This window comes from Panthera pardus, unplaced genomic scaffold, assembly GCF_024362965.1.
Source record: "Panthera pardus isolate Hobbes unplaced genomic scaffold, ASM2436296v1 HiC_scaffold_11, whole genome shotgun sequence".
In the NCBI taxonomy this organism is placed as follows: domain Eukaryota; kingdom Metazoa; phylum Chordata; class Mammalia; order Carnivora; family Felidae; genus Panthera; species Panthera pardus.
The window spans coordinates 100052442-100192668 of NW_026526666.1; the positions used below are offsets into that span (position 1 = coordinate 100052442).

The 140227-nt window shown below is 56.9% G+C and overlaps 2 protein-coding genes and 1 long non-coding RNA gene across 16 annotated transcripts; 1 reads left to right on the forward strand and 2 right to left on the reverse strand.

Moving 5' to 3' along the window:
- Positions 1-2148: 2148 nt before the first annotated feature.
- Positions 2149-84647, reverse strand: SPSB1 (splA/ryanodine receptor domain and SOCS box containing 1). Of its 4 annotated transcripts, none has more exons than XM_053899020.1 (3): positions 83236-84647; positions 13898-14740; positions 2149-4208 (listed from the first exon to the last, which is right to left on the reverse strand). In XM_053899020.1, the coding sequence occupies exons 2-3, from the start codon at positions 14589-14591 to the stop codon at positions 4081-4083; spliced, it is 822 nt and encodes a 273-aa protein (XP_053754995.1). In that variant the 5' UTR covers positions 14592-14740; positions 83236-84647; the 3' UTR covers positions 2149-4080. The 4 variants fall into 4 exon arrangements, with proteins under 4 accessions (XP_053754995.1, XP_053754996.1, XP_019316855.1 ...); XM_053899021.1 differs by lacking the exon at positions 83236-84647 and adding an exon at positions 69119-69306; XM_019461310.2 differs by lacking the exon at positions 83236-84647 and adding an exon at positions 54336-54514.
- A 3752-nt stretch (positions 84648-88399) lies between these two features.
- On the reverse strand, positions 88400-120012 carry H6PD (hexose-6-phosphate dehydrogenase/glucose 1-dehydrogenase). 11 transcript variants are annotated; one of them, XM_019461297.2, is made up of 6 exons: positions 119948-120012; positions 118536-118685; positions 109214-109850; positions 108018-108135; positions 95964-96233; positions 88400-94843 (listed from the first exon to the last, which is right to left on the reverse strand). In XM_019461297.2, exons 1-6 carry the CDS (start codon positions 119995-119997, stop codon positions 93480-93482), a joined length of 2589 nt encoding a protein of 862 aa, XP_019316842.2. In that variant the 5' UTR covers positions 119998-120012; the 3' UTR covers positions 88400-93479. The 11 variants fall into 11 exon arrangements, with proteins under 11 accessions (XP_019316842.2, XP_019316844.2, XP_019316848.2 ...); XM_019461299.2 differs by having other exon boundaries at positions 119935-119990; XM_019461303.2 differs by lacking the exon at positions 119948-120012 and adding an exon at positions 119140-119268.
- Positions 110766-114621, forward strand: LOC128775910 (uncharacterized). The gene is made up of 2 exons (XR_008420886.1): positions 110766-112084; positions 112948-114621. It is a non-coding gene; the product is annotated as an uncharacterized LOC128775910 (long non-coding RNA).
- Positions 120013-140227: the final 20215 nt, after the last annotated feature.

The window sequence follows — 140227 nt, forward strand, 5'->3', positions numbered from 1 at the left end:
CAAACTCCTGGCCCCGGGCAGCTCATTTATTTCAAATATTCCCTGCAGCTGGACTCCAACCATGTTTGGGTGTCTGGACTGGAGCATGAACTAATTGCTCTGTCTTCGGCCCCCTCCCCAGCTCCCCCGGCATACTTTATGGTTCAGTAAAGTCCGCATTCCACATCTCGCCGCCGAGGAGGCGCGGGAGGGAGGGTGGGTGGGGAAGCCTTGTGCAGGAGGAGGGTGGCGGGTGGGGGGGGGGGCTCTTCCCATCTGTGGCCAAGCCCCAGGCCGGCTACCTGCTCGAAGGCAGGGTATTAATTACAACCACATGGGCCGCTCTGCAAGATGGTTTTATTAAGACTGCTCCCTTCCACGCGAAACCCTGCTCCCCCAGAAGTCTCCAGGCCGTACAAAGGCCCTTATTTTCCCCGGGCATCCACAACCCCCAATCCCACCCCTACCCCCACCCACCGCCTGACCCCGCTCCTTCCCCTGCTGCGTCCTTCAAAGCTAGCGGAGTCCCAGCTGCAACCCACACGTGAACTCCGACTGAAAAATAACGTCAGACCACCCCTTTCCTCCCAACGCACCCGGGGAGGGTCTCTAGGGCTCCCTGTCCCCCAGTACCCACCTGGATCTCTGGAGACCCGAGAAGAAAGAACGTTATCAGGAAGCTGGTTTCGGGCCGGTTGGACCATTCTCAAAGACCGATTCCGGTCCAGGAACTGCCATTTTCCAGAACAGAAGCGCACGAGCTTTTAAAGCGTTAGCGCCCTCGCTAGTGTGCCGGGCCCTGTTCTAAAGCCTCATTTCACCCTTGCTACCCTCCCACGAGACGGGCAGGGCAAGGACTGCCATTTGATGGAGGCTCATCCAAGAGCACGCAGTGAGGGAGAGTCAGAGCCAATATTTGAACCCAGGTCTGACTCAGGAGTCCCTGTGCTCGTTGCCGGGACAGCCCACCGACACACCAGAAGAATTTCCCTTTCCTCGGCGACTTGTCCTGCAAAAGAGCTGATACAGTCACAAACAGTGGTCTCCAAACTCTCTTAGGCAAGGTCGCTTGCGGAGTTCGAGACAACTGCAGATCCCTGGCCTGGCCCCAGGAACGTCGATCTGGTTCATCGCAGGCGGGGCTCTGAGAAAACGTGCGTTTCAGCCAATACCTCCCGTGTGGTGCCAGTGCAGGTGGTTCGAGGAGAGCTGACCAGGAGGCTGACAGAGGAAGGGACACGGGACTGTGGTCCTGAGGGTCTTGGGCCCTCAGGCCAGGGCACTTTTCACAGCACTGCGAGATCCTGACAGGCCCACGGGGAGCTGAAATTCTTTCTTGCCAATTCTTTGGAAACTAGTCAGGACATGAGATAGTATCTAGTAAATTTCTTGCAGATTCACGGATCACTCACCAATCCTCTGAATAAGCCTGAGTCTCCTGTCTTCTCTCTCTCTCTCTTTTTTTAAATTTTTAAATGTTTATTTACTTTTTGAGAGGGAGAGAGACAGAGCATGAGCAGGGGAGGGGCAGAGAGAGAGGGAGACACAGAATCCGAAGCGGGCTCCAGGCTCTGAGCCATCAGCACAGAGCCCGACGCGGGGCTCGAACCCACGAATCGCGAGATCATGACCTGAGCCGAAGTTGGGTGCTTAACCCACTGAGCCACCCAGGCGCCCCTCCTGTCTTCTCTGCTAGGGGATGAGGGGGGTGTCCTGCTCTCAGCAGCTGGCAGGACAAGGTTCACCGTGAAGTCTCATTAGCGTCATGCATGCTTGGCACGGGGGCACAAAGGTGAGTGCGGGACAGGCTCCTTCTACCGAGTGTGCAGAGCGGGGACTCATATCTTGCCCCTTAAAAAGCCCACGCTGTCAACTCAAACCATAGGACACTGATGAGCCAGGGGCTCTCACTGATGTGCAGAATCCTTTCCATCAGGCTCAGAAAGTCTCAGTCTGGGCTGTAGGCTCACAAACTTCTAAAAAGGGATGGGGACATTCTAGGATCACCTCTCTAGGATTCTCCTCCTCACTGGGCCACTGGTGGGCATCCCACCCTCTGCCAAATGGTCCTGGGGATCACCTTAGTATCTACTGAGAACTGGATGCACGCAGGGAGGGCTTGGCCACAGCCCTTTCCCTTCCCTCGAGACACAGAGAGGGAGTCAAAAGTGGCTTTGTATTTTTAATAAACTTTCCTTTATTAGGTTACTGACTATTATTAACCATCATAAAATAGAACGGGAGTTTCAAAACTGTACAGGTCACAAGGTTCTGGGCTGAGGGGAAAGAAGGGTGGGGCCGGGGTTTGGGAAGCTTGGGGACAGAGGTGCAGAGAAATGACAAAGAGCCCGCAATTCATCCAGCGTCGGTGGGAGACGGCTGGGCCAAGGCAGTAAGGCTGGGAGCGGCAGAAATAGAACTCTCTCGTGTGCAACATTCATGAGAACATGACCCACCCCGAAACAGGAGTGAGGAAAAGTCTTTAAAAGTCTTACAGGTAAGATTTCCTCCCCACTCCCCCCCCATCCCCGCCCTTGGAAAAAACCTCAAAATAATAAGGGGGCAATTTACATTCCTCACCCAGACTTGGTACCAATTTTGTGCTTTAAAAAATATACTCCGTTGGAAGACTTTTTTTTTTTTTTAAAGGTACCCTACAGCAGCTGTTTAAAACATAATTCTTACAGACAAATATATATGTATATATATTAAACATTTAAACAAATAAAGTCATCTATTGTACTGGTACAGAAATGAACAGAATTCCGATTCAAAGAGAGTTGACCTCAAGATAGAAGGTGGTGAACGCGGTGGCAGGGGCCGGGGGCTGCTACGTGGGGGGGGCTGTGGCAGGGCGCTAGTGACCCTCTTCTGTTGGCTGCCCCGTCCCACCCCGCCCTGCACCTCGTGTGGCTCTGGGGGTGGGGGGGAGTCGTGGTGAGCTGAGGCTGTTCCATTCGGGCGCAGAGCCCAGACAGGGGCACTAAGTGGGGGCCTGCGCTGGCTTCCGGTGGGGCACCACCTCTCTGTGGTCTCCCCAGCCCGTCCTGCCCCTGGTTTCTCTGGGGATGGAGACCCACTCAGCCTCCCTTCTTGGTTGAGGCTCCAGAAGGCCAGGGCTTCTGACGACGCACATGGGAAATCTCAGCTAGGAAAGGAAAGGCAAAAGCAGCAACACCCTCCCCCAGAAGACTGAAGAAATAAAACCACGTGCAAAGATGTCCGAGCCCGAGGGGTGAGTGGCCACCTGGAGAGACACAGGGAGCTGCCACAGCCCTTGCAGACGGGACCCCCAAGATTCTTGTATTGCACGTGAGGCGAATGTTCCCTGAGGGGCGTGCTCGGGAACTCGGAGCAGAGCCCCCCCGGAAACTGTAGGTCCAGAGCCCCAAAGAAAGACACCCTCGTGCCCCTGTGAGGACATGGCCCACCGAGAGGGGCAGGTGAGGCACACACATATCCCGGGGAGGGGCAGGTGGAAGGGACCACCAGAACACTCCAGAGAGAGGGTACTGAAACAAGGGTTCCTTTCTAAATGGAATAAATAAATGGCTTTTGTTACTGTTCAAAGAATAAATAGAGGGTACCAAGGGACTGACAGCCGGGGCTGATGCTGGGTGCTGCGGAAGGTCCGATCTTGGTTTGCTTCTGCCTCGGAGTCCGTGGGGAGTTCCTGACGTCCTGAGCGTTGTCTGCCGTGGCGTCGCACCCCCGGCCTCAGCACCAGCCTTTATCTGAGCACCTCTTAGCACCCCTGGGATCTGCGCTTGGCGCTGGGACCCGGCAGGTGGCAGGGGTAGCCCACGCCACCCCGAGGGCAGATCGGAGCTCAGCGCAGGGCTTCCTAGGAGTCTGTTCTATGTGTCCTTTTCCAAAGAGGGACCTTGTGCGGCATGCAGGGGACTTCTGCCAACATCAGGACGGGGGACAGGGGGGCCTGGGTCGAGCTGTCCGTGTCCGGCAGGGGCGCTGGGCGGGATGAAGAGGGAGAGCAGGGGCTTCCTCCCGCGGCCAGATGCCAGCCCGCGGCGCAGGGCACGGCGGTAGCTCGGTGAGGTGGCACCAGGTGGCTGTCGTGCTGGCGATGCCGGGGCTAGAGCGTCACTGGTAGAGGAGGTAAGCCTTGAGGGAGGCGGGCAGCGGCAGTGTGTGGATGTCACCCAGACGCTCCTTCCCCAGGGCCAGGCGCACGGAGCGGCGGCAGAGATCCATGAGTGGCAGGGGCTCGGCTGGGGGGGACAGAGCAAGGACAGCAGGTTAGTGCAGCTCTGGGTGGCTCCAGAACGAAAATGCTGACAACGCTGGCGATACTCTCACTGTCCGTTTCAATACACAACTGGTGAGGAGACCATTCTACACGTTAAGTCAACTGTTATTAGCTAACACAGAGAACCTGCCCGGGGCCGGCCGCCTTTGTGAGCCCTCCCGCAAACACCGGGTCCCTTAATGGTTTGTTATTTATTTTGAGTTTTTAAATGCAGCCCCGTACTTTTGTTTTTCTTTCTTTTTTTTTTTTAAGTTTATTTATTTCGAGAAAGAGACGGAGAGGGCGAGTGGGGGAGGGGCAGAGAGAGCGGGAGACAGAGAATCCCAAGCAGGCTCCTTGCCTTCAGCGCGGCGCCCGACGTGGGGCTCGATCTCATGAAGCGTGAGCTGAAATCAAGAATCAGATGCCTAACCGACTGAGCCACCCGGGCGCCCCTCCCTTGATGGTTTATTATGGTTTGCTCGGAGGGGCTTAACAAGCACAGGGAGGCATCATTATCATCATCCCCATTTTACAGATGAGGACACTGAGGGATAGTGAGTCCAAATAACCCGCCCAGGGTCACGATGCTGGTAGGAGGTGGAACTGGGTCAGAACCCAGGCCGTCCCTGCTCTTACCCACAGGACGAGCAGTAGCCTTCACAGTGCGTCCGTCTGGGCACACGGAAGCCAGCCCTTCCCCCCACACGGCCCAGCTCCAGACCCCACGTGGGCGTCCAGGAGGGGAATCATTCTAGGTGAGCCCAATGCTCGTGGGTCCTGCAGCCGTCCCCCCGCTCACTGCTGAGGGCACCGAAGCAGAGGGGCCTCATGTGCCGGGTTACGCTCTGGGGTCCAAATCCAGGCAGCCCGGGCTCAGCAACCACATCCTTTAGGCTCCAGACCCCGCCGCCAATGAAGACAGATGTAAGAAATGGTGGGGGAAACCCAGCCACCCTGCAGCCTGGAGGTGTGATGTCTGCAGAAACCCCTCCGTCCCAGCTCTTCTCTCTCTGACGGAGAGAAGCTGAGAGCCCAGGCCAGGCAGAGTGGAAACATCAGCCCAGGCTCAGCAGCCGGGGCCCTCGAGACCGCCCTGGCCACCGCCAGGGCATCTCATCTCGCGGCCAGGGAAACTGAGGCTGGGGCTCACGGCAGTGCCGCCTCAGGCACCTGGATTTGAGAGGGACCTCTAGCTGCAGCCTTGTGTCCCCAGACAGCCGGGGCCCGTCTTCCCGCAAGGGAGGCTCCATGCATGCAGCCTGTGTGCTCCAGAAGGAGTGTGACAGTCACTCCCTCCCAGGCCCCGGAGGCTGCCGGGGGCAGAGTGGGCCTTGCTCTCCCCGCCTCCCCGGGACTGACCCTTCCTGGCCCTCCTCCCAGAAGCAAGGAGGAGGTGAGCCCCCTTGGAGCTGCTCAGGGCCACCCTGCAGCATCCCCGACACGGGAAGAGCTGAAGTGATGGCATCCGTGGCTTCGTCCAGGGTCTCCCCCTGACACCGAGACTCCTCTGTGACCAAAAAAAACACCGAGAAAAACCCAGCATTTCCCTTGAGATCCCCTGCCCCCAGTGAGAAGCAGATCACCGTTCTCTAATACTCACGAGTGTGCCAGAATACGAAAAATAACATGAAAAAACCTCAACTCTTGAAGAGCAAAGCCTATGGCTGGAGGTGTTGGGGGGAAATGGGGAGCTGATGAGTACGGGGTTCCCTCGGGGAGACGGAAGTGTTCTAGAACCGATCACAGTGATGGTTGCACAACTGTGACTATACCAGAGCCCATGAACTCATACGCTTTAAATGTGGGGACTGTATGGCCTGTGAATTACATCTCAACAGAGCTGTTATGAAAAAAAAGAATCTTAGGCTTGAGAATACATTTGCTAAGTTCCTGACTTTAAACGAAGGCAAGCAACCCCCACGGGTGGCCAGCCACAGCGAGACGGCAGAAGGAGCTGAAATGGTAAATGTTTTTCGTGAAAAGCTTTCTCGGTTCCTGGACAGCACAGGGTGATTAAAGGCAGCCCTGCCTGGAGGCAGGAGAATACACTGAATGCTTGGGGGCCAAGCGTTCCAGACTCCCCGGGGAGCAGGGCCCGGTTCCTCCCACCTGCAAGCCCACAGAGACAGGACTTTCCCCCCGCGTCGTAAAGCGTCCTGTGCCAGTGGCCTCACATCTGGTCCTCACTTCCGCCCTGCACAGCAGCCTGACCTCGAGCAGACCACTCCCTCGGCCTGGGCCTCAGTTTCCCCCTCTGTACGATGAGGAATCCAGACCAGATGCTTCCTAGAGTCTCCTGCAGCTGAGATCCTGACGGCCAGAAATGCCTCCCGGTGGTTCCTGACCTGGAAACGCGCTGAGTGGCCCTTCTATGGACCGAGTGGGGGATTTCGGTGGCCCTTCCTCTCCTCCACTCAGGAGCTCTCTCCATCTGCCCCCATCGGGCCAGTCCCTTCTCCCTCCCGGATGTGGCTCAGCTCCCATGGGGAGCCCGAGGGGCTTCCCCTGGTGGCTGAGGGCACTTGAGAAAGTAGTAAGAGCCATTGAATGTGGCCAGAGAGCTGTGCAGGGCTGCAGAGGGAAGACTGAGAGGGAGTTCCCATCACACCCTCTTAGCTTAATGGTGTCCGAGGCATCCCACGGGGACCCTCACTGAGAAATGTTTCTAAACAGCAGAGCTCTGCAAACCCGCAGCCCCAGCTGCCTTCTTTTTGGTGACAGCCTACCTGAAATGAACATCACAGCACCAGCAGCGGTCATGGCTTGTGGAACACGTTATCGTGTGCCTGGCGGGGACCGCAGCCCCCCTCAACCTACCGACGGGGAAACGGGCTCAGGGAGGGGAGAGCCACGGGCTAGAAAGTGAACATACACCCAGGTCCAGCCTATTTGGCAGTCGGGCTCTCTCTAGGCCAACGGGAGGAGGAAGCTCCCAACGGCCCCCTGCAGTTTACCCAGACGGATGAGGACCTACGTCTACCTCCTTCCACCCCCCCACCCCCCCCATCGAAAGCAGCTATGTGATATGGGGGAGCCTCCTCTGCCTGACCATCTTTGGACCACACTGAATGATCCAGTTATGGGGGTTGTGAAACCAGAAGGATGTGTCCTTCGGACATAACCCACCTGCCAGGACGAGCTGTGGAGGCTGCAGCTGACAGAGCCAGTGATGCGTTAGGACCCGTCACCCGAGCATCCCCCGATGGGTCCACTCTTGGGGACCGTGAGGGCACAAACAGGTCATTCCCCCCTGGACCTTGTAGGAGGTCAACGATGACGCACAGGGCCACGGTCTGATGGCTTTCCAAAGGCCGGGCAGAGACCAGGAGTGCACTGGCCACGGAGAGGGAGATGGGCACCGGGCCGGGGAAAATATCCATCCTGATTTCAGTTGGTCACTGACAGGACCCAGGAAGGCCTCCCCACCTCAACACTTTTGACGGGGGCCTGCGGGCTCTGCCTCGAGTTCCACGCACGAAGTAAGGTGCCCAGTGAACTCCCACCGAGGAAGCCGCCCGGCGGGGAAGGCAAGAGTTTACTTATTTGATGATCGTGCAAGGTGCGTCGGCCGCTCTGCCCATCTCCAGGAAGCTGAGGCGCTCGTCACAAACTTCACATAGTTTGTATGAATGGGAGGGGCGGGCACTGAGGGCGCCCAGTCGGGAAGTGAATCGGGTGCTTTTTATGGGAGCAGAAGGTTGAGGAACTGGACGGTTTATGCGCCAACTTCCACATCTCAAGGAGCAATGGATACCTGGTGGCCTATCTGAACACGCACGGCCCAGCACGCTGACCGGAGCTCTCCTGCAACCCAGCTCACGCCTCCAGAGCCCGGGGCTGTGATAGCTCACAGGCTAAACGGACGAACTCTGCGTCCGGGAGGCCAAGGACAGCGTCTCGCGTCAGGAAGTGCCCCTGATTCAGCCACGTTCCCATCCCCACCCGTCACCTTGGCCGCCCCTGTGACTGCAAGCAGCTTCCAGTGCAAATGCTCTGTGAGCTAGATTCTAGACAGTCGTGGCTGGAGGACGGCCATCCCAGGGCATGTGGGCACCTCTCCTTAACGTGAAGCAGGTCTCACCAAAGAGAGGCAAAACAAAACCCCAACCCCTTGTCCTTGGCCACCAGGGAAGGAGGCCTGACCCCTGGCTGGGTCATGAGGCACCTTTGGTTCCCGGCTCCCCCGACTCTGAGAGCCAGTTGTCCTCATGGGACCAGCGTTTTGGGGGACGGGGCGTCTAGAACAATCCCTTCCCTCCTAAGTGGACTCTCTCCCCCAGAAGGAAACCCTTGCAGGTTGGGTGATTAGTATCCTTGACTAGGGCACTTCTCTGCAGTCCAGCTGGAATGGAGATGTGGGAGAGAGCCACCAGCGGGTGAGGCGCCCCGGGAGGGGACCCAGGGAGGCCAGGAGGACCCCAGGAGGAGGTCACCAAGTCAAAAGTCTCCTGAGGAAAAGAGCTGAGCCGTCTCCAAACCCACAATCACGACAGACCTCACCAAACTTACTTATCCGGGAGCAGTAAAAGGGAGACTTTGAAAATGCTGGAACCGCAGGGAAAATGCTTCCTTAGTGGGAGACGCTAAGTGGGAGCAGGGAGGACCCACGAGGCAGGGACTCTCCCTTGGGGGACGGTTAGTCTGCGGCTTGCAAGTAAGTCTTTTCATTTTTGCATCTCCGGGGTGGGGGAGGTGTGTGGCGGGGGGGACAGGCAGGCCCAGGGCCCAAGCTGGGTCCTGTCTCCCCAGGAAAGAGGAATGGTGACACTACAGTCCCTCTGGCTGCAGCTTCAGTCCCAGAAAGTCTCAAAGCTGGAGGAGTCAGAACAAATGGGCTGTGGTCAGAGGCGGCTGGACGGTGGGGGAGGTCACCCAGGGGCAGGAGGGCCGGGTGAGCACGGAGGGCGGCCACGCTTAGCGACTTAGGCTGACGGGCTCTGCAAACCGCTGGTCCCTGCTGAGGGCAGGACCTGGCGGCTGGGGTGCGGTGGGGTGGCGTTGGGCGGGGTGGGGTGGGTGGGGAAGGAGGGCTCAGACAACTTCCCAGACTAATAAGTCAGACCGCCCCAGAGGCTGTGACCCTGAGAAGACGTTATCTAGCCAGCCCTGGCTAGACCTTCTGCCCGTCACACTCCGCTCCCCCCATGGACCACGGACCTGGGCTGCCATGACAGTCTCCCTTCCTCAGCTGCCTTGGACGGTAAAGCAAACCCTCCTGGCAGAAGACACAGGCGCCCTTTGACCTCGCCCAATGAGCACCCCATCTGAGTGCAGTCTCACCTTCCCCTCAGGTGGCAGGCAGCACGGGGGTCTCGTGGGAATGGTCTAGAATTGCTGCCTCCACATCTACAGTGGGTGGAATAGTGTCCCTCCCCCCCCTCCCCTAAATTCAGAACCACTTGGGTCCTCAGAATGTGACCCTCTTGGAAACAGCATCTTTGCAGATGTAATTAGCTAAGATAAGGTCATGCCGGAGTAGGGGGGGGCCCTGAATCCAATGGCTGGTGTCCCAATAAAATGAGGCCATGTGATGACGGAGGCAGAGATGGAGTGATGCGTCCACAGCGAGGACAGTCATCAACCAGCCGAAGCCAGGAGGGAGGCCTGGGAAGGGCTCTCCTTGGAAGACCCAACCCTGGGCACCTTGATTTTGGACATCTGGCCTCTGGAACTGTGAGAGATTACATTCTGTTGGTTTAAGCACCCGGTTGGTGGTCATTTACTCCAACAGCCCAAGGAACTGAACACACCGCCCTTCCTGCTCCTCTTCTGAGCCTCTCCCCACCCCAACCCTGACGACTTCTGTCAAGGTCACCGGTGATGGCCTTGTTGCCAAAGCTGATGGACAATTCTCCGCCGTCACCATACTGGACCTCGTCCTTCCTCAAGTCCTTCCTTCACTTGTTGTCCAGGATACCACTCACCTCCCAAGCCCCACGGCCACTCCGCCTCCTCACTCCTCCGTCCACCTGACCCCGAAACACTGACGCGCCCCAGGGCTCCGCCTCAGCCCTGCCCGCTCACTCCCTGGGTGAGCTCAACCCGGGGTCCCAGCGTCACACACCGTCCAGCCGCAGATGACCGTCCCACCGACTGTCTAGACTGGCAGAGCCATCTAGATGTGTGCAGTGAGCATCTCAAGCTCAAGTTCCCTACTCTGGCCCAAGCCCCGGTCCCCTTTCCCCTGGACAACTGTCATGGCTCGTCCCTGGCCTCCCAGGGGCCACTCTTGCCTCCACCGTTCATTTCTACGCAGCAGCCAGAGTGGTCCTTCCCTAGAAGGAGAGTGTGAGGTGCTCTGTCGGTACGGAACCGAGGTGTGGGTGAGCTGGCCGAGGCTGGCACTTATCCTATTCTGTGTGTGTGTGTCCGGCTGTCGGCATTGTACCAGCCTCATGGGTCTTCCTATCTGCATCCTCCAAAGTCAACTGGTTGTGCAGAATGGGGCCCATTCATGACGGACTGGGACTGGGGGAGCCGAGAAGGCAAAAGGGCGTCCGGATATTGCCTGGCACCAAAACCCAGGAACCAAAGAGTTCGTGGGACTGATCGCAGCCGCACACTCACAAGCCAGCTCAACTTTTTACTCGGACCTTTTCCTCTTGCCTTTAAATTTCCCTGACTCTCCCTTCAGGGAGGCGGATTTGAGGCCTGCCCTCCCGTCTCCTCGTCTGACTGCCTCTCGAGTAAACCCTTTCCTTGCCGCGTCCCGGATGTCCCAGGGATGGTCTTCACTGCCCATCGGGGAGGCAAACTTGGCTTTGGCTACAGCATGGCATTTCAGGGGAGGGAGGGGTCCTCATCATTAGTCAAGAGAACCCAAGGTAGGCTCAAGCCACCTGGTACTTGGGGGTCTCCACCCGAGACCCGGCTCACAAATGCAACTCTCAACAACACATTCCAACGCCCGCTCCCCACTCCCCTCAAGCCCTGTACATCTCCCCAACAAGAAAAGTTACAGAAGCATCCGACTTCCCACCTGAGGCAGAGCTGACAGGGCATCCCCTTTACAAGACGCCCGTCTGGGCCTCCAGGACTGTTTTGGGTCTCGCCCTGACTCAGCAGAGGAACAGTTCGGGCTGAGTGTGCCCTGACTTGCCAGGGTGAACAGGCTAGTCCCCTCCGGGCCACTCAGGGGTCTGTGTTCTGTATTAGAGCTGGCCACGGGAACAGTGGAGCCCTGCAAACACACAACACTGATGGACCTGTTCCTGGAGGGCACAGGGGGGCTGGACAGCTTTATGGAGACCAATAGCCCCAGTGGCCTGGCGACAACACAGGGGGCCCAGCAATTCATTCATCTGTCTGGCTGCACAGAATGGGCATGAAACGATCTGGGGCTGTGGTCATTCTTCTGCCAGGGCCAGGGCTCCTGAGATCCTAGGTCCTGGGCAGGATGTGCCTGGTTCTCCCAATCCCTGTCTATCCTGGCCCAGGGCAGATGTGGCTATAGACTTTCTACTACCATCACCTAGGGAGACAGACTCACAGAACTTGCTCTCCTGGTTCCCTAGACCAGGTCTGAGATAACATCCTGGGGGGAGGTTACCTGCTGGACGCACACCTGACTGCTCCTGCCAAGAGTCCCATGACCTAGGGGTACTGGGTTGCACAGGTGAGTTCATTGCCATCACCCAGCCAAAGCCAGGGGCAAGGAGTGAGGGAAAGAGGCAGTGGAGACTTCTAAAGAGAAGTGTTTAAAACTTCCCTCTGCCTTATGTCCCCGGATATTTTCTCTGGTATCTTCCAAGGCTGAAGTAGGGAAGGGACATGGGAGAAGCTGAAGGTTTGGAGGCAGCACGACCAGAGTCAGCGTTTGTGCTTCTGACCCCAGCAGGGGCTTCCCCGACTGCTCACCTGGCCTAAGGGTGGGGTTAGATCTCGGGGTGCCAGGCCAAACCTGCCCCTTAAAAATGGTCAGCACATGGGCGGGCAAAGCTTTCTGTATCGCCCCCTTTCCAAGGTGGGGTTTGCAGATGGTAGAAGGGACCCATGAAAGAGGGAGGGCCAAGCATGGGGATGGACAGTTCTGGAATTCTGGGACCTCCTGCCACCATGGGGTCCCAGCCACAAAGCCACCCACGGAACCCTCTACTTCCTAAACCAGGAGGACAGTGTGGCCACATGCGGGCTACTTAACATGTGGTCTGAGAAAGGCCACTACCTTTTCCAAAGGACCAGTGGGAATCACTGCTGATTCAGCCTCCTTCTAATCCACATGATCCTCCCCCAAAGGCCTCCTGACATCCTGACTGAACAAATCCCTCCAGGGGACTATGTCCCAAAGGAGCCAACTCAGAAGACTCCAGCACCAGAAGAGAGAGACCCTAAACCTGTTTAATGAGCAACAGAGAACACTGGTTTTCATTTCTGTAAGAGGTCCTCATACTCTGAAGACTGCAAACCCCAGCTCAATAGTAAACCCCCAGCTACTGTGCCAGATTTTGGTCAACTGCAGATCAAAACTGGAGACAGACCAACCAGAAAAAAAGAGCATCTATTCATGCATGCATGCATCCATCCATGCATCCATCCATTCATCCAACCATCCACTCATCCATCTATCCATCCATCCATCCATCTATCCATCCATCCATTCATCCATCCATCCATTCACTCATCCATCCATCCATCCACCCACCCATCCATGCATCCATCCACTCATTCATCCCTCCACCCATCCATCATCCATCCATCCATCCATCCACCCACCAATCCATCATCCATCCACCCATCCATCATCCATCCATCCATCCAACCACCCATCCATCCATCCACCCACCCATCCATCGTCCATCCATCCATCCATCTACCCACCCATCCACCCATCCATCCACTCATTCATCCCTCCACCCATCCATCATCCATCCATCCAACCACCCATCCATCCATCCACCCACTCATCCACCCATCCATCCACTCATTCATCCATCCACCCATCCATCATCCATCCATCCATCCATCCAATCACCCATCCATCCACCCACCCACCCATCCATGCATCCATCCACTCATTCATCCATCCACCCACCCATCCACCCATCCATCCATCCACCCACCCATCCACCCATCCATCCATCTACCCACCCATCCACCCATCCATCCACTCATTCATCCCTCCACCCATCCATCATCCATCCATCCATCCATCCAACCACCCATCCATCCATCCACCCACCCATCCATGCATCCATCCACTCATTCATCCATCCACCCATCCATCATCCATCCATCCATCCACCCATCCATCCATCTACCCACCCATCCACCCATCCATCCATCTACCCACCCATCCCCCCATCCATCCACTCATTCATCCCTCCACCCATCCATCATCCATCCATCCATCCAACCACCCATCCATCCATCCACCCACCCATCCATCCACTCATTAATCCACTCATCCATCCACTCATCCATCCACTCATCCACCCATCCATCCATCCATCCACGAGGTGCTATCAGGTAATCTGGCCGACTCCAGCTAGAATTCTTCATTTAAGCAGAGGAAGGCAAGAGTGACCTCCGAGGATCTGAATATGCTGGGATGTCTACCTAAAGACAATTTAGTTCCAATGACCGTGAACTTTTGGCCAGGCCCAGCCAGGATCCCGGGGACACAAGAAATCCAGGAATGCTGCCACACTGGACAGCACAGAGGACACTTACGGTCGAGGCCGTTCAAGTAGCGCATGCGGATCTCACAGTGGCCCCAGACGGCACTCACTACAGGATACAGTTTTTTGCCCTTGAGTCCTCGAAAAGCCACTCCCATGTACTGTCCGTCCACAATGAAGCTCAGAGTCCCGTCATCCATGTCCAAGGCCACAAGGAAAGAGTCAGGGACAATAAATGTCTCATCCGGCTCCAAAAAGGCCGGGTACGTTTTGCTCGGCTGGTTTTTGCCATCGTGATAGAGCCGGTTGCGCCCCAAGTCCCAGCCCCAGGACTCGTGGTTATTCCCCACGAGAGTCGTGTACCCAACGGAGTGCAGGGGGGCGTCCGCCGTCGCCACCCCCACCACGGCGTGCGTGCCCCGCTGCCTCATGGCCCACGTGATCTGCCACACGTGCAGCCCACGCGTGTACCCGACTTTGCCCCTGATGGCGTCCGTGCTCTGGGCCACCGGATGCCGGTGAAAGATCAGCTTGTCGTCCTCCTTCACGAAGACGTTGAGCGATCGGTCGTTGTTGTTCCACGAGTGGAGCAGCTGGATGTCGTAGGACACGGGGGGCATGTCCAGCAACAGGTCCAGGCGGGTGGGCTTGCAGTAGTCCAGGCCCTGGAGCTCCTGCTTCAAGGGCCGGTACGTGGGGTCCCTCATGTCCACAGTCTTGATGCCTCCGGTGACCTTCTGACCCATGTTCGCCTTTGGTTTCACCTTTGCACCGACTCCCAAGGCAAACTCATCAATCGTGGGGTCTCCCGTCCAGTTTTCCAACGAGGCCCAGAGAGACGTCCCAAGGAAGGTTTCCAGGCGGCCTCTGTGGACTGCGGCGCGCTCAGTGTTGCCTATTGGATGGAGAGAGAAAGAGCGGGGTGAGCAGGGCGTGTGGGAAGAAGGGGAACCCGGAAACCAGGAGCACGAGGCTACCCACGCGGACACGTCCCAGCCACCTGGCCTCTGTGCTCCCAGTACACCTGATGCGGGCTCTGGCCCCATGACTACACCGCCAGGAAGGAGAGGGGCTGTTCACCAGCGGTCAGCACGGGGACGCGGGCCTGGGGACCGGGCACCATGCTCGATGGTGTCGGCTACACGACACTCTCCAAATGCCTCATCACGGTTTCCCAGGGCGGAAGGCCAAGTTGGCAGGGATCCTGAAATCAGCCCTGGGGCAGTGGGCATCTTCCTTGGGCAAAGCAAAGGGAGGCTTGTATCCCTTCCCTGCTGTCTGCAGGGAAAGTGAAGCCCCGACAGGCAGCGGAAGCTTCCGGACTCCATTTCCCAGCACCTCCTCTTTTCTAGCACAGTTGTTTGCAGGGGTTCGCGCTAGGGGAGGCGACCCGGGCCTAGGTGGAAAGCCCCCCTCCCGGCCTGCTGGTCCCTGAGGCTGCAGCGACCTCCCCAGCAAGTCCTGTGTCCCTCCTGGGCCGCGGCCACCAGTGACATTCTTCTCATGGCCCCTGGTCAGGTGAGAATGAAGACTCTCGCCCCCCACCCCCAGGTAGTTCTGGACCAACACTTAGAGGACCGTCACTTTTCCCCGCCCACACCCTTCAACGAGCAGCCGGTGTTTGGCCCCTTGGGTCCCAACAGCCCATCTGGGGAGGAAGCCCAACTCCAAGACTTCACCGTGTCGTGGGGTTGGAGGAGAGACCTCACTGCAGCTGTCCCGTCTGCTCGGCTGGCAGTACCAGGAGGGTTACGACCAAGGAGGAGGGTGTGACACGTGGGTGTCCGGGGGCCGGCAGGGCCAGGAGGTGGGGCGGGCGGGGGCCATCCGCAGTGGGCCTGCTGTCTCTCCTGGGCCTTCCAGCAAGCCCGGAGTTGCCTCCCTCCCCTGGGACCACGTCTTCAGGGTGACCTGGCTTCTAGGAGGCTGGCTCTCGGCAGAGTAAATGTCCCTGTGTGGGAACACTTGGACCCGACCCCCTTATCTCAGCGAGCACACCAAGCTTCTCGCCCTCCCCTTTCTGGTGTGGAACGGAAGGCTTGATCGCTCCCTGACGCATGGGCATTTCTTCAGAGACAGGCTAGGACTTCTTGTGTTGAAGGTATGCAAAGCTGGTATAAAGCAGAGGTGTCCCTCTGCAGCCAGAGGGCCACCCTGGTTCTGGAAAGTTCTGTGGATATCGTGACCTGATGTCCCGGATCCCCCAATTTCAAGCTTTCAGGCCCATTGAGTCCTGAGAGCCATCGAAACCTCCAGGACTCGCCTGTGGTCCCGCGGAGGGTTTGGCACCTGCTTGCCAGGCTGTGTGGGGGTGGGGGTGGAGAGAGCCAGGGTTTGGGGGTGCCAACACGGTCCTGGTAATTGCAGAGACTGGGGCCCACCAGGCTGCAGCCTTCCCTGAACCCCCTCTTCCATGTCTCCCCAGACTCCATTCGAGTACTTTCCTGAGCTGGTCCGGGGCAGTTCTCCAAGTCGGAAGCACCCAACCCATCTCTGCCTGGGCGCCTCCCTCTGGCTGGTGCCCAGTGGCCTCCCCGTGCAGGACGCTGGTGGGGACCCCAGTCAGCTCTCTGGAGGACGGGAGGGAGCTGACTTCCTCAGAGAGCTCATTTCACTGCTTCCTGGAGCACAACGGCCATTGCCCTTTGGTGGGATCTATCCCAGCACCTCAGCGTTCCCATGCCGGGCACAGGTGGGGGAGTGAGGAAGGGGCTGGGGGTCAGGGGAGACACTGGGCAGGCAGAACATGCGGGAGAGAAATGTGGCAGGGAGAAGTCCCTCCAACACATTAACTTCAACTACTTGGAGAGAGGGACTCCTGGGTGGCTCAGTTGGTTAAGCGTCCTGACTCCTGATTTCGGCTCAGGTCGTGATCTCACGGTTCGTGAGTTCGAGCCCCATGTCGGCTCTGCACCGGCAGCGCGGAAACTGCTTGGGATTCTCTCTCTCTCCTCTCTCTGCCCCTCCCCTGCTCTCGCTCCCTCTCTCAAAATAAATAAACCGTAGAAAAATAATAAACCACCTAGAGAGAAACGGGTGGAAATGGAGCATGGGGGAGGTGGGGAGAGCTGGCACAAGTCAGGGGTGGAGCTGGGGAAGGGATGGGGGGTGACAAAGGGAGAGAGGAAGGGAGTTCTCAGGCCTGTGAGCCGGGGCCTGCACACATATAACTCCTGCTTCAGCGAGACCAGGGATCAGCAAACTTCTCGGATAAAGGGCTAGATAGTAAAAAGTTTTAGGCTTTGTGGCCAGGCAGCCTGTGATAACTACTCAGCTCTGCCTTGTGGCGTGAAAGCAGCCCCGGACGGTGCGTTGATACGCGAGCATGGCTGAGTTCCAATAAAACTTTATGAGAATAAGCTGGTCCCTATTCTTGGCCGAGCTCGGCCAACCTCTGGGCTAGACAAGGGGCCTCGCACCTCATCTCCGCCGAAGACGGAGTGCCGAAGTGGAAGGCAGAAGATGTACGTGGGAGGGGATCTGGCGGCCACAGCGTCAGGCCGGCCTCAGAGCGAGCCAACAGAAAAGACGGCATAAGCTCGCGGTGGCAGCGGGCGACCTGTTCAGGTCAGTCAACCACGCTCTGAGATTCCACGGCCTGCAGGCAGAGTCCGTTTGCGCGGCCCTTGTGCTAAGCTCCTACCCTCCTGGGCCAGCAACCCAGGGCACCGTCCAAGAGGGAGGGTCCTTTCGGGCCCCCGGACCGCGTGACCTCGAGCAGCGGGAGTCTCTGGGAGGAAGAGGGGCAGGGTAAATTGTCTGCGGCACCGCAGGGTGGCTCCCGCCCAGGGGACGTGGCCCACCCGCTCTGCTGCCTCTGGGCCAGCCCGTCTTCAGGGTCACCCCCAGGTGGTCAACCACCATAGCAACTCTGGAGCCATTCTTGATTCACCCGTCACCTGCCTGTCCCCACCCCATGTCCAGGCTATGGTCTAAGTTGACAGTTCCTTCTCGTAGACCTCAGGCTGTCCACGCCTAGCCACCTCCTTGCCTCCCTTTCCTTCCATTTTTAAATGTGGCCGCATAGATCTGCCCTTCTGGGGGTCTCCAGAAACTCCACTAGCCCCTTCTTGGGAAGAGCCAGTAAGGTTCTCCCCCCTCAACGTGCACTTCCCTACTTTGCTCCCATCAGCGCTGCCCCTGGGGCTTCCAGTCCTGTGTGTGTGTGGGGGACTCACGCACCTCGGGCCACTGCCTAGGACTCGCCCTTGGCTTTTCCGAGGCTCTGTTTGCTCCTGGGACAGGGGTGTCCCAAGCTCACCTCTCCTCAACAGAGACAATGTTCCAGAAAGGACCTAGTACAACCGGCATTTTCACTTCTGCTTTTGTTTTTATTTTTATGTTCCAGGCTGTGCTCTGCACACTGAACAAAGATCCCTGTTATCCATTTTCTTGGTCCCTGCACTTGGTCCTATGATGGACGCTGGCCTTGAGCCAAGACCCAGGTGTCTGAAATGTTGAGTAAATAAAATTTAACGTCCCCCCGCCCTTTTTTTTTTTTTTTTTTTTTTTTTTTACTTTTATTTTTTATTAGGGACAGAGAGAGACAGAGCATGAGCATGGGACGAGCAGAGACAGGAGACACAGAATCCGAAGCGGCTCCAGGCTCCGAGCTGTCAGCACAGAGCCCGATGCGGGGCTCGAACCCACAAACCGCGAGATCATGACCTGAGCTGAAGTCAGATGCCCAACTGACTGAGCCACCCAGGCGCCCCTAACGTCCCTTCTAAGCCCGGGGTTGGCAAACTTGTTCTGTGAGGGGCCAGATCGTAAGTATTCTAGCCTTTTCAGATGATATGTAAATGAACGGGCATGGCCATGTTCCAATAAAACTTTATTGCCAAAAAACGGTGGGCCAGATTTGGCCCGAGGCCATAGTTTGCTCACCTCCATCCTAAACCCATGCCAACTGCTGACGTTATTTCCAAAATGCCTGGACGCGGTTCTGGGGGGCTGGGGAGGGCACGGAGTAACAGAGGCACCGGCTTGGCCTGTGCAGCAATCGCTAACACTGGGCCAAGGAGTCGGCAGGGGATGCCACACTTCAGGGAGGAACCAGAAGAAGCAGAACAGGCCCCAGCTCTGGGACCAGTCCCCTTTCCTGCCTTCTGAGAGGCAAACGCAGATGTCCAGGCCTTTCAGGGCCTAAAGTTGTCACAGGAGTGTCAGGGCCTGGAATGGCCCAGCGAGTCCCTAGTGAGTCTCCACGCATTGGGAGGACCCAGACCTTGTCCCCCTGGGGGAGAAATAAAGCTGCAGCAGGTGTGGCCGTGTGTTGACCTACCGGGCTGGAACAAGAGAGGCCGAGGACAGAGACGGCCCGCGGCCATCGCCACCACCCCTGGGCTGTGGCTCTTTCACTCTCTCTGCAGGGTTCTCGTTCACAAAGCTTGTACACACAGGGGCGCCTGGGCGGCTCAGTCGGTTAAGCGTCCGACTCCCGGTTTCGGCTCAGGTCACGATCTCACGGTTTCACGAGTTCGAGCCCTGCATGGGGCTCTGTAGCTGGCAGCACGGAACCTGCTTGGGATTCTCTCTCCCCTGCTCTCTAGGCCCCTCCCGCACTCACACTGTCTCTGTCTCTCTCAGGATAAATTAATCAATTAAAAACAAAAAGCACAGGACACGGGGTCCCCAAGACTACTCAAGACCGTCGCGAGCCAGCTCTCAAGACAAATTCCTCGTTTGCACCCCTCCCGCCCCACCAGCCTCTGATTGCCCAAGTAACATACTGTCCCCACTGTCCTCAGTCCCTGCTTCTTCCCCAAGATCAAAGACATGCCTGGAGCAAGGGTGAGCAGGACTCCAGGGTGACCTGGGGCGGGGGGGGGGGAAGGGGGGGGCAGGGATCTGTGTTTTTGGTGGGTGGGGTGTTGCCCTTGTAACGGGCACAAATACAGCAGCAGGATGGCTCTCTGAACCAGGAGCAAGAATGCACGCGTACCTAGAAACACGCGTGTGTGCGCACGCGCACTTCAGTGGAAGCAAAGTAAAATATGTCCAAAGGAGCTCTGACCGTTGGACTGTCCCTCTTGCCGGTTCCGGGGAGTCGACAAGTCATTCTGGGTTGGGAGCTCCTGGCGACACTTTTTTCGACAGGTAAAATCAGATTAAAGATCAAACAGGGTCAGAGGAGAAAACTAACCGCCAAAGGGTGGGTTGGAAAGCCCGCGAGGGAAAGGGCCCCCTTCACACAACGGGCAGAGAGCGCGCAAGTCCCAACACAGAGCTGCACCTCCTGTGGGGTCACGTTCTCGAGCCGCGGCTGGCACGGGGCCCCGTGTGGTGCAAGTCACTGGAGGGGGTTCAGGAAAGGCCGCGTGGACGGCTTTCTCACCTGGAACAGCAGGCGAGGCGCCCACCCCACCACGTCTCCCTTGTCGGGGACCTCGACCTCGTGGTCAAGTTCGCCCACGCTGATGAGCGGCTGTGGCGCCGTCCCTGAGACCGAGGGTGCTCCTGGGGCCTCAGTCTTCACGCTCCACTTCCCTCTGCTCAGCCGGGGCCCTCCTCCCACTCACCAACCTGGCACAGCACTGGCCCCAGTATGCTGCGGGAGGGGGGGGGGGAGGACCCGCCCCCAACATCAAAGCCAAGCACATGGTTCTGTCTGGTGCACTGGAGGGCTGCCTGGGGGCGTCAGAGAGGAGCAGGCAGTGGGAGGGAAGCAGGAATCACAGCCAAGGGGCAGGGACACTGGCCCTGTAAACTGCCTCGTCTTTCCCAGAAGAGGGACACAGAGGGGCGTGAGCAAACACACCTCAGAAGCTTTACGACTCTGCATACTTACTTAACAATCGCCTGCACTGAGATTAAAGGCTCTGGGGCCAGAGGTGGGGGTTGGGGGTGGGGCACAGAGGGCGAGTGCCTGCTGTCAGGCCAGATGTCACCGAGCCCTATGGTTTGACTTGGGGAGACCCCTTTCCCTCTCCTGAACAACCCCCCTCCCCCCCGCAACTCTCTCCCACTAATGCTACGCACACATCATCTTCGATGGGTCAAAAGCCAGCTCATCCACTGCAAAAGGGGACGCCTCTCAGACCCTCTAAGGGGCAAAAGCATCCCACTTCAGGGAGCCATGCGGGATGCACAGGGTTTAAAAGCTTGAGGTGGCCTAGAGAGAATGTGGGGGAAAGCCACCCACGCACAGGTATGGGGGTGCGTCCGCAACACGCACCTGGGCACGTGGGGCCACGTGGCGGCCACCATCCAGACGTATGACACCCAGCAATCACCCGCCAGCTGCTCTCCCAGGATCTTGCCTACGGAACCCGAGAGCCCTGCACGGGGACACGGGGACAGAGACGCTCACGGCCCTACGACGCCCCCCGGCCTTGGAGAGGAGCAGACAGCCCCTCGGACGGCTGACTTCTACAAAACCTCGCGTGACGCTGTTCCATGGAGAACAAGATGCAGGACGGGATCCTATTTCTGTAAGAACGGAATTTAAGAAGATTCTATCTGCACATGTTTATCTGTGGGCAGGCACAGAGAAAGGTCTAAAATGAATAAACACCAAAGCTTTCACAACGGTTAGCCCTGGAGGGGGGCGGGGTGGAAGGAACTGCATTCACCGTGAACACTTTTTGAACTGAGTTTTTTTTTGTGTGTGTGATTCACGTATTACTTGGGTAACGGAATGATTTTTAAGCACACGGAAACGAATAAAGGCTGGCAAAGAATACTGGCTTTACACTTCCACAGATGAGTTGTTTCCCAAAGTAGCTCCTGAAGGCCCTCCACGTGTGTGTCACTTCTTCTAAGGCGGGCACAGGATAAATGTTTAATTCAGCCGGGAAGACGCACAGGAAGGATCCAGAATCGGGAGGAGGGCGAGAATCACCGGGTACAGCCCAGGGGGCCGTCCCAAAGAGGGACGTTACTTCCACAGTGATTGCTCCCAGGATTTCCAGTGGCACGGTTTCTAACTCATAATTTGAAATTGCCCAGTAAAAATGGGGTGGCTCCTGTCTCCCCTGGACCCATACGAGCTCGCCTAAAACTCATCCTTTTGTTTTGTGGTTTGAGGAAAAGTCTGTTGAATGGGCGGAGGGACCGCTCTGATGGAGACACATCCGAGGTGACCGGTGACAAATGGATGGGGTGGGGGAGGAGGGAGGGCACACACCCAGGAGGGCCGCCGGGGAGAAGAGTGGCAGTCACACACTCACCTCCTTTTAACTCAAGTCCCCCTCAGCTTGTCCGATTGACCCCAGAACAGTAAAACCATTGTTTTGTCCCAAGATGGGGAAAGAATGAAATGCAGGCTACGGAACAAGGTGACCCATTTATAAAGCCTCCTTTCACCTGAAGATCAAATAAACCCCCTCCCTCCGCCTCCCCACCTCACACATCGGTGTCTGCAGCCCAGAGTTTTGCAAGAGAAGCACGCCCTGAGCGGTCTGTGATTCTTTCAGACAACTTTGCAGCTTGTTGACTTGCTGTCCGGCTCTGCCTGTCAGTTAGGGTTTCACGCTCCCGTGAGCCAGGACTCGGGGACACGCTTTGGTGGTGAGCGCGCTCGGGGCGTGCTCCGTGCGAGCCTGGCCACGGAGCCCCTGGCAGAGGTGTTCCCACCAGCAGGATAAGGCCGCGCAGCAACGGTCCCCCGCACCCCCCACCCCCCCCATTCCACCTGCCCCTTTGAGGAGAGATTCCCCGGAACACCCAGGAGAGAGCTGTGTTCTTCTCAAGCGGGGATATAAAAGTGAAGTCTCTGCCCCTAGAACCAACAAAACGGATCGGTCCCTTCTGGAAAGTTCTGACGAGTGACTTTGGAGAGAAAAGCCCGCATGGTCCAGAGCTCTAGCCTCTGACCTCAAAAGACCAAGAATGCACCTGCTGTAAACACCTACGGAAGGACCCAAATTACTCACGGCACTTTCAGAAAGGGCTCACGTCAGTTGAACCCTGCCCCTGGGAAATCGGCACTACATTCATACAGAGACTGAAAATTAAAATAAAGAGCCACGGCTGCACCCAATCAAGGTTGTGATGGCAAGAGCCTGCACTCCGTTCAGATGAGAACCCCTGTTCTTGGAGGGACCTCGGTGACACACAATGGCCCACGGACACCTCGTCAGAAGTTTGCCGAGACAGCGGCCGAAGAGCCTTCGAGAGGCAGTGGGAACGGAGCCCGTAGTGGGGGCTGGGCACCCATCAGATGGCACCTGCCTGGTGCCCTCCACACAGGGAGCGGGAAGCCGGGCAGAGAGCTGGGCCACGGGGACAGCCCACGGGAGCCCAGGGGAAAGGCTGTCGGTGGATGAACCACCTCAAAAACTCCAAGCATAAACTCCCTGAGTCCAGAGCAGCGGTCGAGGTCCCAAAAACTTTCTCCGGGAAGAAGAGGCTGTTCTCCTGGATGATGCTCACAGGAGTGCTCCTCCAAGTGGGGTCCCCCGACCCCTTCATCACCTGCCGGGAGAAGCGAACGCCTGGCCTCCCATCCCCGACCCACTGAATCAGGGGCTGCGGTCCAGCGGTCTGCATTTTAAGGAGCCCCCAGCAACATCAGGACACTGCTGGTTCAAAGGAATGACAGCTCAACGTTTTAGAACCTCAAATCCATGTGAAAGAAGAACCACCAGGCTGAGATTCACAACAAGGGTTTTTAAAAACCGCATGTTCAGTCTTGATGTGAGATCTTTTAAATGTTACACATGCTCATCAGAAATCTCAATCCAGAGGGGCGCCCGGGTGGCCCCGTCAGTTAAGCGACCGGCTCTTGGTTTCAGCTCAGGCCGTGATCTCGCGGTTTTGCGAGCCCCGCGTTGGGCTGGCTCCACGCTTGACGGCGTGGAGCCCGCTTGGGATTCTCTCTCTCTCCCTCTCTCTCTCTGCCCCTTCCCTGCTCCTGCTCTCTGTCTCAAAACAAACAAACAAACAATAGAAATCTCAATCCAGAAATGTATAAAGTATAAATTAAAGGGTCCCCCTCCCACTGGGGACGGTCCACTTTGAGCAAAGGATCACCCCCAAATACTACTCACCAGTTTGCTTTTTCCAAGTCATAAGAGACTAGTCCCGGTGCCGATTTCGTGTGGTAGGAGCCGCATAATATCCCATTATGGGAATTTCTGTCACTTGCCTTTAGAGATGAATGTGTGAAGGTCACGCGTGGGGTGAGGGGTTCTCCCTAGCGGGGTGGCCTTGAGCAGCTTCCTCTCATTAGTCTGTGGCCACTCGTCTCTCAATACGCTCCAAATCTTGGACTTCAGAGCCCCCACCCTACGGTCCACTTCTAGTAGAAGAGTCTACGGCCATACCACCCTGACCGCGCCCGATCTCGTCTGTCCATTTTTAGTAGGACAAAAGCGGAGGTCACGGGAACCTCCCACCAGGCTTCCTGGTCTTTGAACTGGCCACAGTGGCGGCAAGGTGCCCAGGTTCCCGCACAGCTAGTTGGACTGAAGGCTTGTCACCCGGACCTTGAATGGACCACAGCCAAGGAACTTGGAAAGGATTCTAAAAGGAATCAGGCCTTGTGTGCAACCTAATCACCATTCCTCGTGTGCGATTTCACGGAACTGAACAGGATGCTGAGGGAGAGGTAAAGCCCCACGCCTCGCAGGCCGGTCGAGAAAAGGACTTAACCCTACTTCTAAAGCCACAATAGCTCACAGACCTCCTCCTCCTGTCCTGTCAACCTGGAAAGTCCTGGACGCTGGGCCGCCAGCCCGATGGGAGGGCCACCTCAGCAAGTCCGAAGGTAGCAAATCACTCAATCCTAAATTCCCAGGCAAGCAGAAGGGTCCAGTTGCCAGGTCCCCATGGCACCAGCTTGTCACCGGGGGGTACGGCGAGGAGGCAGGAAATGGCCTCCCCAGCTGCGGCTTCTCCTTCTTTTTTTTTAATGCTTTTATTTATTTTTTGAATTGTACTCTTTAAAAATGTTATATTATGTGAATTTCACCTCGACAAACAGAAAACAAACACAAACAAAAAAATTTCACCTCGACAAACAAAAAACCATAAATGGATGAAAAATGTCCACGTGTCCAAAACTCACAGGCAGGAGGTGGGTGTGGAAAGGGCTGCAGAACGGAGGGGGGCCCGGAGCTCGAAGAGGTCTAGGGTCACACACAGGGACCCGGCCAACGACGTGCCTCTGTGGGGAGTAAGGAGCCTTCTAGAACTGGGCCACGGCCGCGCAGTTCTCCACTCTCCACCCCACCCCCCCTTTCTTTCCTCCAAAAGAGAAAGCGTAGATGGAGTTTCTCTGGAGGGATCTGGAGTGCGCACCTGCACCTCTGTGCCTGCTCCCTCTGTCGATGACTCTGGTGCCTGCGACCGCACCGCTTTGGCCCTGGGCTTCGGCCCCGGGCTGACGCACGGTGTAACTGGACCTGTCGCCACATGACAACCTGTTCCGATGGGCTGTTTCTGAGTTCTCGTGAGGATTACTGCTCACAGATCTGGAGAGATCTGGGCCTCCCGCGTCGGTCACCACCACCTCCCCCCGACCCTCTCTGGCCAGACGCCCTCTCGTAAAACCCGGCAAGTTGGCCAAGCGCTCAAGGCCTGTGTGCATCTAGTAGGTGTCTAAAAAAAAAAATCGGGGTCGCAGGCTCGCCCCATCCCACCAGCACCTGCTGAACCCTGAGGGGCGTGGCATGGGCTTCCCAAGACCCCGTCTTTGTCCCTCAGTCCCTGAGTTTCCCAAGCAGGTGGACAATTCAAGAGCACGGTCTGCGCACGGTCGGCGTTCAGGGAAGTCGGGGGCAGTGCTCCACCTCGGCTGCCAGAGCGCGTCTTCCCCGGGGGGAAACTGGCAAGAAAGTCAGCAAGACAGTCACCTGCAGAAGTGATCCACCCCGAGAGGTGGTCTGTACGTGTTCAGCTGACAAACACTTGGAAGACACCCAAGTCCCAATAAGGTGCCTTAGGGTTGGAATGCGTTCCAAAAATATTAGGTGCCTCCTGTATACACACAGGTAGAAATCACTGGGGGAGACAGGGAGCAATCATTTGAACAGTTAATGCAAACTTCAGGGGAAGAAATTTTTTAAAGTTTCTTTCTTTATTCTTGAGAGAGAGAGAGAGAGAGAGAGAGCGCATGAGTATGTGAGCAGGGGAGGGGCAGCGAGAGAGGGAAAGAGAGAATCCCAAGCTGTGAGCACAGAGCCCGATGTGGGGCTTGAACCTGCGAACCGTGAGATCGGGACCCGAGCTGAAATCAAGAGTTGGAGGCTTAACCAATTGAGCCACCCAGGCGCCCCTTCAAGGGCAGAAATTTGTATCTGTTGTGTTCCCTGTGGCAGCCCCAATGCCTAGCACAGTGCCTGCAACACAGTAGGTGCTCAATAAAAAGTGTTAAATGACTCTATCTCTAATACAGGGCCAAGTAACAAGTGTCAAAGAAAAAACAGGCAGAGTAGTGAGGACAGAGAAAATGATGGGAACGGGTGGGAAGGGAAGGCTTCTCTGATACCACAATGTATGGACAGAGACCGAGATAAATGGAGGGAAAAAAGCACGAGCCTACTCAAGAGGAAGAGCGTTCTGGGCAGAGGGAACAGGATGTGCAAAGGCCCTGAGGTGGCAGCATGCTTGTCGTGCTGGGAGAATAACAGAGGAGCCATGCAGAGGGGCAGGCACACCGGCCTTGCGGGCCACACTAAGGACTCTGGATTCTGTCTCCAGTGTGATGAGAAACGGGCATAGGGCTTTGAGCGGGGGGAGGACACAGTCTGACATCTGTCCTAACGGGATCCTTTTAGGCGGCTGTGTTGAGAAGAGGCTGTTGGCAGCCAGCGTGGAAGCCGGGAGACCAGCTGAGGTTGCAGCTTGAACCTGAGGGTGGCCGTAGCGGGAAGATCCAGAATGTAACCCGGACAAACTATAGCCCAATAGGCGATATTAGGCGTGAGGACACAGACCCAGAGCCTGGGAAGACGGTGGCCTAATCTGTGAACCCAAGGACTCCAGCTCTTACACGCCCTATGGTGACAGCAGGGATATCGGGTTACAAAACAGGAGGGCCACTCGACCGGTTTTCCTGAGCTCTGGTTCTGGGCTTCCCACGTGTCACTTTTAGAGGCGAACACAAATCTTTTGCACACTTGGCTGTCTTACTCCTTACTGTATGTGAACGTATCACCTTAGGTTTATACCTCAGTCTCCTGTGAGTTTGGTAAAGATCTCTAAACTGTGTCGAAATTGGGATGCCGGGGGAAATAATCCGGTTCCCGAATCTACAAGATGTGGGTAGACCATAATGACCCCGAGGGCTCAGCTGGCCCCCTTGGGATCCTTATCGGAGCAGCCGGCTGCCTCTACCTAAGACTTCCTGGGACTGAAAGGGGGTCAGTCAAGGGTAACTTGTTTACCAAGTGCCTGCAAACACGGAGAAGACACACGAAGTCTGGAGTTGGACCACTTGGGCTTAAGCTTCAGCTCCACAAGCTGGGCGACCTTGGGCAAGTTGTCTAACCTCTCTGAGCCTCAGGTGCTTCTCCACTGGAATGGGGGTGGGGGTGGGGGGGGGTGACTGCCTGACATCATAGGTTTGCTTTGAGGATTAAGTGAGAAGCCCACAGAAAGCCCAGCCCTTCATACAGACCCACGCTGGTGATGCATCTGTAATTTAGTGGTTTGAGGAGAAGGCAGGAAGGAAGGGAAGCTGGGAGGGTTTCTTGAGAAGGCGTCTCTAGTGGAGGACCAGCTAGAAGAATGGTCGCTTCGGGGTGTCCGTGACTCAGCCAGGTGGCCGCCTCTCGTCATCTCAGGCTCATCCCTGACGACAGAGAGGCCCCCTCGGGAAGCCCGCAGGTGCTGGTGCCACAGGCAGGCAGTGGTCTTGCCCGCCTCTACCGGATGCTCCCTGGTGCCTCCCCCACGTCCCCCGCTGTGCCTGCTGCAGGATGCGGTGGCAGCTGTGGCGGTGGGCCCGTGGTGTCCCGAGTCTGCTGTGGCCTGGGCTCTACTGAGGCCAGGTGGCAGGGACACACACATCTGGAGAAGTTTCTCGGGAAAGCAACTGGATTTGGGCTGGGTCTATCCCACCTATCACATCTGAGAACACAAAAGGAAGGAAGGGGAAGTGGGGAAAAGGGAAATTGGCCCAATATCCATTTAATGGGCTAGTCCCGGATGGCCATCAGGGCAGAGGGAGGAAGAAGCCAGAATGAATGAATGCGCTCGCTTCTCCAGCAAACTTTGGAAACGTCGGCAGGCGCGGGAACGGCCACTGGAGCTGGGCCAGGTCCCCCTCCACCCCCCCCCCCCCGGCCCCCTCCCCCGGGTCCTAGGTACACGTGAGGGCCGTGAACGCACGCGGCACCTGCTCGCCTCGGCCACATCAGACAGATCGCGTTTGGAAAGGTGTTTCCTCCGCACGCTGGACTTGCCATGAAATACAACCACCAGCAGGTGACCTTCACGGGGAAATGGGGCCACCCCAGGGCAAGCGGCCCCCGCTCCTCACGGTCACGGCCGTGGGCCGTGCAGACCTAGATGCGGGGACCCCTCTACAGCCCCCCGGTGCAGCGGCGGGCCCCGGGACTGCCTTCCTGGCCGGGCAGCGAGTTTCCAGGTCCGGAGGAAGACCACAGCTCCTCTCCCGCCCGACACACCGAGTATTTCTAAGGCCGTCCCAAGTTTCCGTTCCCATATCAAGAGCGCCTCTTTTCTGCTGAGGCAGCGAGACCCGTCAGCGAAACGAGCTGCCGGGACCCACGTTTTCGTAACACAACGCCTTCCCTTGCAACGCACCAGGGTGAATCACTGAGGGTTAATACTATCGGCAGCTGGGCTGGTGGAAGGAATCCGCGCAGAAGCCGGATGGCGCGGCCCCCACCCAGATACCCCACCTCTCTTGATTGACAGCACCCCTTTCCAGGCCCCCCAGTGGAAAGGCGGACGTGACTGCGGTTCTGCACGCGCAACAATCCGACTCCTTCCTTGAGAACAGTCCCTTTAGGGGCCAGGGGACGGTCACCCTGTGCCCCGCATCTAGGCATGCCTGGAGCTGGTGGAAAATGCAGAGTCTGGGCCCTTCCCGGCCGATCTGGGCCCAGGGGGGTGGGGACCGTGGAGCGGGCCCTCCCCAAGGCAGAAAGAAGCCTGGAGGGAACACGCATCAGAAAGAAGGAAAACAGAGGGGCGCCCAGCCCTCTCCAGCAAGCAGTCCTGAAACATAACTGGCCCCGAACGAACCAAATCTAGAAGCTGACAAGTTTAGCAGAAGTAATGCGCAGAGCCCGTCAGGGCCTCATCCTCTTGCCAGACCCCCCGGAACAGGGGGGGACTCAGAACGGGCCGTAGATTCCCTGGCCCACAGCTTCCAGAAGCCCCCGGCCACTCAGGGTCTGGGAAGACCATGGTTTTGGCAACAGCATTCCAGACCTCTCCTCCTCTCGCAGCTCATCAGGGGCTCCCTTCTGCCCACCCTCCAAGCCCTCCTCAGCTCTCCCTTCTTCTCCAAATACCCTCCATTCGCCGGCTAGCCACGCCAGCCTCGCCACTCTCTGGGAGCCTCACGCGCTCTCGCGGCCACACCTGCTGTAGCACCGACCCTTTCACTGCAAACAACCCCACCTGCTGGAATCCCGTCCATCTGTCTGTCCCGGCACCCGTCTCCCGCAAAAACCTCCCCCAGAATCACCTCGGGACGCGGGTCCTGCCAGAACCTAGAATGCAGGTCCCTTGTGGCCCCAAGTAGCATCCTGGCTGAGGCCCACAACCTTGCCCGAGACCCGCCCCTCACGGCCGGCCAGCAAGTGGCCTCACCGTCTTCCGGACACCTACCGCCGGATCCGGAGTTCTGGAATGTTTCGGGCCAGTGCCTGGGGAAAGCGCCAGGAGAGAAGTCCACGGGCTCTCGGGCTGGGGGCAGATCTGAGGAGGGGAGGCTGCCTCCCTGCCAGTGGCCGGGCCTGCGGGTCCCCCAGGCCTCCTCTGCTGGGGCTAGATCAGCCCTGGCCTGAGCGAGCTCCGCCGTCACCAAGGGGAAGCGGCCCTTGGTTACCACTGGCCGGGAGAACACAGAAGGCAAAACAAACAGTGGGGCCCGCTCCTCCACGGACTCACTCCTCGCTGCTGGGAACGATTACAAGGTAACAGGCCAGTTTTTAAAAGCCCTCCAGAAGGGAGGCTGCGGCCCAATGGGAGGCCACTCTCTAACCCGTTCCCTTCCTCCTGCCGCCGCTGCACCCTCCCCAGGACCCAGGGGCCCTCCGTCCACCCACTCAGGGAAGCCCAGGGCAGCCAGGCTGCAAGTCGCAGAGGAAGCCGGGGGGAGGCAGAGTCTCAGGCAGACACGGCAGCTACTTCGGCAGCCACGAAGCCAAGGTCTCAAAACGACAGGTGGGCCCACGTTGGCAGGTGTGGAGGTGACTTCCCCGAGGACCCCGGCCGGGCCTGCAGGGGCAGGCTCACAATAGCACTGTTCCCTCAGCCCCCTTCCCAGTGCCACCCCCCCCCTCCGGCAATGACCAGCCCTCTTGTCCCCAAACAGGTTGCCATGAAATTAACAGAAATTCACCAGCTTAAGTTGCCATCAAATTAATAGAAACTCACCAGCTTATTGGGCTCACCAGCCGGGGCTGGCAGGGCGATGGGCTGGGCCTGCACCCGGGCCACAGCCAGCCCCCCAGGGCTCTATCCTCAGGCCCAAGCCTGGGCGCTGACCCCCTGTCTGCCTCCAGCCAGAGCGGACCTGGCAGCCAGGTCTCCCCCATGCGGAGGCAGCTCACAGCCGGGGCCTGGGCTGCGTCCCAGGTCCCCATGAGGGAGACTCCAGTGGAAACCGGGAAGGGTTAGAGCCGAGTGGCACTCCTTGCCCCCAGGTGGCGGCGGGGGTTGGGACACGTGCAAAGCGTGCAAGGAGAGGTTTTCTGGCTGGCTGCCGCACCCCCACCCCGGCCCCCGGGGATTTACGCCTGAACCTTTAATACCTTCCCGCATTGATTCAAGCCCTGCTTTCTCTTCCCTGCCTCCACACTGGGCAGGTGGGAGCGTCCCGCAGTGTCCCCCTCAAGGGACAGACTGCTAACTCTGGACAGGGAACGTGGTGGCAGCAGGTCGAAATCCCCAACAGAAGGAAAAGCCACCACATTGCCTGTGTTTCCCTCGGGAATTACCCCATCAGGCACGTGGGTCAGGTTTTCCCCGTCTTAGAGAAGTCATGTTGATCGCCGGCTAGAAGAGCCCACCGTGGCTCAGGAGCCTCCTGGCGACAGAGAGAGAGACAGAGAGACAGAGAGACAGTCAGAGACACAGAGAGAGACAGAAACACAAAGAAACAGCGAGACAGAAACAGACACAGAGAGACAGAGATAAACACACAAAGACACAGAAACAGACACACAGACAGACAGAGGGACAGACACACAGAGAGATAAAGAGAGATAGAGACACAGAGACTGAGACACAGACAGAGAGACACACAGAGAGACAGGAAGCACAAGGAACAGGAGGTGGGAGGGTGCAGGCCCCGAACCCTCCACAAATGTCCACTCGGGGCCCCAAGAGGCCAGAGTGTCCTCATCAGGAGGGCAGGGCCGAGGATGGGAGTGGGGGACCCTTCCCCAAGCCAGGCAGGAGGGTCAGAACTCACAACCAGAGGGGAGAAGGGTCGCAGAGAGCTGGGGAGCCCCTCCGCCCACCCCCAGCGTCGCCCTGCTCTCACCCCCACAAAGAGGGGTTTCTGTCCCCAAACCGGCAAAGCGTTGAAGTTAAAACGAGTCAACGAGCTCAGTGACCAGGCAGGCCAGGGGCTCCAGGGCCAGAGAGGGGTTACCTGGGCAGGTGCAAGGTTCCCGCCTGGGTCGTGCTCTGGGCAGGGGCACCGGTGGCAGTCGCACCTTGAGGGGTCCCCTCCCTCCTTTTAAAAGAACCCAGTACCTTCGGAGGTGAAGCCCTGGCTCGCCTGAGTATCAGGAGCCAAACTCCCGGCCCCCCTGTCCCCCCTGGCCAATCCCTGCTTGTCTTAGAGGGACCAGGGGCCAGCTTCTGCCCCCACCCTGTCCCTGTCACCGAGCTGTTCTTTCTGGGGGGTGGGGGGGGCTGAGCAGCGGGGATGAGTCTCAGACTCCCACTCTGACATGCTGGAAACTGAAAGGGAGCATTTCTAGGGCAGCCAGACAGAAACTACTAGAAAGTCCCCCTCGCCAACTCACTTGAGTTGACGGAGAAGTTTCTTCCAGACCTTCAGGTGTGGACTCTGTTCTGAGGGGGAAGTGAAGGGGCCAAGAATCCCTGGACTAAGACCCCAGACCCTCCTCGGAGCCCCCCTTTCCCTTCCTTCCTTGAGGACTCCCCGCCCGTTGTGATTACAACAGTGGGGACGTTTAGGGTGATAATTAGCAAGCATGTGCAGGAGACAGGGTCTGGAGCTGGATGGCCTTGAATGCCACTACACGGAGTCAGGACTCCGACACTGGGACCAGGTGACACATCAGAAAGTTCATCCAGGGGCGCCTGGGTGGCTCAGTCGGTTGGGCGTCCGACTTCAGCTCAGGTCACGATCTCACGTACCGTGAGTTCGAGCCCCGCGTCGGGCTCTGGGCTGATGGCTCAGAGCCTGGAGCCTGCTTCCAATTCTGTGTCTCCCTCTCTCTCTGCCCCTCCGCCGTTCATGCTCTGTCTCTCTCTGTCTCAAAAATAAATAAACGTTAAAAAAAAAAAAATTAAAAAAAAAAAAAGTTCATCCAGCCCCTGGCCTTCCAGAAAGCGCTCCAAATGGAAAGCTCATGAATGTCCCCTCTTTCCACGGAGCAGGTGAACTTGCTCTGCTTAATGAAAAGTGCCGTGAGGGGCAGTGGTTCTATAAACACAGCAACTGATGCCCCTTTCATGCCTCAAGCCTTGGGGACTGTGGCGGGGGAGGTGGCCTCCCGTGTGCCACTCCCCCAAACACTTCCTTGAATGCTGTAAGAAACACTCTTGCTTGCTTGCTTTTACTTTGGGGGGAGGTAGATTAAGAACCAGGAAGGAAGAATGAGAACATTCCTCTTAGGTAAACAAAGTTTGCAGTGGGTTAACAACGCAAGAAACACCACTTCCAACAACAGCATGAGAAAGCGTTGCGAATTTTTCACCCAGAGAAACACGAGCAATAAACACATACGGTCTGTCAGAGGGCTGAGAGAAACAGAGGCAAGAATGAATACACACGGAGAGGCCAACAGCTGCCCGCACATAGTGGGTCCTCAAACAACACTGGATGCTCACACGGCCTTCATTCACTGCGAGAGGTCGGTGGGGGGGCACTTGGGGGCACTTTGCACATATTCCTGAGTTAGGTGATGTCGTGATGATGGCCCACGTGATGTTCAGGTGGTCAAATCTTAACTCCAAAGATCATCTTCCAGCCGCTGACCCCAGAACCAGGGAACCACCGCCTTCTTTTAAAGCACAAAGACACCACAAAGACCATTCAATCGAAACGCTTTGTTTTGTAAAATGGGGCCTCCGCCGCGGGAGATAGTAAGGTGAATCCTCAAAAAATTAAACACGGAATTACCATTACCAGCAACTCCACTTCTGGGGATACACTCAAAAGAATTAAAAGCGGGGCCTTGAACAGATGTTTGCTCACCGACGTTCACAGCAGCGTCATTCGCAACAGCTAAACAGTAGAAGCCACCCAAGCGTCCGTGGACAAGGAGTGGATAAGCAAGCCACGGAGGACCCATGCAACAGAACAGTATTCCGCCCGAAAAAGGAAGGACATTCTGGGGCGCCTGGGTGGCTCAGTCGGTTAAATGTCCGGCTTCGGCTCAGGTCGTGATCTCGCGGTTCGTGCGTTCGAGCCCCGCGTTGGGCTCTGTGCTGATGCCTCGGAGCCTGGAGCCTGCTTCAGATTCTGAGTCTCCCACTCTCTCTCTCTCTCTCTCTCTCTCTCTCTCTCTGCCCCTCCCCAACTCGTGCTCTCTCTTCCTCTCTCAAAAACAAGTAAACGTTAAAAAAAAAAAAAAAGGTCTTTAATAAAAATAAAAAGGAAGGACCCTATGACGTGAGCTACGACATGGGTGAACCTTGAGGGCATGAAGTAAACCAGTCCCAAAAAGACAAGTGGTATACGATTCCACTTACAGGAGCTACCCAGAGTGGTCAAATTCCCAGACACAAAGCAGAATGCCAGGGGCCGCGGAAGGGGGAAGGGGAGTGAACGTTTCATGGGGGCAGAGTTTCAGTTTGGGAAGACGAGAAAGTTCTGGAGGTGGATGGCGGTGACCACAACCCAGCAATGTACGTGTGCTGAATGCCTCTGAACTGTACCCTTGAAAGTGGTAAAAACGATAAATTCTGTCCTGTGTCATGTGTATTTTACCATAATAGAAAATGCTTCGTTTTCTACGCCAATCAGGAAGAAAAACCTGAAGCCTAGAAAAATTAAGTGAGGGAAGAGGGGTCCCCGCTCCCCCGAGCTACCAGAACCAGTGATGAACGAGGCAGACGCCCTTGGCCAGCCATCCCTGTCCCCCCCACCCCGCCTCTCCCAGCCGACCGTGGCCAAGGTTGTCCACACACGGATCTGTTTTCCCAGGAGCCACGCGGGAGGGGGGATCAGCCCAAGCAGCGATAGAATGTCACCGCTGATTTGGCTAACGGGCTCCCTAGACCTCTTTGCCAACTTCCCTTCCTCTCGGTTAGAAGACCAGAAAGGGCTTGACTACGGGCAGGCCGCTTCCGGGCCCTGCGCACTCGGGGTGCTCACATGGGAGCCGGTGCTTCGCAAACCTGCCAGGGCGGCAGAACTGGCAGGAGATAAAAGTGGGCTTGAGAAAGGAGACAGCTTACGAAAGACCGAGCCCACAATGGCTAAGGGGCTGGGACAGGTTGCTGTCCAGGAAATGACTCGTGTCTCCCCTGGTCCCTCGGGGCCGCTCCGGGAACAGACACTGCAAGAGGAGACCAAGCTTCTCGAGCTTCTCACGGGAAGGCGGCTTCCGGCAGCTTCCCCCACGGGCTGGGAACCTGTGAGACACCTGAGGTGGCTGGCGGGACCCAGGAGGGCAGCTTGGTCCTCACTCCCTGCTGAAGAATACTGAAACCGAGCTGGAAGCCACAGGGCCCAGGGCGCCCCGGGGGCTCGCTGCCCTCTCCTGCCACCACCCACACTTCCCGTGGCCTCTGTCACCCTCCACACGCTCAAGCTGCAGAATCTAACAAGCTGAGGTCAGGCCCCAGCCACTTTAGGGAAAGTGCTCTTGTACGGCCAAGACCTCCTAATGAATAAACTGAATGGCCTAAAACAGCATCTTCTCAATCTCTCAATCATGTGTGAGAATACTGACCGCGTCCTTGACCTTGAAGCGTCAGTTTCCCACTGGATGAGGCTCCCACCCCGGCTCCTTTGCCAATTCTGCCTCCTGCCCCCTAAACACAGAGGTTTTTGGCAAGACTCTCCCTCTGCTCTCCAGGTTCCAGGGAGCATCTCCCCTTGACCTTGACCCAGCCGGCACACACGGCATCTCTAATGGCAACCCCGCCCCCCACTCACACACAGCTGCCCCAACTCAAACGCGGGCTCCTCCCAGCCTCCACGCCTCTGCCAATTCCTGTCCTCACTCTCACGATGAAGTCACCGTCACCTGCAAGGCTCCCCCCGGCGTCCCCAGACTGGCCTCCCTGCCCACAGCGTCTCTCTGACCCAGCCCACACAACCGACCGTCCTCAGACACTCTCGTTTAGACAGCTTTTGTTCCTTCTGAAAACCTGCAATCCACAAATGTATAAAAGGGACGCGTATTTTCGACACGTGAAGCAAACAGCTGCCAACAGCGTCGCGTCCGTTTCTGCGCTTCCTGGACGGTGGTCAGAAGGCCGGATGACTCGAACGGGCGACTCGGGGGAGAAGTAAATGCAAGTGGGGAACACACTCGTATGGAAAGAGGCCCCAGCTCCCTGGTAGACGGAGAAACACGGAATCGAGGTGACAATGCGCTCTCGTTTCGCACCCCCCGGGGTCTCCACGTAGTCAATGCAGAGACAGCACCAACCGCTGGTGGGGGGGGGGGGCACGAAGGGGCACCCGCACGGCTGGTGAGGACTGAAACGGTGCCGCTTTCGAGAAACCAAATCAAAAGAGAAATCATCCCAGCGAGTGCACTCCTGGGGGCCCGGGCCCGCGAGAACGAAAGCGCCCTCGCCAAGGACGTCCGTAGGGGGTGTTTATCACAGAGCCGCTGCCAAAGCCCCTGCTCCCGATCCCGCGGTTTGTGAGTTCGAGCCCCGTGTCAGGCTCGCGGCTGTCAGCGCAGAGCCCGCTTTGGATCCTCTGTCCCTCTCTCTCTCTGCCCCTCCCCCGCTTGTGCTCTCCAATAAATAAATAAATAAACAAACAAATATGAAAATAAAAAAGCAACTAGAAAATAACAGACGTTGGAAAGGATGTGGAGAAATGGGAACCCCTGCACACTCCTGCTGGGAATGTAAAATGGTGCAGCCACCGTGCAAAACCGTATGGCGGTTCCTCAAAAAAAAAAAACACCTAAAAATCGATTTGCCGAACGAGCCAAGAGTTCCACTCCTGGTTATGTGCCCCAAAGAACTGACGGCAGGGGCTCAAACGGGTCAACAGCAGCATCACTCACGATAGCCAAAAAGTGGAAGCAACTTGAATGTCCGTTGATAGATTAACGGGTACGCAAACTGTGGCCCATCCATGCCACGGAATACTATTCGGCCTTGAAAAGGAAGGAGATCCTGTCACTTGCTGTGACACGTACGGAGCTGGAGGACATGAGGCTAAGTGAAATCAACCAGTCATAAAAAGACAAGCGCTGGATGATTCCACTTACCTGAGGTTTCTAGAGGAGTCAAATTCTTAGGGACAAAAAGTACAATGGCAGCTGGGGGGGGTGGGGGGGGGCGGGAGTAAACGAGGACACTTGCCACCATGAAATGGAATGGAATGAAATGTCAAAAATAAAATAAAATTATTATTTTTTTTAAAAAGCTGTTCCATACAAAGAAATACAAAAGGAAAGGTGTTGACAGGCATGAAGGAGCCCCTAAGGAGGCTGCTGTTATCAGGGGTTAGGGCAGTGGGCTATCACCCACCCCACGCCCAGAGGACAAACGTTCAACGTAAGCACAAGGGACTCCAGAAGAGTCTAGATCTGGCAGTACACCCTAGAAGGCAGCAGAGGCCTGTGGGTGGATGCCACCACCCCGAGGTGACCTCACAGGGGCACTCTTCTCCCACCCTCCCCCTGATCTCCCCACTGGCTGATCCCAGCTGGAAGCCAGAGGGAATGGGAGCCCCCCCAACGCTACCCACCCAGGAGGTGCCCCCAGGACAGGGGGCACAGCAGGGAGTGACCTGGAGGGGCAAGGAAGCCCCAACATAAACTCCAAGACTGTTTCTTTAAAGCAAGGTACAGGATATGATATAATGATTGATATGATATATGATATGATACGATATGATATGATATGATAGAATAGAATATGTCTCACCATTTCCATGAGAAAGAGTATATCATCTGCATGGTTATGCAGGCACACCATATCTGGATGGACCCCCCTCCCCAAGAAAAAAGACTATATTTGACACGCTATGGAGGGGACCGGGGGAGTGTGGGGAACAGGAGTTGGCGGGAGGAGACTTCTCACTATCTCCCGTATTACACCTTCTGAATTTTGAACCATACAAATGGTTCAAAACGTTAAAAGTTGCGTTTGGGGCCGCCTGGGTGGCTCAGTCTGTTGAAATGCCTGACTCTTCGTTTCGACTCAGGCCATGATCTCATGAGTTCGAGAGTTTGAGCCCTGCATCAGGCTCTGCCGCGTGGGATTCTCTCTCTCTCTCTCTCTCTCTCTCTCTCTCTCTCTCCCTCGCTCTCTGCCCCTCCCCCACTCGTGTGCGCTCTCTCTGTCTCTCTCAAAGTAAATGAGCTTTAAAAAAAAGTTAAAATTTGCTTATATTAAAAATCATAAATAAAATTGAATTTTAAAAGTGAAACAAACAAACAATTAGAAAGGTGACTGCCAGAGGCGGGGGGTGGGGGGGGGCGGTGGGGGATGAGGAGCTGTTGTTTTCGTGGGGACAGGGTTCCCAGTTTACAAGATGAAGCGTTTTTGAGACGGGTGGTGTGATGGCCGTGCAGCCCCACGAACATGCTTCGCGCTTCTGATCTGAACACATAAAGACGAGGTGACGGTGCTCTGGGCTTCCAGCGTGCATCCCCCAGAAACATATGCTGAAATCCTAACCCCCAGTATAGATCAGGACTTTAGGAGGTGCTGAGGGCATGAGAGCGGAGTCCTGATGAATGGGATTAAAGTCCTTTCAAAGAAGGTTGGGGCGCCTGAGTGGCTCAGTCGGTGGAGCCAGGTCATGATCTCACGGTCCGTGGGTTCGAGCCCCGCGTCGGGCTCTGTGCTGACAGCTCAGAGCCGGGAGCCTGCTTCCCATCCTGTGTCTCCCCCTCTCTCGGCCCCTCCCCTGATCATGCTCTGTCTCTCTCTCTCTCTCTCTAAATAAGCATTTGAAAAATAGTAATAAAAAAAAGAAGAAACACCAGAGAGATGATCTCTCTCTCTCTCTCCACCACGTGCGTAGCAATGAGACAGCGGTATTCCGGCCAGGAAGAGGGGCTCGCCGGCCTCCAGAACTGTTGGAAATACACGTCTGCCGTTGAAGCCCCCCGGCCTGCGGTGGTCTCTTAGAGCAACCCACGATGCCGAAGACAGGCAGTAAATTTTGTGAAGCGTATTTCCCTATAACTTAGAAAAAAAAAAAAAGAAGGCAGAAAAGACATCCTCCAGGCTAGCATCAGTTTGAAATGCGGATGAGAGAGACCAAAGGGGAGAGGGTTGTAGGCAAACGCTATGCACTCTCGCAAACGAGCCTGCATGAAGACAGGAACGGCTGCGTCTCACGAGCCCGGCAAGGCCGGAAGGGTAACGTGGGGACCTCAGGACCCGGTGACTCCTCCTTCCCTGCATTTACATATCACGTATCATTCGGTGGGCGTGCATTGTACTAAGGAGCAACGAAGCTATTTTCCTCCTGGAAAAACTTACATACGGAAGAGGCACCGACCCCCGTATTTTTTTTTCCCCGCGCGGAACTGACAACCGTAAGCCATGCGGGTTCAGATCAAGTCGTGTCTCCTGGGAGCAGCTTGGGAAAACGGCTCCCCCAAATACGCGCACGCGATCCCCTTGCAACGTGCGTGGTGCTCGTCGTGGCTTTCTTGCTCTAAAGTCTTTGGTGGCTTCATGCTGCCTGTAGGGTCAAGTCCAAACTTCTGAGATGGATACCAAAGGCTGTGCCCGCTCTGTCACAGAAAGGCTGGCTCGAGCCCTCTGCTCGCTCTGACCGGCTACTCCCGCCCCTGCCCCCCACCCCCATTCGGCTCACACACCTTTCTCTTTCTCTGCACACGCCTGTGGCCACCCCGCTCGTGGGCTACTCTGAACCAGCTCAGCTGTCTGTCCCTTGGGGCAATTTTCCTCCCGAGACTCTGGGAATCATTCCCGGAAAAGAGTCCAGAAGCCTCATGCCTTCATTTCGAGAATAAATTGTCTGTAGAGTGACACTACCCATGGAATGTCCTCCGCAGCCCTCCCCCTGAACCCATCCGCACCCAAGCTCACTGTCATTCTGGCGATTTGTCCAAGGTCTCCCAGACTCTGGCAGTGCCCTCTGGTTGGCTGTCGGGCTCCCCTCCCAGAACACTCTCCGCCCCCACTGTCTTGCGCCCTCCTCATGAGTCCCATCCACCGTCCCACATCACCTTCCTGAACATTCCATCGCTCCCTGGCCACAAGGTCATTCCCCTCCTGCGCTGGCGTGGAGTTCTCTGCCCCGGGGCGCACACCCTCCATCCGGCTGACTCCTCTCCAGCTGTGGCTCCCCATCCAGGAACCCCTCAACGGGGGGCACCCGACCCTAATGGAGAACGGAACGACCCGTGTACTCTTTTATACCTTCAGGACTCTCCAAGCTTCCTGCCAGGGATGCCCCCTGCACCGTGCGTGCCCCCCGGGGATGCTCCCACACTCGTCAGAGCTCCTGCAAAACTGTCTACCCCTGACCAGCGATCCCAGCAGATGCAGGGGCCACGCGTACTGGCATAACTAAGAGCAGTGGTTCTCAACTGGGGTGATTTTACCCTCCGGGGGACATTTGGCCACGTCTGCAGACATTTCCGGTGGTTCCAATCAGGGGTGCGAGGTGCCACCGGGACCCTGAATACCCCACAGCGCAAGGGCAGCCCCCACATCAAAGAAAACGATCCTGCCTGTCACGTCAACAGTGCCGCAGCTGAAAACCCAGAGCTGAACGGATGCAGTGATCCCTGGACAGAACTGTCTTCATGTGGCCGTGGCCGTGGCCGGAAGCACACACCCCAGAACGCCAGCATGTGTGGCTCTGTGTCAGGCCAAGGGGGTGGCACCTCAACCCATGGCCGTCCTGAGCCCGGAGGGGAGCGGCTGAGGAGAAACTCACCCCAGCATCATCCCCAGCCCTCTGTGTCACCCTGAGCAAGACACCGGACCTCTGTGGGTCTTAGGTTTCCCCGGCTATAAAAGAAAATGTCAAAGGAGATCGGCTCTTCAGCGGATTGGGCTGGAGAGGTCCTTAAAGCACTTGGAAAACTCGTTTCTGGTTGGCGGAACCATGAGCTGCCCTCCTCTGGAGTCACAGAGCCCATTCTCATCTTCAAGGCTCAGAAAAGTCCTACAGGACAGACAGCGGCAGGTGCTGCTTAACCCGGATGCTTTCACGCCTCACGGAAGGGGACATTCTCCCCGCAGCACACTTCGCCACGGCCCTGCAAGGGACTCCGGTCCGCAGGGCTTCCGGATCTTTCAGCGCCTGCCGCTTTGTGATTCTGCGACGAGCAGTGCCCCTGCCTCCTGCCACGGCCACGATTATCTGGCCCTAAAGCAGTCGGCGCCAAAGTGTGCAAACTCTCTGTGGGGTCCACACCGTGTCCCCGAGTCCCACGAGCGTATCTCAGCGGAGCGCTCGTTTACGAATCCGAGGTCAGGGGCTTGCTTTTTGGTGGGTGACAGTGGCTGGCTCTGAGCCACGTTGGGCCCCATCCTCTCAATCCGGTCCGGGGGTTTTGGCAAACGGTGACCCAGGGGCCAGGGTGGACTGCTGTCGGTCTTTGTAAATAAAGTTTTATTGGCACACAGCCGTGCCCTTTTGTTGACATACTGTCTCCGGCTACTTTCCTGCCTGCTAGGAGTCGTTGCAACAGACAGCACGTGGTCCACAAAGCCTAAATATTTACTATCTGGACCTTAGAGTTTGCTGACCCTTGGTCTAGACCTTAGGAAATGCTGTCTACCGTGGAAGAACCGGGCCAAACTTCTCCCCCACGCTCCTCCAAAAGACCGTTCCAGCAGGCCCCGGGCCCCACATCCACCCGCACGGAGATGACACATGGTGCCCCAGCACAGAGCACGGCCAGGATGCTGCTGTCTGTCAGGCCCGTGCCCGCCCACGCCCTCCTTCCCCGGGCCCTGCGCTGCCCGACCCCCCCACCCCCAGGCACACTTCCCCACCACAGACTCCCTGGATCCCGGGGGGGACCCTCTCCCTTCACACACCAGAGCCCCATTTACAGCCCAGTGTACCAGCCTCTTCTGGTTATGCACCTGATTAGCCAACTTTTAAGTACATATCCCCCCAAAGATACATTATGCATACATCAGGCTCTCGCGTTTCTGTATGGACGGGACCTACCTTAGGAAACACGCATCAAAAAATAGAAATTAAACAGGAAGAGGGTAAAAAAATAAAGCTCCGAATTTCTTCCCACACGCTGGCAGACCGGAGTCTGGAGAGGGGGTCTGGAGGCTGTCGGCTCCCAGCTCCCACGTCGGCCGGCACCCTCGGGGGCTCGGGCCTCGGGGGGCAGGGGGCTGTGCTGGTCTTTCCCAACAAACGGCAGCAGATTAATCAAAGGACGAGTGACCATCCTGATGCCCGCCCAGCCCCGAGCACCTGTCCCAGAGGACCTCAGGGTCCCCAGACCCAGGAGCCACCTGGCCGCAGACAGGAAGGGAAGGATGAGGAACCCTCCCTCCCCGCCCCCGCCCCAGAGAAGGCACCAGCTCCTCCCTGGACAGCAAACGCTGTGGCACATCCAGGGGGATTTTTGTGTTTTGACTCAGAGGCAATAAGTCTTTCAAATTAAGCCAACTGCAGACAGAGCTGCAGTAATGAGGAAAGCCCCTTGGAAACAGCCGGCCTGGGGTTTGCACTCCTGCCAGGGAGGGGAGGGGCGAAGGCCACTGAGCGAGGGCGAGAGGGCAAGGCTGCCTTGTGGGTCCTCCCGGGAGGTGGTTCCTCGGGGCCAAGCAGCTTTGAGGGGATCTCAGGCCCACCCCCAGCTCCTGCCCTGCGTCTCCAACCTTCACTCCAGTCCTCCCAGGCCTGCCCACCAGGAAGGCACTAGGCCACAGGCAGTCAGAGACCCCATGGCTCCCCTTCTCAGTGCCTTTAGTCACTGTTCAAGGGGCACCGGCTTGGATGTCCCCCACTGACCTTCTGTGGACACTTCAGGTGGTTCCAGGTGTCCCCACAGGGTCGCCTGGTGGCACTCCAGACCCCCTGTAGCGTCTTCTCTGCTCCCGGGAGGAGTCAGGGCAGACACCGGGGACACAGATACATCTTCCCTCGAGTTTTATAAAGAGAAAAAAAAAATTCAACCACAGGGAGCTTAGTGCCAGCCCAGGAAGCAGAGCCGCCCAAGTAAAAAGGTGGCCCGGCCTCCCTGGGCACCTGGCTGCTGTTAGAAACACACCCTGCTCGTACCCCCGAGACACCGGCCTGCAGCTTCACGGAAGGGGGGACGGGGGGAGGGTAACAGCCCCCCGGGAAGGTGAGGGCTGAAGATGCTGGACAGAGCTGATGACAGGATTAGAATCTGCCCCCTGAACCGGTCCAGAGGGCCTCACATGGAAGGGGGCATCAGGGCGAGGGCCCGCCACCAAGGACGCAGAAGCAGGGACGGGGCCGCCCCTGCACCAGCGTCTACGCGGGAGGGCCCGCTCCCGAGGTCCTGAGTGCACGCCCTTCCAGCCGGCCACCAGCTCCTCCGACACTCCTCTCACTGGGCCGCTTCCCTGCCCCAAACCATCTGCTGGCATCCACGAAACACACGGGTCCCCGTAGCTAGTTTCCTGAGTGACCACGATGGACCAGGCACAGGGCGCCCTCAAAGACGACCGTCAAACTTTCACACAGAAGAGCGTTTCGTGACCTGGTCCTGACTACCTTTCTGGCCTCGCTCCCATCCCTTCCGGGCCTCCAGCCTCGCCCGCCAAAATGCAAACACCCGATGAAACCACGCAGTGTCCCCAACAAGATGGGCTGAGGGTCTGACTCCTCTGCCCACCCCTGGCTTCTCGTTCTGGTGATGCACCTCGATCCTGTCTAGTGGGGGGGGGGGGGGCTCCCTCTTCCCACTCCTGGTCCCGGGCAGGAGTAGGTCGTGCTCTACCCCGGGCTCTAGGGGTAGGTACCGGCGCTCAGCCTACGGCATCAGGGCACCACCCACCCCTGTGACAGTCAGAACCAGTCCTGGGACTTTCGCTTAAATGACCTTCGGAGAACACGGCCAAAAAGGAAGAAGGCGGATGGATGCTTACACAGAGAGGCAATTGCTGATGCCAGGATCGGAGCCTCTGGATCCAGCTACGCCTGAAACCGCCTGACGTTTTGGCTGCTGAATACAGTTCGGCGAATCAGTTGCTTTTTGCCTAAGGCATTTGGATTGGGTTTTCTGTCCCTTGCAACTAGAAAAGTCCTACTCGACTCACAGGCCAAGCTTTTTAAAGACCACTTTTTTGCTTCCACTGTTTCTTCCACCTGAACACCCTGGCTTTTCTAGGCTTCTTTCACGGAGACTTTGAAAGCGGACTGGAGTTCCCTCTGGAAAGCCTTCTGACCTCCTCCCAGTGTCATTTTGATGCCCCTACTCTGTGCCTCTCAGTACCTGTGCGTTCTTTCCATTTATTAACCCGTCCCTCAAACATGTGCTGAGCACTCGAGCCCTGCCCCTCGGTCGGCTCAGTCTAGGGGGAGACACCGTGGCTGCTGGTTTTCTTTCCCGTCTCCCCATCCTTGAAGCAGGGACCAGGCTGTTCTAACAGCCAGCCCGAAGCCTGGCACACAGCAGGTGCCGGATAAATGTCTGCTGAAGGAGGACGGAGCAACCCTGCCTTATCCACGGACACGTTATACGCGAGGGATGGGGCAGAGATCCAAGCCTGTCCAGGAGCAAACTTGTCGGTCCTACCTTCAGTCCATCCAGAACCCAGCCACCCCCACCACCGCGCTGCTCCCGCCTGGGCCCAGCACCAGCCTCCTCTGCCCAGACTCTCCAGTACCTCCGGGCCTTTGCACTTCCCGAGCCCTCTGCATGGTACCGGGTACACGGGGCCTGGGCACCCAGGTGGCTATTCCCTCACTTCTGCCAAACCTCGGCTCGAAGGCCGCCTCATCACTGAGGCCTTTCCCAGCTACCCTACTTTAAATGGCAGATGTTCTCTCCCCGCAGCACCCCTGCCCCTGTAACCCGCTCGGCTCTTCCCTCAGCACTTTTCAGTGACACTCATTTGCTGATCTGCTTCAGACCTGCTCCCCGGCGCGCCTGGGGGGCTCACTCGGCTCGGCGTCCGACTTCGGCTCAGGTCACGGTCTCGAGGTTTGGGAGTTCGAACCCCACGTCGGGCTCGCTGCTGTCAGCACGGAACCCACTTCAAATCCTCTGTCCCCCTGTGTCTCTGCCCTTCCCCTGCTCATGCTCATGCGTGCACATGCCCTCTCTCTCTCTCAAAAATAAACATTTTAAGAAAGAAAAGAATGGAGTTGAAATCTGAAGGAAGAAAAAAAAAAAAAAAAGACCCGTTCCCCTATAAGAACACGTGCTTCACAAGGGCAGGTGTCATTTCACTGGAACAGTGCCTGGCACACAGTAGGTGCTCAACGAACACCTGTTGAATGAGTCAGGGGCTCTGTGTTCCACGGAGCCACCTCTCACACTGCCAAGCTGCACAGAAATGCCACCTCCACGAAGCAGGGCCTAGGGCCTCTGCTCCCATACCACCTTCCTGAAGGCGTATCAGGCATCCGCCTGTCTGTCCCCCCTCTGCTCTGGAACCTTCCGCCAACTGATCGGCGGAGGTTGCCTTCCAGGCCCCTCATCCCTTGAGAAGTCAGTCTCCAAACACGTCAAGTGCTGACCCCTAACAGCCCAGCCATCCCTGGTGTGCAGGGCAGGCACATACCCAGACAGCAGGGGGCAGCCTTGGCCCCTTCCCTGGCCCCGCACTGGCTGCTCTTCCCCCGGAACCCCCCCCACCCCGCCCCAGGCAGCAGTGGGAGCAGAAGCGGGCTCGTCAGCTGCTCCATGCTGAGCCCTGGGGTCCCAGCTTCAAGTAGCCAGACAAGCCCTCCATTCAGCGGCAGCAGCTGGCAGGTGGCTGTGCTTCCAGACGGGACTCCTGCAGCCCCCACGGTCTGCCTGGCACAGACCCGCTCATAGGGCACCTCCCATCCCAGCCTCGTCCCCACCGCCCTCACCCACTCGGTTTCCAAGAAAGAATGTGTCTGGTCTGGATCCGACAATGCTGGCCCCGTGACACGGAGAACAGACTGATTGTCCCAAACACGACCGTCTCGCCAGTGTCGGCCCAGAGAGGTCAAGGATCACAGGAGTTATCATCACAGTGAGCTGTGGCTCCCAGGCGGTCACACCCGCTCCCGGGGAGAGTCTGGGTGCTGGGAGGCAGGCTGGCCACCTCCTCCTCCCGCCGGGAGCCACACACAAAGTTCTCTTTATGGGAACACGGCGGGCCGGGCACTGGCAGTTTCAGCCTTAGGGAAACCAGGTTTGGGTTTTCTCCGAGGGCACAACCAGGCCTTTGTCTCGCCTCTGCCCCATCCCCACCCGGCTGGCTTGCCTGTCGGGGACACGGCGTCCAGGACCCAAGCCCTTCCAAGCGGACCCCTCTGAGGCTGGGCACGGAGACACCGCCGAGGACAGCAAGGGATGTGCAAACGGCACCCGACGCAATCCACGTTCCCCACCAAAGCCTCCCTGAGCACCTACTACGCGGTGAGCCGTGGGATCACGGCGGATCCTGCCGCAGAGGAGGGCGACGGATGTGACCACAGCCAGTTCGGACACAGCTCACTGAGGCGAGGAATCGTGTAGTCCCACTACGTGCCAGCCCAGCCCCCGCAGCGGGTCCCCACGGTGAAAAGAACAAAGTGTTGCCCGCCTGGAGCCCACCCCAGCTGCACCGAGCACATCCACTCGCTAAGAAAAGCATGAACGGGTAATAATCCACTGGGATTTGGTCCCCTACTTTGGCACACATAAAAGATAGGCCCGGGGCACCCGGGTGGCTCAGTCGGTTGAGCGTCCGACTCCAGCTCAGGTCACGATTTCACGGTCCGTGAGTTCGAGCGTCGGGCTCTGGGCTGACAGCTCAGAGCCTGGAGCCTGCTTCCGATTCTGCGTCTCCCTGTCTCTCTGCCCCTCCCCGACTCATGCTCTGTCTCTCTCTGTCTCAGAAATAAATAAACATTAAAAAAAAAAAAAAAAAAAAAAAAAAAAAAGACAGGCCCTAAAAACTGGAGGAAAAAGATATGGCAAAAAACCCCAGGAGCTCTGACCGAACAACCAGGGTGCCCGAGGAGGGATTCCAGAGCTGGATTTCAGGTGGCCGAGGGGGCGGGACCTGGTGTGCATGAAGCCTGCCCGTGACCGCTCCTTGGGGTCCGCATCCCGGTTCTCCGTCCTGCAGGAAGAGTCCCCCTGAATTTCCCACCGGCCACAGGGAGGAAGGAAGGGAGGAGGCCCACAGCCCACAGCTCCCGAGCTGCACGGCCCTGCCATCTGTGATATCGCAGCAGATCCTGACCCCTCGTCACCCTGGAAGCCCCGCAGAAGTGACAGTGGTGCGGACGTGGCATTGTCTCATGGAGGCCGAGGAGGCCCCAGGGACCCGCAAACGCCACTTCCCCAGAATCTGCCCTGTGGGGCTCGAGCCACGGGGGCAGCCAGGTGTGAGACAGAAACCACTTCCTTGAGGGGAGATGGGTCTGGTGTTTTCCGTTTTCTGCTTTGTGCACCTCTGGGTTCCACGAAGACTAAATATTAAGCCCAAATTAAGCCCTCCGTGGCAGACAGGGCTCCAGGCCCAGGCGAGGGGCCACGCGGCCCAGTACTGCCTTCTGGGCATCAGGAGACGACGAGCGTGGACCTTTGGGGTCGTCATCCTTGGCACCTGGGCTTCGTGGAAGCATCTTCCAAGCTCCGCCGCGACCTCCGCCGGCAGGCCCCTGGGGGACAGCTCCCCAAGCCAGCCGGGGGCGGGGGGGAGAATCGGAAAAACCCCAGTGATTTTTCGGAAGGAACATCGCTTGCTGAGCACTAGGCAGAGGGGCTGGAGGGCCAGGGAGGGGCCAAGTCGAGCTGTCAGTCCCTCTTGGCTCCAGCCCAGCAGGAATTAGGCTGTTCCCTCTAGACGGTCAGAGCCGCCAGCCTAGCCAGGGCACTTTGAGGAGGGGAAAAGGTCGGACGCTCAGACAGAGGGTCAGAAGTGTGGATTTCCCCTTTCCAGCACGGCAGAGGGGAGGAGCGCTGCCGGTGGGAGCATCCGGCCGGCGATGCCGTAAGGTCCTCGAAGGCCAGGGCGGGGAGGGGGGAGGGGGAGGGGGCGGCCACCTTGCCCCCAGACATTCGCAGCCCCTCTACAGACAGCATCAAAGAGTGACAGCCAGACACTGTCACCACGGGGAAGGTCACATGTGGGTCAGTGCGGGCAGCACGGGAAGGGAGTGACCTATTTCCAAGGCCCATTCAGGAACCTCCCTGCAAGCCCAGACGTCTGACGCGGCCAGACAACAAAGGAAAGGGGGGCTGGGCTGGGGGGTTGGAGGTGTCTGATGGCCCGACGTGTCGCTCCCCCCATCACAGGGGCCCCCGCAGCTGGGCCTCCACCCCCCGCTGACCATCGGGGTGGCCAGAGCAGGGCCCACCGTGTCCAGCAACCGGCCACCTTGCTCTCGGCTCTCCTGGCCCTCTGGAATATTCTGCCAGTACTCAACCTTGGTGGAACCCGAGGTGGTCCTGGCCTCCCCAGAATTTGCCCTAGGGCCCCGTAAGCACACCTCTCCCCAGGAATCACACCATTTCTCCTACAGCTTTGAGGAACACTCGTCACCCTGGGCCTTCATTCATAGACACCACCTCTCAATCAACCATCGATCAGGACTTAAATCCCATTTGCAGACAGGTCAGGTCACCACGCGAAGCGGGGAGGGAGAAACCAACGCAAATCTGTTGAAAACTCGTGCACATCCGAGACGGGCCTGGGCTTTGGAAGTAACCACCCTGGGTTCCAATCCCAGCTCTGACCCTTCCCCAGCTAGGACCTGAGCTTTTCCGGGCCTCGGTTTCCCCGTCTGCAAAACGAGGACAATAACCGTATCTGTGTTACAGGAGTGGTTTCAGGGTTAGGTGATGCCTGTGCCCATGTCCCCCGGCGCCTGGTTCGTACTGCGTGCTCCTTAAAGAGAAGCCACGGCGACCGGCCCAAGACAAAGAAGGAGCTCAGGAGGAACCAGGGACTAAGCCCCAGGGATCTGGGTCATTGCTAAGAGCTAATCAAGACCCGAATAGGATGCGAGCTCAGGGCAGCAGGTGCCGAAACTCCCTGCACGATGCTATCTATTCCCAGGTGTGAGTTAACTTGCCCCAAGTGTGCAGGCGGGTCCCCGACTGGGTTTGAGATTGCAGGGCCTGGCGGGGACCACGCCCAGCGAGCCCTGCCCACACACTGCCACCCGAGATACCCACTGCGGCTAAACGAACCTCCTGCATGAACTCGGCCAGGCCTCCGGCCAGTCCGGTGCCCTCATCCTGTTTCTCATGACTCGGCGTGATTCACACTTAACGTCGCTGACATCAGGCTGGTCCCGGAGTCCTCGGCACGGTCCGGCGACAATCGGCAGCCGATGCGAGAAAAGCGGCGGGCCTCCCTCTCCGTGGGTCTCGGAGGCGACGACGTACAGCGTTAACGAGCTGCCCCGTCTGCCTCCCTCACCGTGGCCTAAGCTGTTGCAAAAGCACTCTCATCTATTTTTGGCTGAAAAGTTAAGTGTTCCCTGGAGGTCCGGAGGGCAGAACTGCTCAGACGCTTCTCCGGCAGGTACCAAGGTCTGGCCAAAGGTCGGGCAGGTTTACAAAAGCCGCACAGGGCCTGCTCTCCCCCAACAATGCGCCCTGGGGCTCGAGGCCACCCCGTGCCCTCTTTGCAAAGAGCCCTGGCTTCCTGCTTCATGCGCCACTAACCCAGAAACTCCACACTCAAAAGAAGCGGCTAAGCCCTAGGAATGCAAACGTTGAAGGCGCACGGCCTGGGATGCCTCTGCAGACTTGAACTAGAAAGGTTTAAGGGCTTTTGTCAGGTGTGGGGGCGGGGGCCAAGGAGGAGCAGGTTCAGAGGGAAGCAGGAGTATTTCCAGGGCCTGTAATTACGCACGGCCTTTTTCAGCCGAGGTCTGTCCCATTGCCTTGGCCTGGGGAGTCGGTCAGAGACTCAGGAATTTAGAGACACGAACAGAGCAGAGAAGGCGAGATGCCTGGGGGCGCCTGTTAAGCGTCCAGCCTTGATTTCGGCTCAGGTCACGATCTCACGGGTTCGAGAGTTCAAGCCCCGCGTCAACAGTGCAGAGCCTGCTTGGGATTCTCTCTTTCTCCCTCTCTCTCTGCCCTCCCCCACTCATGCTCGTCCTCTCTCTCTCTCTCTCTCTCTCAAAATACATAACTAAACTTAAAAAAAGTGAAGAAAAAAAGAAGATGCCTGTTCCAAAGGAGGGTCTCCCACTGGAGATGGGGGCGGTGGTGACCCCTTCCATTCACACCAACCTTTCATAAGCAGAGAGCGTCCCACAAATCCATCCCACCTGAACCAGCCACAAGAGCAGGTATGGCCTCAAAAACGCCAGTGACATAAGCGAAAAATCACTCCTCTACCCCCTCCCCCAAGGAAACAAGAGGCACAGAGCCCACTCTCCAGGTCACCTTTGAAAGGAAGGTCACGAGCGGCGGGAGTGGGGGGCGGCCACCTGGGGGTGTGGTCAGACCCACAGCTGGGATCGAGGCTGAAAAGCACTCAACCGATTCAGTCCTGCGTGTGCCAGGCACTGTCTTAGGCAAAACTAGACGCCAAACTAGACGGACAGAGCCCCTGCCCTCATGGAGACAGACAGACATCAGCAGGCAACCATGGAATATGAGTCGACTAGGTCAAAGATGCTACCTAACTCTTCCGTTGTTGGTAAAGAGGTTGGCTAGCTCATTCGTTCGTTCATTCATTCATTCGGCAAGTTCCCACGTAGGCCCCCCTGTGCTAGGCGGGCAGGGGACCGGACAGTGGCGAGCGAGGTCTCTGCCCTGGAGGGTGTCACGGCGACTCCCGCCACATCCCTCAAGACCCCACAGCGCCCCCTGGGTTCCTCACACGCCCCCGAGACAGGCCCCGAGCATGGAGACAAGTCCCAGCTCCGTATCACCAGCTCCCTCAATGACGCGGGGTGAACCATTCCTCCTGCTCCACGGCCTGAGTTACTTGCGAAACGGAAGGGGGCGGGCGCGGGCTTCCTCCAAGTATCAAGGGATAAATTAGGAACACGGAGCAAACCCGCCGGGTACAAAATGCCCCACCAATGGTGTGCTCTGGAACCCCAAGACTTTACAAAGGGGCTCGTGGCTCTCCAGGACCTTCCAAGACCTCCCAGTCCAACAAGGGAGCAGGGACACCCAGGTCTGTAAAGGGCAGGGGGAGGACAGGTGAGAGGAAGCTAAAGCCTCATGGGAGGAGGGAGGGAGGAAGGGAGGGAGGGAGGGAGGGAGGGAGGGAGGAGGTATCGCAGAGGGGCCCGCAAGAGAGAGATGCACCCAACTCGCGGAGAGAGACAACAATGGTTAATTATCCCCCTCCAGTCTGTCTTGTTTCTGCCTAAACAATGGCTGGCACATAGTGGGCGCTCAGTAAATATTTGCAGAAGGAAGTTTCTGCTAGGAAAACCCGAGAGGCAGGCAGAGAGACCAAAGCGGGGGGTGGGAGGTGCCCAGAAACTGAGAGAGACACCAACCTGGACATGGGGACCTGCCGGCAGGGGACTCTGGCTCTGTCCCGAACAGGTGAGTCTGGCTGCCACAACAGAAGTCACTTGACCCAGTGGGACCGAAAGTATAGCCTTTTGGAAAAGGAGAGTGTCTCCTGCCTCTGGCTCCGGGACCAGGCAGGCAGGTGGCCAGCCCAGGGCTAGACCTAGTTAGGGTCCTCCCGGGAGGTCTGGGGCTGGAGGCTTGGGGACAGGCTTCCCACCTGAGCCTAGCAGCCCAAGCAACCACAGGACCACCAGGTATGGACTCGGGAGCTCTCTCCAAACGGGCCGTCCCATCTCCCACCGCCAGGCTTGACAGTGACTTAAAGCCCTTCGAGAGGTGGCCCTGTCAATGTCACCACTGCACCCAAACCACATCGGGCACACTGGGGACCCGAGGGAGCCCACACCTCAGAGTCACGTAAAGCCCATCACTGCCTGCCACCCTGATCCAAGTACCCCTCTGCCCCTTTCCACCTCTGGGGTCGCCTCTCCGAGCTCCAGGCGGACACGGTAAGGCCTTCTCCCCACTCCACGGGAGCCACGCAGGCCTGGTGGCTTCACTGAGCCTCCAACCCAAGATGGTCTCCACCTCCTCCTTTACTCGATTCAGTGGGGTCCCAAGGAGGGGGTGGAGCAGGAGGGCCCCCAGGACCGTCCTCATCCCTCCTGCCCATCTCTCCTCCTGTCCTTGTATCTTCAAGGCTCCAGATGGAGGGGAGGGGGGTAAGCGCGCCAGGTGGAGCCTTGATCTGGTGGGGCGGGGCGTGTTCACCGGCAAGGTGAACACCACGCGGCTGAGGTGGTTCCCAAGCCCACGCCCCCTCGCGCCGCCCCTCGGTTCCCACCTCTCTGGTCCCTACCTGCTCTTTAGGACTTGCTTCAGGACAGCCCTCCCCAAGGCGGGGGTCCTGGGCCAGGGGTCCCTCCTGTTGGCTTTCCCTGCACCGGTCACACTGTGTTGTAACGCCAGCTCAAGTGACCGGGGACGGCCAATCCTCACGGGCGGGGGCCTGACCCGCCCGGCTGCGTCCAGAGCCTGGCAAAGGCACCGAGCTGGGTGAGCCACCCCAACCACAAGGGAACGGTTCTCAGCCCGGGAGGCAGTGGCCAACACTATCTCCGTGTAGTCTTTGGGGCGATTCTGCAAGGTGAGTCTGGTGCCCGTTTTTACAGATGTGGAAACTGAGGCTCTAGAAAGCCGATCTGTCCGGGGTCTAGGTCAGAAGCCAGAATTTGAAACTCAGAAGGTCTTCCCCGGACGCTGGGAGCCTGAGAGCGGAGGTCGGAAGGGTGGGGCCCCGGCACCGAGGAACAGGGCAGGAGCTCAGCGTGGGCCACAGGTGCAGGACTCTGCCCTCCATCCCGCCTCCTGTCCCCATGCAGCCTGGAGGTGCCGCCTACGCTTCAGGCAGCGCGGGCTGGGGGGGACCGGAGTGGAGGCGACTAAGCCACTGCTCTGCACGGCCCCCAGGTGCCCACGCCCAGCCTCACCCCTTACCCGCTGTCAGCCCAGGCGCACAGCCCCTCCCTCACCAGGCCACAGGAAACACCATCCCTCCCCGTGCCGCAGATTCCCAGAACCTGCCCGGAAAGGGAGTGAGTGCAGCGGCTTCCTGTGGTCCCCACCTGGCTGTCAGGGGCCGAGACCGTCCACCCCGCTTCCCCTGGCTCCCATGGGACGCCCGAGTCAGACCGTCTCACCCGGCCTGGGCTCTCCAGGGCAGGCCCGGGGCACTGGGAAGTTCCAGAATAGCACGGGCTTAAAAACCCAACAAGGGCAAGTACACAGGGTCGGGACTCCCCTTAGGCCTTGGCCTGTGTCCTTGTTTCCCGTCTGCATGCTCCGCTCCGCGGCCAGGACACAGGGGACAGCGCCTGGCACACACGGGCCTGTGGCAAACACGTGGGGTGAATTAAAAGGGAGGAGGGTCAGGGAAGAATTAAAAGCACCCATGCACGAAGCCTGTGAACTTCAGGGGCTCAAAAAAAAATCGGTCCCCTCGACACAGGAAATCAGTTGCACATGGCTTTGAAACGGTCTTTTCCCACACGGTGACCTGAAGATCTCCATCTCGTGTGTGCGCACACACACACACACACACACACACACACCCTCTACCCCTTCACCCCTTGTCCTGGGAAGGCAAGGAGTTTAGATTCTGGCTTCCAACCTGGATCCCAGACAAATTACTTGGCCTCTTTGAGCCACATCTATTAAAATAGAACAGAACTATAAAAATAAGTTCTCAGATACCTAAACTAAAAATCCCAGAATCGTTGATTTTGAGGATATCTATTAAGGGCTTACGACACACTGGGAACCATCTGCTCTCCTGGCGGTTTTGTAGACGGACGGCCTCTTCCACCAGTGACAGGTCTCTTCCCTTCTTCCTTCCTTCTCTCTCTCTCCAGTCCTTACACGTTGTAAGGTTCAGTTTCAACATCACCTCCTCCAGGAAGCCTTCCCGGACTCGCCTGCTGAGAGTTAACTCTGAGCCCCATCTTAGTACTCCAGAACTCTGCTCACCTCTCGTTGCCTTTATTACCCTCTGCCTAACATGATATTGTTTGGGAGTTTTCAGTACATTTGCCCTCCTCCCTTCCAAAGAGCACACAAGGCAAGTTCTCAAAGGCCAGGACTAAAGATGATAAAAATCCAAGCCACGTTTCCTGGGAGCAGGAAGGCACATCGAAAGTAAGGCCCCCCCCATCCCATCTCGGGCCTTGGATCCCAGTTATGGGAAGGACAGTATCTGGAAGTTAACCCATATCAACTCACTCCATCCATGGGGTCCTTTTACACCCCCATTTCACAGATGGGAAACTGAGGCCCAGAGCGCAGAGGCAGGAAGTACCGCGGCAAGACTCCAGCCACCTCCACCTGACTCCCAGGCCGGGCTCCTAACTGCTCCAGCCCCGACACCCAGACTAAACACGGTTTCCCAACGTGGCTTCCTCCAGAGAAGGAGCCCGTGAACCAAAGATGTCATATAGGGATGTCTTCGTGCCCCCAGGGCGGCGGGATGCCTAGGGGCTCCAAGAGACCCAGAGTCCCCGATGGCTTGGTAAGGGGCGACTTCCCCGAGCCCCCCTCAGGTGCCCCTCCATCAGTCGCCCTTTGGCCACACAGCCTGCACCTCCTCACCATCCGGCAGCTAAAGGAGTCACGCCCGGCACAGCTGAGGCCCCAGGATCCTGCCCAAGGCCGACAGGAAAGTCTGCCCTGTTGGGCCAGGGCTCACGCTAAACCAGCAGCTAATGTTATCTGGTCCAGCCCGTGCACACCCACACCCGCCCACACCCATACACACCCCTGCTCAGTCCCCTGGGGACCCCTCTCACCCCAGCGTGCCTGGGCACATCACCAGCTCCCACTCACCTGAAGCAGGAGGCCGGTCCAGCTGGGGAGTGTCCCCTTCCCAGGCCAGACCCCTGGGAGGGAGGTGCAGGGAGCCCCAGGCCGGGAGAGGCCGGCTGTCCCCTCCCCTGCCAGTCCTAGTCCACCTCCCCCTCCCCTGTCTGCAGGGCTGAGTGGGGAGAGCACACGGCCGCCGCACCTCTCTGACCTCCCGCACCTGCTCCCTGCTCGTACATGACTAAGCGATTTCCACCTCGGCGTCCGCCTGCCAAGGGGCCCGCTGGCCGCAGGGACCGCACCACGGTGCCCGGAGCCGCACACGCTTCAACCCATAATTGGTGAGTCTTCTTCTTGGGAAAGAAAACCCCCTCCATGTTTTGTTTTGTTTTGTTTTCCCCTTAAATGAAACAAATCCACCCACGCAGTTACTGGAAACTCAAGCATGTGAAACTGAACCGTTTGCAAAGAGAATTAGTCAGCAACCTTGCGAACGGCGGAGCAGTCCCCTCCGCGGTGGAGGTGGGGCCGCCCGTGCTCTCGAGGTTCCCATCCAGGAGGGGACCGGGGGGCCCCTCGTGCACGCCACGTCCCCCAACCTGCAGGTGACGCCCTGGGAGCGGCTGAACGCGAGGGCGAGTCTGTTCACGCCAGGTCGAGGGTGAAACGCGCTTTTCTGGCTACGTACCGGTCCCGACTTTGTGAGACCTGATGGTTTCTATAAGCCCTGGCTCAGGGATCAGACTCGCATTCACATCCCGCCCCATCTAGTCAGGTGAACCTCTGCGGGTCTCGGTTTCCTCATCCGTAAAATGGGGGCAACAGAACCTGTCAGGATCACCCGGTCTATGTGGAGTCCTTTGTGTCTGGCACCAAACAGGCAGCGACACATGTGGACTCTTGAGCAGGCAGGGTGCCTTTCGTCAGGGAGCGACAGTGGGTGGACTGTTCTAGGGCTCTGTCCCTCCGGGTTCTGTCCCTCTGGCTGCAGTGGAATTTGCGGAGTCGGTTTCCAGCCCTGCTGCCTCGCCCAGGAGGTGGATGCGGGGGGAGCCCCTCTAAGATGGGGCTCAGAGTTAACTCTCAGCAGGCGAGTCCGGGAAGGCTTCCTGGAGGAGGTGATATTGAAACAGGCCAGGGGGACGAGTCTAGTCCTGGAGCCCTGAGCCCCAGGCTCCGCGACCCACGGCTCCTTGGCCTTGCCTTCTCCACTGTACAGGGAGGCCTCAGACATTTTATTCTGTGTTGTTTCTTTAAACAAAACAAAACACCCAGGGGTACCTGGGTGGCTCAGTCATTAGAGCAGCTGAGTCTTGGTTTTGGCTCAGTCATGATCTCACAGTTCCTGGGTTCGAGTCCCGCATCAGGCTCTGTGCTGACAGTGTGGCGCCTGCTTGGGATCCTCTGTCCCCACCACGCCCCCCCCCCCCCCACCGCCCCTCCGCTGCTCTCTCTCCCTCTCTCAATAAATAAATAAACTTAAAAAAAAAAAAAAAAAAACTAAGTTATTTGCCTACATTAAAAAAAAAAACTGGATTTCTGGCTTTTGTTAGGGGGGAAAAGAAATGGACGCTACAGAGCACTGGACCCCAGGGCACTGGGCAAGAGGCCACTCCCTAACCCAGGACGCACGCACTCTATTTTGCCACAGCCCCCCCCCCCCCCCGCATCGCCTTCCACTGGGTGCTTCCTAGGGCCTCGTTCCTCACCCCTGGGGGTATCTGAGTTTGTGACCCAGTTTAAAACCCTAATTTTATGTAGGAGCGTGACCTCAGCCACTTGTCACTAGAAATATCCACAGGAAGTGTCCCTAGGGAAGGTAATTAAAGTCTAATGCTGCGGGCTGATTTTTCTTGGAGAAAAACAAGACGATGTAAGAAGAACTACACCCCAGTCTGGCCGAGGGCAACTCGGGGATGAGATAGTAATTTTCTGAACTTCTTTACGCGATTTACTAGACAAAGAACAGAAGCAGGTGTCCGGGGCCCTGCCCTCATTTCCCTGATTTCTTCCCTCTCCTTTGGCTTGTGAACCAAGAGGGCCTCCCTCTTGGGATCTCGCCCCCTGGACGTGCAGAAGGTGGGCAGCCTGCTGAGCAGGCCCTTCTGGAGGGTTCCAGGACGGCTGTTTGCAGGACCGGAAGCCCCCCCAGCCCCAGCTCTCCCGGCTGGCCACCCGTTTTGCTGATCGGAGGGGGCAGGGGAGGTAGGGTTCGGCGGACACAGCCGGATCTACTCTCAGCCCAGCAGAGACGCTGAAAATGTCAAGTGAGCATCTGAGGGCATTTTCGAGTTGTTTGGGTCACTCCTAAAGGCAAAAACACAAGCTTCAGGATCTCTGCTTTCTTGACTCTCCAACGGCCATCTGAATGAAGACTTCATTCAGTCTCCACGGAGCGCCTGCTAAGGGCTGGCCGGCGAGACACAGGAGGGACAGGCTGACGCGAACCAGTTCCCACCCAGTCTGTCTTCTGGCGCCTCCCCCACCTGGGAGCCCCTCCTGCACCCTCCCCTTCACCTGGCTAAGGCTTCTCTCCTCCAGAAAGTTCTCATCCCCCTGGGAGCACCCCAGGCACGCCCATGTCACATACCTTAACACCATGTGGCAGTCTAATGACTGCTGCCTTTGGACCCACGCCCCATCCCACCAGATCAGGAGCCTCCACGTGCTCAGAGGCCTCGTGGAGCCCAGACTGGGGCCGCATCCAGCCTGACTTCTTGGCTGTGTGACCCCAGGCAAGTTATTTGACTTTTTCGTGCCTCAGTTTCCCCATCTGTAAAATGGGCATAACCAACACCGCTCAGCAGAACTCTTGGGAGCAGTGAGTAAGTTAAGGTGCGCAAAGTGCCAAGCATGGTGCCCGGCACATAGTAAGTGCTCAATAAACATTAAGCAAACTGGTCTAAACCCAGGAGGCAGAGGTGGTCAGTGGGCACAGTCCACTGGGGACACGCACAGCCTTGCACCCAGCCTTGGACAACCGGCACACTGTTGTGGGTCACCTCCCCCTCACATCCTCCGCAGAGCCCCAAATTCTACCCAGGCGGCCGTCAGCAGGTGCTTGCCAGGATCGTGCCGTGTCAGTGCAGCGACGAGGCACGAGACTGTCCAGTTCTCATAAAACGCAGCTCACGAGCTGCTTACCCAAAAAACCTCCGTGACTGTAATTCCTACACGGGTGCCGGCACGCACGGGGCTCAAAACCGCAATCCTCGTACCCTGGCTCCCGCCTGCAGAGCCCCTGACGCGCGGAGCGGTCATGAATCCCAGGATGGGGCTGCTGGCTGCCCGACTGTACGGTCACTACAAATCATCAAAGTGGACATTTACAGGGGCGCCTGCGGGGCTCGGTCGGTCGCGCATCTGACTCTTGATTTCGGCTCAGGTCACGATCTCACGGTTCGTGAGACGGAGTCCCACGTCGTCCGTGAGGTCGAGTTCGGCGCTGTCAGCGAGGAGCCTGCTTGGAATTCTCTCTCTGCCCTCCCCTGGCTCTCACGTGCACGTGCGCACACACTCTCTCTCAAAATAAACAAAGAAACGTTTTTTAAAAAGCGGACGTTCACGATGGGTGAGCTGCATGGCATGTGGATTACATCTCAGCGAGACTGCTCGGATAGAATCCTGCATTAAGTCCTGCTGTATACACTCTGAGCCTTGAAGAGACAGCATCCCGCTCTAATACCCAGGAAGGCCGGGTTCTCCCTGCTTTTGTCTTTTTAAAAATTCAAGGAGAACAATTACACCAAGGCAGAAACTTGGTCATCACAAGGGCTCCTGCATCTCCGTGCTGGCTTCTTCTCTGGCTGAAGGAGGGAAAGCCAACTCCATTTTTCTACTTTGCCCAAATACAGCAACGTTATCAGGTTCCCCAGGGATGCTCCAAACCCACCTCCACAGAAAGAAAACAGAGGTCACATCCCTAATACCCAAAAGGTGCCCGATACCCAGCAATTCAGGCAGAACCATCCTGCCTGGCCCCTGACCTTGACCTTTATCTGCTCCTGCCGGTTCACCAAAATGTTCTGGGGAAAGGGCAGTCGGGCCAGGGAGTGGGGGGTGGGGGGTGGTGGCGGAGGGAGTGACAGAAGACCACTTCCAGTCTGCTTCTAGGACAGTGGCCTCTAAGCTTATTTTCAGCAGTTCAAACAATTTCCCCCAAAGCTAAGTCTTGCACAGAACCCTGCACCCCTCAAAACAAAAAAAAAAAAAGATCAAAGTCGGCCTGTTCTGGTTCCAATGACCGTCTCCCCACTCTGGCGCAGCCCGAGGCTCTGAGGGAAACCAGCAGCCAGGGGATGTGGTGTCCAAAGCCACAAGATCCGCATCCGGCCCTTTCTGGGACTTTGAGGTTATCCCCTGGAAAGCAGGACCTTTCCAGAAAGCAGCGTGTCCCGTGCACATGAACAAGACGCACGAACAGCAGTCACGTGGCACTGGGTCATGGAGATGGGGGGCTCACGACACCAGCCTCGGCTCCTGCATGTGCCCCAAATTTTCCATGAAAATAACGCACGTAAACGCTGACACGGAAGCAAAACCGCAGGAGTGGGGAGACACCCTGGGGGATGGGGGGACCCGGCCTTGGTTCAGCACTCGGCTCAGACATGGCCCCTGGGTCGGTGCCGTCCGGGCATCTCCCTCAGGGGAGGCACCGTGACAGCGAAACAGCACCGGCATTCAGTGTGTATTGGCTGAATGACGAAGGAATTAAAAAAAAAAAAGCCTTATCCTGAGCTGTCTGGACACCCCCGAGGGTGACACGGTGGTGAGGAAGGCAGGCTTGCTGGGACCCTGGGGTCCCAAATTTGGCCCGATAGGGTAGAACCAGGAGAGCGGGGAAATCCCTATTGTTTTGAACATCACATTTCTCCAAAGAAGATGAAGTTTGTTTCAAGGGACCCTGACATTTAGATATAATTTATGCATAATTAAACACATTTCACACTGGTGTTGCCCCTTAGGGTGATTCTTCCAAGCTTCACAAATGCAAGGTGACCTTTCTCATTAGGGCTTCTCAAAATCTCCAAACCGCCAAGACCCTCAGACAAGCAAACACCCTCACGCGTCTCCCCCTGCACCCCCCCCCCCAAGCCCCCCGTCCTCAGAGTAATTAAGCAAGGAGGTTCTGATTCCCAGGTCCTCCCGATCTGTCCAGGGGCTCGTCCCCCAGAAAGCCATGTCGGTGCCCCAAGACCTTGGCACGCTCCCCCCACCTCCCCCTGCCCCAAAACTGCCGTCCTCTGAATCCTGTGTTTTATGTCAGAACCGCATGAGGTCCCCTGGGATCGGCCTAGCAGACAGATCCCTCCACCACGGCCCATTTCCTGGGCGGCCCGAAGGGAGCCCCGGCAGGTGCAGAAGCCTCACGGAGCCTCCCCACTGCCCTGCCCCAGGAGAGGTCCAGGCCACGGGGCAGCACCACGCCAGCCAAAAACTCCAGCCTTGGCCAGACCTGCAGCCAAGCTACTGATGGTTAATGGTCTGCCGGGAGAGTCCCCAGAGCGTCCAGGCAAAGGGACCAGGGCCTTGACTGGGGCTCCCATGAGGACCTGGCCAGAGTGTTCAATGAAGAGGCGGATGGAGACAAACATTTCTAGTTTATCCGTCCTTCTTAGGAATAGCTTCTGGGGTGACTGGGGTGGGGTGAGGCCCAGGGTACCTCCTACCCACCCCTGGGCCTGGCATCCGGGGCCTCCCTGCTACACAGCAGCTTCCCGTGATCCTCCTCCTCATGGCCAGCCCCTCCTCCTTGGGGTCACTCTACCTCCCTGCCCCCTACCACGAACCCCACCCCACCCCCCCAGCCTAGAACAGTGCTCCTGCACAGTCACACGAGGCTCTCTGTGCCCAGCCAGCACCCCCGGCAGGTTGGCCAGTGTTTCCTGCACAGGCCTGTCACCTGTCATCTCTACCTGCTCCGTCACAGACGCTTGAGGGTTTAGGGCCGCTTCGCACGACTCCAGCGTCACGCCTGGTGACAGGAAGTGCTACACATGTCAGCGTGTTCACCAGAGCAGAAAGAACACGGGCCAGCTGTATGTCACCCACGTAGCCGTGTCCCCTCCAGCCACTTAGAAAACATCTCTGAAGCTCACTTTGCTCCTCTGTTGAGGGGGAGGTCATACCTAATCCCTAGGGCTGTTTGAAGAATTAGAACTCGGTCTATAGCAGCAGGGGCCTCAGGCCTGACACACAGCAGCCATCTGATAAAGGTTAACACCGTTTCTGGAAGATCGTACTTCGAGCAGAACAGGAGCGGACACGACCTCCCCGAAATGCTGGCCAGAGGCTGGGAGGGAAAAGGCGGGGAGGAAGCTGTCAGAGGCTCCAATGACGGAAGAGCCAACGTTCCCCGAGGCGGTGACAGGTCAGGTCTTGTCCCGAGCCGGGGCCCGCCGCTGGAGTGCCGGTGACCCAGCCAAGGGTGGCCACAGAGCAAACGGTGCGCCTGTCAGGGCATCCCTGCTCCAGAGCTCTGGGTCCTAGCTCAAACGAGACAGAGACAGTCCATCCCCTTGGGGCCCGATGGTCAGGTCTCGGCCACCACTGGGAGGGAAGGAGAAAGCGTGACTCACGAGAGCTGCGGCTCTGGTGGCAGACGGGCCGGCAGGATTTGAAAGTGGCACCAAATTATATTGTCAGCGATCCATTCTGGAAACAGCCGCCAGCCCCAGGTGGCCTGGGGTGGGGGAGAAAAAGCTCTGTGAGATACTGGCCCCCCAGCCCCAGAGCCGGTCCGCGTGGGGACACATGGGGCATCGCTGAGCGAGGTGGGGGATGGCTGCACAAAGTGAGCTTGAGGCCAGGTCATGCCCTGAAGGCCACATCACGGATCTGGGGAATTTTCCCTAAGAGCAATGTCCCCGTTGATGGGCTTTGAGAAGGGAGTGGGCGTCGTCGGGTGTTCATTTTAAAAAGATCACTGGATGGGGCACCTGGGTGGCTCAGTGGGTTAGGCGTCTGACTTCAGCTCAGGTCATGATCTCGCAGTCCGTGAGTTCGAGCCCCGCGTCAGGCTCTGTGCTGAGGCTCAGAGCCTCTGCTCAGAGCCTGGAGTCTGCTTCAGATTCTGTGTCTCCCTCCCACTCTGACCCTCCCCCGTTCATGCTCTGTCTCTCTCTGTCTCAAAAATAAATAAACATTAAAAAATAATAATAAAAAAATAAAAAGATCACTGGGAAAAGTTTAACACAATGAAAAGGATGGCTGGGAGCAGGAGGGCGGTGGCTGGGTCTTGGGCGGCAATGGATGCGGAGAGGAAGGCAGGTGTTTAGAGTTCTAGGTGAATGTTTTAGACGAGCTGTCTGAACAGAACCACCCCCACCTTCAAGCGGCCCCCACGTGAGCCAGGAAGGGAAACGCAGCTTCCATTCAGGAAACACTGAACTTTCCACGCCAAACGTAATTAGCCAGAAGCCAGACACAAAAGGTCCCAGAGTCGATGATTCCATTTATAGGAAATGTCCAGAATACACAGATCCAGAGAGACGGACAAAGGCAGACTGCTGGCTGCCGGGGGCTGGGGGAGGGGGCAGGCGGGGGATAGCCATCGGCTACGGGGTTTCCCTTTGGGTGATGAAAATGGTGGGAACGTGGGGTGCCTGGTGGGGGGGGGCTCTGTCGGTTAACAGTCTGATTCTTGATTTCAGCTCAGATCGTGACCTCACGGTTCGTGGGTTCGAGCCCCACGTCGGGCTCTGGGCTGACTGTGGAACCTGCTTGGGATTCTCTCTCTCTCTCTCTCTCTCTCTCTCTCTCTCTCTCTCTCTCTCTCGATTAATAAATAAGCATGTTTTAAAAAAGAAAAAAAATGTTGAGAACTAAGAATGCTTCGTTTTAGGTTGTATGGAATTCACCTCAATTAAAAAAAAAAGCAGTCAGTATCGCAGAGCATATTAAGGGGCCTCCTGCGGCTAAGGGCTCTCCAATGGGCCGCCAATCCCATTTCTGCTGCGGGTGCCATCGTATCCCCACAAACCCGGGGTCCCTTCTGTCACTCTGTGGCCCCCTATGTCAATTTCTCAGGCCACGGTGACATCCAGTCTTCCAGCCTGTCCCCTCTGGCCACTCACTTCCGCCGCTCGCCTTCTTCATGGCAGAGCTCGGCGGGTGAGGGTGTAGACCCGGGAGCCGGGCTGCGGGGCTGGGCTCCCAGCTCCTCCCCTCAGGCCCCAGTGGCCCTGAACGTCTGTCTTCCCGTCTGTAAAATGGGGCTGCACCGCCCTACAGGCCTCACCGACGGCATGAGGACTAACTATACGCACATGGGGCATCGGGGGGCCCACCGGGACCGCCAGTCTCCCGCCAGCCTCCAGTGGTCACCAAGCCCAGCACCTGAAGTTCTGAGCCCAGCCCTTCAACCCGACCTCTCTGCGGGCCCTTCCTCCTCCGTTTCGTCCAGACCGCCCAGCTGGGCTTTCCGGTGGCGCTAAGCCCGGCCCCTCTGCCTACCCTCGGGTCCCCAACACTCCATCTATCTCTACCTCTCCCGTCTGAACCGGAGGAAAACGAGTTTCTTTCCCACACCAGCTCTGCTGTGCCCAGATGCTCTTTGTGGTCGAAACCCGGCTATTTATAGTGAACGTGTACCAGACAAAGTACCGTAGGAAACAGCGTCCACCACGAGGAGGCCGTCGGGTTCTAGGGACCCGTGGCTGAGACGGTAAAGGCGACAGACCCAGACGGGGAGTCGCCCCGAGGCCCTCAGCCACCGCCTTGAGGAGCCCAAGTCAGAGCTCACGTTCAAGAAGCATCCCGCGCCCGGGCCCCTCTCCCCACAGGCCCCTCCCGGCGTCCTGCGGCCTCTCGGCCTCACTCAGCCCTACCCCAGCCACAGGCCAGCCCGTGCTCGCCTCCTGCACCTGCTATCCTCCCACCTGGGGTGCCCACCCGCCTCCCCCTGCCCTCTCCTTGTCACCCTCTCCGCGACGCCCAGGTAAGGTCATCAGGGGAGACAGGCCGGTCTCCCCCACTAGACAGACAGGTCTCTGAGAGTGAGACCCGCCCCCCCGCTTCCTTCGGATCCTCTGCCCAGTAGACTGGCCGCACACGTAGGGGCTTAAAAATGTTTGAGCGAAAGAATGAATGACAAGAAGTCCAAAATAGCTCAGACGGCTTGTTTTGGACTTCTGGACCTCCCACAGGGTCACGGGGGACATTCTGGGCAGTCAGGGGGAGGGTGATGGGTGAGTCCGTGGGGAGTGAAGCCACCAGCCCCTCAGGATGTCGGGGCTGTGCACTGCGGCCAGTGCTGATGCACGTCACCGCCCTGAAACCTCACGGCCACCCCATGAGGCGGCTGTCACACCGCACAGTCAGGGGGGCCGACGCTCTGAGGGAAAGCCGGGGTCTGGGCCGCCCCTGAGCCCAGATTAGGTCTCTCCGAGCCCTGCTGGGAACCACTGAACCCCCAGCCCTGCCCGCACTCACCCGTCCAACAGGTACCTGGGAGACGCCTACTGTGTGCGCTGAGCACTGGGGACAGAGCGGTGAGCGAGACCCCGTGTGGCCTGGCCCTGCCCACCCCACCCCACCCCCCACCCAGGCTGTCCAGCGGGACAACTGCCAGCTGCCCGCGGTGCCTCGAGAGGGTGAGCGTGTGTCTGGCTGGGACTCTGGGTGGAAGGTGGAGGCAGGCCTCCCGCCACGGGAACACCCCGCGAGCAAGTGTCCCTCTGGGAGGGACACTTTTACAAGCCGGGGGCACGTGGGTGGTTTGGTCGGTCAGTTACACATCAGACCCTCGGTCTCAGGTCAGGTCACGATCTCACGGTTTGTGGATTCGAGCCCCTCGTCTGGCTCTGCGGCCCCCACCCTGTACTGACACCGATGGACGGATAAGCAAAACGTGGCCGATCCATACAATGGAGGATTATTCCGTTTTGAAAAGGAAGGACGTTCTGACGCAGGCTACAACACGGACGACCCCCGACAACATCAGGCTGAGGAGACCAGCCAGTCAGAGAAGGACAATCTGCAGGACCCCGCCTAACTGAGGGAGCGCTGGGAGTCAAACCCGCAGAGACGGAGGCAGAATGGAGGGAGCCAGGGGCCCGGGGACCCTGTTTCTAGAAGAAAATGCCAGCACGAGGGTTCTACCCCAGGCATGCCTCGGCTCATGCCAGAATCTCTTCTAGTAACCCCTTGGAAAAGAAGGTTCCAAAGTTTCCACTTCAGCCCAGGCCTCTCACAAGAGCCCCAGGCCTAGCTGCCGTCCCGACACATCCATAGGCCATTTCTACCTGGGACAGGTGCAAGGTACCTCCACGCCCCTGGCCCCCAGCCCTCGCTATGGGGTCACCACCCACTGTGACCCCCCCAAACTAGCGAGGAGGCTGACAGACATCGGCATGTCCAAACAGCTCTCGAACCTGTGGATTTCACCTTGAAAACACCGCCAGCCTCCATCCCAACCAGCAGGAAACAGATGCACAGACACAAGGAAGCATTTTGAATAATCACAGGCCCCCAAACAGCCAGCAGCTGTGTGGCCACAAGCAGCCTGTCTGACAAGGGCCGTTCACAGCTGGCACAGCTGTCAGGACCTTGTCACCAGGTAGACCCTGGATTCCTCCTCCGTGTGGCATTTACGTGTCACCTGCCCGGAGTCTCGGGCCCAGATCACCCGGCGCCTCCCTCATTTTCCCAGAGGCACCCCGAGGGTGGCAGGTGCCCCCACACTTCTCCGCCTGTCCGTCACCCGCGCAGTGACTTCAAGATGGTCAAGGTTGGGTTTAAGATTGGCCCGGGCGCCATGTTTGTTGGCAAATGACTCCCACGTCCCCTGCTACCCAGGTGCGATCTCGAACGCCCGTGCCTGCACGAGGCCCAGCCTCCATGGTGGGGGGTGGGGGGCAAAGCAGGGCTGAGTCTTTCAGGGTCTCCTCCCCGTCTCCACGGGAGGCCCAGGGGAGCTGATGTGGTTTGTCCGATGGCCAGCGGACTGATTCATTTGTCATGTTGAGCAATGAACAGGATTTTTTAAACACAAAACAAGCAAGAGGCTTCCCCAAAACTCTGGGGTTGGGGGACAACAGGACGGATCCCCCAGTGAGCCGTCCTCGCCTTGCCACAGCCAGGAGGGACCCTCGACTCCAAGTCGGGAGGAATACACTTCCCCCGACTTGCCCCCAGGGAATCACACTCCGCCTCTATGAGACTTGATATTTCCCCTTACACGCTGAGGAACTACTTACAGATGACCTGAGGTCTGCTTCAGAATGGTCCAGCCTGAGTGTGCACACGCGTATGTAGACGTGCGTGTGGATGCGTGCACACGTGTGTGAGCGTGGGCGTGTGTATGTGCTGACCCTTGAAGCTGGTGAGGGCACCTTATACTCTTCTCCCAACTTCGGTAGGTGTTGGAAATTTTCCATCATAATAAAAAGCTTTCATTAAAAAAAAACAGCAGGGGCGCCTATGTGGCTCAGTCGGTGAAGCGTCTGACTTCGGCTCAGGTCGTGATCTCACGGTCGGTGGGTTCGAGCCCCGCGTCGGGCTCTGTGCTGACGGCTCACAGCCTGGAGCCTGCTTCGGATTCTGTGTCTCCCTCTCGCTCTGCTCCTCCCCCACTCACGCTCTGTCTCTCTCTCTCTCTCAAAAATAAATAAACATTAAAATTTACAAAAAAAAATAGCCCACGCTTCTTGGAGAAAAGGCTACGGTGATGGCGGTGGCGTGCTGTGCTGAGTAAAGGCTTACGCACCAAAATCAGTGTTAGAGTTTTGTTCCACCAGCCAGTAGCAGCAAGACTTTGGCCAAGTCATGTGGCCATTCCAACCCCAGGAAAACCAGTTTGCTGCCCCGGGTTCTTAGGAAAAGCACAGGGTTAACGCGTCAAGGACTCAGATCACAGCCTCGTGCCAGCATGTTCTACAAAACCATTTCTTATCACTGCCATCGTCATCATCAACATCATCGTCATCTCCAATAACATCCCGCCTGTAAAGCACTTAGTAGCACATGCCCGGCACCTGCCTATGAGCTAGACTTTTACTCTTAGATCAGGAGGAACTCCCTCTATCAGATAACTGGGAAAAGGGAAAGCATTATGTTTCTTGAAAGGAACCGGTGTGGAATTTCTGGACAAAACTCTGAACGCCGTAGAGTCGGAGGTTTTGCTGAATGTGCAAATGCATCGGCAGGCAAGTCTCTGCTCCCCCGAGGAGAGGGAAGGTCCAAGAAGGGACCAGGCACAGCGAGGAGAGCACACAGAGAGCACCCCATCGCCCTTGGTGAGCAGGGGCAGCGCTGGCCTCCACCGGCTGGACCCCCAGCCCATTCCCAGGCCCCAGTGGAGAAATTAAACATCTATGCCGATTGCCCAGGGGTCCACAGAGTTTTAGAGGGCAGCCCCAGGAGCCCACTGAAGGGTGGCTTTAGCTTTGCTGGAGCAGCCCAAGGAAGGCAGCCTCACCCAGCAACAGAGTGACATCACCCAGGGCCCCTGGCAGGACCACTCCTTCCTAGGAGCCCCGCAGCCCCCACCAATCGCCCCGCGGCCCCGACCTCCCTGAAGCCAGATCTGCCCCTGCTCGTGACTGTCAGAACCACTGGGGTCCATGGCCACGGCTTTTATTCTTCTTGCTTCCCTGGTGGTAGCCAGGCTGGGAAAGAAAAGGATTTGTGAAGTTATTGCATTAGGCCACCCCACACCTCCCCATCTGCAAACACACACACGCACACTTCTCTCTCTCTCTCTTTCTGTCTTTCCCTCTCTTTACTGGGTAAAGCCCTGTCTGCAAAAGAAAAAGCAGTAAGAGAACGAGAAGTGCTTAAAATGATCTAATCGGGCCCATCACCTGACAGCTGGGCAGCTAGGAGGTGCCTGGCCCGTGACCTCAGCACGGGAGGCAGTAACCGGCAGCCACAGCCAGGGGTCTGGAGACCGTCCACAGCCCTGGGTCTGCTGTTTGCGTAAGCCAGCCACCCTCTCTGGACCTCTGCTGGGAAGGGAAAGGCTGGCCTACGCAGATGCCCTGCAAGTAAGACAGGGCTTCCCCAGCTCCATGATTCCTTAGCAAGGTGGGGGGGGGGGGTGCGTGGATGCCTGTCTATGCTTCTCATGCTTAATCTAGCACTTTCCACCACCCAGAGGGGCAGTATCAGATAGGGATGGGACACAGAAGGGAGGGGAGGAGCGCCCCCCCCCCCCCCCCCCCCGCCGCCTTCCTTGCTCGCTGTCCTCAATAATCGGGGATGAAGTTCTGGGCCCCCTCCCCAGCTGTCCTACCCCGGGAGAGAATTCTGCCAAAGACACCAAACTGGAGTCACCGGGGGATGGCGTTGTTTTACCATGGCCACCTGTTAAAACTCAGCTCATGACCAGTTTCTGATGCTACAGGCTGGCGTGTTTAATTAAATATTACTCACTCAGGAAGCAGCCCCTGCCAACTCACCCCCAAACCGTGCGGCTCATTTTCGGCTCATTTTCGGAGAAAAAGAGAGGGAGGGAGAAGGAGCCTGGGTCCTCCCGAGCCGGCACCACCGGCAGGGTGTCCCTGTGCCCGGTCCCCGCACAGCCCGCTTTTGAGAACCAAGCAAGGGAAGTCAAGTAACCAGCCCTCAGTAACCAGCAGCCCCACTGCCAGGTTACCATGGGGGGCATGCACACCCTCACTCGCAGAGAAGCACACTCACCCCGCACCGACACACTCACACTCACCCCAGGCACACACGCAGAGACACATGCCCTAACTCACCCACAGACATGCAGAAACATTCAGAGACACACACAGACCCAGAAGCACAGTGCAGACACACACTTAATCTCACACGGACACACCCTCAGACACACCCACACAGGCAGGCTCAGGGACACACATTCACACTGTCACCAGACCTCTCGCACACAGACAGGCTCTCAGGCACACACCACACTCACACACACACACACACACACACACACACACACACACACACACACACTCTTGTAGCCTCCCATCAGGGCAAGCCACGGCGCCAGGGGCCAGTTAACATTCCAGGAACCTTTGCCTTGAACTTGAACAGGACAACTACCAGGTCGCACACACCCCGGGCGCGCAGACTGAGCCATCCCGCGGCTCCACCGACCCACCCAGACTGCTCTGGTTTTTCTGTTTTAATCGATTTGCTGACACAACACTCGGCTCCCCCTTGGCTCCCCCTTGGTTGCCGGGAGAAGCTGCGGCGGCTCCGGGACGGCGGAGAGGGCGGCGCCGCCCGGGGTGTCGCCCGGCGGGCTCCCCGGGGGAGGCGCGGAGGACAGGGCGGGGGGAGCCCCGAGGGGGCCAGTAAGGGCCGCGCTGCAGAGCCGGGTCCCGACTGGCGGGAAAAGCGAAACTAACTTCGCGGAGCGGGGTCGCGCTGCCCCCGTGTGGGAGGGGCAGGTCAGCGCCCCCGCCTCCACCGCGGGGACAGTCGCGGTCGCAAGAGGCCCCCCCCCCCCCGGGCGCCCCGGCACCTGGAAGTCGGCGGGGGCCGCTGCGCGTCCGGGGTCCCCTCCCCGGGTCTGCAGTAGCTGAGCCTCGATCCCCGGCGCGACGGTGGCCGCGGCCGCCGGGGACCACCGCCCTGTCTCGCCCCCGCAGGTGGGATCCGGGGCCGCCGCGACCCGCAGGCGTCCGCAGCGGCAGCGGCGCTGGGCGGCGCCCCGGCCCCCTCGCCCGGGACCTGTGGCGAGAGGAGGGTTCCCCGCGGGACCCTCACCCACCAGGTCCCCAGCGCCCAGCCCCGCGCCCACCACTCAATCCCCGACCGCCGCCATGCCCGCGCCCACCCCGCCCGGACCCCCCACCCACCCGGTGCCCGTGCCCGGCTCTGCCTACCTCGCCAGGGAGGGCCGCCTGCGCCGCCGCCGCTCTCCGGGGCCGAGGAGGCCGGGGCGCCCCGGGCCGCGCCCGCCGCAGGGAGCGAAGTCGTCTCCTCCCGCGGCCCCGGCGCCAGCGCCTGGAGCCTGGTTCCTGCCGCGAGCGCGCGGGCAGCCCGAGCGCGACTTCTGTGCAAAGAAGAAAAAGCAGGCGAGGGCTTTAAAGTGCAGGGAGAGAAACGCGCCGGGGGGGGCGGGGCCGGTGCGCCCCGCCCCTCCCACCCCGCCAGCCCCGCCCCTCGGCTCCCGCCCCGCCCCTCGGCTCCCGCCCCGGCCCCGGCTCCCGCTCCCGCGCGCCGGGCGCTGTGCGCCGCAGGGGCGGCCGCGGGGCGCCGGGCGGCGGGGGCGCCCCCCTGTGCCGCCCCCTCCTCCGCCCGCCCCACCGCCCCACCCGGAGGCCATCGGGGCGCGCGCGGGGCGGCACCGGAGCGTCGGTCCCTCCGGAGGCGTCTTCGGGAAGCGCCGGGCAGCCTCCGCTGGGCGAGAGGCCGGGGTTGCAACACCCGGCGGGCCGCGGCTGGGGGCAGACGGGGGGGGGGGGGGGGCGGGGGGAGGGGGACTTACTAATAATAATTTTTAAAACCTCTTGGGAGGGTGGGGGTTGTTTCAATAACCTTGGGAGCAAGGCCTTGCTTGCCTCATCCGAAATTCCCAGCAGTTTAAAGTTCCGCAATTCGAAGGCGCAGGAGAGGAGGACGCAGGGACCGTACTCACAAGGGACCGGGCTCTCTGGGCTCCCGGACCTCGCGGGCCCCCCGGGCACGTTGGCTCAGGACACACAGCAGGCGGAGCTCCGTGAGTGTTTGTTGAATGAATGCGCGAGCGATTGCCTGCTGTAGGACCTCCACCCCCGAAGAAACTTCTTATAGAGTCTTGGGGCTCTTGGCTCGTCCCAGGAATTTTCCTCCTCAACCCTAGAACCGGGAACGTCCTAAAGAAATTAGTGTTTGAAGAGCGACATCTCCCAGCTTTCCTCCACCCTTCACGATGTGCGGTGTCCGTTGAAGGGGGTGGGGAATTAGCGTGCCCGGAGCTGTAACAGATAATGTGGTTCCGGAGTTATTTCATCTTGGCCATACCTCTGTAGAAGAGGACTGTTCTTACATCTTTGCTGCTGAAAAAGAGCTGGACTCTTACCGTTTCCAGAGGTTGGCATCTTCTCACCTCACTGGCTGAAGATCAGTTTTGTTTTTAAAGTTTATTTATTTATTTTTTTTTAATGTTTTATTTATTTTTGAGACAGAGAGAGACAGCGTGAGCACGGGAGGGGCAGAGAGAGGGGGAGACACAGAATCCAAAGCAGGCTCCAGGCTCCGGGCTGTCAGCACAGAGCCCGACGCGGGGCGGGAACTCACAAACCGCGAGATCGTGACCTGAGCCAAAGCCTGACGCTTAGCCGACTGAGCCACCCAGGCACCCCAAAAGTTTGTTTATTTTGAGAGAGAGAGAGAGGAAAAGAAAGTGTGAGTGGAGGAGGGACAGAGAGAATCCCAAGCAGGCTTTTTGCTGTGAGCACTGGGGCTCGAACTCACCAACATGAGGTCCTGACCTGAGCTGAGATCAAGGGCAGAGCGCTTGACCGACTCAGCCACCCAGACGCCCCTGTGTTGTTTTTTTTTTTTTTAATTAAAAAAATTATTAAGCCCCCACTGACTGCTGTGGGCCGCGTGAGCCTCTGTGGGCATTCTGGAGGCTCAGTTAACATTCCTGCTTCCGGTTGTCTGGGAACCCAGACCGCTGGGGTGGGCAGCCATCGTCAGCAACCCAGGGGCCCTTGGAATGTAGAGCATGGGACTCCCTCTCGCCACTTTGCAATGCGAGGACATTAGTTGGCCCAGGGTGTAATAGCACTTGGGACAACTGTGAAAACATCCAGGAAGGCGAGGGCTTTCTTAGTTCCTGGTATACCTGGGAGGAGTCTGATTGCTGCAGAGCACAGCCTCTTCTGGGTTCTGGGTCTCTCCCCTGGAGGAGTAAGCACGGAGGGGTGTGTCACACAGGAGGTGTGCACCCCTCGCCAGCCGCTGTCCGCTCCTGGGGCTGTTGCCACAGCCTCATGAGTCGCAGTCCTCCAGGCTCCGCCTCTTATTCTGGAGGAGACCTTTGGGGACAGACCGGAGCAGATTGTGTGTAATTCCAGTGGTGAGATCTGTTCATTTAGGGCCGAAGACCTCACCTTTGATGCGTGGGCCCTGAAATGGATGGTTCCCAATTAGGAGTCCTCAGCACCCCTACTCCACCCTCCTTCAGCATTAATCTTGAAACCTCAGCTTGGAGCCAGTTGGGGAATTAGATCCTGCTGACCTAAATTTCCCAAAGCAATCTCTGGGGGACTGAGCCTTCCTTCTCTCCTCCAGGACTCCGGGCAGGTAGGCAGGACCACGCTGGAAAGCTGGTCATCGAGCGGTGACCCTCTGTGGTACGGGACGCTGTTGAGCAATTGTGGAGACCAGAAAGGGCTATATGCTCATCCTATCAGTGCTGATACTACTGTTTGCTAAAAAGATACAAAATCTTGCAATAGTGTGACATCAGCTGATAAACATCCAGGAATTTGAGGACTGACTCAAGTCTTAACCGATCTGTGCTCCACTGGGGTGAGTAGGGAGGGGAGGGGCTCTGGGCCTGGTGATGCCACCCTCCAACTCCATTCCCCTGGCCCCCCAACCCCTCCCCCTTTCATCACTGGCATCTGCACATATAATTCATTCCCTTCTGTAATCTGCCTCAGGAAAATGACCGGAAGAAATTACTAGATAGCAAATTAACATCAGCTGTTTTTTTCTGAGGACGGAAAATCTGTCCAGGGAGACCTTGGACACCTTTGAGCCCTTAGAACAGAATCTTCTACCCTCACAAGTTCTCATCTCCCAGGGCACCCACCTTCTCTGGGTCCCTCTTGCTGCCTGGAGTGAATGGAGAAGGGTTTTAAAATTAGACAAACCCCAGCTCTGCCATTCACTGCCTGTATGACCTTGAACAAATTACTTAACCTTTCTGAGACTCAGTTTCTCCATCTGTAGAACAGCTCTATGTGTTTCCCATGATTTGCTGGGGGAGGGGCAATCATCCCACAAATACTGAGTACAACATGTGCAGGGCAATGTGTGAGAATGAAATCAGAGGTTTTTGAGGAATTTTGGAACAAGAGACACATTTTAGATATTATTAGTGACAAAACAAACCAACCAACCCCAAAACAAAAGCAAACTTTCCGGGGAAAAGCATGGGATCCATACACGAAAGGGTAGCAAGATTCACCAGAACAGAAAGAACACTGAAGCATATTAATAAAATGTAGGTCCATTCTGCATCCCTAACATAAGATACACTTATCTCATGAAGTGAAATTGAAATCCAGTGGACTTAATCTTACAGAACTTTGATCTTACAGCTTTCGTGAATTAGTACATATTGATTCATTTCCTCAACTCTTGGCCTTAACTGGCTTTGGGTTTCACACAAAGGCATGTGTTGTTAGACAGTGACACCTGCTGGTAAATTGTGGTATTGCAGTGTAGCTCTATCAGACATTATTAATCATCAGTATAAAGGGGAAATGTGGAGAAGAATTGGGGGAACTTTAAATGAGACACTAGGTGATAACCAAGCTTGAGGAGACTTCCTGTGACCTTGAGAAGAGATGATCTTGGGCTCATGATACCAATTATTGCAAAGTTCTTCAAAAACACTTGCAGTGAATTAAAAGTGAGCAGGCTATGGTCTTGGTGCCTGTTTTAACTCTTTACCAGAGACTTTCAGTGTGTTTTTTCCCCGTGGGATGACATCTTCAATATTACAGGAAAACCCCATAATAGAAGTAAAGCAATCCTTGAAGTATTTATTCACTTAATCCTTCAGTATTTTTAAAAATTAAATAGTGAAGCACTGAATGAATAAATATTAAACAGCACTACTCTGTACCCAAGAGAAAGAAAAGTAAAAAAAAAAAAAAAAAAAAATAGACCAGGTTCCTGACCTTAGAAAATTTCAATTTAAGTGGGAGAGACAGACAGTAAATGGTAGGCGAGATCATTTCAGATAGTAATAAGTGATCATAAATAATCACTTGTTATGTAAGTTTGCTCCATGGTCTATTTTTCTTTGGACAGAGATCTGTATTCGGTGGCCTCAGTTCATACTCGCTTCAGACTCTACATAAAGATTCTAGAAAGGTCATCCTTCTGTTCCCAGAATGACAGATCAGAGACCTCCAATAGTCAGGAACGTGTTTTTCCTTCCCGTCCCCCACAGCAGGGCTTGGTAGACACCCTGAAAATGAGCCCAAACTGACTGGTCCAGCCTCTCTCGGGGTCCCCCAGCCCCAGAGAGGGGGTCAGCTGCCTCACTCCCTCAGCAAGCACTTACCGGGAACGAGCTATGTCCTCCTCTGTGCCAGGAGCTTGTGAAGTTAACACTAGACTGAAGATGGACCAGTTCCCATCCTGAATCCTGGAAGAGCATCTCCAAGATCTTGGAACATTGGTCCTGCCATCCTTCTGCAGAGACCCCGGCACATTCTGGCTGGGATTGGTGATGCCCGTTCTGGCTGGACTGTTTCCTCATCAGGGGTGCCCTGGGTTATTCTCCTTAGGGGACACCAGGTTGCAATAAGGAAGGATTAAGGCATCCAAACCCATAAGATGGTCACAGATACATATATATTTTTTAAGCTAACGTTTGTTGAATGCTTATAATGTGCCAGCTACCGTGCTCTGTGCTTTACACGTATCACCTCCTGTGACAACCCCCCCCCCCCCCACGAGGTAGGTACTATGATTATCTACATTTTACAAATGGAAAGCTGGGATACAACGTGGCGAAGAAGATCACCCAGAGTCGCCTGGCCGGCAAGTGGCAAGACCAGGACCTGAATCTGGAGGGACTCAAAAGCCCCAGCCGTCCGTTGGCCCCGGTTGGACTGACGCCTGTGAACCCAGGGCGCCAGGAGCACCAAGGGCCAGAGAGAAGATTAAGTGCCACCGTATCAGCCTACGGAAGGGGTCAGGCACAGAACAGCAGCCAAACGGGAGACAGACCCGACGAGGAAATGAGTGGACGGCCCCTCCCGGGGGTGGCTCTGCGGCCAGGTGGAGGGTGAGAAGGGAGGTCAGAAGAGTGAGGTACCGAGATGGCCAGCAGTGGGCCCAGCTCCACGTTCCATTCATTTGACGCCAACCCCCCCCTCCAGGAACTCCCCACACCGTCCACTGCCTACCACCTCCTCTACACATCCATCCTATGCCATGGGTACTGGGGTTGAAGAGCTCGCCCCCCAAAATCCTTGCCCACACTCAACCTGTGACTATGACCTTATATGGAAATAGGTCCACACTGTCTTCAAGTTAAGATGAGGTCATGCTGCATTAGGGTGGGCCCTAACCCAATGGCACGTGTCCTTATAAGAAGAGGGAGTGTGGACACGGAGGAGAGTGTGATGTGACGGCAGGGATTGGAGGGGGGTGTTTACAAGCCAAGGAACGCCAAGGATCGCCAGCAACCACTACAAACCAGCAGGGGCAAGGAAGGATTCTCTCCCAGAGCTTTCGCAGGGAGCGCGGCCCTGCTGACAGCCCGATCTTGGACTTCCAGCTCCCAGGACTGTGAGAGAATACATTTCCTGTTGTCCAAAGCCACCCGCAGGAAGTGATGCGCATGGCCTTCATCACCTGTCCCCTGGATGGCCGCCACGGCCTCCTCACCCGTCTCCATGCTGGCACTCACGGCTCCTCTGATCCGTTTCCCGCTCGGCAGTGAAAGTGATCTTTGCAACATACCTACGGCACGTGGGCCCTACTCACGCTCTTCCCACAGGGTCCAGGATTCTTACCGTCCCGCCCACCCCCAGGCTCGAGGTGGTCTGGCTTCTGCTGCCCCATCAGCCAGCTCTGCGTGGCACCCTGTCCCACCTCTCCGGGCTCTGCTGCTTTCCTCCGAGTTCCACGCTCCCTCCTGCCTGGGAGCATCGCCCCACAGCCTCTCCACCTGGATTTCCATCCCATTTGTGCTTTCTGCAGCCACCACTGGTTCCTCCACCTGCTCCCAGCTCCCGCTCTACCTGACCTGATCATTGTCTCCTACTGCCCCCTCTCCCATTTACCCCACCCCACGCTCGTCACAGCGAGAATTTTATACTTAACTTATCTCAGACCTTGGCACACATGGGCCTTTGTAACAGTCAGCCGTTGCTGTGTAACAAACCACCCCAAAACTGTGGCTTCCGGCCACGATCATTTATGCTCGCTCACATTTCTGCAGCGGGGAGTGGGGAAGCGGCTGGTCCTGCTGGGCTTAACCGGGTGACTGTGCTTTGGGCGACTTTGCCTCGTTTGGCTCATTGATCTCCTCTGTATGCTCATCCTGGGACTCAGGCAGAAGGCACACTGGAAACCCCTGGGAAGCCCCATGGTGCCAGCACATTTCAATCTCTGCTTGAGTCGTGTCTGCTCACCCCCCTGCCCCTCATTGGTCAAAACCAGTCACACGGCTGAGTCCAGTCCTCAATCAGTATTTGTTGACTAAATACATTTGCTTGAACAAGATTAGTCATACGGAAATGGAAGGATAGTCATTGGAAAGCAAGGGACAAGGGAGGAGGAACTCCTTGGGAGGGTCCTGAATGCTTTGTGGGGTTGACACGCCCTGGTCCCCAGGCTGGACTTCATGAAAACGTCTCCTGGCGACCCCACAACTGTCAGCATTATGCTCCCGTGGGGAGAACACAGGACACTCCCCACCTTCAGGGGACCTTCACTCACCCACTTCTCACCTTCAGCAGGGTGAGAAGCACCATCCCTGCTAGGCCCTGGGGGGGCATGCTGGGAGAGGAACCACTCCCCCCTTCCCTCCTGCTATCCCTCCTTCAGTACACCGGCCCCTCGTGCCTCACTGCCCACGGCTGCCGGCCAGTCAGGCCTGGGCGTTGCTGTCCCCCCGCTCCCCACCCCCAACATTTCTTGGGAACAACCTGCCCAAGAGATTCGGAGGGAATTAGTGATAAGGAATTAAAAGACAAAGCACTACTTGGCTACAGAAAATACACACACACACACACACACACACACACACACACAGATACCAGAAAGGAAATGTAATCTTAGCATACTACGTGGCTCAGCTGTTAAGAATATTTAGATAATCATAATAACGGACACAGTGAATACTGACTTACTCCAGTGTCGTGATTTAACTCCAGTCTGAAGCCGGAAGGAGACCACGGAGCGGAGGATGGTGATGGTGATTGATATAATAATATTAATGGCCAACGCTCATTGAGAGCCTATTATGTGCCAGGGCCAAAGCACACGGGCAGGTCCACTGCCTGCTGACGCGAGCCCGGCGGGGTGCATACCAGCACCCCACACCACAGCTAAGGAAACCGAGCACAGATGAGGTAAAGAACTTGGTCAGGGTTGCTCCGCCGTAAGTGGCAGAGCCCGGTTTCGAACCCGGGTAATCTGGCTCGAATTATTCTCTTCTAGGTAGTTCCTTAGGTTTTAGACATTTAGGTGATATTAAAGTGAAAAGACATAGGAAACCGTGGTATGAGCAGGCTATTGAGAAATATGGCGGTAGATATCCAAAATAATGGCCCAAAAGAATCACAAGTAGTCACTTCTTGGGTGAAGCATTTGGGCGTGGGGGTGGGGCAGGAAATGGTTTGGGTTTGCTTGTAGGTAGCCCTCTGGTATTTTAAAAACTACTTGCATGTCTTATTTTGATTCAGATACAAATCAAATCGAGAAGGGCGCCCGAGTGGTTCAACCGGCTAAGCGTCCGGCTTCGGCTCAGGTCACGATCTCGCCGTCCGTGAGTTCGAGCCCCGCGTCGGGCTCTGTGCCGACGGCTCGGGGCCTGGAGCCCGGATTCTGTGTCTCCGCCTCTCTCTCTGCCCCTCCCCCACTCACTCTGTCTCTCTCTCTCTCTCTCTCTCAAAAATGAATAAATATTTAAAAAAAAAAATCAAATCAAGAAAAGGAGCTTCCAACAGTACAAAAGGGATCCCCAGTCTCCCCCCGCCAACCCCCAAGAGGTAAGCCTCCGGCCGGCTTCCTGTGTGTCTTCTAGACCTGTCTGGGCTCTCTAACTTGGGGGCTGCACACCACACCCACCGGATCTCCCTTTTGTATCTCTCCCCGTAATGATCTGTCTCAGAGATGGCGCCCATCGGGGTCTCTCTAGAGTTCCACTGGATGGTTCCATGAGCATCTAGCCAGGTCTACCAGCTGCAGGGGGACCTAGGTGAGCTCCTCCCCAGGTGCCTGAGGACCTAAACGGAGTCAGCCACCAACACGTGGGAGCAGAGCCATCAAGCCCAGTGGCCTTTTGTCCTAGGGAGAGTTCACACCCAGAAGGAGAGCTCCTGTCCCGGCCACTGGCTACTATTGGCACGGGCCCACGGAGGATCTCGGGGGAGGCAAGGTCAGCAAGCCAGGTGGCCTTGAACGTCAGAGCCTCCCTGCCCCCTTCTTGGTTTTGGGGTCATCCGGCTTCCCTCGTCCTGTGACAGATGCCCAGTACCTCTCTGGATGAGTGGTGCTCTGGGCTCCCGGGTCAGCCAAGTGCCAGCCTGCTCCTCCCAGACGCCTCCAGGAATTGCCTCAGGAGAGAGGGAGCCCCCTCCCTGTCCTCCGCCCTGTCATGGCTCCACCGCCCCCAGGGTTGCATCTGCTCGGTATCCAGGAAGCCGAGTCTGGGTGAGGTCCCCGGGGTGCCCACTCAGAACCCAGAAGGAGGAGGACTCGGGCGGAGTGAGCTGAATTTCCTTTCTATTTAAAGAAAAAACCCAAGTCAATATTTTTAGGTGCCAGCTAAGAAGTTGCTTCCTTTGCGCAGGGTCATTGTCTGTTGCGCGGCTGGGTGGTGGCTGACCCAGCCTGCAGAGCTGGGGAGGGGAGAGGAGGAAGAGGAGGAGGTGGAGGGAGTGGGCGGGGGGTGGGGGGGTGGGGAGGGTTTCCGTCTCCCTGAGCTGGTTCAGGACAGATGCTGACATCTGGTTTTAAGGGAGGGGTCTGTCCCCGCCCCCTCCCCCCCCCCCCGCCCCCCAACCAGTGGGTTTGCCCGGAGCTCCAGAAGAAACTTGCAGGAAATTGGTGGCAATTCGAACCCAGGCTCCTTCTGGCCTCTGGGCTGCATTCGGATACCAGACCACCCAAGCAGCTGGCACTTGGCAAGAGTGGACTGAGCTCTGTCTGGAAGCACATCTGGGAGACGCTCCACGGCGGACGCCGAGGGCCAGGGCCATCTGCGGGGCTGTCAACCTGTGTCTTTCTATGCCCAGAAGGGCCCGTTGCAGGAAAGCGTTCCAGGTGCTTCTGCAGCTTGTGTGTGTGTTGGTGGGGGGCGGTCGGGAGGGAGGAGGTCACCTCTATTCTCCCAGAACAGCTGGGAAGGACGCAGGACCGGCAAAGGCCCGGAGAGAAGCTCTCTGCCCACCGCCCCTCCTTAGAAGGTTCTGGGCCTTGGGGCAACGGATGGGGGAGGTAGAGGCTTCGTTGTGCTGAGACGGGGCCCTTCAGAAAAGCGAGGGCAGGGGAGAGGCTGAGCGGGCGGCCTGATGGACAACTTTGCCTCGAAAGGCTACGGTGTCGACAGTTAAGGGGGCACTGAGAAGACTGTGCTCTCCAAGGGCCCAACGCATACTTGCGGGGCAATGTGAAATCAAAACAGCTCATTGGTGGCTCCCAGGCCACCTCTCCCTGGAGCCCCGAGGTTCCCTGTCACCTGCAGCACCTAAGAACGCTTCGTTCATTTCCTGAGTGCAGGGCCGGGTCTCAGTGACCCTTGCAGGAGGCAAATCCCTGGCCCGCCAGAGGTCTGCAACGGTTAGAGAAACGGGCCTGGTAGGTGGGCACATGTCCCCGCTCTGCCTGTGGCTCCGGCCACCCAGGCACGCTACGGGGCTCTCCCGGTGGGGGGCCACCCTGAGACCCAGCTCTGTGCCTCTTCCCGGAAAGCAGAGTTTGTTATTCTGGTTAACAGAGGAGGAACCAGAGCTCACGGTGGGAAATTCAGCCCCACCGCTCTGCAGCCGAACAGCAGGGCCCGGATTCGAACCCAAATATTTCGGACTCCAGGGGCCAACCAACTCTCAACCTCACAACGTGCCTCCCGGGTGTCTTGGAAAAAAGCCAGGGACGGTGGGAATCCCGCGTCCTCGCTCCCAACATCCTACTGAGGGGGGCGGAAAAGTGCCTCGTGAACTTGGCGAGCGTCGCTGGCTGACGTCGGCACCGGGCTCGGGTATGGAAGGAAGTGGCGGCAGCAACTCTGAGGGCCAGAGTGGGCCGTGTGGGCAGAGCCGGCAGACCCAGTCCTCGGCCCCTGATGGAAAACACTCGGCGACATGGACTGACAAGCCGCTACGCTGACAGAATCAACGAGCACCTAGTGGGCGCCGACTGTATACCAGGTAACGGGGCCATAGCGATGAGTAGGTGGCCCTTGCTGGGCTGATGGGGAGGGTGCCCAGTGACAGATCACAGCTTGGTGTGGAAAGGGAGGCCCCTGCTGGCCTCGCTCTCGGCTGAGTCCCTGGTGCGCCCCCCCCAGTCCCCGCACTCATAGGTGTCTGTAGACTGAACGAATGACTCCTTGTGTGAGCTGGTTTGGCAGCTGGGCTCACCCCCTTCTTGCTGGGCCCTCACGCCACGGCCACCTGGTGGGACCCCTCCAGGGCTGGAAACTCCTCAAGGACCCCTACCGCCCAGGAAGTGACTCGCAAAGTTTTCCCTCAAACCACCCTCACCCACCTCAAGCGGGACTGTTCTTGAAGTCTCGGGTTTTATATTGAAAAGGGATGGAATTCGGCTTTTTTTTTTTTTTTTGCTCCAGGGGTTGTTTTAGGGTGAAAATAATATCTTCCAGGGCGCCTGGATTGCTCAGTGGGTTAAGCCTCCGACTCTTGATCTCAGCTCAGGTCATGATCTCAAGGTTCGTGAGTTCGAGCCCCGCCTCAGGCTCTGTGCTCATGGTGCAGAACCTGCTTGAGATTCTCTCTCTCTCTCTCTCTCTCTCTCTCTCTGCCCCTCCCTCACGTGTATGCACGTGCTCTCTCTCTCAAAATAATAAACTTTAAAACAATAATAATATTTTCCTTCAATTCTGGGAGCACAGTTTTGTTTGTTTTTTTTTTTTTTTCTAGAACATGGTGCTTCGTTTGTCCTGTGTCTTCAAGTCTCCCCAACTCTGTGTGGTGATCCAGTCTGAGAAGTCGGGAACGACCTGGGAAAAGGTCCACACTCCTTGGTTGGCCTTCGAGGCTTGAGGGTCTGGCCTCTGTCACCTCTGCTGCCCACATTCACCACTGGGACTGCCCTCTCCAGCGGCACAGGACTGCATGTGGCCCCGTACCCAATTCAGGCTGCTTTAGGCCTCCTGCCTGGGATTCCCCGTGAGGCCCCCCCACCTCCTCTCCAGGTCGATGTCTACTCAGCCTTCAAGACTCGACTCGGCACCTCCTCCTCCAGGAAGCCCTCCTGACCCCCAGGTGAGGCCCAGTGCTCTGCCTGTGTCCTCCGTAACGCCCTCTAGTATCAGGCTTCTAATTTGGTTCTAGAACGATGCCTCCTATCCACGCTGTATTATCTAGGATCCTTTAATGGCAAATGCCAACAATCCAATCCGATTGGTTTAAGCTGGAAAACAAGTGAGACTGATTGGCTCACAAAACTGGAGCAGGGATGAGAGGAGCAAGCCTCGGGGGTGACAGGGACCTTGGAAACCCTCTGTGCCTCTTGTCTAACTGGCTTCTTTCTCTGGGACAGGAGCCCTGGCTGCCTGCTCCCCAGGAAGACACACAAACAGCTCCCAGCCACAGGAGAGAACGCTCTTTTTCCGCCAGCTCCAGCCCGTGGTGGAAAGCGTGCGGGCTGGTGCAGGCCTGGGCAGCCGACGGTGTCAGGGCTGGGGGGGCGGGGGGCATTCCCACCCCCGGGCCTGAAGGGCCAGTGGGAAGGAACAGGTACTGAAGCCCCAGGGAACAGACGCAGACCGAGGCCATGCTGCATGCACCCTGGGACCTTCCTGCAAGGACGCGGCCACCCTTCTCAGCTGGCCGGTAAGTTACCCACCCCTCTCCCTTCCCATTACTGATGGACCGGCTGGGGCTGGAGATCCGGCCCGTGTAGACCCACATCCTGGGGCCTAGATTGGGTAGGGGGGAGGCCGATGGAGAAGGGAGCAAACTGAGCTGTGCTAAAGATCGGGCCCCGGAAAGGGGCTCGGAGGCCGCTCTGCTGGGCTGGGGGACCTGCCGGAGGAGAGGTCCTGAGTGGGTTCCGGGGCTGGAGCACGAGGACGGGGCGGCCCGGAGCCGGCAGGGGGAGGAGGGAGGGCGACGAGGGAGTCCCTGGTCAGGAAGAAGGAAGCCTGTTGGTGGAGGGGTCACCAGGGCGTTCTTTCTCCGGAAGCTCGCCACCAAGAGGCCCTCCTCCTGTGCGGCCCTCAGAGGGGAGGCCGCAGCCGCAGCCCCCCGCCCAGCCACATCTTGGGGTCTGTGAAAATTCTCCGTGATGGCGCCCTGAGTTATAACACCTGCAAGGAATCGAACCGTGGCGGAGAACGAGAAGCCGTGGAGGCCGCATTTTGGAGGCGCTGAGAGTCGTTCGGCAGTTTCCTGCGGGGTGGGGGGGGGGGGGAGCTGCGTCTGTGTGCGAGAGACCCGAGGCCACTTTTGAGTGTCTCCCCCGGAACTCTGCGCTCAGCAGGGGTGGGCGTCCAGCAGGCCCCCTGCCTGCGAGGCTGGCAACCACCACCCTTGGCTTTCCCGGGGCGGGGGGGTGGGGGGGGATGGCTGCTTCTGTAATAACTTCAGAATTAGCAAACCTTTGTGGCGGACGTTTCCTTCTCCGGAACACGGGATAACTGCGAAGATGGTTATTGCTATTAACGAGGCGGCCCCGATTTCTAAGGACCCATAGGCGCCGAGGAATGGGAAGCTTTTCTAGCACGGGTTCGGCCCGCGTGATGGATCCACGCAGACACCTCCTGGTGCTGTCATCACAAGGCCCCACACTGGACACAAAGTCCTCCCCAAGGTGTTCCAGGTGGAGCCACGAGCCCCACGCCCTCTCTCCCTCTGGCATCTCGAGCCAGTCGGTGCCGTGAGCCGTAGGCAGCCCCGGTTCCCTTACAGGAAAGCCTATCTGCACACACAGTGCGGGCTGCCGTGCTTGAAATCAGAATTTCAACTCAACAATGAGTAACGCTTTAAGCGTAATATGTCCCAAATGTTGCATGGGACACAGGTCCACCAACAGTGCATTTTTGTTCTTTATCTGAAATTCCAAGTCACCTGCATGTCCCGTAGATTTAGCCGCTGGGTCCAGCAACCCTAACGAAAGCCGGCTGAAGCCGGCTTCCTGGCCACACCGCCCGACGTCCCTGAATCCAGCCTCGCTGAAACGGCTCCCGCTCCGGGCCTTCCAAGGACAGGAGCCCGGCACCTCCTTGTTCTTTCAGACCTCGTTTGAAGTTGGGCTTCCGTCACTTGCAACCCAAGGTTAAAACAGGAGGTGACGAAGGGGCGCCTGGCGGGTGCAGTCGGTCAAGTCTGATCTCAGCTCAGGTCATGATCTCTCGGGCTCGTGAGTTCGAGCCCCGCGTCGGGCTCTGTGCTGATGGTGTTGAGCCTGCTCGGGATTCTGTGTCTCCTCCTCTCTGCCCCTCCCACACGTGTGCACGTGCACTCTCTCTCTCTCTCTCTCTCTCAAAATAGATAAACTTGAAAAAAAAAATTTTTTTTTAAATTAGAAAATAGCCAGTGATGAAGCCACAATTCGGGTAAAAAGTAACCCGGTGGCCCGGGAATCTCAAACTCCCCGGAAAACTCAAAATGTAGCACCAGGGGCTCAAGACTCTTGAAGGAGGGTTTCGGGATCTGGTGCCCTGGCTGCAAACTCTCCCCTCCTTTTCTTTCTGGGCCACTGATTATTGCCGCCGTTATAATTACTGTCCTATGGGAGTTTGTTTTCCAATTACAAAGTAATTCATGTTTACCGGGGCATTTTAAACCCCACATTTCTGTAAATTTAAAAGAATAAACAAGTTGGGGCTCCCCCCCCCCCGCATGAATACCTTCTGTTACAGCATTGTCTCCAGCAGGCAAATGCTAGATTCAACATCCGTGTTCAGTGACAGAGGACGGGGAACGTTCATCCGGACGCCGCTGTCCCTCGGGATGTGACGCACGCGTGGAAACGAGGTACGAAGACCGTGAGGAAACACAGAGAATGCTCATGAAAATATACGCCTAAAATAAAGCAGAACACACACCCCTGTGATGGCAAAGGTCACGTGTCCCGGGAGGGGTCCCCGAACACGAAAACAACAGATAGAGCGGCAGGCAGGCATTGTGGATGATTTTTCCCATTTCACGTCTTGTGTGTGGTGTTTTTTGTCCGTAACTAGAAATCCAAGGGGGAGAAGATTCACCTTTCCCAATTTATCTCCCTCGCGTTGGAAGTGGGAAAGGGAAGAGACCTCAGCTTTGCAGCCCCCGTGATTCAATTAACACAGGGAATAAACGAGGAGCAAATTATAGCAGTAGAGATGGGGAGTCACCCTCCGGCCCAGCCCCGGCTTGGCCGTCAGGCAAAGTCGCCCGGGTTTGGTGCAGCCTGCAGGCTTTGGTGGTAACCCTCCCCACCGGCTACCAGCCTGGCTTAACGACATTCTCTACTGTGGATCACGCTCTCGGGGGAAGCAGGCAAGAGCTGAGCTGGCCAAGGTGGGGCCCCTCTATCAGCTGGAGCCCGCGTCTGGGAGTCCGACGGAGGCTGGGGACTGGTCGCGGGTCGGCCACTGGCTGGGAGCCGCTGGTTTGCCCAATGGCAGCATCTTCTGTCCCCGGAGCACCTGCTTCTGAGACGACCCAGTAGTTAAGGGTGTAGACTCGGGCCGGACAGACCTTGGGCTTCACCACTTGATAGCGGTGACCTTGGGCAAGTCAGGGAACCTCATCAGAAAAAACGAGGCCTCTCACTCGCACTGTGTTAGCTGCTGTGCGGTGGCAGTGGCCTCTTAGCTTCCTGTGACCACGAGCTCCAAGCTGGTGGAGGTCACTAGTGACCTTCGAGAGCACTTTTAACAGAGCAGTGCGGGTGGACGTAGCTAGGAGGCCACTACGAAATCCATTCCTTCCGAACGGTCTGTGTGTTAAAATGGTGAGAGCTGACAGAGGAGGTGGGGGGGCCTCCCAAAGATGGGCGTACGAACCCCCCAAAAAAGGAGAGGTGGACGGTTCAAGAGAAGGCAGAGCATAAGCTCCATGAAAAAGGGGCTTTGGTCCCTGCGGGATGCCCTGGGCTGGAACAGAGCCTTGAGCCAGTAGCTGCCCGGTATCTAAACTGAGCACCCCTTCTCTGGGGCCTGGCGCCCTGAGGCTGAGCTGTGCAGGGCTGCGTGGTCAGCCGGCACCCCCCGAAAGTGCTGGCAGAGGGATTCATGCAGCCAGCACACGGGGGGGCCCCGGCCTCGATGAGATGGGGCACAGAGAGGGAGGATGCACACTCAGGAGACACACACACACACACACACACACACACACACACACAAATCAGTGAGGACTCCAGCCTCTTAAACATTTCACATCCTTCTAACGTTAAAGAGACTTTTGTGGAAAGTGTAGGTATTGTGTGGAAAAAAAAAAATATTTATGTGGCATTCAGTAAGCCCTTGAGTTTGAAGTAAAATTATTAATGCACTATTGAAAATGAGATGAGCTCCAAGAAAAGGATCTCATTTTTCTAGAAAAATGTTTATGTTTATTTATTTTTGAGAGAGAGAGAGAGAGTGAGCACAAGTGGGGAAGGGGCAGAGACAGAGAGACAGAATCCGAAGCAGGGTCCAGGCTCCGAGCTGTCAGCACAGAGCCCGACGCGGGGCTCGAACTCACAAACCTCGAGATCATGACCTGAGCTGCAGTCGGACGCTTAACCAACTGAGCCACCCAAGCGCCCCTTAAAATATTTTTTATCTCTTCTATTTGTATCTGTCTTGCAAGAAGTTCACCTCGTAGCACTACCGCTCATTTCTGGGGGATTGAAATGAATTTTGTCCCCCTACATTTCTTTGGGTACTTTTCGCCACTGTTAGAATTCAGTTACAACAAGCATGCGATATTTATACAAAAATATGTGTGATTTTGTTTTTCTCTAAAAAAAAAGCCAATATGCAAAGATCTTACAGTGGTTAATGCTGGGTGGAGACAATCTGTATGGATTAGTATTCTTATCTTTGTGCTTTTCTGTATTATTTTTTCTTTCAGTTAAAGATAAAAGCATATGGGGTGCGCCTGGGTGGCTCAGTCGGTTAAGCGTCTGACTCTTGATTTTGGTTCCGGTCATGATCTCGCGGTTCACGGGTTCGAGCCCTGCGTCGGGCTCCACGCTGACAGTGCAGAGCCTGCTTGGGATTCTCTCTCTCGCTCTCTCTCTCTCTCTCTCTCTCTGCCTCTCCCTCCACCACTCACATTCTCTCTCTCTCTCTCTCAAAATAAATAAACTTTCAAAAAATAAGCAAAAATAAATAAATAAATGAATAAAAGCACATGGAGTGGAGGGAGGGCGTAACTGATTATTTCCAACAATGCTTCTTCCAACAAAAAATACATCGGCAGTTGCCACAGGCCCAGGGCTTGGGATGAGAGAGGGGAGGGGCTGTGTCCGTGCAGGACGCAGGGGTGGGTGAGGCGGAGCAGGCACATCACACCTGCCAAGGCCCTGCAGCCGCACGGACCTCCCGGTCTTGCTCTCCACCTACAGTAAGTGGGAAAGTGCCAGGCGTGGGGTCAGCCCGTGCCCATCTTCCCTGGTGCCAACATGAATTCTGGCCCCCGTTGCGGCCGCTGCCACTCCGGCCCACTGTGAACGGAGGGGATCCGGTCCCCCCCTGGAGATGATGACACCCACCAGGCTCCCTTCTGCCTGCCACACCCACCAAGGAGCCCCGTGCGCTGGACGCACCCTGTGGAAGCCTCGCGATCCCAGCCGCCAGCCCCGTTCTCCTCTCCTCACCCACAGGCACCTGTCTGGGGCCCCACAGCACACCGTCCCGAGCCTGTCTCGGTGACTCTCCCCCAGGCCCCTGCTGGGGTGGCCTCCCGGCATTACCGAGATGACCCCGCTCAGCACCTCCTTTCGGGGGGAGGCACCGATGTCTGGTGACCTGTGGACGATGACGCCTGGACAAGCCCTGAACCCTTCCAGCTGACGATTCTTGCCCTGCTTTCCTGACTGCCCTTCATTCATTCATTCATTCATTCACTCATTCACACACCGCCTGCACGGTACATACCCAGAGCCTCTGAGGTCTGGGTCCTCAGCGGACAGGTCAGGGACGGCTGGGCAGATGGGGGAGAGAACAGAGGGCAGTCCCCTTCTGTCGGGGGCCGGGCAGGCAGGCTGACGGCCTCCAGGGCTCTGGCAGTGGCTCCACAGAGCCGGTAGGGGCCTCTGGAGGAGACATTTAGGCCAGCACCTCCTGAGCGTGTCCACCAAAACCTCCTTCTGTTGTCTGCACAGCCCTCCCTCCCGCCCTTCTGACTTGCTTTCCAAAAGCTTTGGTCAATCAGGGGCGCCTGGGTGGCTCGGTCGGTTAAGCGTCTGACTCTTGATCTCAGCTTAAGTCGTGGTCTCCCGGTTCGTGAGTTTGAGCCCCCTCCACCGGCACAGAGCCTCCCTGGGATTCGGTCTCTCCTTCTCTCTGCCCCTCCCCGGCTTGTGCGCTCTCTCTCTCTCTCTCTCTCTCTCTCTCTCTCTCTGTCAAAACAAAAATAAATAAATAAACTTACAAAACAAAACAAAAAAAGCTTTGGCCAATCAGGAGGAACGGTCCAGGTGAAGCACTAACCAACAGCCAAAGCAGCACAGCGCTGGGCCAGCCAGAGCCGGGGCGGGCACCCCGAGTGATGAAATCCCGGCCCTACACGGAGGGATCTGCCCTCTTGCTTGGCCCGGATCGCCTGTCGGGTCGGCGTCGGGCCCCCGCTGGGCTTCCTGAGACACCCTCCACCCCCACCCCCAGCTGCAGTGGCTCTTGCGTTCCCTGCCACAGGTGACAGCCCCATTCTCGCAAGGTGAAGCCCTCGGTCCCCAGTGGTGGGCAGATGGCTGCCCACCAGGGCGCCCAGGGCGACATGCCCTCAGGCTGGGGTCTAGGGACAGGGAGTCGCTTCTGGCCATGTCCTTGGACGCACTCTGATTTGACCGACTTGGGCCACAGGACCCCCCGAACCAGTCGCTGCGGCTGTGGGCACTGGATGTCTTGAGCCGCCAGGACCCCCGGACACAGTCCAGGGAGGCTCACCGGGGGGGGGGGGGGGGAGCAGGTACGGGTGACTCTCCAGGACCGCCTTCACGGACACTAGCTGGGCCGCGAAGCCTCAGGTGTCAGTAGGCGGGGAGCCTGCCTCCCCGTGTTTCTGGAAGGACGGCACCACCTTCCCTGCAGAGAGTGGGAAACCGACACTGATTTGTCCCCCAGCTCAGGGCCACCCCCCCCTCAGGAAGTCTGTTCTCTGCGCACTTCCCAGGCAAAGTCACGGTCAAGAACTGACTACGGCCTCTGGTTTCCAGCCTTCATTACCGCCCACGGGCCTTCCCTTCTTCCACTGGGGACTCTGGGCGTGTGTCTGTCCCCTGTGCCTCTCGGTCCCTGGGGACCTCGCCCCTTGTGGATGTGCCTGCGGCTCCTGGTGCTGCCTTGTGAGGTCACCAAATGTGCCTGGGTCCCACAACCAGCAAATCTCTGGCTCCTGTACCCCCAGTAGTTCTGGAGTTTCGTTGGACTCCCCCAGAGTCCTTATGTTCCTGGGAACATGGCACGGGTTGGAGGTGAAAATCAGGCAGAGGACACAAGAAGACCAACAACGCCATCAGGCCCTGCGGACTTCAGAGATGCTCCCTCCTGGTGCCGCCCCCTCAGACACCACAGCACGCGTCCTCTGGGCAAGGTCTTCCCCACCTGTCGCGCTGCCACCAATGCTGGGGGGACCGTTTAGGGACCTATGAAATCCAGTCATGGGGCGGGGGGCGGGCTGAGGGCCCTCAAGCAAATGGGATGCAGCTGGTGGGGCCAGACAAGCCCGTGTCTGCAGTGGGGACGTAAGGATGTAAGCAGGTCCTCACCCCCAGGACCTAACTGTCCCTCCCCCACTGCCAGAACAAACCCAGTGCCGTACCCAGTACCAGGTCCGTAAGCCGCCCCACTCCATCTCCCGGAGGAAGAACGAGCGCAAGGGTTTTGGCAAAACGATTTTATTGTTTACAAAATAAGTGTCACGTCTGACATACAAAAGTCATTTTAAAAACTCGGTTCTGAATGCGTCTCACGGTCTGAGACATCTTTAAGTGGCCACTATTTCCATAAAAACCGGGGGCAGTTTCTCTTTGCACAAAAAGGCAGGGCACATTCCTGCTGCTTGGCGGAGAGGAGCCTTCGTGCCCGCAGTCTCCCCACCGCACGCGGGACGCAGTCCCTCTGGGAACGGAGCCCCCCGTGGCACAGAAGCCCAGGACCGAGTGTCCCGGTGTGGGACAGAGAGGCGCCCGGACACGGCCTTGGTTCCCGCGCCGGCCCCACACCCCCTCCAGGTCCCTCGCTGGCACCGGACCCACTCGGCCTTCCCGGCTGGAAGCACGCGGCCCTGCACTCCGTCCGGGGCAGCGACCGCTCTCGGGCCCAGCGGAGAGGCCCTGCCGGCTGCGCTCAGCCCTGTTCTTCCAAGAGGACGGGCCCGGGAGGGGCAGGCGGTCAGGGCGCACCTCATGGCGGGTGCCCTCGGGGCCCTCGATCAGCGCTAACCCAGGGTCCTGGCCTCTCCCAGTTACGAATCTCATGACGTTTTACGACTGACCTTTCTAGGCTGACGTAGCGGTACAGCTAAAGACCCAAACTGGACAAATTTGTGCCGTGTCTGTCTACACTTCCGCTTTCAAAGCTAACATTCAAATATGCTCCCCTGGGCTCTCGGCCCAAGAAAATGCGTTTCCTTGGCCCTACACCAGAGGGGCAGACAAGGTGCAGAGGCTTCCTTTCGAACACCTGAGAGCAGCACGAGCGGTCCGCGCAAAGACCGGCCTTGGGAATCAACAAGTAAGCAGAAGCACAATTAATCTAGACCTCCGCCCCGTCCAGCCTTCTGGGCAGACACAGAGGCGCGGACACGTCCCAGGATGGGGCGGGGGATCCGCTTTGCCAACAGATGCGCCCCCGGAAGCCGGCTGGAGAGGAAGTTTCCCCCAAAGGGATCGTTCTCCCCAGATTGCTAGGATTTCGGAAATGCCTCCTCAAATCTCTCGCTGCCCCTGTCTCGTGCTGGTGACAGCATTACTGAGCTTGCACCTTGCGTAGCGACAGGCCTGGGACCTCAGGTGCCGCGCTCACGCGCTCACCCCCCACCTCGGGCTGCCGGTGCGGGGGGTGGGAGCGCAGGCCCCGGAGAGGACCTCGGCCACGGCCGCGGCAGGTCCTCGGGAACACAAGCTGCTCCCTGGTTCCTGCTCCCCAGGGGAGGGAAGGCAGCTCTAAACGGGGGCGGCGCCCTGCTCTAGCTGACCGGGCTCCAAGAGGCGGGGGAATCCAAGACCATGCGGCGCCCACCTCGAGCCCCATGCCGGCAGCACGAGGCGGACGCCGGACCACGGGGACTGTGGCTTGGGTGACCCACCGGTTGGCAGAGGGAAGACGGCAGGCAGGGCCCTGACCCTCTTCCTCCAGGAGGGGCCACCTGGAGGGTGGCCAGGGGGGCACGGGAGGGGGACAGGCAGCAGAGGCTACGGGTAAGCATGCGGCCGGCCGGCGGCCAGCCTGGCGACACTGGGAGGCGGCCGCCCTCTTAAGGCCCTGGCCCCTCCAGCCTTTGTGTTTCAAAGGGTGAGCGCGTGCAGATGGCGCTAGCCTGCCGAGGGCGCCACTGGCCTTTCCTGTGCCTTGCTCCTTCCCGAAAATGCTGCCAGGTAGCCCTCCTTCCGGAACACGCTGCCAGGCAGCTTCTCTCAAGCGGACTGAGTTCTGCAGGGTCCCGGGTGCTGAGGACAAAATCGAACTGGATAAAACTGATGCCGAGTCTGCTTATGTGAGGCTGCATATGTTTTTATGGGAACAAATTGTTTGTTCCGGAAAACTGAATTGCACGCAACACCCCGCCCTGCCACACACACACACACACACACACACACACGGTTCTGTGGAAGCTTCTCCCTTTCTCTGTCACACTGTCCTCAGCTCTCTGTGCCAACGGGGAGAGGAGGGACCCAGGCAAAGCCCTGGGCCTGGGGACACGAGCCTGTGCCTTCGGGAGCACTCCCCTGGAGGAGTGTTCCCAGCCAGGTCACTGGCAGAGCTTGGATTCTGCGGCTAACGGGGGTGGCGGTGGGAAGAAGCCGCTGTCTGCAGAGACAAGAAGCAGGGAGGGTCATCAAGACGCGACTATTTTCACGTGCGGTTAGCAGAAACCTTTGCTCCCAGATCAAAATCAGACTCTCAGCCTACAACCACCTGGAAAGTCCCTCAACTCTTTCCCCACGACAAATGGTAATATGCTCGTTCTAGAGATGCTAATTTGACGAGGAGGGGCCCTTCCGCCTCGCCTCGTCCAGGTCGACAGCGACGGCGAGGGCACACAGGCCGCTGACTGCCTCCCCAGGGAGCCGCTCCGGAACCGGAACCGCCGTTCTGGGCAGGAGGGGGCGCCACGGGGCCAGCACCCCTGTGGTCATCAGAGGCCTCCAGCTTCAGCTTCCAAGCCATCAGTAAACAAGGACCCCTCCACTTGCCTCACGGGGTGGCTGACAGGGTAGCAGAGACCGAGCGAGCAAAGCCTGAGTGACGGCTGACTCCCCAGAGAAGGTGTGTTTCTTGCTGAGGATCGGGGTCCAGAGAGGGTGAAGGCTTTCACCCCCCGGGGGCCCGGTTCTGAGAACGGCTTCTTCCCAGCACAGGGACAAGGGAGGGAAAGGGAGACTCAGACGCGGAGTTACTGGCTGTGTCTCCTGGTGGCCTTTGCTGGTGTGATTTTTAAGACGGCACTTGACCGTGGAGAGGAGGATCCTGAGCCCCTCTGCCCCCCCCCCCCATCCCGTGCACACAGATGAAGGGGGCATTCTGAGGCAGGGCCCTCCTCTAAGCACCGGACGTCCTGGGCTCACCCCCGCACCGACTCACTGTAATTCAGAATGGTGACATAAGAAGCCTGCTGGCCCTACATCCTGGAGGCCTCCGTGGGCACGTGGGGGGCCCTTTCTCTCAGTGCTGCAGCCGCAGAGGACGAAGTTTCCCAAGGAACACACGGGCGGTGCTCGGGGCCAGCAGCCCAGGGAGGCAGAACGTGAAAATGGGAAGAAACGCACCCGGGAACTGCTAGGAGGGGGCTCCTCTCTGGTCACACGTGGAGAGGGCAGGGATGGCGCGAGAGCGCCCCCATGTGGTCACAGGTGGCACCCGGCCTGCAGCCACCCACGTCCTCTCATGCCCGCTGGCCAGCCAGGTGCCTAAAAGCTAAAATGCCGACCCTCCAGAAAGAGAGACTTCCCGACCCGGCACTGGGGTTCTGCCTCGCCAAGGGGAGCTCTGTTGGTGCAAAGAGAGGTGTCCTGTCTGGACGGGTCGCTGGAGGTCAGGGGAATTTTAAGAACAGAGCCTTCCACATGGAGAGCCCCCCTCCCAGGCACCAGATTCACACGCACACATCTCAAAGCGAGACCAGAATTCTTTTAAATCCATCGCCTTGAAGGAAGTGTAAACAATCAAAAGTAGAGAAACAGATTTGGCCGGGCTCCTCCTCCCCAAGGAAAGCTCTCTGTGGGGCACCCACACCGGACACAACGTGTGACTTTAAAACAAGACAGCAGTCACAGAAAGATCGGTCTCATTCCTTTACAGTCCTGTCTTGGGGGCATGACTCTGCAGGAAGCTGGAATACAAATTCAATACGTGAAAATATTTTTTAAAAGAATTTCAGACTCACCGCCGTCCCCCTCCCCCGCCGGAACCTTGGGGGTTTCGGAAAAACAGGCATTACTGACCCACCACTAACCAGGAACAGAGCAGCCACGCTCCTCTTAAAGAGAAGCTACCTATTTCTTTTCCCAGCTCTTTCACAGTGTGTTAGCGGGAGGGGACGGTGGACAGCAAGTAGGTCGCTCCATCCGGCATCATCCACTGGGAGGGAGCATAGTCGGTGGGACGCCTGCCCCCTCCCCCCCACCCCCCATGGCCCCGCGAACCCGCCATGTCCCCTAGTAGGCCGCAGCTGCCCCACCGAGGGGGCCTGACTCCCGTCTGGTCAGATCAGAGCACCTGGATGGTGGGGACCGTTTGCACGGTGTCTCTCCCCACATATGATGTGTCACCATCAGAGAAAAACTTAACTGGATCTTTCCTGGTAAAGCAAGAGGGTATACTGAGAGTGGAAACGCCCACCAGAAGTCCCCTGAGGTACAGAGGACCCTCATAAGTGGGGGATCCCTGGAATGGCCGAATCATCTCTGCGCACCGTGCATCGCGAAGGGGGCAGGGGGCCGGCTGGAGGAGGGAGAGCAGGCGGGGACCTCCCCCGACGCAGAGAAAGCTGCGAGATCTCTGGGACCTTTTAACTTCCTTGTGTTTGTTGCTGTGTAACGCTACCATCCAGCCCTCTGGGGGGCAGCAGAGAGACCGAGGGATGAGAAAAGACCCCACCATCGTCAGAGTCAGAACCGAGAGGAAGGGAACCCAGAGGGAGCAGGAGAGACAGCCACCAAGAGGCCAGAACAGAAGGCTAAATGTCAGAGGCTCAGGAAGAAGGGGAGGAGGGGACAGAAGAAACGGCGACTCGGCCAACTCGAGGTCTCCGGACAGTTCCCAGCAACCTGCTCTGCGTGGGCTCTGCACCCGGTGGACACCTGTGTCCCTTCTCTCTACCATCCGTGGTCTGTTCCCGTGGGAGCCAGCTCAAGGATCACCCCCTCCGGGAAGCCTTCCTGGGTTAACCTAATCACGGCGTTCTTGCCGGAGTTGGGAGCCTTCCCCCCCGCCCGGTTCTGTGCTGCTGGTGTTCATGGGGAAAGGCCACAGGTACGCTCTTAGGGTGGATACTTCTCTCCCGAACGGGACCGGAAACTTCTCAAGAGCAGAAACTCCGTTTCTTCCTTGCACCTGTGTCTACCCACCACAACTAGACAGGGACCGTCAAAGGGACTGGGATAAGGCCTCGTCCTTTCCTCTCTGGCGGCCTAGCCCCGAGGCATCGGGTTCCAGGCAGCCAGGGCAGGTGGCAGGACGGGGAGAGGGGACAGTACGGGGAGAGCGAGAGCGGGAGTGAGCAGAGGCCCCTGGGGCCCTCATCCCAGAAACGCCTCATAGTCCATGTACCAAACCAGCTGGCCGGAAGTAGGCAGGACGCCCGAAATGGGCCATTTCTTGGGCTCGTGGCCCACGCGGCTCACCAGCACGGTGATCTCACGCTTCACCCTGCCCATGACCAGGACCGCCACCTTCCTGGCGCGGTTGATGAGGGGCAGGCTGAGGCTCATGCGCTGGAACGGCCTGGAGGGGCTCTCGGTCAGCACGACCAGCTGCTCGCCGTCCAGGCCGCTGGGCGACTGCGGGAAGAGGGAGGCCGTGTGCCCGTCCGCGCCCATGCCCAGCAGCACCAGGTCGAAGCTGCTGTTGGCCACCAGGGCCGAGATCTCGCTGGCGTACGTCTGGGCGCCCTGGTCCTCCTCGGCGCACAGCCGCTGGCGCAGATGCACGGGCATGGGGTGAATGTTGTAGTAGGGGACCCTGATGTGCTGGAGGAGGTGGGTCTGCAGGTGCTGGAAGTTGGACTCGGGGTCCCAGAGCGGGACACAGCGCTCGTCCACCAGCCACAGGTGCGTGTGGGCCCAGGGGAAGCCGTAGTGCCTGGTGGCCAGCTGCTGGAACAGGGGCACGGGGCTCGAGCCGCCGGACAGCGCCAGGTGGAACGCGCCAAAGCGCCGCACGGCCCGCACGGCCGTGGCCTCGATGTCGTCGGCCAGCTTCGCGATCAGCTCCTCGGGCCAGGCTGAGATCAGCGGGCTCTCTCGGTACCTGGCCTTGAGAACCTGGAAGCCGCTGGGCATCGGCGCGGGGCCGGGCCCCGGCACCAGCTGCTCCGGCTGCTGCTGCGAGAAGCACAGCCGGGCGCCGCCGAACTCGAAGTCCAACAGGTGCCCGTTCTCAGCGCCTCCCGGGTAGAGGCGCGGGACCTCGTGGGCCAGGCCGTCCAGCAGGGGGGTCCAGAAGCCCCAGGAGGCCAGCAGGTTCTCCGTGGTGACGAAGGAGTCCTTTCGGCCGTGGAAGATGTGAGATATGAGGACGGAGTAGGCGTCCTGCTCCCTCACGGGGCTGTAGGCATAGAAATCGGACAGCGGGCGGCCGAAGAGGCGGAGCCCCGGCCGGGCCCCCAGCTCCTTCCAGCTCTCGGGGGGCAGGGAGGGCCTGAACAGGTTCCGACTGACCAGCACGGCAGGGCTGCCCAGCTCACCGTGTCCGATGTAGAAGACGATCTGCCGAGGGAGGCACCGGCTCTGGTCGGCGACCCAGTGCTCGTCGTTCTGGACACAGTAAGCCTGGTTCCTGAACAAGATGCGCGCGTAGCCCACTCTCTCATCCAAGGCTTTGCCGGACATCAGGATGAAAGGGACGCCCTCCCAGCGAAGGTTGTCCATGTGAACGAGGACGCCTGAGGTGACAGGGGACGGCAGGGCTCACGCTCTGGCACAGAGAACCAAGGACTTCCCGGGGCGCCGGCCTTCCCTTCCTCACCTCCGCCAGCCCTTCTCCTTGCTGCCCCCTCCTGCAGGCAGCCTGTGGAGCACCCGTGACCTTGCTATGTTCACCCTTTCCAGCATCTTCTCCTGCCAGCCAGCGCTCGAAATGCAGCCTCTGGGCCACCTCGGACTCCCACCTCCGTGAGTGAGGTACCTTAGAGTCCCAGTCCCCCTGAGAGACAACCAAAGTCTCGCGGTGGGGGTGAGGTCGGGCCAACCCCGACTCCGGCCGGGAAGGAACGCTTCCCTCCAGTCCGCAGAGCACCCAGGGGTACCTGAGGCAGGGTGGTGTGCGGGTAAAGGGGCCTGCAGGGCGCCGTCACGGCCGTAAGAACCAGAAGCTGAGCGTGCTCCTGACGTGTGTTCCTAGCCTGGTTTTCCCAAGTCCTCTCTCTGCACGACCCTGGGCAAGTCTGTGCCACCCTCACCGAGCCTCTCATTTCCTGACCTTTAAATGGGGATGATAATCATACCTGCCTCGCGGGTTTGTGCATGCGAGGATTTAACGAGGTAACATGCAAAAAGTGCCTGGCACGTCGTAAGTGCCCAATAAACAGCCACTGCTCTTGTAGTGGAGTTTACTGCCTGCGACATTAGGGAGCCAGCCCTCTCCAGGAACGCTCTGGGCCCGTGGAACTGTCCATGGGATGTCGCCGGTGGACATCTGTCTGAGCCGCAGGGTGACTGCCTGCTGGAGGGGGCCCGGGCTGGGCCCGGACACAACCGCAGCCTCACTGGGGGCTAGATGTAAGGGGGGGGCCAGGTCTGAACCCGGCTCAGAGAGCTCTGCGGGTGTGTGTGGACGTGGCCCGAACCGAGATGACTACCGGGTGCCCTACCCCCACACGGACCCAACAGGTGACCTACCGCTTTAAGATGGGGGAGGCCGGAGAGCCAAAGGAATCTCCTCCTCGCCGACAAGCACCCTCGTGAACACCCCACCCGAGGTCCCTTCCAACCCAAAGCGAAGCGTGTTTGAGCCTGGAAAGCTGCCCCCGGCGGCGGCTGCCCACGCCCGGCCCCCGAGCCCACCTGCGAAGGTCGGCGTCAGGCTGTGGAAGCTGTCCGGCTTCTGCTGCTCTCTGCGCACCTGCTCGCTGTATGCCTGGTACTGGCCCAGGACGGCGCTGCCCTTCTGCAGGCCCCGCAGAGCCCGGAAGGCCCGGAGCTTGTGCTGGAGCACAGACTCTGAGCTGCTGATGTTGTGGGGCAGCTCCATGGCCACGAGGGTGAGGACCTCGGTCAGGTGGTTCTGGAGCACGTCGCGAATGACGCCGTACTCCTCGTAGAAGCTGGTGCGGCCTGTACAGCAGAGAGGAATCAGAGGCTGTAAGGAACAGTCAGCGGGGTGCCTGGTGATGGGGGCGGGGGGGGGGGGGCTTAGTCGGCTGAGCGTCCGACTCTTTGTTTCAGCTCGGGTCACGCTCTCACAGGGATCGGGCCCCGCGATGGGCTGTGCACTGGCAGTGTGGAGCCTGCTTGGGATTCTCTGTCTTCCTCTCTCTCCACCCCTTCCCCACTCATGCTCACTCTCTCTCTCAAAATGAATAAGCTTAAAAAAAAAAAAAAGAGGGCAACATGCCAGACTTCCCCAAGGCACACCTGGCCCCCTGTCCCTGCCGCCTGCCCCTGCCGTCTTCATCCCCCAGTCCGTAGAACTTCCAAACATGACTTATGTCAGAGCAAATCTCAATTAAGAGAAGGAAGGAGGGTGTCTCTGAACACTCTAAGTGAAGCTGTCAAACCCTTGGGCCTTCCCGGGAATCTGCACAGTGAAGGGTCTGGTCCCGGAGAAGGCCAGACTGCATTTACCTGCAGATCTGTGGCCGGACTCCCGACCCTCCCCAGGCGTCAGCTGGGAGGGAGGTGTGGCCCCGCAGGAGGCCGCAGCATCGAGGCGAGCGCCTGGGCTCTGGGCTCTGGCTGCCGCCTGCTAGCGTGGTCCTGGGCGTTACCCGACTCCTGGGTCTGTCCCTGCATCCCGCCATTAAGTGGGGCTAACAGGTGCCACCCCGTTACCAAGGGCACAAATGTGCCAGGCAGCGTGCAGGGGCCGAGGAGGTCCCTGTCCTCAGCTTTCAGTGGGAGGGAGGAAAAAATAAGTCAACGAAGGAATTAGAGACAGAGAGTCAGAAGAGGGCAAAGGGCGGGTCCTCTGAGGGCAGGGGAGTCAGCGCTGCCAAAAGCGAGGGAAAGACTGGCGGGGAAGCCTTCGGGCGCAGACAGCCCGAGGCGGGAAAGAGCTCGGCTGGGAGGGCCTAACGGAAGGTGAGCAAGACGGAGAGGCCAGGAGGGCAGGGGCTGGTGGCACGTGGGTCCGCATTCAGAGGAAGCAGGTGGGGAGAATGATGCAGGAAGAGACACGATCCTGGCCCACTGCGGGGAGAACGGTGCAGGCCAAGGAGGCCAAGGAGGAGGCTGTGCGGTTGCCCCAGCGGAAAGGCAACCGGGCTGGGGCTGATGTGGCAGCAGAGGAGCCGGAGGGAGTGGACGATCTGTTCTGGGGGCAGAAGTGACGGGACCTGATGACCGCTGGGGGTAGGCACAAGAGAACTGCTAGATTTGGGGCCTGAGCCAAGGACGGGCAGCGGTAGAGGGCCACGGGGAGAGGAACAGTCTGGCGGAGGGGAAGCCATGAGTTCCCCTGGGTGTGTTGAAGACTAAGACATCCAGGGGAGGACGCCGAGTTGGCAGGTGGACAGGGTGACAGGGTGAAGGAGAGCGACACAGACAACACCGAGCACAGAGCCCCGCGGCGGCAGCCCCCCACCTGCCCACAGGCTCCCGAGGGGCAGCGCCCACGGTTATCCCTGTTCCACGCCGGAGGGAAGAGCCAGCCGTCTAGGGCTCGTCCCAGCAGAGTCGGGAGCTGGCCGAGCCCACGCTCGACTCCACAATATCCTCCGGACGCAGCACGAGGTCTGATTATCGGTGCCTCGGATACACACAACCCAACAGGCGTAGAGCTTCGGATTCAAATGCACAACCCCTCACATGGCCTGGTTCATATTCCGCCGACCGGCCAACGCCCAGGCCGGTTCGGAGCCTTGGACAGAGAGAGTCTGCCATCACGGCAGGAGGGGCAATCGTCCGTCAAAGGCTTTGTGTGAATCATCTAGAACTCAGGATTGCTTCTTTTGCCCGGCAACTCCTAATGCCCTACAAGTCTCGGCTTCTGGAGGGTTGTACTGACCTCTTGGCCTGCACCCCCGGGGCTGTCCGGGGGCCCTGTCTTCCACAAGCCCCGCTGACTGCCTCAGTGCCCGTCCGTCTCTCCCCCTGCCACGCACAGGAGTCCCGCAGAATAGGCGCCGCACCTGTCCGCCCACTGCTGCTGGCCTCGCACCCGACACGGCCCCGCAGCCGCACCCACGGGACACCGGGCAGCAGAGAAAACGGACATCTACACGTCATCACGAATCAATCGCAAAAGTATCACGTCAGGAGGAAGAAACAGGATTGCTTTGATAAAATAAAAATTTTGAAAACAGGATAGGAAATGACTACTATAAACACAACGTCAACAAACGAAAAGTACGTCTGGCAGTCAGAAATTCCACGGATGGGTTTTATGGATAAGAAACATCTGAAAAGAGTCAGTCATGAGAAGACAGATCTGACGAGACTATCCTGACTGCAGGATAAAGGGGCAGAAAGACCCACACTCACACGCAATCACACACACACACACGCACACGCACGGTATGCCTCTCCTTCAGGATGAAACAATATACTGTTTACGGAATCAGACTTACCCACAAACAATGAAGACAGTAACCTACCCCAGATCTGGAATAGTGAAGGGGAGGAAATGGGACAGAATTTGGGGAAAGACACAATAAAGCTCTTTTTAAAAACAGGGCGCCTGGGTGGCTCAGTCGGCTAAGCGGCCAACTTCAGCTCAGGTCATGATCTCAGGGTTTGTGAGTTTAAGCCCCATATCAGCCTGCTTGGGATTCTTTCTCCCTCTCTCTCTGCCCCACCCCCCACTTGTGCTCTCTCTCTCTTAGTAAATAAACTTAAAAAATTTTTTTAAATGGTTTGGTTGGGGGGCGCCTAGGTGGCTCAGTCGGTTGAGCGTCCGACTTCAGCTCAGATCACGATCTCACGGTTTGTGGGTTCGAGCCCCATGTTAGGCTCTGTGCTGACAGCTCGGAACCTGGAGCTTGCTCCAGATCCTGTGTCTCCCTCTCTCTCTGCCCCTCCCCTGCTCACTCTCCCTCTCTTTCAAAAATAAATAAATAAATAAACTTTTGAAAGAACGGCTTGGTGGGTACACTCGATGTGTTATATCGTAGTTCTTACACGTCCTACATATATTTAGTATGAATTCTTTTTGATCTAGTTAATATTTAATTCAAACAAGCAAAAAGAAGTGGCCCCTAATTCAGACCTGGCTGGCCCCGCACGCTCCCTCACAGGAGCCACCCGGGGTCCTCGGCACCAGTCCTGAGCCACCTGCCCCAACCAGGCTCGTGGTGCGTGCTCCTGCCAGCTGGGCGGCGAGGAGGGCCAGGCCATGACTGGCGGAACGTGCCCTGAATTCAGCCCAATGTGCCACGCCCGACGGAACACCGTGTCGCGGGGCAAGAAATGGACCCAGGAACCTGCTGGCCAGAAGGCACCTCTGTCCTCAGGGGCAGGAGTCTGACTCTTGCTCTCGGCCAGAACTTGAGGGTGCAACCCTGGCCACGCTAAGCCCTGAAAGAGTGGGAGAATCCAGCCCGGCTGTGCCAACCGAAATGCCCAAAGTGCCCGCCCGCTGAAACGGTGCCTGAGCTCCTCCAGCCCCACAGGGCTCTGGTCTTCAAAGTTCTTACGATACGGCTGAGAAGAAGGACATCAAGAACAGATAATAACTATATAATAACAGTGTTCATCAGTCCCTTTACTCCTCACAATACTGATATATAAGCAGGTCTTACTTTTAAAATACAAGTTTTAAGGGACACGTGGGTGGCTCAGTCAGTTGAGTGTCTGACTTCGGGCTCAGGTCGTGACCTCGCAGCTCGTGAGTTCGAGCCCCACACGGGGCGCTCTGCGGTCAGCGCAGAGCCCGCTTCGAATCCTGTGTCCCCCTCTCTCTCTGCCCTTCCCCCACTTGCGCTCTCCCAAAAATAAATACATATTTTTTTAAAATACACATTTTAATTTTAAAAATACAAGGAAACGAAGGTTCAGAGAAGTTAGGTGACTTGTCCAAGGCCACAGAGCTGACAAAGAGGTAAAAATGCGATCAGACTCGGGCAGTTAGCTCCAGAGCCCGCAATTCTTACCACGCAAACGCCTCCTTTTTAACTTCCTACCACTCCCAGTTTTTAACAACCATACAAGTGAACGTGCCACTCGGGAGGGGGGTGCTGAATGGCATGAGCACCAGCGGATGTCAGGAGTGGAGTGGGGGAAGCAACCTGAGCTGGGCTCTGGAAGGATGGCTCTAGGTCAAAGGTCAGGGACCCAATGCCTGCCGGGGCCGGGCCACGGAGGCCCCAACACACGGTTCATACGACGACGTAAGCCCGGCCTGGCAGAAGCAGCCAGTCTGTGACTCGGAACAGCAGAAATCGAGCGCGAGCAGACAGACAGGGCCTTGGACGCTAGACTGAGAGGTCTGAGGAGCTATATTAAAAGTTCCTGACCACAACCAGTTGAGCAGAATCACCGTAGGCTCCACCAATGTCGCTCCTACGTGTGCACCCAAGAGCAATGAAAACACACGCCCACACAAACACTTGTACACGGACGTTCACGGCAGCACTGTTACAATCGCCGAGAAGAGGAAGCCACCCAGACGTCCATCAACCGATGGATACGTAAAATGTTATCATTCACGGTAAAAAAGAGATGAGGTCTCGGTACACACCGCAACATGGCTGCACCTTGAAAACACGTCACTCGGAGAAAGAAGCTAAACACGAAAGGCCACCTGTTGCGTGGTTCCATTTACAGGAAATGTCCGGAAGAGGCGGCTCCGTAGACACAGAAAGCAGATTCGTGACTGCGTGGGGTAGGGGCATGTGGATGAGGATAAGGGGCACAGGGGTTCTTTGGGGGGTGGAAAATGCTCTCGAATTGACAAATCCACTGCCCTGGATACTTGAAATGGGTGCATTGTCTGATATGTGAATTGTATGTCAAACACGACTCTTTCAAATAAGTGTGAAAGCAGGAAGGACAACCGTAACAGAGGTGCTGTGGGTCAATCGGGCCGTCTCCGGTCTACCTGCAAGACAAACTTTCAGGGAAGGGGACTGGTCCGACAAGGCAGCGTTCGGGGCAGTTAAGGGAAGGAAGCAGGGCTAGGGCAAATGACGTAACGGGAAAGACAAAGACGTTCTTCGGGGGATGAGTACATGCTTCATGGTGACTGGCTCTGGAGTGTGGTCCGTGGAGCCAGGAGGTACGGGTTCGAACACCTGTTCTCCCATCTTTCAGCCCTGCAGCCCCACGAGAGCCGCTCTGTCTCACACATAAAAGAGGGAAAGTCCCGTCCCTCCCTTGCAGGGCTGCTGCGAGCATTAATGAGTTAACACATCTACGAGGCTTGGAACGGAGCCCAGCACACGGGAAGTGCCGGGAGATACCGGCTAGTATTTTTATTATTACAGGAGCTGCAAAAGAAGGACCAGCAGCCGGCAATGCAGAGAACAGTCACCATTTGGAGATAAAGAAGTTAGACAACGCGAGTAGTGTTTCATGAGAAAAGTTCAATGGCGGTTCGAGTTCTGAATCTGCTGAGTCTGCAAGTGGTGACATTTGGTGCAAATGTCAAGAAGACAGCAAGAGGTTTAAGACTAGGGCTTGGGTAGGCAATGAGTGCCAGAGACATATCGGATTTCATCAAGTCCAAAATGCCGACGATGGCAAGAGCATCACGGTTTTACTACCGCTGAGAAAGAGACGGGCTGCCAACCACGTCAGCTATGGTGCCCCATCAACGGCGAATGCAACTTCAGAGATGTTCAAATATTCAAAAAAAAATGTGTGCCCTGCAATCAATGGATTACAGATTTAAGAGTATAAAGAGGATAGTTAAAGCTTGGAGAACGATGAATTTTTGATGGAGGGAACCCAGCAGAGTCCTTCAAGGGACCTGTTATCTGTTTACCATTCATTAGTTTAGCAAATCCCTAAGTAGCCCTCTTCCTATTTTTATCCTCTCTCAAGGCCGGGGAGAATGCACTTCACAGGTTTACTACCCGCTGTGTAAAAGAGAGCTTCCTTTATTCCTTAATTTCAAGCTTCAGGGGCGGCCATGTTTAGCACAGCCCGGAGACTTGCAGCCCCTCCCGGTTAAGCTCTGCCTTTTCAGAACCGCCTTTCCGGGAGAGACCACACAGCCGACCGCAGGACAGGGGTCCAGCCGGGGCACCAGCTCTCCTGCGGATGCCAACCACTCCGGTTTTCCACCAGTTACTGTGGACTGATTCTTCCCGAAAACGATCTCTATTCACTCCTGGTATCCTCTCCTAGATCAAAAGCTGAGGGTTAAAAACCCACTGGTGTCTGAATAAGGACAGAAAAAAGCTCAACCGGGTTGGACAGCTAGGAGCAAGACCACAAACCTGGCTTCCAAACGGCTCAAGGCCAGCGCTACCCAGGATCACAAGGTCACAAGCACGGGAGACCCACCGCTTTGCCCCTCAGCCGGGCTACCCCTCAGACCCTCGTGGGGCAGCATCCCACGGCAGGCAAGACAAGCTGTGTCCCATGTGCCTGAAAAAAGCTCCCACAGACCCACCACACCGGCGAGGACGGGAGGGACATTGGCACCAACGCAGGCAAAGCTGTAGGAACACGAGGTACGAACACCACTGTTGCATACGTTCTGGAAAACGGTCTCATGAGATGTAATGAGCTGTAACGTAATTTCCACCATTTGGCTAGTAATTCCACTTCAGAAGTACACTCAAAGGAAAAAATATTTTTTTAAAGGCTCATAAGTGTTCTAGGATGACGGCGGTCAAACAATTTTGTGAATAAATTAAAAGCTACTGAATTGTACACTTTAAAAGGGTAAATTTTATAATATATGAATTATATCTTAATTTTTAAAGCCTGCAAAGTACTATTTAAAATAGCAAAAAGGGGGCGCCTGGGTGGCTCAGTCGGTTGAACGTCTGACTCCAGCTCAGGTCATGATCTCACAGTTCGTGGGTTCGAGCCCCGCGTCGGGCTCTGTGCTGACAGCTCGGAGCCTGGAGCCTGCTTCGGATTCTGGGTCTCCCTCTCTCTCTGCCCCTCCCCTGCTTGCACTGTGTGTGTGTGTGTGTGTGTGTGTGTGTGTGTGTGTGTGTCAAAAATAAAGAAATGTTAAAAAAATTAAAATTAAAAATAAATAAATAAAATAGCAAAAAGTGAAATGCCTAAGAACACAGCAATCCATATTCTGTGACAGAAACAGAAATTTCACAGAAATAGTTACTACAAGGTATACACTCTACAGATTGGTGACAGGTGGAAGCTGAAATACATGTTCACATCCATATGTGAGAGAGAGATGAACCAGGCGAAGGCTGGACGTAAAGGAGTATTATAGACCAACTACGGGTGTTCGCGTAACCCGGCACGAGTCACATGTGAGTCCCAGGGAGCCCCAGAGAGAGAGGCAGCCTCCTCTCCTTGACAACTTGCAAGGAGAGCAGCATTTCCACTGGTAAAGCATTTCCATGTATGTGATTTCATTTAAGCCTCCAAACAACCCCAAGAGAGAGGCAACAGAGATCGTCATCATCATTCAGAGATGTGCTGAGGATCGCACCCTTCAGAACGGGGACCGCAATCCCCCTCCCCACCGCCTCCACGCTGCGGGAGATCCAGATTTTCCCGGGAAAACACAGACTTAAGAACCACAAAACTGAAAGCTAGCCGTGATCCCCACCCGTACCTTCGGGGATAACTAAAAATAAAGAGGAGGGAGGGCCAAGGAGAGAGCAGGTCTGCCGGCGCTCTCCCCGGTCAGGAGGCCAGGCAGCCGCCCTGAGCTCACCTTGCAGATGGCCCTGCAGAAAGGGGGGCCCAGGGCCGGAGGGCAGGACAGCTGGTGCGCACCTGGGAGGACCCAGGCTGCCTCGGTCCCTGCGTGAGGGGCACTGAATGGCCACTCCAGCCCTCAGAGGTCAGCGTGCCCTGTGCTCCTTCCCCGGTGTGGGAACAGGGGGTTGGAACCCTCCCCGGCAGGGGCAGTTACAGCATCCTCGAGAAGTGTCCCTCTTTCTGCCCGTCTGGGTGGCTCCATCAGTTCAGCGTCTGACTCTTGATTTCGGCCCAGGTCCTGATCTCACGGTTCGTGGGATCGAGCCCCACGTTGGGCTCTGAGCTGACAGAGCAGAGCCTGCTTGGGATTCTCCCTCTCTCTCTGCCCCTCCCCTGCTTGCTTCCTCTCTCAAAATAAATAATCTTAAAATAAATAAATACATACACACATACATCTATGCATACATACATAAAAGAAAAGAAGAGAAAAGAAAAGAAAAGAAAAGAAAAGAAAAGAAAAGAAAAGAAAAGAAAAGAAAGCCTTCCACCAAGAGGGGAAAGCAGGGCAGCAGAGGGGCGCAGAGATGCCGTGAGCACATCCTGGCAATAAGGCCAACTGCCGAGGGCCCACACGGACTGCGCCACAGGCACAGGGGTGAAAAGCTTGGGTTCTGAGGTGCCATAGAACTTGGATCCCATCCCGGCGCCCCCAGAATAAAGGGCAGACCAGCCTGGACAGCTGTCCCTCGGGCCATCAATGACGCAGCCCTCCCTTCAGCAGAGCCTCCCGGCGGCCACCATGAGGGCCAGCAGGGGTCATCTCCACACAGCCAAGGTCACTCCTTGTATAGCCCATGGTGCTGCTTCAGGAGATCCGGCCCCCCAGGCTTTCTGTGGCTCTGAGGGGGCGGGGCACCTTGGGTGTGATGGGGGAGGGGGCCCTGGGGCCAGGGAAGGAAGTGTTTTTCCTCTCCTCCTCCCCTTTTCACTCTCTCCCTCCTGCCTGTGCGGCAGCCTTCACACTGCAGCAGACTCCTCTGGGCCAGAGGCTGCGGCAGGGAAGGAGAGAGCCACTCAAGGGCCAAGGAGAGAGGGAGCTGGGGAAGCCAGCCTCAACCACTCGGATGACTGGACTGGGGCCCAGCGGCGGGGGAGGGGCGGGGACGGGACATCCAAACGACCTTGCCACTCAGAAGTCCCTTTCCAGCGCCCAGGCCCGGCGTGCAGCCCCCTCCCTTTGCGGCACTCGAATGGCAGTGTAGCCTGCCATCCCTGAGGGTCCCGGAGCTGGGCCACCCCGGAGGCTCCCCACGCCGCACAGCTGAAGCGGCACCTGCCCCCCGCGAGGGGAGACCGCCCCTGCACTCTGGCCTTCTGAAGCCTGACGCCGACTGCTGCTGCTGCGCTCTGAATCCCACCTTGGAAGCTCCCAGGCCGCCCTCAGTCCCACCGTAGCAGCTGGCCGGCCACCCACGAGGACCCACAGCAAGGCACAGTGACCCCCAGCAGGAGGCCAGCCCCTCCCCCTGCCCGCTTCCCATCCCGACTGCTGAAGGCACGGCCAAGGCCCAGATGTGCCGGCCACGGGACTCACTGGCCACGGGGGCACAGCCTCGGGGCCCACGTCTCCTGTCCTCTCTCTCCAGCCTGAACTAGTGCGACAGGCGACTGGGGGGCGGACAGGCCGACCAGGGAGATCCAACCCCCAGGATGGCATCTCTGACGAGGACGGGGGCAGGCCACACCCTTATGGGTTAGAGCCCCTGGGGGGGCGGGTATAGAATCCCGCCCCCCCCCACCCCCCCGCCCCAGTTGCCTGCCCTGCCCTGTGTCTCTGCGCCTCTGGGCTGAAAGCACAGGGCCCAGCTGAGGGCAAAAGCCTTGTGCTCCGGGGCGTGGCAGCAGCACCCCCTTCCCCTCCGAACCCACGTCCTGAGGCTGCTGGGCCTGGGCCTTGGTCCCACGCGGCAGCCTTGACGGCAGGGCCACCGTGCCCACCCTCCTGGGCCGCGGCTGTCTGGTACTGTCCGAACCTAGATTCTCCCTGCCTCCGGCCGTGCTTTGGCAAACAGTCCTGCCCGGGCCTCTGTCTGCCTTTGTGCCTTGCCTTCTCTTTTCCTTTCTCCAAAACCCGAAAGTATCTTTGCTGGGTAAGCAGGCCTCTGGTTTGCTCAGCCCCTGGCTCCCTAGGGATCCCGCAAAGAGACCTGCAAGTGACATCAGGTATCGAAAGGGAAATGCACTAGAAGGTTGGAAGGGATACGGGGCGATGGTGCCAGCTGGTAACCCCAGCCATCACCGCTCCTCCCCAGCGCAGGGTGGGCACAGGAAGGGGCCGCCAGAAGCGGGGGAGGCGTCCCGGTGTCCCGGCCCTGCCGGTGGCTGAGCCAAGTCTGGGCAGAGGCTGGTGCTGGGCTGCAGAAGGTGACGGTGGCACCCTGTCACCATCCCACGCCCTCAGCACCAGATCTGAAGTTCAGCTCTCTGCCGGTGAAGCAAGAGCCGGGCCCAGCCCGCACCCCCACGAGCGCGGCGGACACACAGCGGCACAAGGAGGTAACCCACAGCCTGAGCCCCTGCTGAGGACAGAACGGGAAATAACGGAAACGCTGGGGCGGGTTCCCGAGGCCCACGAAGGCTCAATGCGGCGGGGAGAGGGTCAGTGTCCTGACAGGGGCTCCGGAATGGAGAAGCCCAGCTCCGCTCGAGGACGGCAATGCCCTCAGAGGCTGGGTTCACGGGGCCCTGCCCGACTGCCCCAGCCCGGCACCCCCGCTCCTGCCTGCCTCCCACGGCACTGTCGGCCTGCATCAGTCATTTCGGAGTCGGTCCTAATAGACCCTCTCCCCCCAGCGAGAGGTGTCGGGGGGGCAGAGGCTGTGCCTCATTGCCCTCCGTATGGCCATCGCCCTCACACGGAGCCTCCAGCACCAGATACATGTTTGAAGAGGAAAGGAGGGAAGCTGGAGAGAGTAACCAAGGGAAGGAGAAAGGAAAAGAGAAACAGGCAAACAGGAGACAGACCTCCTGGACCCCCAGCCAGGCCCGAGGGGTCTGCCCTCCTCTCTGCCCAGGGGCACACCGTGGGCCGAGGACAGTGGCCTCGGCCCCGCAGACAGCAGCCAGCGGGATGAGCTAGACGCAGTGCTACGGAGCCTGGGTGCCAAAGCCAGACCTCTCACCCCAAGGACCCGGCCCCACCGCTTCCTGCCGCGTGACCTTGGGCACATCACCAAACCGCATCCGTAAGTGGAAGCTAATAATAGGACCCACCTCAGATGGCCACTGGGGGGACGGACACAAGAAGAATTAGCTTTTATGGTCTTGGCTGAGAACCGATGCTCTGACCATAATACAGTCAAGGCTCAAAAAAGTGGAGGGAGTCACAGAACGCCAGCACTCTGCGGAGCCTCAGCAGCGGTCTTCTATATGGCCCGCTCATCTCGCAGCTGAGGGGAGTGATGTGCTGAGGTCACCCAGCAGAGACAGGCCGGAGGCTCCCCGGTCAACGCTGCTCATTCATTATTCGTTCAGCGCTTGTGACGTGCACGCCAGGAGCCTGAAAGGAGGCACCTGACCCCCTCGGTCCGGTGGGAGAGGCACACTGGACCCGGACAGGACACAGAAAAGACTGGAGGGCGGACCAAGGAGGCACGTGGTGCTCCGAGGGCGTGAGGGGAATGGAGCTCGTCAAGAAGGCCCCCTGAGAAAGTGATGGCCGAGCTGGGAAGGAACAGGAGGGACGGGAGGCGAGGAGGAGGTGAGGAAAAGCATCTGGGCAGAGGGCGCCACCGGTACCAGCCCTGGGGCAGCTCTGATGGGCCCCACCACACCCACGTAAGGTCTTGGCCACGTAAAGCCAAGTTTACTCACCCAGCCTGCGTTCCCTAAGGGCAGCGAGGCCCGGGCGGGCTCTGCCCTGGGGGTTAGCACAGGCCAGAGCTGGGCCACAGCAGGCCCCGCAGGAACACCACACACCGGCGGAAACTTCCCTCCGAGAAGCACCAGCCGGGGCGCAGAGGCTGGGCAGATCCCCCGGCCCTCGCATCTCACCAGGCACAGGGCCGGCGGAGGCCGGGGAGCCGCGGAGCGCGGGGGCCATTCACTCACCCTCGGCATCCACAGTCTCCTTCATGATGATCTCCACCCGCTCCACGTGGTGCCGGCTCCAGAGGCCGTCCAAGGCCTTGCGGTTCTGGTCTCGGAAAGGCAGGATCTGAGCCACGGCCTGCCGGGGAAGGAGGCCAGTTGGGCGCTGGTTCTCAGGGTGAAGAAGGAATCCTGACTCCGAGAAAGGGCCCACGCTTCTCTACCCCCTGCTCGGAGGAGACGCTCCCGGGATGCAACAGTCCCTGGGCTTTGGGACCTCACAGCTCTACGCGCACTCCAAAAACTTGTAAGTGACCTCCGCAGCGTTACCTGCTTTTTATTTTGCGAGGAAAAAAGTACTGCGGATTATTTATCTTCTATGACCATCGACTTTTAATAAAAGAAAGAGATCTTTTTACCACTAAAAATGGAGCAAGAAAAGCTTTAGATTGAATGCATTCAGTATTCTTTTCTCATTTTCCCAGGAACAGGTGCAAACCTCACCAGGTCCTCACCTCTGAGGACCACTCTTTGGGGATGCTGCCGCTCCAAACAGGGCTGGACAGAAAGCAATGCCTCCGTCCTGGAAAACTATGAGGTGCCCACCCACGTGGCCCTGGGCTCACCCAGCCTGGTCAGCACCAGAGGGCGCCGTGCTCTGTGCTCTCTGCTGGGGTTTCTAGGGAGAGATGTTCCAGAGGCACTCCAAGGGCCTGCCCAGAGTGAAGTGGCCAGCCAGCCTGCATCACCCAGGAGGCCACCCTACGCTCCGCCACAGAACCTGGCTGAGGAACATGGACTTAGGGTCCCTACGCAGCGCAAGACCTTGTTACCAGCCTTTGGCTCAAAACAGAACTCAGGAAGACACGGATACTGAAAAAAGGCAGTCGGATGTGGAATAAGTTAATTCTAATCTCCCCACCGGGACCCCCTGGAAGCCAGGCCGACACCAGAGTCCCGGGGCCACCCGTGTAGATGATGCAGGGCAGCGACTGCTGCTTGATCCAGAACGCGGCTGGACAGGTGGACCAGGGCCACACAGTCCTGCCCCTTGCCGCCCTGCTTCTCCTCCAGCCTGTCGCCGCCTGCCGGCCCTCAGGTTGACCATGGCAGCTCGGATTTCACGACGGCTCAGGCCTAATCCCACATCAGCAGAGTGGCTCCGCAGGTGGGGTCTCCCCGCGCCCGGCTCACGCCAACTCCTGGCTGCAGCTCACCTGCTTGCCCAGGTAATGGTCCACCCGGTACATCTCCTCCTCTCGGAAAAAGCCCCCGAGTTCCGTGGCCAGCTGCTGGGCTGAGAGGTGGTCATGGCCGAAGGGCTTCTCGAGGACAACCCGCAGCCAGGCGCCCGGGCCCGGGCGGCAGCTGCTGTTAATGTTGCGGGCAATGTCCGCATAGGCAAAGGGTGGCACCGAGAAGTAGAAGATCCTGCCGGCCTCCCGGAGGCCCCCGCGTTGGACCTGTGCCTCAATGTCCTTGCTCAGGGCCATATAGTCCTCACGCGTCGCCAGGTGGCGGTACGCACTCAGCCGCTGGAACTGGCCCTTGAGTTCGGAGCAGCGGTCGGGTGCCACGTCCTCCGGGCAGGAGAGGGACTCCAGGACCTTGGCTATGAACGCTTGGCCCTGCTTGGTGGACGTCAGGGCAGCCCCATGGAAGCTGAAACTGTAGTCCTTCCCCGCCTCATCCAGGTACAGCTGGAACAGCCCCCGCCATAAGTATTTCCTGGCCAGGTCCCCGGTTGCTCCCAGCAGGATGACGGAGACGTGTCCCCGGAGCTCCTGGGCCTGCAGGCACCCCAGGAGGGCCACGCACATCGCCACTGTGAGCATCTTCCAACAGCCAGGGTGCCTGGGCATAGGTGAGGCAGACAAGGAACAAGGAAAGATCAGACATGGTTCAGGTGGCTGGGACATGGAGGTAAACACACTTCCAGGCTCTCAAACGTTTCCTGCCTGGCAGGAATCAACCACGTTTCTCAGAAAAATGCTATCATCCCACGGCTTCCCCGCTGCTCCCTCCTCAGCAACTTGGCTTCTGTGCCAGGAAGCTGGTGCGTAGGGAGCCTGCCCCGTAAACAGGGACCGTACGCGGGGAGGGGGTAGGCCAGTTGCTACAGACGGACCGCGGTGCCGCAGGAAGCTCCGGGGAGGCCCCCGGGGCCGCCGCAGGATTTGGAGGTGCCCACTGGAAGATTGACGCCAACCTCATCCATGAGCACAGACCACCAGGCCCACGAGCTCGGGAATGGTAGACGGCCCTCGGTGACGGCTGGAACTACAAGAAGACAGGATCACCCCCGTCACTCCTCGCTTGGCTTCCCTCGTGTCTGCTGGGCTCCGGGCCCAGAACAATTACTAATATCTCCTACGGCACAGTGAATAACAACACAGACTCTGGAACCAAACGAGGTGGAATCCTAGCTCAACTCCTTCCTGTTTGACCTTGGACAATTACTTAATCTCTCATAACCTTGGGTTCCTCATCTGAAATAGGGGTGACAGCGACCTATACCACAGGGTTATTAGAAGGAGAAAACGAGGGGCGCCTGGGTGGCTCAGTCGGTTAAGCATCCGACTTCAGCTCAGGTCATGATCTCACACTCCAGGAGTTCGAGCCCCGCGTCGGGCTCCGTGCTGACAGCTCAGAGCCTGGAGCCTGATTCAGATTCTGTGTCTCCCTCTCTCTCTGCCCCTCCCCCACTCATGCTCTGTCTCTGTCTCAAAAATAAATAAAAAAACATTTAAAAAAAAAAAAGAAGGAGAAAATGAGTTAATATTTATCAGATGCTTAGGACACTGCCCACCACCCCCGAGCGCTACGTAAGTGGTAGTCGGCACTAGGGTATGTTAATGACAGCAGCGGCCCTGAACGGAGCGCTTCCGTGCGTAAGATCCCACTGAGTGCAGGCAAAACAGCCAATGGAGTGGGTGCCGTGATAGTTTCCCTCTTGCAGAGAGAAAAGCTGAGGCTCAGACGGTGAAGGAAGGTGAGGAAGGAGGGAGCCCAACAGGCGCCAGGCTCTCTGGCCCCCGAGCTGACACACAGCAAGTGCGTGCTGCATCCTCCCTCGTGCCTTGGCTGCTCTTCAGGCTAATTTAAAGCCGCTGACACGTACGAAAGGCAAGAGGCCTCGGACCCGCCACGAATGCGCCAGAGGATCTGCTTTCACTTGCCTTCTGTTCTGACCAAGGTTGGAGGGCTTACTGTGTGCAATTCTTACTCCGCGGCTCTCCCGTTCTCCGATTTCCAACGGAGGCCAGGGCTTTGGGGGAAAGGGAGAAGTGAGGGGGGAAAGTAGGCGTGGCCAGCTACTCGGCTCTGAGAACTCGAAGGGGCGATGGGGCCCAGCCCGGGGCGCTGGAGCACTGAACAGGGAACCGAGATGACTGACAGCAGGTGTTCCCGGATGAAGGGTGAACAACACCCTCAACCGTGAGGTTCGAGTCTGGCTGTACGGTAGGGACACGGAGGGGTGAGGCGATACCCGGCCCCCTTACCTTCCTGCATCCCGGTACCATCCCCCATCTTGAGAGGGACCTGGCCACCCTCTGACAGCCCACTCCCCAGCCCCCCCTTTTCCCTTTGCCTCCTCCTCGTCTCTTTTGACGTTGCAGTTAGCGGCCAAACCAAGATGAGGCTCCAACGACAGGATGTGCGTCAGAATCTACAGGACACCAGACATTTCCACTATTCAGCTTGATGTGGAGGGTAAAGAGACCAGCTGCGAGGCCTCCAGCCTTCCCCTTGCACTCTCCCTTAACCTGTGCGCTCACTCCCGAACCAGATGGGCCACAGGACCAGCCTTTCCTCTCCCGCTTCCCAACCCCTGTCCTTGGCCCTTCACGCATTTCCTTCTCGGCTGGCAATCGCCCGTCTGGAGGGAAGACAGAGCTGCAAGGTCAGTGCGGGAGAGAGGCGGTGAGAAATCTGAAGCCCGGAGAACAGCCTGGAGAAGGAGGAGCCTCCAGCTGGCGAGCTGCATTTCAGAGCTCCTGATCCCACCCCCGGAGCCAGGGCTCCGGACTGACAAGTGCCGGGGACAAGAGGAGGAGTCAGGAACCTCAGAGAGCCTGGATGGGCAGGTGAGGGAGCCCCAAGGACCAGTCCCTCTCCCCCAAGCCCAGAAGACTGCAGAACTGTCGTGTCCCCAGGCCCGAGCCTCCAGTCACTGTGCTGAACGGCTTCCTCAGTCAAGTGGAAGAATGTGGCATTTGGGTCAGAGGACCAGGGCTCAAGACCACCTCCTGGCTGTGTGATCTAATGAACTCTCCTAGTCAGTTTGGGTCCACTTTTCCTAACTATAAAACAGGGCTAACACCACTGAACTAAATGAGGGGCTTGTGACGATTAGCCGAGATGATGCAGGCGACAAAGCCCTATGCGGACATTAACTAACCTAGCTCAGTGCCAGGCGCTTCCTGGCTCCTGGGGGGGGGGGGCATAATGCCACCGCTGCCCGACAGAACCGCGCAGCTCAGCGGCTACAGAGCTCAGCCCCGCAGGCAGCCCCGAGGAACCAACTCGGGCATTGACGGCACATTCCCCAGACCGGTCCTTACTCCCGGCCCCGAGGGGAGGGAGACAGTGACCGGTACGGTCATCCTCCTCGCTGCCCCGACAGGGAAATAAACAGGCTCCCCGAAGCCCAACGAAGTCAAGAACAGGGCCCCAGCTCTGGAGCAGGGGTGAGGCGACAGGGAAACCAGACGGCTCCAACACACCCACCGACGGTCTAAACCACCCTCGCGCGGCACGGCTCTGCTTTTGCGGGGTTTTCTGAAGCACTTCCCCCTGCCTCTCTGCCTGCTCCAAGAGGAATGGGCCTACAGGCACCTCCTAAAATCACACACCTGAAGTGAGCCAAAAAGCCTGGACGTGACAGTCCAACCGCTAATACTGCCATGAACCGTTTGTATCTTTCATTCACAGTAAGTTTCATTTGCAGAGCTCCGGCGCAGGAAGGGCAGCCTGCGGGACTGCGTGTTGGGCTGAGTGGTGGTTCTTCTCCAGCTCCTGCCGTGAATCACCACGCCACCTCGATGACCTCTCGCCGAGGCGTCTGTCCTGGCCAGGCCCCCCTGCCCCACCTACGAGATGAAGAGACTTAGCGGAAGGATCGCTACTTGACTGCTGCCCCCCAATCCCGGGTTTTCCAAGGAAAGGAGAGAACCCCTCTCTCATCAGGGAGAGGCCCCAGCTCTGCCTTCCTGTAGGGCAGCCGGGTGCCTGCCTCGGGGGAGGGGAGAGGGGCGCTGAAACGGGAAGCAAAGAGCTGATGACCACGTGCCCTTCCGAAGCTAAGACGAGACTCTTGAAGCTTTAACTGAAGCGTGTGAAGGATGCAGTGTCATTTACGACACTCAGATACTTGCCAGACACACACTACCCCACCGCGTGCGGTGCCGCGGGGCCTCGTCTAGGGAGGCGCAGAGGACCTTCTCCAGACAGGCTCGTCTGGGTGTCAGGACTGCTGGGCCCGTGTCCGCAGTCCTGCCCCCCGAGTCCGGTCTGAGGGGTTCCCGCCCGGCATCCTGGGCAGTTCACCTTTGGAAGAACAGCTCCGCCAACGCTCCCAAAGCTGTGAACACCGACTTGGCGGGCCTGGGGGTCTGGATCAGAATCTGCTTCCGGTCTTTGTTTCTGCCCAAGCGAAAGAGGCGGGTGTGGGGCACAGCCCCGCAGCTATGCCCGACCCGCTCCGGTGGCAGGGTGGCTGCTGGTAAACCACAGGGGGAGTGGCACTGGTCTGCTATTCCCAGCAGACACGGGGCAGGGGCAAGGAGCGGAGAGGTAAAGGTCAGTGGCTGCGGCGGCCTTGTCCCCTCTCCCGATGCCACATCGACACCTTTGACCTCCACCTTCTGTTTGCCAAGCGGGAAGGAGGGGCCTGTCTTCTTCAAATCATAGCCCAGGAGTTTGGAATTTTTGAAAGAATGTGTGGGAGTAAAACAAGAGTTCAAACTAAAGATCATTTTTAACCAGAGTGCGAGGGGAGGGGTCCAGCACCCTCTCCAGTCACTAACTCCGGTGTTTTCCCCGAACTCTCCCGGTCCCGGCCCATCTGCACAAGACACACCCAAACCAGTCAAACCCTTCAGCCACTCTGCGGCCTCGACTCCTCCCTTCCCAGGCCCCTTGGGAAGGGTCAGAGACAAGAGTTGCAAGATCAGGCTCTGGGGCCAGTTTCCTCCCCAGATCTCAGAAAATCCTTATTCCTATCACCTTCTCAGGGGTCTTGGGTCCCTATGACCCAAAGGTGTGCTAGAGCCGCCCTGTACCTGCACGCAAGATTCACCTGCTGAATTTTTAGGAATTTTTCAAGCCAGTTGTTAAACACAGCCATTAAATTAAAGACCAAATCGGGGTGCCTGGGTGGCTCAGTCGGTTAAGCGTCCGACTTCGGCTCAGGCCAGATCTCATGGTTCATGAGTTCAAGCCCCGCGCTGGGCTCTCTGCTGTCAGCACAGAGCCCCCTTGGGATCCTCTGCTCCCCCTCTCTCTTTGCCCCTCCCCCACTTGCATTTTTGCTCTCTCTCAAAAAAAATTTAAAACCAAATCGTACCAATTTATAACCCAAAAAATTATATTCAAAGGTAATAAATACTTTCAGTTTACCATTTCCTATTTTACTGTATTTTACTATCAACCTGGGTTCTTGACATTGTTTCCATCTACTATGTCTGTAAGGTGAAGATATTCTACGATGGGGTGCTTGAAACGGCCGGGGAAGGGATATTTCACCACAGATACCGGCAAATGCTGTAAATCGGGCCCCCCCTCACCAAGCCCCACCCCTGCAGAATTGTTACACATTTACCAACACAGGACACCAAATCTGCCTCTCCAGTCTGGGTTTTCTGCCCCTCAACTCCAGGCTCATACAATCAACTGCTACTCTGACACCATTCACTGGGTGTCTAGAAGACGTACTATGTCCAAAACTGAAGGGACTTATCCCCTGACCTGCTCCACTTCTCCAGCCTCCAGAAATGGTAACTCTATCCTTCCGGGCACTTAGGCCAGAAACTTTGGGGGTCATCCAATCTCTCGGCAGATCCTACAGTTCCTATCACCAAAATTAACCCAGAGTACAACTACTCCCCGCCTGCCGCCACTCCACTCTGGTCCCAGCCACCATCACCCCCGTCTGGGTTCCTATAGGAACCACCTAATTGGCTTCCGGTTTCTTCTGCCTTTTCCTGAACATGGCACTCGGTGCCCTTTTTATGGCCTCCCACCCATGACCTCTTTGATCTCTTCTGCCACTATGCCCCTCTCTAGGCTCCAGCCACCCATCGTCCTGCCTCAGGGCCTTTGTACTTACCGTTGGCTCTGCCTGACCTACTTTCCCCTGCAGATGTCCACGTGCTTCACTCCCTCGCTAACTTGAATTCTTTGCTGAAATGTCACCTCGGTGAGCCTTTCTCAGCCGACTCTGGCAAACTGCAAACCTCCCACCTCCACCTCAGCCCCTGCTCTAGTTCTCTCCGCAGTACGTATCATTCTCTAACACGCCGTCTGTGAAAAGCGTATTTGTTTTATTGCCTGCCACCCCTCCGCGTAAAATGCAAGTGCCAGTGGGGGCAGGGGGCTTTGTGCTTTGTTCGCTGATTACCTTCAGTATCCAAAACAGGGCCTGGCACACAGAAGGTGCACTATAAATATGTGCTCAATGGACAAATAAATCCCATTCTGTAGGAGACCACTGTCGCCTGTGTGCGAGCTATCTGCATCAGAATGATGGCACGAAGGAAGAAATCTCTACTGGTGACTTCAAGTGCTACGGCCCAGTACGCAGGCCCAGCAACAGCACCAGTAATGATAAAAGAAACGTTTACAGAGCATCTAACTATATGCCGAATCCTAGAGCTTCACATGCATCGAAGCTTTTAAATTCTTGCCACAACCCAGGAGCTAGGTACCATTACTATGCCCATTTGTAGAATGAGCACAGGGGAAGCCGAGGTGCACGGGGAGGGGGGCGGAAAGAACTTACTGAAAGGCAGGCAGCTCAGAGGTGATCGGCTATAAATACGGGCAGTCTGGCTTCAGCACTTAGGTCCCACGTGCCAGTAAAACATGTGACTACGACCCCAAGCAGTGGGATTTAAAACACTGCATTGGTGTGGACACGGATCCTGCCCCTCTAGGAGACGCGAACAACGGTGGTGCCAACAGTCTATCTCTCTCGTGTCTCAACCACGGGGAAGGCAAACAAGTCAATAAGAAGCACAAGATGAGGCAATCCCCATAAAGCACTTGGCACGAGCTAGCCGACGGTAAGCAGCCCAGAAATGTTTGTTTCTATCATTATGAAACCAACAGCATCGTGAGTAAAGGTACTTTTCTTGCTAGTTTCTTGGAACTCCTGCAAAATGAATTAACCATCCCACAACAGAAAAAAAGACATACCAAGAAACGGCTCATCAACAGTTTTCATGACCTTCCAGTCATACAGGGGGTGGGGGGGGGGGGCATCAAAGAAAGAGAATGCTAGAAAGAGAATGCTTAAAAGTCCCCAGCCCAGCCCTTAAGGGATTTATAATCTAGCCCAAAGAATAGGGGCGTGAACCCCAGCTGTAAAATGGGGATCATCCGCCTCATTTTAACACTGGGCCAAAAAAAAAAAAAAAACAACCCAGATCACGGATGTGAAAATATTTTAGAGGGCAATGGTGGTAAGAGCTCTCCCAAAGAGCCACCAGGCTCTCAAAAAGCAAAAACCAGACTTCCTGGGCAGCAAAAAGCAAAACGAGACTTCCTGCTCTGCCCGTGGGTTAGGGTCTGTCCGGCAGAATCCACCGGGAAATGCGGCATCATGCAAAGACACCTCACCTTGTTCAAATTCCATCAATAAAGTCAGGAGTGGCTAGGCCACTGATGACCAAAGGGAAACCTCTAGGTTTAGGTGGCCTAAAACTGTCGGACCCAAGAGTAACTTAGTAAACTCCAGTCTTTGTATAAACATAACTTGAATGTCTGCCTAGAGGGGTTACTTGTTGGGCAGTCGCGTACCTCAAAGAAAAGTTACTGAGAAATGAGCTCTCTTCATGCCAAGCAGGGAGCATTGTTATCTCGAGTGTTCCTAAAACTAACCAAAAGATGAGCCTCATAAACTCAAAACGTCTATCCGCCTTCGATCAGGGCAGAGAATGTGGAAAATCACTGAAAATCTGCCCATTCTACACCAATTCCCCCTAATTCGCTACCTTTTCAACGAGCCATGCGCCCCGTTGGGAGGACAGGCGGTCGGGTGGGCAAAGAATTTAGGTTTATGACCTTTCCAGAAGTTCTCATTTCCAACCAGACATTCAGGCTGAAGTGACCTGATTCTCAAAGAGGCGGACAGGTTTACTTCTGGAAAACTCTTCGTTGGATGGGGTGTGCCGCAAACGCTGATGGAAACCGGAGGGCGAATGCCAGAGATCAAGCTGATCTCGGGAAAGAAAGCACGGGGTTCCTCCTCTCACCGGGCTGACTTCCAGAAAAGCCTAGAGAAGGGGACGCCGTGGGCCCCTCCAAACTAGCCGCCAACGGGGGCTGGCCGGCCCCCGCCGCCAAGGGCTCTGCGGAGGAGGAAGTGGACAATTTATTTGGAGGAAGCGGGGCTGGGAGGCAACTCGGGCCGGCGCTGGGCCCCCGCCGGAGTCCCAGCAGCGGCGGGCGGGCGGGCGCGCGGTGGCCGCGGAGACGCCGCCCGGCCGAAAGCCCGAGGCGGCCGGGCCGCGGGGCCGCCGCGCCGACCTCCGGCGCGGCCCGGCGCGAGCGCGCCGCCGCCGGCCGACTGTCAACAACGCCCGCGGCCGAAGGAGCCGCAGACCAAGCGGGGGAGGCAGCTTACTTCATCTCGCCCGTCAGAGCCGGCCGCTTCTCCGGGAAACGTCGGCGGCGGCGCGGGGCGCGCGGCGCTGCGGGCCGGGCTCGGGCCAGGCCGGGGCCCCGCGCATCCTCTTCCGCAGGCGCGGCGCGGCCCGCCCCGACAGGTGCGCGTCACGCGGCCGCGCGGCCGCCGCGCGCTCCGGTTTCGCCGAGCGTAGCCGGGGGGCCAAGTCGGCCGGCCCAGCCGCCCCCTCCCTGCCCCACCCGAGCCGCGTCCGGCCTGGGAGCGCGGGGGCCCCCGCGGGCCTGGGCCCCAGACCACCGCGGCCTCGGCGCGCGCGCCCGCGCAGTCGGGCCGTACCAGGGGCGCGCGCGCGCGCGCACGGTCAGGCCCCCGGCGAGGGGCGGAGGCGCAGGAGAGACCACGCCCCCTGGCTCGGGGTCGACCGAGGGGTGGGGGGAGGCGGAGCCGCCCGGATGATTTCGTGGTTAGCGTAGAGAGGGCGGGACTTCAGAGTGAAGTGGGCGGGCAAGCGGCCGGCCGACCCTCCGCACCGGGTTCTGCGGTTCTGCGGTGCATCTTTAGGGGCTGCCCTCTGAGACACCCGAATAGCGGAAGGAAGTGGCGGTGTCGCGGAAGAAGCCTGGGAGCCGGGTGGCCGGGTCCTCCCCAGCATCTGGCAGAAGCTGCCGGACCTGGAACAGGTTACTTGCCTCCTCGGGCCTCGCTCTTCTACGTCTGTACAATGAGCAGCTTGGTCCGTCTCACTTTCAGAGCCCAGAAGTCGTGATATAGGGATCAGAGAGCACGCTATTGCCGGGCCTCCACGTTCAGTTTCAAATCTCTGCTTACACCCGTGTGACCTTGAAGACACAAACCGGAGACTCAGTTACTTCGTCTGTACAATGGGACGATGAGAGCATGGCCTTTTCTCTAGGGTGGTGGTGAGGTGGATACGTGAGATAACACGGTCAGCTGCTTCTGTCAGCACCCAGTCGATGGCATGTGAGCCCTCTACCCCCGTCCTCACCAGTGTCATGCAGTATCTGACCCTCAGCCTGCAGCAACCTCGTACCTACTTTCTCCCAGCCCTACAGGCTGTCAGGGCCCCTAGTGGCACCCCAGCCATTAGAGAGGCAGCTGCTCCTTCCTGAGAGTGAAGGTCCCAGAGTGACCTCGGGCTAATTAAGGCAGGGCTACCCAGGACCACCTCCTGGATGTAGACCCCCCCCATCCCTACTCCCAGAGCACCTTAGCTCCACCCCTTCCCCAGACCCACCTTCCTCCCACTGCAGGGACAGGAGAATGCATGGTCACCTCTGCTAAAGAGTGCAGAGCACCCAGGAGAGGGGATTCTGACTGCAGAGAAGAAAGCTTGTAGCAGCTTTTTCTTTCATGAAGGTTCCGCGAGAGGTAGAGCATTGAGAGCGAGCAGAAGGAACTTGGCAGTGGCCAGCAAAACTGTGTGGGGCCAACAGGCCTGATTACCACACAGGATATTGGGCAAGAGGGTTCCAGGAAGGCTGGGAAGCTGGAAGGGGCTGGGCCCCACTGTCATCAAGGCCAGGGGCCATCTGGGGGCCTGCAGTGAGCTGACAGCTCACTGCAGGCCCCACAAAGAATTCGGGCGGTATGCTGGGTGGGACCTGGGTGGGGGCATCGAGGAGCCAGGTACCCACTGGGCTGCCTCCACAGCTGGATGTGGGCAGGAGGGTCTAGGGGAGGGGCCAGGCAAAACAGTCTGGGAGAGGCCAGGACTCTTGGCCAAGAGCCCTTCCCATGTTCTGCAACCCTAGGTGCACCGTGCCCTCCCACAACTGTGCGAACCGGGGCTGAGGGAGGCATTATGGAAGATGGCAGGTGCCCAAAGACTGAGATGAGCCAAGGGGACCTTTCCTGGGTCCCTGTACAGCCATCATAAGGGTGATCTGCAGGTACCTTGAGGGCATCTTTAAAAAATTTCCCACAGGCAAGTCAACCGTAAGCAGCCCATTAAGAATATTCGCGTGTCCCCTTAGGCGTCAGGGGGGCGGGGTCTGCACCTAGGATGAAATGAGCCAAGGCTGTTACAACGGTCCTCCCCATCGACAGCTGCTCGTCCCAACTCCATACCTCCTAGTCTGACCTGGACCATCGCTTTGCCTTCTTTCCATCAGGAAAACACTTTGGTGTCATCGAGGTGTAAGCGTATTGCCCCCGCCAAACCCACAAATCTACAGCCTTGTCCATTAGGGCCTGTGATTGGCTTCTGCTCGTTTGCCAACCCGAAGCGTTGCTCATTTCTGTGCTGCCAGCAGCTACGAGACGCTCCAGGCGACATCACCGGGGACCAGGTGTGCCCAGAACCCTCCGAAGGAAGCCGGAAGAGAAGAGCAATGCCCCCCCCCCCTCCACCACCACCGGCATCTTGCGGCCCAGACGGTGTCTGTGGCTTCTGACTTGTCAAAGAGCACCGTGGGGCTCTCTTCGCCAAGCTCTTTTTTTTTTTTTTTTTTTCATCTTCCTAAACTGTGGGGTGGGCAGGAGTCAGGGTTAACTCAGCCCGCTTCACTTCACAGACATGGAAAGTGAGACCCAGCAAGATGAATGACTCACGAGAGAGGTCTGTGGAGTTAGAAAGAAAATCACGTGGTGGGTTCTATTTTCAGAACGACTCACCAAGTCAGCTCTGCTCGTTCACTCTGCTCTTTGCACCGGGAAGGGAGGGGGAGAACAGGTGTTGTGGATTTGCAGCCACAAGTCGAGTTTTTCACCCCCAGACATGAGAAAGCTCAGCGCTTTTTCTCCCCTAAAGACGGGCTTTGTGACGTCCGCATGAAGTGGCTGCAAACAATGTTTGTTTTTCTATTGCTGCGGTGACAACGCCATTTAGTGACGTAAGCAATGCAAACGTATTATCTTACAGTCCTATGGGTCAGAGGTGCCGCGTGGGTCTCCCTGGGCTAAAACCACAGGGTTGCAGGGCTACGTTCCTTTCCAGGGCAGCCCTTTTCTGGCTCATTTGGGTGCCTCCGGAAGTCAGTTCCTTGTGGTTTAGGACTGAGATCCCCGTTCCCTGGCTGGCTGTCCGCTGAGGGCCATTCGCAGCTTCCAGAAGCTACCACATTCCCTGGCATATGGTCCCTTTCCTCAGTCTTCAAAGCCAGCCACAGAGGGTTGAGCGCTTTGATCTCGCCTCCGTTTTGGGGTTCATGTTTCTGACCCTTCTGGGAAAGGGCCTCTACTTTTTAGAACCCATATATTAGATTGGGCACACTTGGATGACCCAGGATCATCTCCCATCTCAGAGTCCGTATCCTCAGGCACATCTGCAAAGTCTCTTTTGCCATGTAAGGTGACATGAGCACAGGTTCCAGACATTAGGGCCTGGACATCTTCAGGGAGTCATTATTCTGCCTACCGCCAACTAGAACTTTCCAGACTCCTAAACCCTCTTGATTGTCCAGGATCTTTACCACATGACTTTTTACAAATACCTTTACTAAAATATAATTCACATACTATATAGTTTACTCATCTAAAGCGTACAATTCAGGGGCACCTGGGTGGTTCGGTCAGTTAAGCATCTGACCCTTGGTTTTGGCTCAGGTTACAATCTCACAGTTTGTGGGATAGAGCCCCCCATCAGGCTCTGCGCTGACAGTGTGGAGCCTGCTTGGGATTCTCTCTCTCTCTCGCTCCCTCTCTGCTCCTCCCTGGCTTGTGCTCTCTCTCTCTCTCTCTCTCTTAAAATAAATAAACTTATGTTAAAAAAATAAAGCGTACAATTCATCGGTGTTTAGCAGCCACAGAGTGGGGCAGCCATCACCAAGATCAATTTAGAACATTTTTATCACCCCAACAAGAAACCATGTACCTGTTACCCCTCACTCTCCATTTCTCCCCCACCATCTCAACCCTAGGTGGCCACCAATCTACTTTCTGTCTCTGTGATTTGCCAATTCTGGACACTTCATATATGTGGAATCATATAATGGGTGGCCTCTTGTGTCTGTCTATGATACACACACACACACACACACACACACACACACACACACATAATGTATAGCAACATAATGTTTTCAAGGTTCATCCATGTTGTGGTATGTATCGATACTTCCTTCTTTTTATTGCTAAATAATATTTGATTGCATGGGAATGCAACATTTTGTTAATCCGTTCATCAGCTCATGGACATCTGTGTGATGGGGATTTCCACTTGGGGAGCATTATGAATAACGCTGCTATGAACATATGTATCCGTGATTTTCCGTGGACCTGGTTTTATTTCTCTTGGATACATACCTAGGAGTGGAATCGGCCAGTCGTATGGTAACTCGACAATTAACTTCTTGAGAAACTGCCAGAATGTTTTTGACGGTGGCTACACCGGTCTGTCTACATTCCCACCAATAATGTAGGAGAGTTCCTATTCCTCCACCTCCTTGCCAGCATTTGTTATCATCTGACTTTTTCATTCTAACCATCCTCGTGGGCGTGAGTTGGGATCTAACTGCGGTGTTGATTTATGTGTTCTTGATGGTTTTTGTCATTGAGTCTCTTTTCATGGGCTTATTGGCCACGTGTTTATCTTCTTTGCAAAAATGCCTAGTCAGGTTCTTTGCCCATTTTTCAACTGGGTTATCTTTTTATTATGGAGTTGGTCGAATTCTTTATATATTCTAGATACAAGTTCCTTCCCAGATGGATGGTTTGCAAAAATTGTCTCCCATTCTGTGGGTTGTCTTTTCACTTTCTTGATGGTGGCCTTCGAAGCATAAGAGTTGTAATTCTGATGATGTCCACCTGCTCTATTTTTTCTTTGGTGGCTTGCCTTTTCAGTGTCCTATTCTACAAAGGCTTTGCCTAATCCAATGTCATGGAAATATAGGCTTGCATTTTCTTCGAAGAGTTCAATAGCTTCAGCTCTTACATTTAGACTCTTGGTCCGTTTTGAGTTGATTTTTGTATATGACCTGAGAGGCAACGAGTCTAACTTCATTCTTTTGCATGTGGATATCCAGTTTTCCCAGGATGCTTCGTTGGACTGTTTCATAAGATGCTCCGGAAACATCTGTTTGGATAGCTGTGCAATGCTGACGTGACCGAAGTCCCTGCCCAGTCCGGTGAGACAGACCCTTGGCAGACCGATGCCTGGCAAATAATAGTCCCTTAAAAAATGCTTGCCAAGTGAATGTGGTGGAAGGTGGGGAGCCAGCCCTACCAGGTTCGGGTGTTGGCGGCCCCTCCGCTTGGCGCGTGGCCGTGAGTCACTCTGAGGGTGTCTTCTCGAAGCAGCCACCTGACAGGCGGCAGTCAGCAGTCGGAGGAGGTACATCAGTGCCCCTGAGTAAGAGAGGTAAACCAATGATGTCACTAGTGGCTGAGCCAGGTCTCAGGAAAAAAAAAAAAAAAATCCCAAATTTTGTTTTGAGGCTGCCTGGGAGGTAAGGGGTCGAGGGAAAAGAAGAGAGAGGGCTGGGGAGCAGCCGGCCTGAATGTGAACCAGGACAGGGGACCTTGAGTAACAAAGCGAGGGGCTCCGGTGCTCAATCAAGGTCAGGGTTTCTTGCCTCAAGCTTCAAGAGGCAAAAGCACAGAAGAGCTCTTGGCTGGCAGATGAAATGAAAAGATAAGGCTGCTGGCAGCCGCCCCAGACATCTCTGCACCAACAAACGCTGCGTCGCATCCTTCGGGCCAAGTGGGGTTGCAGCGTGGGGACGGCCAAGCTTCTGGAGCGGGTGCCGGAGGAGCCTGGGGTCTGGGGAAGGACGGGGCACCCTTGCAGGGGAAACGTGATGGTCAGCAGGACCTCACGAGACAGAGGCCGGCTTCCCGTTGGCCTCTCCAGGAAGCAGGCACCGTCTGCCTTTCCCAGCCCTGACGCTGCAGTTGTCTTGTCTGGGGCCGGGAGTTTGGAAGCCTCTGGTGAGCCAGCAGCTCCCAGGAGGCTACAGGGTCACAGCAGGGGATACCTCCACAGTCATCGGCCCCCTCCACCCCTCCCCTCTGCAGCCGTGGAAAGACAGGTAAGGCGCCCCTCATTCATCTGTCCGGTACTCACGACATGCCAGGTGTCTAGGCTCAGGGGAGGCAACCGTGACCAAGGCCCCTGTCCTCGAGGAGCTTCTATTCTACTCCAAGCGGAGGGGTGTGGTGGGGAGGTGTAAAAGAGAAAGTACAGAGGCCCCCGAGACAGGAAACAGCGTGGCATCTCGGAAGAACTGGGAGGGATCCCGTGTGGCCAGACCACCGAGCAAGAATTGGCCTGAGACTGGTGGTAGGTGCCCATGAGGAATGTGGATTTTCTTCTAACTTACAGCAGAGGGCTTCGGGAATCGTAAGGAGGAGAGCAACACGATCAGTGTTCGTTTTGGAAGAGTCCCCGGGGTTCCTGGGCCACAGGCTTAGAGGAGAAGCACATTGAGAGGGTTGGGGGGGGGGGGGGTCATCGAAGGGTCCAGACAGGCTGGGGGGGGGGGCACAGCTCCAGGGGGTTTCAAAAGGCGTGATTAGTGGGGCGCCTGGGGGACTCCGTTGGTTAAGCATCCGACTCTTGATCTCGGCTCAGGTCGTGATCTCACGGTGTCGTGGGTTCGAGCCCCACATCGGGCTCTGTGCACCGACCACGTGGACATAGCCTGCTTAGGATTCCCCCTCTCTCCTTGTCTCTGCCCTTGCCCCCGCCCCTCAGAGCTCTCTCTGTCCCTCTCAAAATAAATAAATAAACTTAAAAAAAAAAAAAAAAAGGTGTGATGAGTACTCAGGTATGGCAAGGCCAACCGACTAGGAAATAATGCCATTGGAAGGGTAGTTTGTTACGGTTCCCAGGAAGGAGGACCCCTGTGCTGCCCACACGGGGCCACGTGAGGAAGCCCCAGGGCCAGTCAGAAGGCAGAGGGAGACAGGGAAAGTGTGCACAGGGCCTTCCCGTGGGAAAGCGTAGGCAAGGCAGGCTCCACAGGCTTAGCACTGGCTAGTTTGAATAGTTGAGGCAGGTTCTGGGGCACGGGGGCTGCCCCCTCGCTGTGTACCTGGTTCCCGGTGATTCGGGAAGCAGGTGGCCTCAAGTGTGAAAGCCTCACGGAGGAGGTGGATGGGAGTGTAGGCTCTGGATTGGTGGGTTTGTGTGTGCAATGCACACTCCAGGGTAAATCGTTTGCGATCTCTAGGAATTGGCTAGCCTTGGGAGGGCAGTCCTTCCAGAGCCAGCCAAGCTGCAGATGTCAGAGCATCAGGGGGGCTCCTCTGTTTCATAGAGAGAAGCTTGGGAGAGGACATTGACAGGATTAGCTGATGGGTTAAACACAGGGATGAGAGAGGAAGGATCCCCAAGGATAGGGGGGCTTTTGGTATAAGCAGTTGGGTCCCTCACTGTTGAAGCAAGTCTTTGGGGGGCCAGGAGACATAGCTATCCCCCAGGGAGCTTAAACTCTTGTAGGGAAGGCCAGCTTCAAGTAGGGAAGGTTGACAGGTCAAAGTCAGTGGCATTAGGCTCCCTGAAGTATGAGCGGACCTTGCCTTAAATCACAGAAATGTTGCTAAAAAAATATTGCATACTACATAGTACCTATGAATACATACGAATACATAGTTCATAGTAACCATTTAGAAGTCTTTGCTCTCCATGGACTTATATCCATTTCAGAGACCGTGACTTCCATGGCGGGGTCCTCTGCTGCCATAGTCCAGGAATATAATGCTTCCCCTAAACCCACCTTATCTGTGTTAGAAAATCTCTTCATAGGAATTTAAGACTCTTTTGACCGTGTAAATAAATGCCTTTTAACTTTCTTGTTTTGTAAGATCGTATTTCATTAAGTTCAATTACATATAACAGTAAATAACTTCTCATATTATTTTGAATCAAGAGTTGAAGGACAGCGCCCGTGACATAAAATAATTTCTGTGTGGTTTGATTTGATGGTATAGGCTGATGTATTTATACCTGTCACAAAGCTAGAAAGGAGTCTCTCCCTAGAATATAACCTCGACCTGGTAAGGGACCAGATGAGTGGGGGATGTTATAACACCTAAGTTAACATTCTCCAGGTCTTGCTAATTTAGATGCCCCACGGCATCGACTGTGAGGGTGGAAATATTGACTGTTGGTGACAAATTTAATGGTGTGGCTTGGGCCAGGTGATGAAGGACTTGAGTGGCTTTCCCTACCCAGTCTCCCTTGATGTTTGAACAGCCCCATCACATCAACTGGAATTCACGTATTGGAAATAGTCATACAGGGGCGCCTGGGCGACTCAGTGGGTTAAGCATCCGACTCTTGATTTCGGCTCAGGTCATGATCTCACAGTCATTAGATCGAACCCCACGTGGGGCTCCACGCTGGGCGTGGAACCTGCTTAAGATTCTCTCTCTCTCTCTCTCTCTCTCTCTGCCCTTCACCCCTCACTCTGTCCAAAAAAAAAAAAAAAAAAAAAAAACTGATCAAATATCTATTGTCATTGTTTTTTAGCCTCTTTTTTATGGCAAGTGTCTTGTCAACTATACTCTAAACACTTTGAAGGTGAACTGTCCAGTGGCAACTATACCTTAGGAACACAAATCTCTCCCCAACACCCAGCGCCAGGCTCTCCTCAGCACATATTTGTATTAAATACTCTCCATAATATATAATATATATAATATATATATTATATATTATATATAATATATGATATATATAATATATAATATATATATTATATATTATATATAATATATGATATATATAATATATAATATATCACAGCTGGCAGCTGACAGACCTTTGTCAGATGAACCTTCTTTTCACACACGCAAAAAGTCACATTTGGTTGTGCATCAAAGGACACCATCAAGAGAGTGAAAGAACACCCTGCAGAATGGGAGAGAATTCTGCAAATCTCATGTCCGATACAGGATCAGCATGCAGAATATAGAGAGAACTCTTACAACTCAACAACAACAACAACAAAAAAACCAGGCAACCCAATTCAGAAATGAGCGAAGGACTTGAACAGACATTTCTCTAAAGAAGATGGTAAGATAGATGTATGATGGCCAATAGGCACATGAGAAGATGCTCAGCATCATTAGCCATCAAATCAAAACCACAGTGAGATACCACTCGCACCCACTAGGAAGACTCCAACCAAACCAACCAAACCAACCAATCCAACAAAGGGGGAGAGTAACAAGCGTTGGTGAGGACGTAGAGAACACGGAACGGTCATGCGTTGCTGGTGGGGTCGTACAGCAGTGCACCTGCTGCTGTGCCAAGGTTCCGAGGTCCCTCAAAAAGTCAAACATAGAATTACTATATGATCCAGCAATGCCGATTCTAGGTACATCCCCAAACGAAGGGAAAGCACGGACTCAGACACTTGTGCACCAACGACCACGGCAGCATTATTCACAACAGTCAAGAAGTGGAAACCACCCAAGTGTCAGTCAACAGATGAACAGATAAATGAAATGCGGTCTATCCCTACACGGAAATATTCGGACACGAGAAGGATGGACATTCTGCCACGTGCCACAGCATGGATGGATGTTGAAGACGTTATGTTTTAGTGCAAGAAGCCGGACACAAAAGGACAAATAACGTATGGCTCCGCTTACATGTGATACCTAAGTCAGGCACATGCAAGGGGACGGGACGCACAATGACGGGTGCCAGGGCCAGGGGAGCGGGAAGTTTAATGGGGACCGAGCTTCTGTCTGGGGACAGGAAAAAAGGCTTGGAATTGGTTGGCGGTGATGGCTACTCAACATTGTGAATGGTTTTTTTGGTGTTGTTGTTGTTGTTGTTTTTGTTTTTAAAGTTTATCTACTTAGGGGTGCCTGGGTGGCTCAGTCGGTTAAGCATCTGACTTCAGCTCAGGTCATGATCTCCCAGTTCGTGGGTTTGAACCCTGCGTCGGGCTCTGTGCTGATGGTTCGGAGCCTGGAGCCTCCTTCAGATTCTGTGTCTCCCTCTCTCTCTGTCCCTCCCCGGCTCGAGCTCTGTCTATCTCTCTCTTTCTCAAAAATAAATAAAACATTAAAGAAATTTAAAAAATAAAAAATAAAGTTTATCTCTTTATTTTGAGAGAGAGGGGGAGGGGCAGAGAGGGAGAGAGAGAGAGAGAGAGAGAGAGAGAGAGAGAGAGAATCCCAAGCAGGCTCTTCTGTCAGCACAGAGCCCAATGTGGGGCTCGAACTCACAAACCACGAGATCAGGACCTGAGCCAAAACCAAGAGTCGGACGCCCAACTGACTGAGCCACGCAGGCACCCCAAGGTGGTGAATGTTTAATGCCACTGAATTGTACGCTCAAAAATGATTTAAATGGTAAATGGTAAATTGTTGTCACAATTTTCAAAGTCACTAAAAAGAAACGTTAAGTCACATTGGGGCAGCGTCCTGCGGACAAGATGCTGAGAGGCACTTGGCTCATAGAGCAGCATTTAATTAGGGTGCCCACTTGTCTCTCCTGCACCCCAGGATGAGGACAGACCAGCCACCCCTCTACCTTTGTCTGGAGAGGGTCGGGCACATGGAGGTTTATCCCAGAGGCTGACATCGGCCAGGACTGGGACAGCTTTTATGTGGCAGAAATTAGAACTTCTTCGAGGGCCCAGCCCCCGTCTCCCCTGCTCCCTGTCCCTCCCGACGCCCCACCAATGCCTGTCCAGCCGCAATTTTATTGTAAAAGGCGAATTATGTGTTAGTTGAAGTCAGACACTTTGCCTTGATGACCAGTCCAGTGTGGGAGAACATGTGAGTCCCTGTTACAAAATAAAAAGGCACGTGAAATTCAAGCACATGCCGGGGTCTCTGAAACACTACATTCCCAGAACGCAGGCAATTGGGTAAGACAAGAGTGATGTTCTCCTAATTCTTCTAGAATTAAGCACTGCATGGATGAGGCCCCAGATGAGTTTATCCGTAAGAAGTTCCAGGGTAATGTTAGAGCAAGGCTCCCAGGTACTCGAAGAAATCCACATTGCAAATAGAACCCTAAGGAGTGCGGCTCTGCCCAGACAGGTATTTAGAGGTGAGGCGGGAAGCGTAAATGGAGCCCTCCCTAATGCTCGGTGTGCTAATCGTGTTTCCCTGCAATTGCAAGATTAACCCTGGCGTGTCTTTAAAGCTTTTGTGTCTAGGGGCGCCTGCGTGGCTCAGTCTGTTAAGCGTCCGACCTCGGCTCAGGTCATGATCTCATGGTTCATGAGGTCGAGCCCTGCATCAGGCTCTCTGATGTCAGCGGAGAGCCCACTTCAGATCCTCTGTCTCTCTCTCTCTCTCTGTCCCTCCCCTGCTCACGTGCTCTCTCTCAAAAATAAATACACTTAACAAACATTTTAAAAATTAAATTATAAAGTTTATTCATTTATTTTGCCAGAGAGGTGGGGGCGGGGGGAGAGTGAGCAGGGGAGAGGCAGGAAAGAGAGAGAATCCCAAGCAGGCTCTGAGCTGCCAGCACAGAGCCCGGCTCAGGGCTCGATCCCACAAACAGCAAGATCACGACCTGAGCCGAAATCGAGTCAGCCACTTAAGCTTAACCGACTGAGCCACCCGGGAGCCCCAGCAGGCTTTCGGAGCCACCAAACCGGGCACTTTGGAAGCGCTCACACTTGCTGTTCTTTTGATTCTAGTGAAAACACTTTCTCTAGCTGGTCTTTCGTTATTGGCAATTCCACCCCTAGCCCCTGGAGACCCGAGCTCTCCCTCTGGTTCCCCCTCCAGGCTTTCCTATCTCATCTTTCCAGGAAGATCTCTGAACTCTCCCAGACCCACTGGTCTCCGGAAGCTCCCGCCTTGGACCAGCGGTGGGGGAAAGAACGTCACTGCCAGGGGCTGCTTTAGCCAGATGCAGATTTCTCAGGGGAGGGCTGCATCCCTGGCCCTGGGTGGGGGCAGGTGCCTGCCCTGTGAGTTCTCTCCTAAAGATCCTTCCAGGCAGCGGGAGGGAAGGGGGAAAACAAGCCCCTGCTGCTCCACCAGGGGGCGATACTCACAAGACACTGATCCCTGGAAAAAACATTCTTTCCCTGACCTCAAACGTGCTGCCTCCTCTTTCTTCCTCGACGTGGTCGTTGAAATACCGGGTGCAAAGTGGTCCAGCTGTCCACACCTCGCGCTGGAATGGGGGGGGGGGGGCGGGATCGTGGCCTCTAAAGACTGAATGGAGCCGGGGTCCCCTAGAACATCCCTCTACACACGCTTTTCACGACCAAAGATGGAAGGCAAAGCAAGGATTTCTTTCCTTCATCTTTTAAGAGCTTTGCTTAATACTAAATCTAAAAGGTAGAAAATTCTCAGCAGAACTTCAGGGACCCATGCAGATCATGACATGACTTTAGGGGGTGGGGGCAGAAAATTGCTCCCAAACACCAGTCACCGGTAAGAGCGCTCGGGGTTCATGAAGGTCTGCACGGCCCGCACGGGGCCTCGGTGGACCGGAATTCTGCCATGGATGAGTTTTGTCAGGAATATGAATGATTCCACCGGGGCCCTCCTTCCCAGGCACACAGATTCAGTCTCTTCACCCAACCTACTTAGGATGCAACCCAGGCACCCTCTCGGACCATGTCACACGCGTTTATCACCTCCGGGAATGCTCACCCGTCATTCCAGCCCCCCCATCCTCGCACCCTGCCCAGCACATGGTAGGATCTGGACGCAGCCCCAGTTGAAATCTAAGCACGGGAAGTGGGGAGAGCTCCGCAGAGACCAGGTATTTATTCTTCGAAGAGTCTACTCTTTTCCTTAAGAACATCCTTTTTAATTAGATTTTAGGCATAAAAAAAATCAATCCGGTGCTTTATTTTATTACTCTTCTGATATGTTAAACTGTGCCCTTGGTGGCTTAGAACGGTAACCAGAAGAGTCTATAAAACAAAACAGTAGGCAAGTTAAAATTGCCTATATTTTTAAAAAGTGGGCCCTTAACATCCTCCTGCAGAAAAGGCCAAGGGCCCTAACAGTCAGGAGAGAGGACACAGTTTTCTAGGGAGCCATTTGCCTACCCAGTATCCATTCTCCCTTTCTTCTAGGAACAGACCCCTGATTTTTTTCAGTGAGGCACCATACACAGTTATAACACTGCACTTCAAGCTTCTTTTGCAGCTAAAAATGGCCTCCTGACTGCCATGTGCTTTTTTTCCTATTCTTCCTCCACCTGCTGCTTGCTTGTTGCCCAGAATGCTGATGTGACAACTGGAGCTTCAGCAACTCTTTTGGCTCATGAGGCACCTGTGAGACAGGAAGGCTAAGAGTAGAAGAAGAGAAAAAGAGGAGGAGCCCAGGTCCGTGGTCACCCTGTGGAGCTACCCAGCTATCCCAGGACCTTGAACCTCTAGAATTTTTTTTTTTTTAATGTGAAAGAGAAATTTCCATGGTGTTTGTTGCAGCTTCTGTCACTCACACAGTTCTTATCCGTTACACATGTCATAAAGGATCACGTAAGCACCAATGTTTTTATTTTACCCATTTTGGGTTTTTAAAAATTTTTTTTAATGTTTATATTTATTTTTGAGACAGAGAGAGGCAGAGCGTGAGCAGGGGAGGGGCAGAGAGAGAGAAGGAGACACAGAATCCGAAGCAGGCTCCCGGCTCCGAGCTGTCAGCACAGAGCCCAATGTGGGGCTCGAACCCACGAACCGTGAGATCATGACCTGAGCTGAAGTTGGACGCTCAACTGACTGAGCCACCCAGATGCCCCGGGTTTTGTTTTTTTTTTTAAGTTTGTTTGTGTGTTTGTTTGTTTAGAATATATGGGGAAGAGGCAGAGAGGGAAAGAGGGAGAGAATCCCAATGCAGGGCTGGAACCCACAAACTGTGAGATCATGACCTGGGCTGAAATCCAGAGTCGGATGCTTAACGGACTGAGCCACCCTGGCGCCCCTCTATTTTACCCATTTTGGAAGGACATCTTTCTGGAATGCATTGCTCTCTTGCCTTTTTAAACCAAGCGTGCGGGGAACATCTAGGGTCGTTAGATATAACACAGAACACCCGGTAAATTTGAATTTCAGATAAGCAACAGATAATTTTTTGGTATACGCATATCCCCAGTGTTGCACAGGACATACTCATACTAAATAATAATGTGGTGTTCATCTGAAATTCAGATTTAACTGGGAGTCCCACATTTTTATTTGCTAACTCTGCCAGCCCTCACGGAACAGACTGTTTTCCTGCTGTTACTCATGCTGATGTGTGTGGTGATGCCGTGGGGGCCTATCGAGGCGTGCCGGGCTTTTAGCCCTTCTGTGAAATGGACCCAGGTTGCCATGCCTTTCCTTTTTATTCCACGCTTCCTAATGCTTCCCTATCTTCTTTGGTCATCAGTCTGTCGGTAGCCCTGTCTGTTGCTCCAACAGGCATGTCTGTCCTACCCCTGTCCTCATTGGTGATGTGCCCTGGTAACCTGTGGACGAACACCGCGTTCAGAGGGGCGCGCCCCGGGACCGGAAGTCTGGGTTCGACCCCAGGTCCCCCCGCCCTCCCCCCCCGAGTCACCGTGGGCAGCTCATCCAACCCATGTGAGCTTGGATTCCTGCTTAGATAATATGGGGGGGAATTAGAGCTGCCTCGTGGGTTATGTGAGGCTTAGCTGTGGGAACTGCTGGGGCCGTGCCTGGCCCTCCCCAGGCCCTCAGCAGATGGGGTAATTGTCGTGCGGTGGGCTCAGCGACCGGCTAAGCAAACTGGAGAAACACAGATCTAAGGAGAGAGCTTCTATGAGTAAAACATGAGCAACAGGGATGCGGAGGTCGCTGAGAGGGGGTGCAGGAGGGAGGCCGGGGGGGGCCGAGGGCTGAAGTCACAGGAGAGCGTGAGGACACATGCCCGGCCAGTGTGGGTGGTGCCAGTGGACAGCGTGGGCGTTGTTATCTGTTCCCCCAGATTCACGTGCTCAAACCCTGACCCCCAGCACCCCAGAATGTGGCTGTTCGGGAGACGGGGTCTTTCAAGGGGAGATTAAGTTCAAATGAGGCCGTTGGGGCGAGCCCTGACCCAATCTGACTGGTGGCCTTATAAGAAGAGGAGGTTAGGACACAGACGGGCACAGAGGGATGACCACGTGAGGACACGGGGAGAGGACGGCCATCTGTAAACCAAGGAGAGAGGCCCCAGGAGAAACCGGCCCCTGCGGATGCCTTGATCTCAGACTTCCAGACCCCAGAACTGAGAAAATAAATTTCCCTTGTTTAAGCTGCCCCGTCGGCGGTACTTTGTTAAGGCAGCCCCCTAGCAAACTAGTACAGGTGTGAAAACAGAAGGTTCTGGAAAGACGGCAGCAGGCCGAGTGCCCGCGTGCCATAGTTCCTCCCTTTATCCAGTGGATATTATTATTGTTATTGCTGTCCTTACTGATGTCAGGGAGCTCAGCAATGAACACGGTCCTTCCTGTGACAGGGACAGAAACCCAAGAGAAGAAGAAACCACAGAACCAACCACAGGCAGCAGTGAGCCAGGCTGCGGGGAGTGGGGGGGCTGTCCGGGAAGGGGTGAGGAGCCGGGAGACAGGCGCTGGGCCAGGGAACCGGTCAGAAGAGGCTCCGAGGGTGGGGGGCAGGGGCCAGCTGGAGAAAGTTCCAGGTAAGGGAACTGCAAGGGGGCATTTAAAGGAACCCAAAGGAGGCCAGTGCTGCAGGAGCCCAGCCCGGCACGAAGGAGAAAGGCCAAGAGGAGGCCGGGGGTGGGTGAGGTGGGCCTGGGCCCCAGGGAGGCATTTGCACTTACCTTGAGATGGGGGGCAGCTCAGAGGGGCTGTGCGTCTAGAGAAGGTCCGCTCCTCCCGGCCGCGCTGGAAATGGCAGGGCTGACTCCCAAGGGTGTCACCCGAGAGGCCACAATTCGGGCCTCTGGGGAGCCAAGTCTCTCTGAGGCAGGAACACCAGAAGTCGCCAGGTGGTGGAGGTCATAGTTTTGCCTGGAGGGGATAAAGCATCCCATGGGGCATAGAGAGAAAAGAAAGGGAATGTGTTCATTCATTCATTCATTCATTCATTCATTCACAGATGTGCACACAGCCTCCACCCCATGCCCGGCCCTGATCTGGTGCTGAGGACGCAGCAGTAATGGAACAGCCAACCTCTCCGCCTTGGGGGAGGTTGCATTCCAGGGCAGGGGACACATAATAACACACATATAAGTGTACCACGTCAAGGCATGAAGAGAAGCAAAGCGGGGCAAGGAACAGAGTGAGGGGGTGGTCCTAGTGTGCTGTTTGGCAGAAGGGAAGGGCTCTCCCTTCCCAGAAGGGTAGGGGGCATTTGGGCACAGACCAAAAGATGTGGCTTCCATAACCAGGGTGGTAATTTCAAGGACCCCGGGAATGCTTCCTCGCCCCGGAATCTATCTTTCCTCCGGCTTGCGGGGCCTGGAAATGCCCCTGTCAGCCCTCTGCAGGTATGGTCTCCGTCCTTCTGTTAAACACGGACGCTCCCAGGAGGAAGGTCAGCGTAAGCCAGTGAACCTGCAGCATCTTGGCCGAAAGACATCGACAATCGGTGCGGAGGAAAGTCACCTTTAGTCCAGGGTGGACAGAAGCTGGATGGAGCTCTCCCCTGCCCTATGCACGGTATGTGCTCCCCAAACACCTTTAAAAACGGACAAGTGAGAAGATCCCCGTAGGGCGTCTGTAAGCTGGCGGGTCTGATCCCCGGGCGTTTATGGCTCTGTTTCAACACGCCAGGAGGCAGATTGGCGGGGTAGGAGATTGTCATACCATCGCGGACAACGAAGAAGCCGGAGGAAGAGGCAATGTCTCCGTTCGGGACAGAAGGGCTGTCGCCGATCAGAAATGTATTTGGCTCTGTCATCCCCGGGCCCCCACGTGGCACAGCTCAGGGTGGAATGAACTCCACACGGCCTGGTTGTCAACACGCACGGTAGAGGAGAGTCGAGGCGGAAAAAGCCTTTATCTCCTGTTGAAAACAGAAGCCGCCCTCTCGGACCCCCTCCCTGGTGATGGTGGGTTTGTGTGGGGGAGAGAAAAGGCCAAGCACATGGAAGTCATCACAGAAGGCTTTACTCATCCGGGAAGAAAAACCACTGCGGTGCATTGGACGTCCCTGGTCCCAACCCAGATGATTTGCTAGGCAAAGGTCGAGGGACTTTTTGTGAGTTAAGACGTAGGGAATCTCCTGAGTCAGATGGCAATCCGGAGCTTATCTCCAGGCAGCGCTGCTCCCCTCCCCGTTCCCCAGGGGTTCTACCTCATCCTAAAAAGGGAAAGACCCTGAAGTCAACTCCAGAGTCATATGTTAGAACAACTGCCAGTTAGAACACTTTCCACAGACGTAACCCGGTTTTCTCCCGTTGTCGCTGAGCATGAAAGGGAATTGTCGCCTGTTAACCTCACATAAGGCGGCCAGTGGAGAGCACTGGGGCTGTATCTGCCTTCCACCCCCCGAGAAGCCGGCGTGGGGGGACCCTGTGAGGAGCTAGACCTACACGTATTGCTTTTCAAGGTCAAAGTTGACGGGGTCATTTGCATGCCAAAGATACAAGGCTTTAGGGGCTAAGAAGAAATCTGTTATGTGTTAGAAACGTGTTCTTGGGGGGGGCGGGGGGAGAGAAGAATCATCGGATTTGCTAAAACACCACGGGAAAGACAAGGTAAAACACGGGACCCATGATGTTGGCTGCTCCAAACGACCGCCACTGTTCCTACGTTTCTTCTTTCCTATTGATTTAAAAACGAACGCTTGCTTCATGGTCTTTATTGACCCGGCAGGTGTTTTGCTCATCACCAGCGGCAAAGGGAGATGTGCCGTGGCGTCTCCCCCCGCCCCCCTCCATTCTTAGGGTGACCCCGCACACTGCTCTGCCCAGTCCCGTGCGTGGAAAGCCTGCGAGCCCACCCCGGGTGTCCGACTGTAGATGGGCACAGAGCAGGCATCCAAAAGTGCCCCATAAATATCTGCAAAAGCAACAAATCTGAGACGTGGGGTGGATGGAAAATCAATGGTGTCAAGCTGAGAGAGAGGGAGAGAGAGAGAGGAGTGTGCAACCCCAGCATGAGTAAGCTGACGTGTGGTTAAGAGCACAAATTCTGGAGCCGGAGGGCCTAAATCCGGCCACTTAGTGGCTGTGCCACCTGCACTCCTTTGTGCCTTGGTTTCCTTGGCTGTAACTTGGGGACGGTGACGCAGTACCTGCCTCAAGGCTCTTGGAAGAAATAGATAAGTCAGGGGCGCCTGGGGGGTTCAGTCGGTCGCGCGTCCCACGTCGACTCAGGTCGTGCTCTCGCGGTTTTGTGGGTTCGAGCCCCGCATCGGGCTCCGGTAGCGGACATGGCATCTCACCGCTGCCGGTTCTCGTAGGAAAACTGTCACTGGACCGGGTAGCTGGTTGGACGACGTCTCCCCCCACAAGATGCTGTCCCGCTGGAATCTGTGAAGATGAACTTACGTGGAAAAAGGGCTTCGGTAGATGGAATTAAGGATCTCAGAACGAGACCATGCTGATACGGGTGGGCCCTGAATCCAGTGACAAGCGTCCTTATCAGAGGAAAGACAAAAACAGCCGGGAAGGCACCGAGGGAGAAGGGCACGTGAACGCGGAGACAGAGATTGGGGCGGTGCGTCACAAGCCAGGAAAGCCAAGAATTGCCATCAGCCACCAAAAGCCAGCAGAGAGAGGTATGGGGCTCTCTCAGAGCCTCCAGAAGGAAGCAAGCCTGCCAACATCTTGATTTCAGACTTGGGGCCTCTAGAACTGTGAGACAACACCTTTCTATGGTCTTAAGCTACCAATTTTGTGGCAATTTATTACAGCAACCCTAGCAGACTAACGAAGATGATATCCCGGGTCTCGAAACCGGACTACACTGAAGAAAGCTTGCTTTGGTTCCTAAGCCTTATGCGTGGCCTTGTCCCTGGAGACAAGAAAATGACTTGGTATTTCCCCACCACTGCTCTCAAAGGCTTGAAATTCCTTGGGCTAAGTCTGCAGATCATGTGGGGGGCGGGGGGCGGGTAGGGAAGTGAGTGGCAGGGCAGGGAGGAGTCCTCAAGGTCAAGTGAGGAAATGGCAGAGGGAGATGGGTCACTTTAGAGAGGGCGATGACAGGCACAGGGGGACGATCAAAGGATCCGCAGCTCCAAAATCTCGTCCCGGTTCTGTACTTTACTGGCAAGGTGACTATGGGTGAGGCCCTGCCATTTCCTGGGCCTCAGCCTTCCTGTCTGTGAAATGGAAGGATTAGGCTGCGTGCTCTCTGGGATCCCTTCCACTGTGACACTCCACGCGTCTGCGGCCGCCCCCCACGGCCACCAGGGGTACGGCACGGAGGAGGGCAGTGCCAGCAGCCTGACTGCGGCTGGTCCTCGGCTCTGTCTGCCAGCACAGCCTTACCTGTGTGCCAAGGCCCCGGAGCGAGGAAGGTGGGTGAGGGTGGCAGGATGCGGTGCCCGCGGTGGCCGTGGCACTGCAGCATCATGGCCGAGCCTCTCCCGGGCAGGACGCAGGCAACAGAGCCTTCCCTCCTAGTCCGTTTAGAAACAAATCACACACACAGCGTCTCACTTCAGTGATGAAATGTACATGGAATTGATGCCATTGGTCCTTCCGAACTATTTATTTGTGAGACTTCGTCGCCCTGCCCCCTGCTTTCTCCTCTATTGTCCTTTCCCAGACTCTGAGTTTGCATTAAATTCAAAATCTGGGAAGACTTACTTCTCCCCACACCCTCTTCAACTTCTCGGCTTATCTACGCTGCGTTCTCTCTCATGGATTATACTAGGATGCGCTATTCTAACCATATCTGCATTTAAAGTGCTTCTCTCTCCTGGAATTTTCCCAATTAAATCCCTGCCTCAATTTTAAACGATAGCAACGTGCAGAGAGGCAGGAGCAAAAACTTCAAGAATCACAGACAGGTCAGGACACCATTTATACTTCGTGGCCATCTTGTAACGTTTCACGTGAACACAAATTTCTTAGAGGGGGTTTTCTTGAAGGCAAGCAAAAAATAGAGATTTCCGAACTGTCGAGAATTTGCCCGTGGACAGAGAGGAATTTTCCTCTTCTTTGTACCCTGGGTCTTCCTCTGTCCTTTTTTAGTAATGCGATGGTGTGGACTTGTCTGGAGCAAAGCGGCCGGTCACTGGTCTGTGCTCCTTCCCGGGGAATCAGGCTGTAATTCTCAAACTTTGGAACAAGTCCCACCTTGTCCAAAATGCGGTCCCAGAAAGGAAGGCGTTAAGGGTTCTGCAGTCTTCTTGTTCTTTTTTGTTTTTCGTTTCGTGTGTGTGTGTGTGTGTGTGTGTGTGTGTGTGTGTTTGTGTTTTTTTTGCAAGAAAAGCATCTTCAGGGGAACAAATGGGGAGGTGGAGCAAAGCCTTGGACCTGGTTGTGAGGAAGTGTGGGGAGGGAGGAGGTTCTTTGGAGATGTAGGAGCCGGCATCTTGTAGTGTCAGGGGTTTAAATTAAACGGGGGGGGAGGAGGACAGACCATCCCAGCCGCCAGCAGCGTTGACTCCGGGCATCATCTCGGTGCAGGGACCCAGCTGACACTTCTTATTTCGGGTCCTGCCTCCCTAGCAGCAGTCTGCAACTTGCCGGCATCCGGGGAGCACAGCAGCTGATGAGCAGAGGAAAGAGGTAACTTTCAGGGAGGGGTGTGTTGGTTTTTCTGATGCCAGATCGCCTCCTCTCACCAGCTCCTTAGACAGCCGGCGGGAAGACCCCCTTTCCTTTGGGTTTTAAAAAGCTTTCTCCTCCGAGAAGCTTCAGCCCTCTCCCCGCACTTTGCGGAACTCTGGGCTCCGTGAAGTTCTTCCAGGTCCTTCCCCGCATGGCTTTCCAGCCGAGCAGTGCAGGGAAAGCTGAGTCAGGCGCGCTCACGGGGGTAAATTTTCCAAGATAATTTTCAAACGCTGTTCGGATTATGGTTGTTTTTTTTTTTTTTTAATGAGTTTCTTTCTCACGTTGGTTTCATGGCTTGCGCCTCGGGTCTGAATTAGGCGGCGAGGAATGTAAGTTTGTGGAGGAAATTTCGGTGGGGGTTTTACGGTTAAAAAAAAAAAATTCTACTCCATTGCAGTCTCTCTGCGGTCCCAGCAACCTGGTTTCTCTGCAGAGGCTCTCACGGTGCAGTCCGCCTCTCCTCTTTACCCTTGCTAGAGTCTGAGTCTCTGATTCCCACCCGCCCGGCCTCCCTAAGCAGTCCCCCGCCCCTTACCCCCTCTCCTTGCCCACCCACCTTCCGCAAAGGACCCCGCGAGTGAGCCGATGTCCGTGACACTTGGGGTTTGAAGGAGAATTTGGGCACTGCAGCTTTAAGAATGCCGTACTGCGAAATCTTTCTCCTTCAAGTGACTGCAGAAGCCGAACAGCAAAGGGAGGAGGTAGCTCGGGGAGGAGGAGGGGGTGGAGGGGGAGGTGGGGGGGGGGAGGAAGAAGAGGAGGGGGCGAGGGAGGGGAGGGGGAGAGAGAAAGGGACACCCACTCTCGGGTCAGCCCTTGGGTTGCTCAGCCTGGGGAGCGCTCAGCCCCAGGCAGAATCCAAAAGCACAGTCAGGACCCGACTCTGGGCTGGTTTCCCTCTCCCACATGCTTGGGGCAAGGGACCCCGCCGACTTACTGATGAGTTTAAGCTTAGTCCTTCCTGGTCTTGGGGCGTGCGTTGGCGTCTGGTTAGCTGGCTTTTTAAGTCATGGGGAATCGAGCTGAGGAATTTGGTCCTTCCCTGTTGTGATCTTTCCAGCCTGGCTTGAACCTCGGAACGCAGCCGCCGTATTCATTGGGGGTGGAGGTTTGCTTCTCCTGGGTAAACTGAGGTGAGCTTTGGAGGGAAACTCAAAATGCAAATAAATCACTACGGGGCGATCACGGGGGCAGAGGCTGTGGCGGCATTTGAGACCGGATGGATTCCCTCTGCGTTTAGTAGTAGGTACCGGATGGTGCCTGGAGTGGCCAGGCGGCTGGGGGGGGCCCGCTGGGGGCTCGTCTAGAGGGGATGCAGAGAGGCAGCGAAAAGCACACTTTGGGCCGCGGCTGTTTCTGGGGGGAGGAACAGGCAGCCCGAGGCCCCCCGAGCTCGGGTCTCCGGGACCAGACTCCTCCCCGCCTGGCCAAGGGGGCCGCCCCAGAGACAGGTGCTGCCTCAGTAGGTGCCGGCCGGAGCTCCGGGCTAGCACTCCTGGCTCAGCATTCCCGGACACGCAGGGCTTGGATCTGGGTCCACACTGACAGTGATGTCGTGCGGCGTCCGCCCGGGAGGGTCCCGGGAGCTGGAAGGGCCGAGGCCCTTGTGCGTCCTCCCAAAGCGAAAGGTGTCCTTTCACCAAAAAGAAAATCAGCGAGAACCGCCCCCCCCCCCCCCCGCCGCCAAAAACGTGTTCAGTCTCACAAGAAATCAGTACTAAGGATGTGCAGCAAACCTCTCTAATTTAACATACGGACTGTAGCTATACTATATATAAATTACATGGGTAGAAAT

Excerpts from the sequence above, each read along its gene's own strand:
- H6PD (XM_019461308.2), bottom strand. The coding sequence starts at position 113,974 with ATGATCTTTAGTTTGAACTCTTGTTTTACTCCCACACATTCTTTCAAA. Across the intron at positions 108,136-109,213 it reads ACCATTACCTGGGCAAGCAG|GCCGTGGCTCAGATCCTGCC; the intron begins GTGAGCTGCAGC and ends CTTCCCCGGCAG. Across the intron at positions 94,844-95,963 it reads CCTGACGCCGACCTTCGCAG|GCGTCCTCGTTCACATGGAC; the intron begins GTGGGCTCGGGG and ends CTGTCACCTCAG.
- SPSB1 (XM_053899020.1), bottom strand. The coding sequence starts at position 14,591 with ATGGGTCAGAAGGTCACCGGAGGCATCAAGACTGTGGACATGAGGGAC. Across the intron at positions 4,209-13,897 it reads CTACTTGAACGGCCTCGACC|CCGAGCCCCTGCCACTCATG; the intron begins GTAAGTGTCCTC and ends TGTCCCCCCCAG.